General features: G+C 35.7%; 18 protein-coding genes across 24 annotated transcripts; 6 read left to right on the forward strand and 12 right to left on the reverse strand.

The window, feature by feature from the left end:
* Positions 1-1,706: 1,706 nt before the first annotated feature.
* LOC126751711 (beta-arrestin-1) lies at positions 1,707-10,481 on the reverse strand. 3 transcript variants are annotated; one of them, XM_050462205.1, is made up of 3 exons: positions 10,248-10,481; positions 9,557-10,189; positions 1,707-6,302 (listed from the first exon to the last, which is right to left on the reverse strand). In XM_050462205.1, the coding sequence occupies exons 2-3, from the start codon at positions 10,092-10,094 to the stop codon at positions 5,464-5,466; spliced, it is 1,377 nt and encodes a 458-aa protein (XP_050318162.1). In that variant the 5' UTR covers positions 10,095-10,189; positions 10,248-10,481; the 3' UTR covers positions 1,707-5,463. The 3 variants fall into 3 exon arrangements, with proteins under 3 accessions (XP_050318162.1, XP_050318169.1, XP_050318154.1); XM_050462212.1 differs by having other exon boundaries at positions 10,244-10,481; XM_050462197.1 differs by having other exon boundaries at positions 9,557-10,481.
* A 679-nt stretch (positions 10,482-11,160) lies between these two features.
* On the forward strand, positions 11,161-13,432 carry LOC126759678 (DNA-binding protein modulo). Its single transcript, XM_050474680.1, has 4 exons — positions 11,161-11,831; positions 11,891-12,445; positions 12,621-12,866; positions 13,065-13,432. The coding sequence occupies exons 1-4, from the start codon at positions 11,252-11,254 to the stop codon at positions 13,349-13,351; spliced, it is 1,668 nt and encodes a 555-aa protein (XP_050330637.1). The 5' UTR covers positions 11,161-11,251; the 3' UTR covers positions 13,352-13,432.
* A 5,895-nt stretch (positions 13,433-19,327) lies between these two features.
* On the reverse strand, positions 19,328-52,341 carry LOC126751208 (205 kDa microtubule-associated protein). The gene is made up of 2 exons (XM_050461267.1): positions 49,944-52,341; positions 19,328-25,286 (listed from the first exon to the last, which is right to left on the reverse strand). Exons 1-2 carry the CDS (start codon positions 52,050-52,052, stop codon positions 23,214-23,216), a joined length of 4,182 nt encoding a protein of 1,393 aa, XP_050317224.1. The 5' UTR covers positions 52,053-52,341; the 3' UTR covers positions 19,328-23,213.
* Positions 52,342-53,234: 893 nt separating this feature from the next.
* On the forward strand, positions 53,235-54,761 carry LOC126751209 (uncharacterized). The gene is made up of 3 exons (XM_050461268.1): positions 53,235-53,750; positions 53,816-54,163; positions 54,224-54,761. Exons 1-3 carry the CDS (start codon positions 53,336-53,338, stop codon positions 54,676-54,678), a joined length of 1,218 nt encoding a protein of 405 aa, XP_050317225.1. The 5' UTR covers positions 53,235-53,335; the 3' UTR covers positions 54,679-54,761.
* Positions 54,757-56,728, reverse strand: LOC126751211 (cysteine-rich DPF motif domain-containing protein 1). 3 transcript variants are annotated; one of them, XM_050461270.1, is made up of 2 exons: positions 56,631-56,728; positions 54,757-55,284 (listed from the first exon to the last, which is right to left on the reverse strand). In XM_050461270.1, the coding sequence occupies exon 2, from the start codon at positions 55,266-55,268 to the stop codon at positions 54,759-54,761; it is 510 nt and encodes a 169-aa protein (XP_050317227.1). In that variant the 5' UTR covers positions 55,269-55,284; positions 56,631-56,728; the 3' UTR covers positions 54,757-54,758. The 3 variants fall into 3 exon arrangements, with proteins under 3 accessions (XP_050317227.1, XP_050317229.1, XP_050317228.1); XM_050461272.1 differs by lacking the exon at positions 56,631-56,728 and adding an exon at positions 55,366-55,455; XM_050461271.1 differs by lacking the exon at positions 56,631-56,728 and adding an exon at positions 55,351-55,433.
* LOC126751210 (putative transferase CAF17 homolog, mitochondrial) lies at positions 55,310-56,730 on the reverse strand. The gene is made up of 2 exons (XM_050461269.1): positions 56,631-56,730; positions 55,310-56,569 (listed from the first exon to the last, which is right to left on the reverse strand). Exon 2 carries the CDS (start codon positions 56,557-56,559, stop codon positions 55,495-55,497), a length of 1,065 nt encoding a protein of 354 aa, XP_050317226.1. The 5' UTR covers positions 56,560-56,569; positions 56,631-56,730; the 3' UTR covers positions 55,310-55,494.
* A 322-nt stretch (positions 56,731-57,052) lies between these two features.
* On the reverse strand, positions 57,053-58,866 carry LOC126754151 (saccharopine dehydrogenase-like oxidoreductase). 2 transcript variants are annotated; one of them, XM_050466097.1, is made up of 2 exons: positions 58,750-58,866; positions 57,053-58,608 (listed from the first exon to the last, which is right to left on the reverse strand). In XM_050466097.1, the coding sequence occupies exon 2, from the start codon at positions 58,491-58,493 to the stop codon at positions 57,207-57,209; it is 1,287 nt and encodes a 428-aa protein (XP_050322054.1). In that variant the 5' UTR covers positions 58,494-58,608; positions 58,750-58,866; the 3' UTR covers positions 57,053-57,206. The 2 variants fall into 2 exon arrangements, with proteins under 2 accessions (XP_050322054.1, XP_050322063.1); XM_050466106.1 differs by having other exon boundaries at positions 58,693-58,799.
* A 200-nt stretch (positions 58,867-59,066) lies between these two features.
* LOC126754161 (aprataxin and PNK-like factor) lies at positions 59,067-60,580 on the forward strand. The gene is made up of 3 exons (XM_050466118.1): positions 59,067-59,800; positions 59,876-60,039; positions 60,155-60,580. Exons 1-3 carry the CDS (start codon positions 59,226-59,228, stop codon positions 60,364-60,366), a joined length of 951 nt encoding a protein of 316 aa, XP_050322075.1. The 5' UTR covers positions 59,067-59,225; the 3' UTR covers positions 60,367-60,580.
* A 426-nt stretch (positions 60,581-61,006) lies between these two features.
* LOC126754172 (translin-associated protein X) lies at positions 61,007-62,263 on the reverse strand. Its single transcript, XM_050466129.1, has 3 exons — positions 61,536-62,263; positions 61,295-61,454; positions 61,007-61,230 (listed from the first exon to the last, which is right to left on the reverse strand). The coding sequence occupies exons 1-3, from the start codon at positions 62,107-62,109 to the stop codon at positions 61,047-61,049; spliced, it is 918 nt and encodes a 305-aa protein (XP_050322086.1). The 5' UTR covers positions 62,110-62,263; the 3' UTR covers positions 61,007-61,046.
* An 890-nt stretch (positions 62,264-63,153) lies between these two features.
* On the forward strand, positions 63,154-66,128 carry LOC126755169 (conserved oligomeric Golgi complex subunit 2). The gene is made up of 4 exons (XM_050467973.1): positions 63,154-63,430; positions 63,509-64,567; positions 64,632-65,350; positions 65,491-66,128. Exons 1-4 carry the CDS (start codon positions 63,344-63,346, stop codon positions 65,771-65,773), a joined length of 2,148 nt encoding a protein of 715 aa, XP_050323930.1. The 5' UTR covers positions 63,154-63,343; the 3' UTR covers positions 65,774-66,128.
* Positions 65,929-68,448, reverse strand: LOC126755949 (3-hydroxyisobutyryl-CoA hydrolase, mitochondrial). The gene is made up of 3 exons (XM_050469090.1): positions 68,328-68,448; positions 66,734-67,612; positions 65,929-66,603 (listed from the first exon to the last, which is right to left on the reverse strand). Exons 2-3 carry the CDS (start codon positions 67,610-67,612, stop codon positions 66,331-66,333), a joined length of 1,152 nt encoding a protein of 383 aa, XP_050325047.1. The 5' UTR covers positions 68,328-68,448; the 3' UTR covers positions 65,929-66,330.
* A 568-nt stretch (positions 68,449-69,016) lies between these two features.
* On the reverse strand, positions 69,017-69,657 carry LOC126758169 (ATP synthase subunit g, mitochondrial). Its single transcript, XM_050472685.1, has 2 exons — positions 69,492-69,657; positions 69,017-69,431 (listed from the first exon to the last, which is right to left on the reverse strand). Exons 1-2 carry the CDS (start codon positions 69,529-69,531, stop codon positions 69,172-69,174), a joined length of 300 nt encoding a protein of 99 aa, XP_050328642.1. The 5' UTR covers positions 69,532-69,657; the 3' UTR covers positions 69,017-69,171.
* Positions 69,658-70,194: 537 nt separating this feature from the next.
* On the reverse strand, positions 70,195-71,289 carry LOC126756682 (uncharacterized). Its single transcript, XM_050470367.1, has 2 exons — positions 70,707-71,289; positions 70,195-70,635 (listed from the first exon to the last, which is right to left on the reverse strand). Exons 1-2 carry the CDS (start codon positions 71,287-71,289, stop codon positions 70,355-70,357), a joined length of 864 nt encoding a protein of 287 aa, XP_050326324.1. The 3' UTR covers positions 70,195-70,354.
* A 31-nt stretch (positions 71,290-71,320) lies between these two features.
* On the reverse strand, positions 71,321-71,959 carry LOC126757349 (biogenesis of lysosome-related organelles complex 1 subunit 5). Its single transcript, XM_050471604.1, has 3 exons — positions 71,888-71,959; positions 71,560-71,831; positions 71,321-71,491 (listed from the first exon to the last, which is right to left on the reverse strand). Exons 1-3 carry the CDS (start codon positions 71,907-71,909, stop codon positions 71,321-71,323), a joined length of 465 nt encoding a protein of 154 aa, XP_050327561.1. The 5' UTR covers positions 71,910-71,959.
* A 396-nt stretch (positions 71,960-72,355) lies between these two features.
* On the forward strand, positions 72,356-73,951 carry LOC126755562 (bifunctional arginine demethylase and lysyl-hydroxylase PSR). The gene is made up of 2 exons (XM_050468221.1): positions 72,356-72,460; positions 72,514-73,951. Exon 2 carries the CDS (start codon positions 72,573-72,575, stop codon positions 73,776-73,778), a length of 1,206 nt encoding a protein of 401 aa, XP_050324178.1. The 5' UTR covers positions 72,356-72,460; positions 72,514-72,572; the 3' UTR covers positions 73,779-73,951.
* Positions 73,952-74,481: 530 nt separating this feature from the next.
* Positions 74,482-77,748, reverse strand: LOC126755575 (GTP-binding protein SAR1). Its single transcript, XM_050468233.1, has 6 exons — positions 77,541-77,748; positions 76,845-76,913; positions 76,364-76,483; positions 76,237-76,302; positions 75,163-75,398; positions 74,482-75,091 (listed from the first exon to the last, which is right to left on the reverse strand). Exons 2-6 carry the CDS (start codon positions 76,885-76,887, stop codon positions 74,975-74,977), a joined length of 582 nt encoding a protein of 193 aa, XP_050324190.1. The 5' UTR covers positions 76,888-76,913; positions 77,541-77,748; the 3' UTR covers positions 74,482-74,974.
* A 960-nt stretch (positions 77,749-78,708) lies between these two features.
* On the reverse strand, positions 78,709-81,368 carry LOC126761616 (farnesol dehydrogenase). 2 transcript variants are annotated; one of them, XM_050477954.1, is made up of 7 exons: positions 81,086-81,368; positions 80,786-80,951; positions 80,605-80,731; positions 79,324-79,459; positions 79,006-79,140; positions 78,881-78,928; positions 78,709-78,850 (listed from the first exon to the last, which is right to left on the reverse strand). In XM_050477954.1, the coding sequence occupies exons 1-6, from the start codon at positions 81,224-81,226 to the stop codon at positions 78,884-78,886; spliced, it is 750 nt and encodes a 249-aa protein (XP_050333911.1). In that variant the 5' UTR covers positions 81,227-81,368; the 3' UTR covers positions 78,709-78,850; positions 78,881-78,883. The 2 variants fall into 2 exon arrangements, with proteins under 2 accessions (XP_050333911.1, XP_050333904.1); XM_050477947.1 differs by having other exon boundaries at positions 78,709-78,928.
* A 33,173-nt stretch (positions 81,369-114,541) lies between these two features.
* Positions 114,542-115,979, forward strand: LOC126757904 (putative mediator of RNA polymerase II transcription subunit 26). The gene is made up of 3 exons (XM_050471820.1): positions 114,542-114,969; positions 115,117-115,713; positions 115,780-115,979. The coding sequence occupies exons 1-3, from the start codon at positions 114,806-114,808 to the stop codon at positions 115,910-115,912; spliced, it is 894 nt and encodes a 297-aa protein (XP_050327777.1). The 5' UTR covers positions 114,542-114,805; the 3' UTR covers positions 115,913-115,979.
* Positions 115,980-141,128: the final 25,149 nt, after the last annotated feature.

Here is a 141,128-nt window from a genome sequence, read left to right on the forward strand (position 1 = left end):
AACATACGAGCGCTATTTGTGTTACTTACTAACTTTAAATATTCTTCTCCACCAAAAAATGGAAATAAATCTTTCGGCATGGATTAACGCAGCAACAGTGCATCGATGAACCTAATTAGTTTTTGGTGTAGAAGCTCCATCAAAAATCTTTGCTCAGCGCTGGTATGATGAATGCGTCTGACGTCGTAGATCACTAAAAGACGAATTTCATGAAGATTATGGAACTCGATTTCTTTTGCATGTCCACCTCGCACACGCTTACAGAAGTCCAGACGCTGAACCACATTTTCGACGGTTTTCAAGCATAAATCGGCCGATTCTGCTGCAATTTCACGTTCGATATTCGTATGAAGTTGATCAATCGTCGCTATCTTGTTGGCATAGACCACAGACTTGATGTAGCCCCACAGAAAATAATCTAACGGCGTCAAATCGCACGACCGAGGCGGCCCATTGACTGAGCCATTTCGTGAGATAACACCAAACTTGGTTTTCAATAAATCGATTCTAACACTCGCTGTGTGGCTTGTGGCGCCGTCTTGTTGGAACCACATATTGTCCAAGTCCATAGCCTCCAATTTGGGTCAAGCATGTTCGGCTATCATTGAGCGGCAGCGATTCTCATTCACAGTAACGTTCCGGGCTTGATAACGGAAGAAGTTCGACTCAATTAAGCTGCCGGCCAATAAGCCGTACCAAACCGTAATTTTTTCGGAATGCAATGGTGACTTATGGAGTACCTGTGGATTGCTACCTGACCAATAACGCAGCCATTCAGCCAGAAGTAAGCCTCATCGCTGAAGATGATTTTTCGATAAAAATCCGGATCATTTTCACGTTGTTGATCAGCCCAATTCACGAGATTGGTGGACAAGTGGCTTCAGTTCTTGCGTCAATTTGATCTTGTAAGGATGGAAGCCAAGATCTTTTCCCAAAATTCGCCACAACGATATCACAGAGATGCCCAACGCTTGAGAACGACGTGTGAGAGACTAATTTGCATCTTCCGCAATAGATGCGCTAATATTCTCGACACTAAGTGCATTTTTTCTCACTGACACGGGAACATTTTGTACTGTGCCTTTGGATTGAAATTATTCCACTAGATGCTCAATTGTTGATCTGACAGGACGATTATGACGACCATAAATTGGACGTAGCGATCTTAAAGTTGAGGCCACTGACTCCGAATTTCAGTTGTAAATTTTAATAATTTCGACTCGTTGTTGAAGCGTAAATCTTTCCATGATGAAATGGCATACCTTACTCAAGAGAAATGTCAAAAAAGCGGGGAAAAATTTGGCGACGTTTGCTGTCCCTTACGGTCTACTTTTGCAGCGTCCTTAGCACACAAGACGGGGTCTATGCACTTTAGGGGTGGCATGGGTTTCTTCAAGTAAAGTTTTTTTCAAATAAAAGTTGAAATATTCTATTCAAAGTCTCGAAGGTCTGTATAAAATTTCATTAAGATCGTTTGAGTAGTCCGCGAGAAATCAACCGACCGACTTTGAAAAAGTTTCGGCGAAAACGCATTTTAAGCTTTAAGTGACAATCTCTAAACCAAGAAAAATAGTAGGAAAACGACATTCCAACAGAGCACACATAAAACCAAGCTTGTCAAGAAGCTTTACCAAGCGGCCCTTTTGGAGCTTTCAAATTCGCTATATACACCCTATACCATTTTCCATTCCAGAAACACACAAAAATATTTGAATAATTTATGAATTTTATTTTCTTATTTATAGTATTCACGACTTCTTTAGTTTATTAATGATTTCACTGAAACATCGATACCATTTGGGGTACTAATATAGTATTCAGTACTTAGGTTATTTATTTATCAATTTTTCAATTTTTTCATATACATATCGATTTGTTGAATGTACATATGTATATACGTGTATGTATGTGTGTATGTGTGTGTGAATGTTTATTTGTAGAAACAGCTATTGACTTAAAGGACTTTAGTTGTTTGCACATTTTTTTTTGTTTGGGAGATTTGTGAGAACGTTGCAGCTACTAAGAGATATCGGTGTAGACAGTTGGTACTTTCAATGCATGTAAAAAGGTATGTGTGCAGTCAATATATGCATATATATATGTATATATATGTGGGTGTGTATGAATATCGCTTCATAATCTCAATGCATTTGTATGCATTTATGTATGTATATATGTATGTATATAAAACTTCATTGTATTACAATTCTTTAAAACAATTACAATATTTCATTTACTTAATATTTCGTTAATTAGCGCTACTAACTACACACACTTGACGTTTGCTATTACATTACAATAGATAATTCATTTATTAGTACAATATACATATAATATCATTATTTTATATTATTATTCAATATTGTGTTACTTGTTCCTTCTTTAAATTCATTTCATGGCCACGCTCGTGGGGATGTGCGACTTAGCCGCTTTGTGACGACGTTCTTTTTGGTTTGTGTTTAACTTTTGCAAGCATTTCACTCTATTGCATTCCCAATGTTTGTATGAATGTGCTGCTTTCTTTTTTTTTTCTTTTGTATTTATTTAGTATGTATGCGTGTGTATATGTTTACTTAATTTTTAGGCTAAAAAGCTGTTGTTGCCGGTAGGTATTATTTTCCATTATAAAATCAGTATTTAAAAAGTTGTTTCAATATTTTTTGTATGTTTTGCTTTCTTGCTTTGTTGCTTCGTTCGTAACCGAGCCGCTATTTTTTTAAGGAAATAATTTAATAAATAATTCGATAAGACTTTCCGAAAAAAATTTGCTTCTAGCAGAGGTAAGCGAGTTTTGGTCGCTTTTGCACAGAAAAAATAGAATTCGAATTTGTATTTTCATTTTAATTCCATTAATTTCGCATAAACTTATTTCCAACGTTACTTTTCTCGTGAATTAAAACTAATTTGCGTTTCTAAAGGAATATTTTAAAACAGACCTCAGATTTTTCTGACGCAAAGTTTGTGCTGTGAACTGAATTCATGTAAATATGTTGAAATGTATAAGTGAATCTTGCAGCATGTTTTTTTCGAAAGTACATAATTCAAAAATTCTTGTTTACAAAATTATCTGCCAACAGAAGCTTAAAACGTATTTTATAATGCAAATCTTGGCAATACTAACAAAATATATAAAGGTACTTATTGAACATACACATTTATGTATATAAATATATATTGTATAGAACTCGTTTCCAATACCAGAAGTCATAACAATTATTACAGCGTTATTACAAAAGGAAATTTATGCTTTCTTTTACAGAAACATTTACGCCTTCTGTGCAGCAACAAATTTATTTAACGTATTTTAATTTTACACAAATAACCTAAAATATTTTTTACAACTTTGAGCAAGTGTTTGTGGAATCATTTGGCAATTTGTCTGCATATTATGAAGTATACATAATTATTTATATACCTTAAACCAAACACGTATGTAGTTCCACACATATGTAGATAACACAAATACATACATATGTATATCGATTTTTTTACTTGAAAAGTGCAATAACTCAAAAAATTTTAAATTGGAAAAAGTCTTATCTTAAACTCCTCTAGAAAGTATACTAATTGTTAATGATACAACAAGAAGAGTCTAAACCATTATTATCGTTATGTGTCTACGGCGGGTATGGAAAGTTGTTAAGTTCACAACTTGCAATCTGTAATTTCAATATTTTTTTTAATTATTTGTATAAAAATTATGAGAAAATAAATAATTTTTGAATTTATATTTTTAAAGCATAATTAAGTTGAGTTATTTGAAAGATCACTTTTTGTAAAAACTGTCAAACTAAAAGTGCCTACCCAGCAGCTAATAAAGTTTTTCTAAGACAATTTAAAAGTAATTAAAAAAAAGTTGTAAAAAATGTAAAATAGCAAATATTAATTATGAACATATTTCCAAAGTAGAATTACTTATATTTTTTCCGAAGCCTTGCTTCTACATAATTTTATTTCAGCTTTTCAACAGCAACAAATAATCTTTTTAATACCAAAAAAATATCCAAAACCTGATCTTAACCTGAGCCTTTAGATTACTAACATTGCTAATGTAGGTAAATATTTTTTAGGAAAGTGGCAACACAAAAATTTTATGTAATAACACATAACAATTGAATGCACAATATTTATCAGTTCCAAACATGAATATTTTTAAGCTCAACTATTCGACAATGAACGCTTTCTAACCAAATAAAATGAAATGTGCAGCGGATTTAGTGATTTCGACTTTGACTTTTTACTTTCGACAGCGTTAGAAATAAACCGTTATAAACGGAGGTAGCCAACAAATTGAATCACCTTTCGCAGGCGTTCTGGCTAACTATTCATTATTGCACAATATGCTTTAAAACGTGTTCGGCTGTTAATAGTTCCCTAAATGGCGAATGCTTAGCGAATAAAAAGAAAATTAGAAACTACAGGAATGTGTGTATTTTGTGTGTGCAATGCCTTGTGACATAAAAATCAAATATTTATTTTACAATTTTGAAGAATACATTTAGATTAGCGTCAACTTTGCAGCTACATACATATGTATATGTAATATAAATACTTTTTCTTCGTTTCTCATAAATGTGCTTGTGTTAATGTATGTGTATGTTAAAATGCAACATGTTTCTTTCGATTTAACTCTTTAATTTTCCCATTTCTCGCTTAATCCTTCAACAGGTATACAATTATTATTTTTTTTTTTTTACAATTAAAGCTTATATTGTTGCTGTGGCATACATCAACAACATCAATATGTACTACCTTTGATATCAACATAAATAAATATATTTAAAAGCCGATAAAAAAGGAGTTCTTTTATAAAATTGCAAACCTTGTAGCTCATATAAAAAATAAACTTGAACATGATCGTAAGTTTATGCATATTTGTATGTACGTAATAGTTCTAAAATAAAACTTCATAAAATTATAAAAGTTAAAAAGTAGTAAATACATTTAAAATGCATGTTTTCTCATTTTGCGCGATGACAGTTTCGATTTTCGTTAGTTTGCTACACGACTCCTAACCTCAATTAACCAAAAATTACCTTATGCCTTAGTTCAGTATCGGTATATGTAGTAACAATTTAGCAACCATTATCATTCAATAAACTTTTGAACTGTGGATGTTAAACATCCATTTTGCACAATTATTACTCTTCCAACTTACGATACTTAACTTACGTCACTAAGAAGTATTCAATTTAATTCCACAACTTTACAAAATAATTTCTACTTGGCAAACGACTCGTATATATGTATGTATGTAAATAGAAAATTGAAAACAAAGAAAAAAATGAAGAACTTGGCAATTATAAGAATACAAATTTGAAAAATGCAAACATTATTACGCACTTTCCTACACATATACATAAGGGTCATTTTGCGTATTCCAATCGAATTCATATGATACTTTTAAGCATTCTAAATGATCAATGTAGGCTCAACGCAGCGCCACGACGCGATGTCGTTTGTCTAGGCCTCAGTTTCGGCGCCCTTTAGCCGGAGGCGAGCGAAGTCCTCAAAGATAATGTCATCGTCTTGTGAATCATCTTCGTCTAATTGTATCAAATTGGTTGTGGGCACCTCGGCTTGTTGCGCTTCGTCCACGCCATTGCCACCATTACCACATTCCAACGATAATGCACCATCACGTATGCTCTGGCGTGGCGACTTATCCATTAATAGTGGATTATCTTCCTCCTCCGGTTTTGGATGCATCAATGTAAATGGCAATTCAGCTACCAAATCATTGCAAATTAGCGCCCCACTGATGAGCAGTTTAACTTTCACCTTGTAGTGTACAATGATACCAAGACTTTCGCGTTGTGCCGGATTCGTTATGAGCGTACTGGACGCCAAATTTGTATCCTCGTGCTTCAACTGGCCGTCGAGCGCGAGTCCCCACTTGTCCTTGTTGTCGGCAAGCAGTGGACACAGTTCAAACACTTTTGAGAGCGTAAAACCGGGCAGCACCTGACAACCATCTTCCGATTCGGTTTCCGCCACCACCGACTTATACTGCGCCGTCGAAAAAAGGCAAATGTCGGCGAATTGACGCACACAAACTTTAATCTTCTTTACGTTGCGATTCGAATTGTTGGCTATATGCACATTGACGGAAATTTTTTCACCATGATGATATAATTCCTTGTCCAAACTGGCTTCTAGGTGGATTTTATTCGGTTTCAACAAAAACTCTTTGCTCACTTCGATGGATGGCTGCTCGCCCACCTTGGACGGTGCGTACATAACCTTTCGTATGGTCAATCGGACAGAGTTGCGCTTATGCGGTTTATCATCGATATGTTCGCCTGCGAAAAATTAATTTCATTATTATTATTAAATTAAAAAAAAAGCTCAACTTGTAGGCAGAGTGTGGTATTAAAAAGGAAAATTCACGGGTAATTGAATCAAAATACCAAATGACGGGTAATTCTTTCAGGAGCCTGATCTTGAACATACCAAAATAAAGCTATTTATTGTAGGTTAACGATGAATCTACATACATACATATGTATACACCCGCGGCCAAGCGTAACTTACCATTAAGAAATTTCTAGCGAACACGTGTTCTATCACTCATTGTAACGGTACTTGTTGCGGTAATGGAATTTTTCCGTTAAGTTTTAACGAAGTGATCTCTGACTTACACAAATATAAAATATTAAAAAAAATAAGTTCTGTCAAAAAAGTAAAAGTAAACCAGAACTAAAAAAAATGTTAGAAAGTGTTTGGGAGGAGGAAATTTCAAGCAGTGTTTTGGAGAAACTTGTTGGGTCAATGCCTGCTCGTATCGAAGCTATAATATCCGCTAGAGGTGGACCGACGCCATATTAGATTTTCCGTTATTCTTTTTGAATATGTTGTAATTCCATTTTCAATTGAAACAAAAAATGTTGTTAAGTTATTACAAGAATTAGTAATAATGAAATCAAAGACTTGTGTGCAAATAAAAAAAGTTGTCTCAATTTAATTTTACAAATGGGCCAGATTAAAGTCAACAGTTAACCAAATATATTCGAACCATCTATGTATATATTCCCCGTATTCTATTAAATCCATAAAAAAGTTACCCAAAGAACGAAAAAATTGAAAATAGTGAAAAAATATCAAGTGGTAAGTTTCGCTTGGCCGCGGGTGTATATGTACATATGTACATATACAGAAGTCAAGTAACGCTGTTTAAAAGTATATAATGAAAATATAATTTTCCACAGCTCCATCCCGACATGTATGTACATACATATATGTATATTGCTGTTGTAACGATTATCTAGAAGTTCTCTAACGGAACAGAAAATGAGAGATTATTTTCTATGAGATCAAAAACACCGTACGAAAAAATATTTTGTTGCTAACCGGTTTAATTATACAATATTAAAAACACTCCAAGAAAATAACACAATTTAGTTTGTAAAAATTATGCTTTAACGTATTATTCCAACATCCGTTTCCCAAAGATTAATAATTTAGCAGTAAAAACAAGCATGAGATTTCTGAATATTTAGCAAATAAATAAAATCAGCGAAAAACGAGTGTGAAATTATAACCTAATTTAGCACTAAAAAAAATAACAACCTCTTTAATGAACTTTAAAGGAAAAATAAAAAGTAAAACATTCTAAAATTTACTCTCACGAACTTGGATGCGCTACACAAGCACACACACGCATATAAAACAGTATATAGACTTCTCCATGCATATATTTATATGTACAATTTCTATTGAGCTGCAGCAGTCGAATGCTAAATATGTTTCTGAAATTTACAGCAGATATACTCATTAAAATTTCTGTTTAATTTCAGTGAATAGTAATTTATAGGCAAGTCAATTTGCGTCAATGTTAGACATGTGTAGACTCAAAGTAAGGGGGTAAAGAAATAAACAAAATTCACTTTTACTTACTATACATGCATACGGACATATGTACAAACAATGATGCATACACAAATGAATTGACTTTATGGCACTACAAACACATATACATACATACATATTTGTGTGTGAGAAACGTCTATTAAAGTTCAAAAAGTGCTGCATACAAAAGTGATTTCGTTGCTGCTAACAAGTTTATATTAAAATCCGTTACAAAAAGGCGGCAAAATTATTGTGTAGCGAATTTATTTATAAAAATTTTAAAGCTAAAATTTTTTGAACCATTTATTTTTTATGACCTTGACCTATTAAAAAATCATGTACAAAAATTCCACACAAAAAATGTAATTGGATTTTTTTAGCATTTTGTGCTTTGCAAGGGTATGTTTCGCATTTTCCATCTCTTTTGTATGGATTTTATTAAACCAGGACTGAATATTTCTATTTATAAAATTTACATATTCAATTTTTAGTAATTTATTTTGAGTTTGCTATTTTAGATATTTTGCAATAATTATATCAATTAAATTTATACATACGTATAGAAGTACATATGTATGTACATACATACTTATATGTATATGTACGTAGAAGTTAATTATTAGAGAATAATAAACTCAAATGCATGCCGACAGAACAAAACAGCAGATAGGTAGACGTGCGATTAAGAAAAATAAACAAAAAAGCAATGGCAAAAAAAAATTAAAAATTAAAACAATTGTATTATATTATGTTCACAATGGCATACCACGCATGTAAACGTTGAATACGCCACAGGTATAGATAACCAATACTACGCGCGTAAAGCTAAGGCTTTGCTGATTAAGAAAAATATATACATACATATATGTACATATAAAAACACATATACATATGTACACTCGATCTACGATCGAAGCGATATCGTTTTGCAATGAAATCCCAATAACCAAAACGGCCAATGGCAACAGCTAACAATGCAATAAAAAGTAAATGAGCAGAGAGGAATGACATAGCGGCAGAATTATAAGCATTAGATTGATGAATCATGGGTCATTCGCAATAAATGAATCTTGCTTTGAATTTCAAATCTATGACATGAAGCTGGTTTCCCAAAGAATTTTAAGTGAGAAAATATTTTAAATATTTAAATTCTTTATTATCACACAAAACATGTGTGCTATTTTTTTGTTAACTTTACCAGATATGTCATTAAATTTTTACTTAACATTTTTAATTTAAACGAATAAATTAGTTTACACTTCTTATAACCGTTCTAGCACCTATACGTCATGACTTTAATTGGTCTGCTTCCACTTGCGCACCAATTAAAACTGCGCACCAATCAGGCTTGGCAAGCTAGTTGATGGCGTTGTCGAGATATGGGCCATATTTATGATGCAAAAAAAAACCAAAGCAAATATGTGTAATTGAATTATTGTGTTCATTGTCATGAAATTATTATCGACAAGATTAAATAACCTAACTGTGACATGGGTTAGTGCACAGTAGTCACGACTATCAAGAACGTACTATAGCGGCGAGGAAATGTGCAATGAATGAATTTGACTTTGAAAATGACCTGTGTATACAATTGTATTACCAAGTCCTAAATAATTTTACAAATGCAATAGATCAACCAAAAATGCTTAGCTAATTTAAAAAGGTTTATGTCTCTGCCATTACAATTAGAATTTTACTATATACTCACCAACAAAGGCTTTAAGCTCATAGTCCACGCCACAAGATTTGCCCGTGTCCCCAGGAGCTGGTTGGAGCGACACTGATGCCGGACAATACGGAGGAACTTCAAAGTAAAAAGGATATGCATTTGGTCCCAATTTTTTTATAAGCCGCTCTTGTAATCTAGTTAATGGACGCTCATTTTGTTGTTGCGGATATATTTGTTCATGCGCTAGATACAAATCTTTGCGAAAGGTTAGGCCAAGTACATCCAAATCTTCTCGACCATACCGAAACGCGGCAAGAACTTGTCCAAAAACTTTGCGGTCTTTAACATACTCCGGATCAATGAAAACTACCCCATCGATTGGATCCACATGTGTAACGTGATCCACGAAATCGCGCTTTCCTAGGTACACTGTGACCTTACCATTGGATGAACTCTTTTTAAATACTCTTGTCGCTTGGCGCCGCGAACTCGCATCAGCATCTCCACCACCACCTCCAGCCTCATCTGAAGAGGGTGTGGCAGTAGTTGCGGCTCCACTGGTGGAAAGGGTATTCATCGGTGTATATATTTTTATAGAAACAGCCTCTATTCACTGGACCGTTATAGGTGGTTACGCTTGCTTTATCAAATTACTTTTATTCTTGCATCTAACTGCAGGTGACACGATGATAGTATGGTATATATTCCTAGAAATATCACATTTACCTACTTAACAGTTTGAATTTGCTACTAAATATTTCCAAAATTTTATATCCACATCTCTTAGCACGGTTTTGCTTCGGTATTCCTTGTATATTTTGTTTCAATGCACCTTTATAATATGTCAATTTTGTCTAAAAATTTTTCCTCCATTAGCTCGTCCTCATTCTTTTTATATTTTTTAAACGATCAGAAATTAATCAACGACGACGACCAACCCAAAATATTCAGCAAAAAATTGACACGAAGGAAACGTCACTCGGAATGTGTATACCGTACAGTGTTGCACATTTTGAGGGACAAACGGGTAACTATCTTTTACATGTCTCTTAATTATTATTTTGTTTTTCAGACATTAAAACTTTACAATACAAATTTTTCAAACGTATCAACATAATCTGGCATATTACTATTATACTGGAAAAGATAAATGTCGAAATTAAATAAAAATTTTTTAAAAATTCTGAGTACATCAGGGTGCACACCACTGACAAATAACATTACAAATTGTATTGTCGATAAAAAAGAAGTCTCCAATTATGGAATGCGTTTGAAATTGGGAGTAATGGCAAACAGATTCGGTTTTATTATTATGATAAAATGTTTAAGTTAAGAGACCATATTTGATACATATATTAGTTTTTTCCAAATGAAATTATTTGAAAATAATAATTTACTATTTAGAATAAATCTATTAAAATACTCCAAATACGTATTCATTTGTATTAAAATGTTTTAAACCAATATGGAAAATGTTCAGTTACCTGATATAAATTATCCCAATGTTTAACCACTTATTGGGTATTTAATCTTTAGAAAACGTCTTTCTTATATATCTTACTGTTTTAAATAAAATTTCAATGCATCCGGCAACTTCAACCGCATGTGCCTATGGCAATGCTGCATATAATTTTCTATTACAAACACGTGTGTCCTCAAAAGCGTGGTTCATTCATTTTCGATCGATCGGTTGGTTCCATTAGTAGAGCAAGAGTAATATTTTAAAGATTAAATATGAAGCAAAGGAAGTCAAATGTTGGGGTAAAATCAGCTTTAAATGGTGTGAAAAATGATAGCATCGTGAAGAAGCAAAAAAATAGTGAAGTAAGCACTCCTGCAAAAGGAACACCGGCAAAGAAACTTGGCAAAACTCCTGTTAAGGAAGTACCACCAAAGAAGGTAGAGGTGGAAGAGGAAGAAGAATCCGAGGAGGAAGAGGATTCAGGTGCCGATGTCGCAGAAGATGTCGTTAACGAAGGTGAAGATTCTGAAGCTGAAGATGAGGAGGACAACGATGATGATGATGATGATGACGACGATGACGACGATGACAATGACGATGTAAGTGAAGAAGAAGATGAAAACATTGAAGGATTGGTAGAAAACGAAGCAGAGGAAGATGAGGCTGAGGAAGATGATGACGAAGAACCAACTGAAGTACCCATTGAAAAACGTGCTTCGGAATCCTCAGCTAAGGCTAAGTCTAAGAAGCCGAAGTCGTCGGATGAGACTGGTGCGCAAAAAATTAAAACCGGTGCTCTGCCAAAAGACTTTCCAAAGGAGCAAGTGCTTATTGTAAAAAATTTGCCCAAAAGTAAGTAAACTTGTATGGAAAGATATCGAAAAAAATTTATTGTTTTGAATTCCCTGCAGATTACAAACAAATTGAGCTCGTCGAGGTATTTGCAAAGTATGGTACCTTAGATACAATTCATAATATTCGCGGACCAGCAAGCTGCGTTGCATATGTTGCATATACATCACCTGAAGAAGCCGAAGCGGCCCAAGAAGCAACAGACAAAATTGCTACGGTAAAAGGAGCCCTTTTAAAAGTAAGCATTCAAACACCAAATGCGAAAAAACTTAAAAAGGCCGAGGCATTGAAAGAAAAGAAGAAGAAATTTGATGAAACTAAGGACCGCACAATTTATATCCGAAATTTAAAATTCGGTACCACAGAAGATCAAATTAAGAGTCATTTCGCTAATTGTGGGGCCATCGAAAGTGTTAACTTATATAAAAAGGGAACCTTTCCCCCTGCTTGTTTTGTTTGTTTCGAAGATGAGTCGGCACTTCCATCTGCTTTTAAGCTACACAATTCAATACTAAATGATAGTAACATTTGGATTTATAAGGCCAACGAAATAAGAGAAGAGATGGCTAAGGATCCTCAACGCACAATTCTACTTAAAAATAAGTCAAATTTATGTAAGTAGCTATAGTGGGTTATAGGTGTTATTCGAGGCACTCTATAACTGCGACAATATTGCAGCCCTGATAATCAATTTGCAACACTGTTGCAGATGCTCAGCTGATACTTAAGCAAAATAATTGCAATATTTTGCGCGATATATTTATATTGATTTATATTTTTTTATTTTAGCGAACATTGAGTTCTCTAAATTAGAGGCGATATTCTCCAAGTGTGGCGAAATCGAAGTCGAAAGCTCTTGCATATTATGCAAGAAAAACGTGTTGGCTTTTGTTACATTCAAGGATCAAAAAGCTGCTAAAAAAGCTTTAAAACTGAATGGTACCAGTGCGCAAGGTATCGATTTAGAAATTGAAGAGTATAAAGTAATTATACCCAAAAATAAATCAACTGTATTTATACAGAATATAAAACCAGGTAAGCTTATTAGAGACTTTAGCTTTTATGATTTTTACTTTTATCTTTAAGTTGTTACATATTATTCTACTTATGTATGATATATCAAGTAAAGAAAGTAACATTATAAATATTTGTAATTTATATATTTCAAATCGACATACATACAACTATTTCATTAGAGAAATATATTGCAATTAATATACTTGTATATTTTAGGTGTAACCGAAGAAGAAATTCGTGAGCTTTTCGCTTCCACAGGGCCAATTGAAAATGTGAATGTAATTAGTAACTTCGCCACTGTTAAATTCGCGGATACTGACAGTTTTTGCAAAGCTTTCCTCTTAAACGAGTCGACTCTGCGCGGACAAGTAATATTCTTAGAACCATATTCAGAGAAAAAAAAAGATGTTATAAGAAAATTGCATCATAAGGCACCATTGAACCGTAAAAGACCGGCGGGTTCGCAATTTAAGGGCTTTGCCAAAAGGAGTAAACCTAACTAACTGATACATATATTTTTAATTTTCTCACGTATGAAAAGAAATTTTTACTTATAGTCATAAATATAATGTATTAAACAAAAACTGGTTTTCTTATTTGGTCGTTGTTGTTTTAGTGACGGTTATCTCATCATGGGTGGTACGGTTTAGGTTTGTTGTCGTCAAAGTAGTCTAATCGTAGGCCTAAGAAACTTGCTGTTTCGACAATATTGGACCATAGAGCGAATAGTCTATATAAATAAAAATGAATCGCCAAAATGTATGTACGCTCATAACTCAATAACGCCTGGACCAATTTGGCCAATTCTTTTTCTTAAATGTTCGTTGAAGTTCAAAGATGGTTTTTACGGAGAGAAAAATTCGAATAATTTCCGGAAAACCCCTAAAAACAGTCTTTCTTTTCCCCATACAAACGTTACATACATACATACATATGTACATTTATAAAAATGAATGTTTGTTTGTTAGTAATACTAAGAGAACGGTTGATGAAATTTGTAAAGGTTGTTTGTTGTGGATCGGGAAAGGTTAAGAAACAAATACCTTATACTTTTCATGAGGAGAAGTCGGAAAATTGGACAATTCCAAAAAGTAACATTTTTCATACACATTTTTTTTCAATTTTTGTTTGTTTTGTTTTTCAATATTTTGATTTGTAAATTATTTAAATCGTTCAATTGCGGTCGCTTGCTTTTTTATACCGGCTATCCAAAGGAAAAATTATTGAAAATTATTCAGTGAAAACTTTATGTGTGTTTCAGACGAAGTGATCAATTACTGATTGAAATTTGTTACGAAGCCACGAAGAGGTCGCGCTAATATTTGTCGGCGTTCTTTTTGCCATCAACGTATGTCAGCCCAAAGAAAGGCAAGAAGTACTCCCAAAATGCGATGACATACGTGCGGAATTATGGATCGCGGTCAATCAGCTAGCGATCGTAACGATATCACAGCACGACTTTTTAAACAATAGCTGCGATGTTTGACGGTCTTTATCTTGAAGCAACCTATGGTATATATGGTGCTGTTAGATGCTGAATGTATTCTGTTGCGTGTTGCCGAACGCACACATTCTTCTTTGAATGCGGATGGTGATTACACCAGATCAAATTGATGAAATCATTTCAGCGGAAATTCCTGATTCAGAGATAGATCCAGAATTATACGAAGTGGTGAAAACCAATATGGTTCATGGACTTTGGGAACCTTACAATCCCACTTTGGTTTGTATGTCTGACAATAAATGCACGAAACACTACTCATGTGCTTTTCTTTCGGAAACGGAAATGGGAAATGATGGATATTCACTGTATCGGCGTCGCTCACCAGACGACAATGGCAGAACATTTAGCATTTAGAGGCGTGAATATCGACGTTAACAACACATCGAAGTTGAAAACATCGCCACTTTTGTCTAATTCACATTCAAAACTCATGTCAATCTTGAATATTGCAGATTGGTGAAATCGATCAAATACGTTTGCAAGTACGTCACCAAAGAAAGCAACATAGCGGTTATTAGCCTTGAACGATATGAGATCAGCAGTATCAAATGGGTCGATATGTGAACTGCAATAAAGCGCTTTGTAGGATATTTACTTTTGCAATTCATGAAAGTTTTCCGACTGTTGTCCGTCTCGCGGTTCAACTTCATTTAAGTCATTGCGTATTGTGAATGGTACAGTGTGTGCAACTTTTTGAGAAGCATGCCAGCAGTTGCGTTTGCTGGAACATGCTAATCGCTGGAAACAGACGAAGCACAATGCGATAGTTACTTCGCATGCCACCGAAGTTCGCATACTTTTCGCGAAGATCATTTCGACATATCAGCCTTCAAATTCGCGTTAATTATGGGATACGAAAAAATGACATTGCCGATGACATTTTACATTGTATTCGCTATGAATTGGAAATCGGCAAATTTCGGTTGATACTTCCAGTGGTTTGATATCAATTTCACCTCCCTTTTGTCAATTCACTTCAACGGAAGATGAACTCATCACGAATGTTTATCCGAACATTGGCCAAATTATCGTAACTGCAATTGCTTGAGTACACGCGCAATTTTAGCTGCCAAAAATACCGATGTTAATGACTTAAACTGGAAGATTCAAAGTCAAATTCCGGGAGGTTTGCGCTCATATAAATCGATCGATCGTCTTGACAAAGAAGACGGAACCGTAATTTATCCAGTGGAATTTCCAAATTCTTTGGAAAGGCTTGGTATGCCCCAGCATCATTTGCATCTCAAAGTTGGATCTGTCATTATTATGTTTCACAATCTTCATGCGCCGAAACTGTGTAATGGAACCCGACTGATTATGACGCAGTTATCGAATACAAGGGACAGCCATTTCAGTTCAAACGTATTCAATTTCCAGGGAAAATTGCCTTTGCGTTGACTATCAACAGGACACAAGGAAATCGGGAAATTCTATGTTTTTTACACGGCCAGATAATGTGTGGTGTTGACGAGTTGGAAACCCATCTCCTCTGTATATTTACGCACCAGAACAGAAATCAAAAAACTATGTTTATTAAGCTGCACTACATTAAAAAAATGTAGAAAATCGAAAATAAATCATTTTTGACACAATATAATTTCAACTTTTTTTCATTTCAAAACACATAATTTCACGCAGGACAACAGCTGCGGGGTCAGCTAGTACTTGATAAGTGGGCTTTGCTGCGCATGCAAAAGGTAGTCGTGAGAGAGTCATTGCATGCTGGACATACATATGTATTTGTGGAATATATGATTCGATTCTGAATAAGTAGGAGTTTAACATGTTACAGTATCCAGAATGAAGTTGCGCAAGGGTAACTTTAGATTCTCGCGGCAACTCGAAATCGTCATCTGCAATGGGAAATGGATGCTTTGGCTCCAAGTACACCATTCATTAAAAGGGAGTCGGTGAAGGTGTTAAAAGCTCAGCTGGCGGTCAGTGCGTGTCTAAAGTGATTTGCGTCCGAAGTCTGGTCGGCGTGCTGTTCAATGTCGTTGTCGCAGTCTAATCTTAACTCTTCGGATCGGTGAGTTTTAGGTTAAAGAGAGTCAAATAACAGTTTGTGGCCTTCGAAAAGATGGACACCTACCATACCAGAAAAATATTCTGTATACTGCCAGATGAAAAAGTTTAATAGCAAAGAAATGGACTCCACATAATTAAACGAAATGAATACGAAATCATAGCGGTATGGAAAAGAGGAAGTTGCAAAACTAATAGAACTCTGGCAAACTACTTTGAAATAATACTTTATAATTAAACTTTAAGTAAAACTACTTTCTTCTGATCCTCATCGAAATTATAGAAAACGAGCAATCCTGATTCCTATAAGCTTGACTTCTTAAGGAAACAATAAAAATAAATTGTACTTTGGGAACTTTTAACCTTCCCCGTTTACTACTATCTTCTTTCAGTGTTTATTATGAATAATAAATATGTCGCAGGAGTTTTTAACTCGTAAAAGTCACAACGGTTTCTTCTACCAATATTTTCAAATCTTTCGAAAATTAAGTATAAATTTAAAATTTGTAATCTTTTTTGTAGGAGCACAGAAGTTTTCCGTTCCTGAAAGATAAATTTTCACAGGCACAGGAATATAAAAAAAATCATTTTCATCGCGGCAGAAAACAGCCCTGAAGTAATTTGGAGCAATGAAGTCGAGTTGACATTCCTTGGCCGGATAAAAACTCGTCCGTTCCGATAACGTAGACTCAACTCATGCGACCGAAGAGAAGTGTTAGATGAGTTTACATCTCTCTATTCGACTGTTAATGTTTCCGGAACCAAAAAAATGTATGTAAGTATTCATACGTTCACATGGTAATCGGGTCTACCTAACTGGAATTGACTCGCACTTATATTCGAGCAATGATTGTCAGCGTTCCTCAATGTTATTTAAGGAATGTTTCCTACCGTTGAAACAAAAAATACCGCACATAAGTTATATGCCAATGGGGGTATCAACTGATTAAAATTCTTGCTTCATTAAAAAAACAATATCTGACATTGCTCATCATGCTATTTAGATGATTTTAAAATTAACACTCTATTTATATTTTCTGGATGAAATTTTTGATTTTTTACTTTAGAGACCGAATTTAGTGATGACCATTCGAATATTTTGAAGATGATAGGCGGAAAATTTAAAATTATTAATATTTTATATTACCAAAAGAATTACAAACGAAATTAATGAAAATAGACTTTAATATTCGCTAACATATTTATAATATGAACCGACATAGTATCTAACTTATGTACAATAGGGAAAAGTAGCCTATGTTGATTATGATAGGTTTTTACGTATTTCATTCAAAATGTAAACTTGTTAGAGCAAAACAAATATAGCCAAAAGACTAATTTCAATAACTCACTTGCTCCATAAAATTTCCTAAGTACATACATATGTATATCCATAAGTATTTTCCTTTAGTACGTTAGCGTATAAACCATTTTACTTATGCGAAATTGCCCTTAACTACTTAAGCTACTCTTACGTATGACTGTAAATTGGATGCATACCTGAATACTTGCATAGGTGCACTGAGTATTTACTATATACATACATACATGCAAATATATGTATGTATATGTGCAGGCGGTTTCTTGCGTGATTCACTGCGACGCCGGTTGTTCATATCACGCCGTATATTTGCGCATCGAACTCAAAAGTCGCGTGATTCATGAGATTCTCACTCGTAGGCTGTTATATTTGTGATTCCTTCGCCGAATCTTTTTAGTTTTCGCTCTCCACACCACGTTTCCAATGAATGTGCTAATACACGAAAACGTGTGTAACATCCAAATGTATTTCAACGACCACATCGATCGCTCTACCAACAAAATACATTCACTTTTGCATTATTTTTATATTTTTGTTATTATTCCGTGTTGATAGTAATGAGAAACAGATCCCCACGCCCAAATATTTGCGAAAGGTTTCTCTCACCTCCTATGCCTTGCACAAATAGACTTTCACATCACACACAGGCGTATATATGCACGTGTGCATGTATGTATGTATGTATAGTTGAGCATGTGCTATTTGCAAACTGTTGTAAATTGCATCCACATCCATATAAGCATGACAACTGTATGTATACTTATATACATACATACATATGTATATGTAAATACTATAAGTTTGTGTATAGCGACAAGTGATAGTACTTAAACTACACATTAAACTTCCGAGTTCCACGGCCTTTGGTCTCTCTTAGCACTTTTCTGAGATATAATTTTTGTCTACTATGTTCTTGCTCCATCTTATATAAAAGTAACGGAAATCACTTGTCATAAATAAAGCCAAAAAATAGTCTATTTTCTAGCATCAAATTTTAAAAAACTAATTTCAGCTTGTTTGCTTTATTTTCCAACTAAAACATAATATTTAATTTTTTATCGCTAAAAGGATTTCAGATTAGTTTATTTGTCGACTCAAATATTTAAAAACATTACATTATTAAAAACAAACGTATAGTAAATTAATTTTACAACAACAAATACAAAAGGCAGGTAAACAAAATCAGTATTGATAAAAAAGTAATATTTTAAATGTCCAATAAAAACAATCTTCATGAAGAATATACATATTATTCAATCATAATTTTGAAGAATATATTTAACACTCTGGGACGCAGAGGGAAAACAGGTACCTGGGAGGATACATCGTTATCATCATTATTTAAATCTATTTTTTTTTTATTTTGAGATAAATTTATTTTAATTTTACCATATTTCTGTATATTTTTTGTAGATGTTACATAGGATCAGCTAAAGCGTCCAGAAGAAATATTGATGCAGCTCCGAAAAAGATATTGACCGTTAAGTAGTCTGTAGAAGCCCGGAGGGCCGGTCTCCAAACTCCTAACCCTCTTCTTTACTGTATATACTTATACCTTTTTAAAATGTTAATGAACTATCATACTCGTACACTTTTCATGAGTCATTTGAAAAAGGAAAACACATAAAATAATTTCGAATTTTTAACATTTATTTTATTTCTAATATCGGCCACTTTAGTTAGTGGTTGCTGTTAGTTACATGCATATGTATGTATTTGCTGTCATTCTATCTTGTACCACTACGGGCATTTGTGGTTCTTTACCGGTAATTAATTAAACACAAGTATGTATGTATGTACTTGTATATACCCAATATAATTCCGCTGGGTTCCGCGCTTCGATAAGCTTCATTCAATTCATATTTCTTATTACTGCACTAAATCAGTTCATATTTTTGTTGGTATGTTATTTAAATCCATCCATATTTCTATGCATTTCTATGCAACTAGTGTGTTTGTAAGTAAAAACGTATGTATATTAGCATGCACTTGTAAACATGTAGTTCAATATGTAATCATGTACTTTTTACCTTGCTATGGTATTTGGCGATCTCTCTGATTTTGCAGAATTTTCTTTAAACAAATCAGTCGTAATAATTTCTATATCTGATACATATGGGTTGTTAGGTGGCAATATGCAATGAATAATTCTACTCAGATTTTATACTTGTATATATTAATTGATAAATGTCCCATTTTTAGGGTAATTATTTTGTTTTAAAAGATATTCATAGCATTACCTTCTAGTATTTTTTTGTTTCAATTTAATTGTGTATAATTGTATAATATGCTCTAGATATATGTACGTAGGTAAATATAAAAGTTACGTTTAAATATTCACGTTCATAGAAAATTCTCTTATAAGAACGGTAAATGAATAATTTTTGTTAAGTTCTTTGTTCAATGTTCGAGTAAGACCTAATGACCAGTTCAATAAATTCCGCAAATCAGCTTTCTAATGGTGTGTAATTGTATAAGATATGTATATTCATACACATATTAAATGTAAACTGTATTTCCAGGTGTCACCGTGTGTAAATTGCAATGAAAATTGATGCTCAAGGTCCCTAACGCGTTAAAAAAATTTCGGTAGTTTAAGTTGTGAGCAAATATCAATTTGCCAAAAAAAAAATTCGAAGTTGCTAAAATAGAAAAAGTCAATGGAATTTCAGCTTTGAACAGCTGATTGTCATGATTTAAAATGAATCCTATACTTTATGTTTACCATAAGGTAATTATTTTAACGACTTGTTAACTTTGATTAAAAAAAATGTTTTAATGTTTTTGTTTTTGCGTTTGGCAAAAATGGAGAACAACTCGATCCAATACTTTAAAGCACGCATTCAACAAAACTACGCTTTGTATAAAGTTCAAAGCGTCATTTGTTCGAAGCGCTCATCTATCAAAATCAGAAAAAAATGTACACGCTGGACACACTTTTTCTGCAACATTTTATATTACCTTTTGGAAGTGCACTTATGCAATATGGAAGCTAACTAATTCGAAAAAATGAGTTAAAGGCTAAGAATTTCGCGTAAGGGAAGCTACCGCGCGCATGTTATCGTAGTCAGTCTCCTTATTTAAAATATTTCAATAAAACGTCATATCTACTCGCACAACACACTACATTATATTCGGATTTAAGCTAAAAAAACAGCAATATCAAGCTATTTGTCCCCACCCTCTCAGCAACTTTTCGATCAATATCACTTGCATTCAATTCAGTTAACAATAAGGCAAATTAGATGTAAAGGGCACTACTGTTAAAGCAAGCAAAATTATGGAAAATAATTTATTTCACAAAGAGCTATTAAGGCTTAGTATATAATTTTTTTTTTGTATATTGTGCACTACTTGTTTTTTAAGCGGCACCATACCTACAATAAAGTGAAGTGCTTATATACGAGCACATGTACTACAATAAATGTGAGAGCAGGCAATGTTAATAAATTCGAGTTGTGAGTTGATTAAAAACGGTTTACGTTTAAGTCTTAGATACTAAAATACAAATGGAACACAATATTTAATTTAAAAAACTTTAAAAAACACGAAATATGTGTTCGTAAACACCAGATATTTGGCTTGATCCTCGCAATTGCAGGTGTGAGTTTAATTTATGAACGAGCTAGTGCATATGTATAAAGTATGTGCAGTAGGAAGATTTGATATGGCAAAAAATAATATTATTACTAACTAAATTATACAAATAAAAACTAAAATAAAACACAAAAATTAATTTTATTCTTTTTTTGTAGCTTTTTAATCGTTTTTTTGTTTTGCGTACAAGTTTATCGTAAAAATTATCGTAGTTTTGAGAATAATATAATATTATATATATATATATATGTATGTTTCGACAGACTTATAAGTTGAGAATTTCTTTTTTAATTTAAACAAATTAAAAGAAATAATACAAAGGAGCACAAATCAAAAGTAGGAATTTCGGAAGAAAATTACAAAAATAATAATAATACACTGGGTAGGAGCACAGCAAGTCCACAATTTGTTTCATAAATAATATTAACTTGTTTTTTGTTTTTTTTTTGTTTGTTTATAATTAAGTATACTGCTTCGTTTTCTTGTGTTATACATTTACTCACATATTGTAAACAGGAACAGAATAATGAAGTACAAAAATATATCAAAAATGCACAATTCGATCGTTAATGTGATTAAAGATTAAAAGATCTTTCGCATGCCATCTAATATTTAATAGATATTCATATACATATGTATGTGTATAAAAGATAATTTCATTTCGTATATTTTTACTTATGACGCGTTCCGCGCATACATTTTTTTTAATATAAAGTTTTTTTTTATTTTTTTGTTATGCTTAGTTTTTGCATTTAATATTTCTTAATTTTTTTTTTTTTGCGTAATATTAGTTGTCGTTGTTAGGCCAAAAACTACTGGCTCACAAAGTGGTAATAAGAAATTTTTTTTCTTTAGCTTTTTCATAAATTTTATGATTTTTTATTTCGTTTTTCGTCTTTCCCATACATTCACCAGCACAAAATCAACTATTTAAATAAATGACAAAAGTAAAAAAATTACTATGATAAACAGGAAAACATAATAATTAACGATGAGCATTCCAACATTAATCCATGGATGATAATGAGTATAAAAAAATAACTGAAACAATAAATATTTTTGTCTTTAAATATGGGTATGCAATAAAAGGAGTAAACAAATCAGCGTAAATGACAAATATAATAGCAAAATTCGCCATAGAAGTCTTGTCCGATTTAAAAGAGCGAAAAAACTATTTGAAAACATTAGACACCGAACTATTCAAAACAAGAAAAAACGTAGAATATAAATTAAACAAATACACATTAAAAATGTGTTCCCTTTTTTGAAAAGGTAAACACTTTAGAGAACCATGCAACTTGACGAAGATTACTTTCAAGCGATTATATCAAAAACGTACATATTTGGGATGTGCACTTTTACATTCATGCAGAGTCTATCGCAATTAAGCGAACACCAATGACCACTGCATATGTATTTTAGTTTAAATTGAAAATATTTTCGTTGAAAATATGCAATTATTTCATTTTTATAGTTTTTGTTCGTTTCGCCACCTAATTGTCAATTTCATTACACTTTCTTTCTAGTCACATCCGTACTCCACTATCGAGAATTATTCGTTTATTATGTGAATTTCTACTATCTCTCATTGAATCGCATCTTTCTTATCAAAGTTCGTCTAAAATAATATTTTCCTCCATCAGAATACTCTTCTAATTTTATTTGTTTTGATTGTGAATAGCAATCTGCGCAGCAATAGAATTATAAAAATTATGCGCATCTGCTTTTACCTACCACTCCTCAATCCATACTGCTTTCCACCAAGTACCTTGTGCATTATGTCTACTTGTCCAAAGGTAAGTTCCCCCACAAAAATAAATATTATTAAATGACGACGATCGCTTTCTTTGATCTAACATTTCTTCATTTTGCTTACTGCACTTTAAAAAATACAAAGTCTTCTTTCTGTTCCTTCCCTTTAAGCATCGATCAGAGATGCCTGTATATGCTGCTCCAATAGAGGCTCTTCACCATTCTCTAGCTCAAGTTTATGGATACCATTCTCTATCAGCTGCAGAGCGTCACCGTCACCTTTACCATTCAATTGGGGTGTCTGCTCCGGTTGAATAACAGTAGGTTCTTCTGCTCCTATAGCAGCGGTACCATTTGTTTTTGTCTGTTCTACGGTAGGTTTATTTTTTAAAAGATTTGATGATTTAGTTGGAGTTACTGCTTTCTTAGTTACATCTTTGGTTTTCGCTTTCAGAAGTGAGTTTGTCGTTTTCGTAGGCGAAAGTGACGATTTGCCAGCTGTTGATGGTCTAGTAGGTCCCGGTGGAGTCTTTTTCTGCAACGTACTGCTGGAGGTTTTTGCAGCTGTTGCACTAATCGATACACTACCTACAGTGCGGCGTGTCGTAGTCGATGATAATGTGGATGAATGCGTAGTCTTCGGAGCAGGGCGAGCAGTAAAAGTCTTAGTAGTTGTAGTTGTTGTAGTGGTAGTGGTTGAAGTCGAACTCTTAGCACGACTTGCAGCAGTTGTAGTGGTCGAACTTTTAGTTACGCCATTAGCAGTTGGTGCTGTGGTCTTAAGAGGACTTTTAGTCGTAGCTAGACCAGTACCTGTGCTAGTTGGAGCCTTGCGTAGTTGTGATGTTAAAGTGGTGCGAGGTGATGACAACTTCGGTTTGGTTGTACCCGAAAGACCCAAAGTTGTTGGCTTAGTAGGTGCACTGCTGGTTGGTTTGGGCTTGGCGGTGGTTGTGCCATTGGAAACAGTCGTCGATGCCCCTGTAGTAGTTGGTGCTGAACGACGTGCAGTAGACAAGGTAGTGGTACGAGAAGCAGTCAATTTAGCAGCAGTCGGTGCTGTCGTTGGGCGTGTTGTAGTTGTTGTCTTAGTAACTGTGCGAGACGCTGCAGTGGTAGACGTTAGAGGCTTGCGAGCAGCAGTAGTAGCTGACAATTTAGTTGAAGCTGTAGTTGTAGCCGGTTTTTTCTCAGCGGTAGCAGTCGTCTTAGCCGGAGCAGTACGTGGTCTAGCGGCAGACACTGTTGAAAGAGTAGTTTTGCCAACCGGTTTTTTAGCTGGTTCTGCAGCCTTTTTAACATCGATACCCTTTGTTTTCGTCGAAGTTGGAGTACGAGCCTGTTTAACCTCTGGTTTTTTGCGAGCATCCGCAGCAACTTTTACGGCGCCAGCTGTAGCTGCCAGAGCACCTACAGCAGCAGCAGCGATCACGGTTTCTTCAACGGCTGACGGTGTGGTTTCATTAGCAGCTAACTCTATAGTATTTTCTGAATGAGTAGGCACCGAGGGCTGATCTGAAGTTTCCAAAATTGGTTCAGCCACAGCCGAAGCATTTGCATCAAAATTACTGCTCTCACCTGATACATTTACAGGCTCCGAGTGGAGTACCTCTACCTCCGACTCTGGCTGCGTAATAAGCTCTGGCTCAGAAACTGATTGTACTTCTGGCTCTGGCACAGCTTTAAGTTCTGGCTCAGATACAGCTGCATATTCTGGCTCAGTAACGGGGGACTCCACCAGTTCCACATGAGCCTCTTCATGTGCGGGCTCAGCAATTGGGGACTCCACCAGTTCCAAATGAGCCTCTTCATGCACTGGTTCAACTGATAAATCTACTGGCTCTGGCTCAAATGGAGCAGCATTCGAGCTTTCCACAGATATGGAAGCAGGTATGTGCTCCTCAAATCCATTTAATTCAGACTCCAATTTCTCAGGGGACGCTACTAGTGGTTGTTCATCTTCTGGCTTTGTCAAGAATAAATTGTCTTCGTGATGTTCAAATGTGGACTTTGCTGTTTCCTCCTTCAAGTGTTGTTGCTCCTGTGGTTCGTTGTAGTAGCTTTGTTCGTTTTGCTGCGAAAAGCCAGCATCTGGCTGCAGTTCGGTTGAAAATGCTGAAAATGCATGATCCGCTTCAATTGATGGCTGTTCAACAGATGCGTCTTGTTCGGGTTCTGAAGTAGCAAATGGATTCATACTTTCAACGATGTTAGCTGCTGTTTGTGCAACCTCCTCTACCTGCGAAAACATAAAAAGATATAAAGAAATATTATTACATATTAAAATTAAGAAATACGATAATCTAAACATCAATTAATTAAGGAAATCCTCAAAACATGGCGAGTTTTAACGTTCTTTAATTTAGTAAATGCCTCAAAATGAAAGCAGGTAAATTGTTGAACACAAAACTTCATCTCTGAAAACATATCCAACATTTCTACCATAATGGAGTTGTACACATTTGTGCTGCATCATTAACAATGCTACAGGTTTGCACCATCATTCATATTGAAGACGTTCTATACATAAAGCACATTGGTGTGTAGTCAAAGACATTGACATTTAAAGCCAAAAAAGCAAATAGTTTGAGACACACAACAAAGAATTTTTCACAGCTGGAAGCAGTGTGCGTCAGTCAGGCACAGCTATCGATGATTAACAATAATTAAGAAAATTTGTTCATAATTGTACACATCAGCGAGAGAAGATGCACAGTAACCAACCATGAATTGGATTACAACTGCAGACTCAACAAATTTCGCTGAGTAATGATCTCTTTAATAACTGTGTGTGATATGTTGAATCTCAAGCTACAAGTTAAAAATGTAAAAGTATATTATAAACATATTTTTAGTTGAAGAATGTTATCCGGCGAAGTTCAAAACAAATATATAATAGTGGAATAGATGGAAACAAGTAACGGATGATAACCAGGCAGAATAATAAAGAACGGGGAAGTCACTGCAGACAGCACAACACCAAATTATTTTTCGTACCGAAGACGGAGTAACTCACACAAAATATAGTATACATACATATGTAGAATCAAAGTAGAAATAACGAGAATTAGAACAAACACCAAAAGTGTAAGAACAAAGGTTAACAAATTGAAAAGGAAGAAGCTATGAAAATTCCAACGTTTTGAAAGTAATTAAGTTACAAAATGAAGAAAAGAAGACTATTTGTCTATTTTTAAATGCTTTTTAGAAGACACTAAAGTAGTAAAACTGTTATAACAACACAAAAAACTGTTCTGCAAAAACAGTACAAAAACTATTTTTAATTTATGTACATACTAGATACCTATTTTAAAGTAAATGATGTTATTTTCTAATAAATCGCGTATATTTATTGTATTTTCACTTATTTCATTGAAACCTATGTTAAACTTAAATTATAATTGTAAAAATTGTGTTTAAAATTCGTTTCGGTAAAGTTTTGAAGAGTTTAACAAAAACATGTGGACTCAACGAGACGAAAGTAACGGACGAAAATATTTTATCAGCAAAAAATCAAATTACAAAAAATTGCTTACTTTCAGCTAGAATTTTGTTAGTTATCTCTTTTACTTCAATATTGCATCACATCGATTCCGAATTTACTTTATAAGACTCTGACAGGCACCAATGGTGTAGCTTACCATGGCGTTCTAATTTCATCACAAAGAACATCCATATTTGGGACATTTTTGGTGCATATGGCTCTTTTAACAACACCCAGAGATGTTCTATAGGGTTTAAGTCTGAGCTGGACGATTCCCACTCCAAAACATTGATAGAATTTTCATTAAAAAATGTTTGTGCCAACTTAGACGTATGCTTGATTGTTATCTTCCTTATAACAGCAAATTTTCCTCAGCCCATGGCAACATTAGATTTTTTAGCATGCCGACGTATTTCTCCTTATATAAAATTCCATCAATTTTATGGAGTGGACCAACACCATTCCAGATAAAACATCCCCACACCATAATTGATCCTCCACCATACTCAACTACGCGTGGAACATAACAAGGAACAAATTCTTGAATTATTGAACGGCGAACATACCTTCGACCATCAGGACCTAAGTGATTAATTATTGTTAGATCGTTCCATCTACGCGTCGTTTCTACGAATTTTAGTCAGAAGTGGGTTCCTGCGTGCTGCCCTGCCGTGAAATCCAGATTCGACCAAACGCCGGGCAATTGTTCTCTTAGATACTTGGACATTGTATTCGCCTTGAATTTCATGTAGAATGTCAGTGGAACTCTTTTTTGGGTTTCTTCGCGAGATATTATTAATTATGCGGTCTATTTCTGTTGCAATTTTTCAGGTTTTTTCTTTGCATGCAACATTGGAAATAGTTTTAAGATTCTGTATATGTTTAAAGGCATTGAAAACATTTTTTGTTGAGAATTTGAACTGATTCACAATTTATTTGTATATCTTTCCAGACTGACGAAGGTCAAAAATGTAACTATGTACGGCAGATGTACATCTGCAGCTTTTTCTCATTAAAAAACTTGAATAATACATTTTAATATTTTTTAAAACACAACACTTACTATAAATAGTAATATTATTAATAAAAATTAACTGTTTCTAATTAGGTATCATTCAAATATACATACATATGCGCATAATGTCAGTTTTTGCTTACATAAGTACATGAATTTGAATATTATATTTAAAAGCCTGCTCAGATTTTGTCGTTATTGCAATACAATTTTCTCTTGATGGATTTTCCATATGAAGAGAGTTCACTTTTTATTTCCTAAGGCGTCATTGCTGCCACCCCACTCACATATTGCTCGTATAGCTTTATGGTTTAACGTATGTTAAGTTTATAGTGGCTTCAAATGAAGGAAAAACGACAGACATTCATGAGTATGTATGACAAAGAATTTTAGGATGTGAGTTTTGCAAAGTAATTGCACGTGATTAGGGTTCACAATTGATACAGGTGAAAGATTCACTTAAATATGCTATTGTATTTCCTGAATATATATGGTATACGAATTCAAATTTGAAAACAAACAGTTCGTCTGCGACTGTGAGAATATAGAAAAATATACTTTATGATATAGAATTTCATTTCGGGCTTCTCTAGGCCTTTTTCAGCAAAGGGAAGTATTAACGGAATGCAACAGTAGTTTCAGAAAGATATCCGTTATTATTTGGGGCAAAACTTCGCAATAGTATGTATAACAAGAAGATAGTCTGTAAACGTAACGTCACCACATTAATTAATTTAACGATTTCTTGGTTAGGTCGAAAAGTTGGATAATATAAATCTGAAAATCATTAAGTTTTAAAATAATACACTAGCTGGTTTATGTTCTAATTGCACGTAATACCAAATATATATAAAATCATTGGGAAACTATAAAATTGGTAGCATACTTTTAGGCGAATAAATAATTTGAAAAAATATATATTTTGAATTTTGTTCAACGATTAGTTTTTAAGACCAATAAGTAAAATAATGACAATAACATACAAATTGACTGCCGATTGCGCCCTCTGTTGGGACTTATGGGATAATTGTCATTCATTTACTCCTGGCTGACATACTATATTTATTCCATTATTTATTTCTGATTTGCAGCTTCTGACTATATTTTAAACACATGTTTTTGCCATGCCATATGTGGACAGCCCTGCGACGGTGGGTGTCCGGTTATGAAAAATTGTGTTCCAAATGATCAGAGTGACGAACTGAAGCGATTTAGACATGTCCGTCTGTATATACGGGAAGTACAAACTAAGCGATTAAAATCAAGTTCTTGTATGAAAATTTATTTATTTGTGAAGGGTATTATATATTCAACAAACATGAACAGGAAAACAGCAAATAAATAAAACAGAAGAGGATATACGGTATAAATATAATTTTTCGGCCACAATACCATCAAACCTTTGTATACGAATATATATAGTACGTACAAATGTATGTAAATCTATTTTTTAATGACGGAAGCAGTTTGGGGGAGCAGCACTTTGGAGTCGAGGAGGTCGGTTTGGACGATGCTCGAGCAGTCACACAGTCGACAATGAAAAACACAGCGTCAAATTAATTTCTTGCTAAACTTAGCAACTCCTCACACAGTTACATATATACCATAGTTAGTATGAATGTATGTTTGTATGTAAATGTGCAGCATGGTGCGTTCTAAAGGGGACAACAAAACAGCAAGACAAACAAAACCAGAGTGACAGCCGAGGAAATAATAAGAAGAAGAAAAAAACGTTCCAACCAAAACCAGAAAGTCCAAAACCCAACAAAAACAATGGAGAACAACAAGAGCATAGCAATGACAGCAATGTGGAGCTGGTTTTTGGTGTTCGGCGTTTGAAAGTTATTTAAAACAAATGAAGGCAACTGAAAATGTCATTGACCAAACCTAGAGGCAGCAGTAATAAAAGCAACAGTTGCTGGCATTCATCTAATGGCAAGCGCTAACGCCACTTGCAACGAAATGCCAGCTTTTGTAGGTATTCATTTGTGTAAATTTGTGTCTAAACTTCCACGTACATAGATATATATGTATGTACAAATGTACATATGTATATGTATTTACATAATATATACATATTTATGTGCAAGTATTATGTAGTGTTTGTCTAAAGCTGGGAAAAATTATGGCGCTCGGCTGCGGAGCAACCAAGTGTAATGAGGTCACATATTAAGCCGTGCTAAAATCAGCAGCACATATACATATGTATGTATATACATGCATACACACACATATATACATATGCACATGGTACATGGCAACATTAATTGTGCTTGTCTGCTTTGCCAGCTTTACTGGTTATGAGTTAGTCATCCGTCCAGGCAAAGAGCTACTGCCAGTACATGCATACAGGTATACATATATGTATATGTATATGTGTGTATGTATATTCAAAGCAGCTAATTCGAACGAAAACATCCACACGAATTTGTTGTCTAAGCCAAGTCGCAACGCCATCAGCTGTAAGCGCCAACTAGCGATTGTCTAAGCCAGCAGACGCCACAGAGATCGATGCACTGCACTGAAATTGGGCTACAACCACTCAAGCAGCCAGCCAATGCGCGAGCACCTATTGCTTGCACAAATTCGCACGAACAATTTTCGTTCGCATGCCAGCAAAAACAAGAGAATTAAATAAATGGAGTGGCGAAAATCCAATAGCAACTAACTTTAGCTCCAACACGAGAAAGTAACAGCCTCAAAAGCCAAAATGTGAAAGAAAGAAAATACTTGATAATGATGTATAATTAATTAATCATGTGTAGATTACCTTTTTCTTCAACAAAACAACAAAATGCCCGCCCAATTTGGTGTTTCTTCGCTATTTTGGTATTTATGAGCGTTGTATTATTAGATAATTTGCACCAGAAAAGGCGTTGGCTTCGACACTCACACAATATATTTTCATATTTACACTGTAATTGATTTGTTTCAGGCTTTAGGCGAGCATTACTATTCCCATTAATATTTTTTCTATGGATTAAATAACCGATAAAGTGAGTATGTATTTGCAATGCCTTGTGGGAAGTTATTGAAAATTTTAAAGTTATCCGAATCGTTCCACACTTTAAAAAGTAATGCCTGCCTCACGCTATCGGGACTCTCGGGAGTGGAAGAATAAATTAGCGATAAAATCGTCAACTTGAAAGAATTGCACTGTATATATTACTTTGGAAAAATGTTCATAACATCTGGACTGAACATGTAAACTGGACTCAAACCGCATCGATACATTTAGGCATAACATTCCGTGCGAAGTTTCATCTCCATATGTCAATTACTGTGTTTTTTCCACCTGTTTGTTTACAGCGCGAGAAATTTGTCTGGACCTTTACTACAGACAAAAAATGTGGCAAGAGTTTGCTTGAAAATTTGTGTGTTCAATGGAATCAAGGCTACATAATCTTTGAAAATGTTACAAAAGTGTTTTGGGAGTCTATTTAGTAACGAACATAAGCTTTAAATGAAGCTGGTGAAGTCTTCGAAAACTTGCTGCACGCAAGTTGTTTATCCACCTCTGATAAGACGATAGCATCGAAGAAGTTAAAGAAACAGTGCTCCTAAATTGTTTGAATCAGAACCAATAGAGTGAATATCAGAAGAACTCAACATCTCTTGTGAATCGATTCAACACAATTTGGTTATTTTTTTGGGTACAAAACGATATTCGTACGAAGAGACATGCATCTATTGCAAAAACAACGTCAAGTAGAGGTCGCAAAAGACATGCTTGACGACGTAGCTCTGGAATCTACATTCATCACACGCATCATTACAGGTCGAAACCGAAAAAACCAAAAAACGCTGAATTCAGTAAAAACCACCTCAGCCGAGGATTATAAGAAGTGTAGGAAAAATTAGCTTAGCCGTTAGCATTCTTGTGTTGGCTCAGGGACCTACATATTTTGAAGACGGTAATAAAGATTTGTATTAAAATGCATAAAAATGTATATTTTTTAAAGTCCGGGTCAAATTTGACATTTATGTTAGCTTGTTCAGAGATAAACGAACCAATATGATAAATTTCGAGATGAATGAAATTTTGACTTAAAACTCGAAATTACTTTTTGTTCGAATTTGAGTACGCTTCATAGGGATATGAAATAAAAACTTTTACCTCTGTAGTTTATGAATCCGGAAACAAGATATATACCTTATGACATTAGCAAAAAACATGGTAATTTTGAAGCTGCGTAGTAGTTTTCTTGCACCTACATATGTATAGCTTTTAATTTAAGTCGCACTAATGGGAGACAAAACTACCGGAGCCGTAAATATGTATGTACATATGTATATGCATTTGCTATATTTAAAATTGAGAAAAAATTATGTTAACGTTGCATTTTCAAGGGCTACATTTAAGCTAAGTTTCGCAAAAATCTGTACTAATCAACAAAGGCTATCGCGAAACCATCTTAATAGCAAAACAGAGCGTATTTAAAAATAAATATTTAAATCTCTAAATGTGTTAATGCGGATGTGTCAGTAAGTGTTCCAGTTTACCTAACTACCAGTAATTTTTTTGTCAAACGATTTAAGTGTACATACATAGGTACATACATACATATGTTTTCTGTTTCCATGCGTTCTTTTTACCTTTTCTATTGACTAATTTTAAAATCAAATAGAAAAGCGGAGAAGCCGACCGGCAAAATCGGCATATTGAATGTAAATAGATGAACAAAAACACACGTATGCGTGCAAAAATAAGTTTCCACACTCGTGTTAAAAATAAAAGCGGTGTAGAGTATTTGTGTTATTATTATATGTATGTATGTAATTGATTTAGGATTTATAGGTCAAATTCATAACAGATTTTACTTTTTAAACTATGTCAAAAGTTGCAACCAACTTATGTCTATATACTTGAGCTGTTTCCTGCCACATACGCCCGCTGCTATTTTCCACAACCTGACTGCACACACACATATTAGAAGTACTTATAGGCAAATAAACAAAATGCTCAAATGATGACATCAACAATGCGCTGGCGAACGCTTATGTACACTCATTCATTCAAATGTACATACATATGCTATATGTATGTGTGAATGTGCATGCGTATATAAAAAGAGCAAACAAATGAAGAAATGAGTGTGCTGAATTATGAAGTGAGCAAGCGTGATAGTGGGTGACGGACGCCGTTTGCCGGCTTCTAGCTCAGCTAAAATGCATAAGCCACAAGCAATCCATTGAAACCGACAAGTATTTACCATCAACTTCAGCAGAAATTGTACGGCAAAACAATACATTTGCGTTAACGGTGCTACAAACAAATACATACGTACATATCTGCTGCTTGTGCGAATAATTACACACCGGCGTATACACAAATTCGCTCAATGCCATATTAACGCTTTTATGGCATACAAAAAAAAAAAAGAAATATCCACATAACAACATTGCGGTAATAGCGATTATTCACCATTAACTTTTGCAAATTTGGCAAGCACAGAAGACAACAACTAAATATTCATTTAAAAAATATTTAAGAACGACTTGAAAACGGATTGTCAATTTCGATAGTTTTTGCACTTTTTTGGGCAGTATAAGAGGCAAATAAAGAAGTCAAAGACTGAATGGCTGGCTTGAGTGGAGTGTGTTTATGGGCGTTAACCGATTTTCGAAAATTGAAAAATAGTAAGTATATGTATATGTATGTATGTATGTATATAGAAATCATAGCTTTGCAATTCATACATCATTACTCGTTGAAGTTGCGGACCAGCAAATACATATGTACATACATACATACATACCATACTTACAAATATGGAACATACAAATATGCCATTTGGTCGTAAAGCTAAATTAAGAAGGCACACAAATACTCTTGCTACTGAAGCTTAAGAAAATTTATTAGCTTCAAATATTGACGCTTTCAACTTTATTGTTTAATTATGCGTAGAGAAACAGCTGGCGACACTGGCAGCGATGCATATGCCTGCGACAAACTTATGACCACATTCACATCGATACAGTGACTCATAAAACAATTCCTAATTTCTTGGTTGTTTGTTTTCAATAAAATATAAAATATACATAAATTCATTTTTATATTTGCTTGATATTCGTTTAACTTTTGTGTACCTTCGAAATAAATTTTGTTCCTTTCTTTGTTGACGGAATATTTTTTACCACAAAATTCTCTTTTCTCTGTGGTGATCGCGGTGAGCAAGGTCAGTGCAGCATGGTGAGTAATAAATTTATTAAAGTCCATCTTAAACAGAACAGCTAAGGCAAGGTGATTGTAACATCGATGTTAACATCGGCATTCATCTTTTGTCATCGCGAAGGTCTATTCTATAATTTTTCGAATAATTCTCAAAAGGGTCCCAAATTCTTATTTTTTTATTATTAAAAATTTTACGCCAAACAAATCGCTAACGTTTAAATATAAGTTTTTTAGTGTCTATAAAGACAATACAAATTATAAATTTTGTAAGAAAAAAAGAAGGCTTTTAAACAAGAGATTCACAGATTGAAACACTATTGTCGGCGACTGTTTGCTTTTAATATTAGAATGGCGACGAGGAAATGGAGTGGAACAAATGAGAAGTTTTAACTGCGGCTCGTAACAACTAAGTATAAATTTCCGAAGTGAACCAAAGGTTGGGCATGAGTAACACTTACGTTATGACATTTATACTTTTCACTCATATGGACTGAAAGGCATACACAAAGACGAAAAGCAATGGAAATGCCAACCATAGCTTTTATCGATGGGCCATTAAGCCTTAAAAAGGAAAACACCATAGGCCGAAAATGAGCCAGCAAGTCAAGAAATGGCAATAAATACTTGGCGGCTACATTCAACACTTTATTATATTAAGTGCATTTATGAATGTACAAACAACTGAAAATAATGGTTTGCATATGAACTTTACTTATACAAATTTACAACGACTTATGTATGTCTGTGTGTACGTAAGTACTTTGTATAAAATTTATTTGAAAATGTGTGCGTGCACATTTCGTACTTTGCCAAATTAAGCAGCCAAATATCGTAATTTCTATTTTTAAATTTGCGCAACGTCGAAGTATTCGAGCGAAGAGACCGAAAAAATTAAGCAACAGACGAAGGCTTGTCATTGCCTCCACTGCCGGCTGCAAATATTGCTGCCACAACGCACGCAACAGCAACAGGGCATACATATGTATGTGGCATACGTGTGGATGTGCCTGTGAGCAAGCGATCGTAAAAGAGATGAGACTGACAGACAAACTGCCGTAGTGCCATATTGTCAGTCGGCAAGCCGTAAAAGCATTCACCGCTCGCACACTGCTGTGACTGTGAGTAATCGAAGCGTGTGGTGAAAGAAACGCAACAAACCAGCAAAATTCAATTGAAATTTTTACACGCCACCAACAATAGCAAGAAGAAACACCGAAACAACGACATAGACTTGTACTATCACATGAACGACCGGCAAATGGGAGATGGGGTGCCTCAAGAACCAACCCAGTGTAAGGGGAGTTTGGTCATATGAGTACATACATTTGTTCTAATGTGTGTACTTGCAAGTATACGTCACCTTAAGTAATGATCATGCGCATTATGAGTTAAGTTTTAGAATTTAATTTGTGTATTACATTGTTCCTTATGAACTGCGGTTCGTTGCAATGTGTCACTGCCACCACCATCACTACCACCACCAAATGCTTTTGGTAGGACAATTATAGCTAGAAGCAGCATTCAGCACTCACCGCCACTTCAAGCATTTCCACAACCGCCACGCATAAAGTGAGAGAAATTAGTCATCATTTTACCACACCTAATCACAAGTCAAGTATCCTTTTTTATACTGCATAAGCATACAAAGGTGCAGGCCAAATGGGTTCTTGTTGTGTGTAAACCAATGCAATACTGACTCTGAAAAAGGCGTCTCACTACTATTCGTGACCTTTTTGGACGATTGTATTATAAATGATATCACTACTAAGTTATTAGTCATATGTCAAAAGGCTGAAAGTGGCTTTTTGGACCACTCAAAAGTCTGGCACACCCCTTTCGTTTCTAGCAAGAAATCAATGTGTAGATTCAAAACGCTTACAGAAGAGCTTTATAGAAAATGAAGTTGTAAATAAATGATTGTAATAGTACCCACTAATTGCTTATGTACTCAGACACATATACACAAACGTATACGGTATAGCTGCATATGTACTTATAAGTACATAAATACGTATGTATGTATGTATGTATAGTATGTTCTTCATTTAATTGGCGTTACAGACGTCTTAGGCCTAAGGCCCACACTCATACAAGTGCATGTGTATTTTGACACTGTTCTCTAATTTGTTATGGTTGTAAATAACAAAGAAAATATTTTTGGGTATGACCGGAAGTTTCACCGAAATCCCAATAGAGTTGTAAAGAAGGAAAATAGTAGGTAAAATAGGCGTTGGCAAAGAATGAGAAAAACGTTTGAAATTGAAATATCATTAATCTTTTTGGATGTGCCTACTGTGGCGAAAAAAAAGTCATAGAAGCATTACACATATTTAAAATTATTACAGTGTGTTTATATACATACATACATATGTGGCGATTACTTGTAAGTAGGCAGGTACCATGTCCAGATAAGAATATGGAATAATGAAAAATCGTTTAAAACAATGGGAAGTAAAGTATCTGTCTGTACGTGATGTGATGAATATTCATAAACATATGTATATGTATGTATAGTATGTACATGTATAAATAAATATATATATTTGTATGTGTATATAGATATTTATATGTAAATAAATGTTAAAGATATGCCGGCATTGATACGCACGCCAAAACTTACATAACGTGTATGTGTGCAGCTACTGAAGCCGTCTTCAAAGCTGCAAAAAAATTATGACTAGCTTATATTTAGACCAAGACTTGCTTGTGGGTCTTTGTGATCACTATATAATATAAAAGTGTTACGGTTGTTGTTTTAATGGTTCAAAATTAAAGATACATACTTATGTGGGTGTTGGAAAGCGACTTAAGCCGACAACTACTCGTTGGTGCGTTGACTTGGCGCTACTATTTTAATGAACAAGAGACTTAAATATTGAAATATACCATAAAGAAAGCAACGTAAAATAAAAATAACGCTGGGATTTCGCTTTCGACAAACGAGTAATGCAATCATATAACGGACTGAGCTGTCAGTCAAATTTTGTTTATGACAAAACATAAGGGAAGGAAATGACTTTCACAGAAAATAAAAGCAACGAAGCTGAATGCCGAGATTTCATCTGAAAGCATACAAATTATTGTGAAAAAACCGTGAAAATGTCTCAACACCGCGATTTTCTTAAATAAAATCGTTGATTTTCGCCGAATAATAAATAACACTGGTGAAAGGTGATTGCTGAGCGGTGAAGATGGCATTGGTAAACATCACTTTGCTTTGCAGCAAACAATGACCATACTTACATATGTTCAATAATTCCTAAGGAATATAAAACATAGATCGAAAGAGTCGAATTGCTTTAATCAAATAGTCGGGAGTTCAGGGAAGTATTGACCCTATTCAATCTATTTTTAAAACACAAAGATACTATTATCAGCCGATATTTTCGGTCAAAAGTCAACTAAAAATATTGGAGTCCACATTTCCGCTATTTTGAGCTTGAGTTGGATTTGGATAGTTCTTGGTCATAAGGTGGCAGACTTTAAAGGAATTATTATTGCAAAGTTGTATCCCGTTATAATAATTTCTTCTTGATTTGGACTTGGAAAGTGAAAGAATCTAATGGAATTTAAAATTGTGCTATATGGGAAATAGGCGTGGCCACGTCCATCGTCAAATGTTTACTTCGGCTCCTATAAAGCTCTCTCACACCATCTCGGTATCTGTGGTACTTAGTTACTTATTTATCGGCCTTGTAGTAGATTTTAACAGTACTGTTATATGCAGAGTTAACGGCGTTATCTTCCGATTTCAACCATTTTTGCAGTATCGGTAGGGGTCCCAAAGAGTTTTGTTCTGAGTGAATTTGGCTATTGTAGCTTTAGTGGTCTAGGAAATATGTACATTAAACCTATTAGAGGGAGACCACGCCCACTTTTTCACAAGTGCCCCTTGCTACTGCGATCCACTGTGCCAAATTTGGGGTCTATATAATATTTTATTGCTTAGTTATGGCACTTTATACGCTTTCGGTTAATGGTGTTTTGAGGGCGTGACGCCGGTCTGATTATGACCATTTACGAACTCCGCCTTACCTTTTGCCGAAGAACATGTGTACCAAGTTTAATCAAGATATATTAATTTTTACCCAGGTTACAGCTTGCATGGATGGACGGACTGACAGACAGTCATCCGGATTTCAACTTCGCTTGTCATTCTATATCTATTTCGCTTAGTTTTAGGTGATACGTAAAACCTTTATGTAAATATTTTTTTAAATTACTTGCCAAATTTTAGCTAAAAAAATTACTTTCGGCATTCATAAATCATGTGATTATATCGGAACTGAAGATCATTTTAGCTATGTACATATGTATGTACAAATCAAAGAAAACTTATCAATAAATATAATAAATAAAAAAACTGCCAATCTTGTATATGTTCGTAGGTACTAATATCTAACAGAGAGAACTGAGACTTCCACACAGCAGCAAGCATAGTACTACAAAACGAAATTAAATTAGTATTGTCCACAGCAAATCGGCGCAATTTTTGCGAAATGACGTGGCCGCCGGTCGAAAATTGCGAATTGTGAATTGCGCACGACGAAAGTCGAGATACAAGCGAATTTTCGCTAGCGAAAAAAATAAAACAATTTAGTAAACGAATGGAAGATGAAAAATAGAATAGAAAAAAATAAGACCACAAAATGGAAAAGATACTTTGCTTGAATTGTGGAAAAATACATAGTGAGTAAAGAAGAGATGTAAAGCTATCCAGGTGTGCTGGAGATACACACGAATGTACATTTACCGGTGTATGTAGCTTAGTACGACCGAAGTTATGGTATATGAGAGTTAACGGTGAAGTACTGCTCTTGCTGATTACGTAGTTGCTGCCTTTTCGATATAGTAAAGCAATTCAGAAAATAGAAAGTTAATTACAAATACTCGAAAGGAAGAAAGAAAACTTAAATTCCAAAAGGAAAAGGTATCAACAAGCAAAAACAAAGAATCAAGGTTGGTTAACTGCACTGAAAATTGTGATTCATTAAGAAAACACTTTTGCACGTTGTATGTATGTGAAAAAATCATGTGTTTGGCTGAAAAGCCGCAAACGCAATAAGAACTGCACAAAAGAGACACAAACCATGTGCGAACGAAAAGTGTCGAAGTTGTTGCACTGATGTATGTATATGTACATACATATATGCGGTTATGTGTATGTATGTATATTTGCTTGTTCACATCTCGCTTTTGGATTGAAAATATGGAAATGTGTGACTATAAACTGGACCAATGTGTCGAAAATACCGATTGGTGTCGATGTACATACTATATGTAAGGAAATGTGCCTTTAGATGCGATGTTGTCTAGTTATAAGCCACAATAGCAGCAAGTGGATACTGAAAGTATTGCAAAACCGACTGATAGGGCACAACACATTTGCGTAGATATCAAATATTTAGATACGTGTAAATATAATAAAAGCAAAGCAGAAAAGAGAAAGGTAAAGCCCATGCTATAAAACAATATCTGGAGGTATAGAGGCAGCAAGTATGCATGTATCTCGCAAGGTATGTACACCAGATATACATACATATACACATATACTAGGTACGTGCAAATGAAAAGATTTACAACAACACATAATACAAGTATACACACACTCCAGTTCTAATAAAGTCAGCTGAGCTTTGCGCCAATGCACGACGTCAACCGCGTCGGCGACGACGACGACGACGACGTGCAATCGATAAAGCATTTTTAACCGTTTTTTGTGTTACCATTTTCCTTAATATTTTTTGCAGATTGTGAAAGTAGAATAGAAGTAGCAGCGAACTGTATGTATGTATGTATGTTAGTGCAGCAACGACTTGGAGAAATGTTGAGGAGATAAATGTGTTGCAACCACTGTCCAGCATAAATATGTAACGTAAAACGTTAAGAGTACAGAGTAATCATAATACGCTTAAAATTGTAGTGGCACGAAACAGCTTGGAAAGGTAATAAAGCACCTGACACAATGCTTGCCGTGTTGCTGGCGAGTACTAGTGGCTGGTGTTGTGTCTTGCGCACACAACTATTGTGGCTTCAACTTACTACTCGTGGGTATTTTGCGCTGGCTTCTGTCAGTAAATTCACCAAGTACATAAACTGCATAAAAATTATGCATACGAACATGCCATGTTGGTATTATATGGTAAAATTTATATACATATGTATATGTACATATGTAAGTAAAGTTTGAATAACGTCAGCTGGGAATTAGACTACTCAGACAAATGATAAAGTTTATTTAACGGAAGTTTGGTTTTTGGTACCGTTTTTGGTTCTTAGTCATGCAAACTGCCGCTTCAAGCATGTAAATTCGGTCTGCCAATGGTCGAAATTATTAAAATTTATGTTAATGCCATTATGTTTACACTAACAATTATATTAGAAGAAAATTATTCACACCGTTTTCAGGTTGGTTTAAAAAAACTACTTGCTATTGTTAGCATTAATAGGAGTACGGGTTTTCCCTAGAGGGCTGCAGGAATGTATATATATGTATGTTTGTATAATGCAATATTTTCTACATACATTTAATGATACTTGAAAGCTGCAGGCACAAGGCAATTGCGAATATAAACATGCAAAGCTGAGGAAAATGCAAATATGGCAGAAGCTACAATATGAAAAATATTCGCCGCTGTACTAACAGAATCTGTTATAGATACGTACATATGTATGTATTTTGTGCAGCGCATTCGCTACAAATAATTACACTCAAGTATTTTAACATCTTTTTGTTAGGACGATTTCAAAGTCATTGCCTCAGAACGACGCAGTACTGGTTGGTTTAGTATTTTTAAACATACATACTTTAACATAATTAAAATAAATGCAATTTACATTTTTTCTGATTTACATATATTTCTTATTTCTAGTCATGAAAACCTTTAATAGCCATTACTGTAATACTAGCAATGTATGCAATTAACCTCAAAATTCAATATTTAATAAAAGCTTATTTGCCTTCATTGCCAAAACGCTCCAGCGCACACTAATTAAAAATTGCGGTTTATTTTTTAAAACATTTACCTTTTCCAGACTCTAAGTAAGATTTACTTAATTTTATGTTTTTTATAGTATTATGCTTGCATTTGCTACCATTACAGTTAAATGGAATATCAAGCGTAAATATATTTAATACCAAGTCTCATCCAGAATAGCGAGAAACTGAGTATAAATGACTAAGAAACTAGAAATGAAATTACGTGCAACAACAAAATGTTTTTGCCGCCCTAATAACATAACGTGATGTTGCTTCACGGCAACAATTTGCAGCACACAAAGTCGCTTGGCAACAACGAAATCTACTTTCGCAACGGAGTTAAAATCTTTGTTTTATGCAATTATGCAGTGCCACAGGAATAAGAAATGTGCCCACTCAGCGAAATCCCTAGAGAAATCAATAAAACCTAGACAACTAGTTTAGCTTAAGTTTAACGCGAAGTGTCGGTATGTACTATGTAAGCAAGTTGCAAGTTTTAGGTTAGTGACAGGTGCACACCTTTCACTCTACTAACACTTCAAATTTGTGGATTTAGAAATGTGAAGGTTTATAAGAATAACTACTCATCAAAAACGCAAAAAATGTTATAATTTTTTTAAAGCTGGCATAAAAATATAAACTGCTGACAGGTTGTCGAAATACATATTTTATTATTTTATTGAAATATGTAGACTAGATTTCCAAAAAACGGAGTCTCAGCAAAGCAACTGAACCGATCTTTTTAACCATGTTTCGGAAAACTTTGACACTACATAAAAAATAGGTACTAAATCAGAAAATAAAAATGTAAGGTGCATGAATATATGAATAAAACGACGACAATAGAGAGAAAGAGATCAGCTGATATGATGAATTTCTTACCACGATATAGAGCAGGTCAGCTCGTTCAGTTGCATATGGTTCATTAAGTGAACTTCCTTCAGTAAATCAACAACCAATTGCCGAATATTGATGTGATGAGATGAGTTTAGGTCTCAATAACATCTATGCGTGACAAACAAATGATCTTATTTATTTTCGGAAATTTTAAAGATTTATTGATTGATTTATTTATTTTTTACATATATGTATGTATGCACATATGTACAAGTATAATTATAATATCTCAAGTTTCAAAGCAAAGCAAACTTTTCTTCCTCATTTAACAACCCTATTTTTACTCGTAGCACTATTCGACCCCTACGTCTTACGCCACTTTCATTTTGCCTTATTACATACATACATAATTCTTTTTTTAATTATCTGCAATTTTCACTGCAGGAGGGAAAATGTACATATAATACATGGTCTTAGTGGATGGCAGGCTGACTGTGCAACTGTTGCCATCGGCCAGCACAGCATCTTCCATTGCCTTCCGCGATGCAACTTGACGGCATCTAATTTTGAAGATTATTCCTATGTACTTTCGTCGGTTCGCTTTTCTTTTGCGCCTTTTAAGATAGAAGGTGAACATGGTGTGCGCCGCAGTATCTTCAAACTGTGGGTAGAAACATCGGATGAGTAGTCAGTCGCAAGATAAATGGCTTATATGCGCTGTGGAGCAGCGAGTGGTAAGTGCCAACACTGCGCTATATTTGATGTGCAGCATAGCAGAGTCATACAAAGGAACACTCTGTAACCAGATATGTACATATGCATATATCACTGAAAGACATGGTGCTTTATATACATATGTATGTATTTATGTTATAAAAAATATTTTTTATCTGCGCATTTGTGTATATGCATGTGCGTTGTTGCAATAACGCGATTTTATTACTTTTTTTGGGCTTTTTGCACAAGCTTCGGGTGCTCCTAACTCAAAAATTTATGGATTTAACAATTTATGCGTAAAAATTGAAATTTGTTTAATGATAATATGAAATAAAAAGAATTACAACGGAAAGTGTGATTATTCAGACTATTTTATTGACTCCATTGAAACAATATGTGTTTTATGAAGTGATATTTTCTTCACGCGACCGCAATGTATTCCCAAATCGTTGACAAAGTATACATATGCTACGGCAAATGAAAAAGTTGCATCGCAAATTGACAGCACTTTTCACGCCTGGAATAAAGTAAGCCGCTCTTATGAACTGTCAGGATTTTCAAACTTTGCTATCTTCTGCTTTTGGAGAAATTTTCGAACAGAACGTATTCTACTGCATTCTCGAGAATTTTCTATTGGCCAATTCTTACTGGAAGAGCAAGAGCACACACCTTTTGAACTATGTTTACCACTCATCGTTTTACTGATCATAGGTGTGTAGACATTTACATAAATAATATGCATATAACGCAGCCACATGCATTAATATACACTGTGCAGCTATTGAACTTGGCACTTGTAAAGTTTAAAAATACAAGAAATCGTATTTCAGCGTTGCAAAGGCGAAAGTAAATGTCTCTGGCTGCAACGACATCAAATGGATCCAAATTATAAAACAAATGACAACCATCAGAAGCAGCTAGAGGCTGACAAGCGAGGCCAACAGCCCGCAGCCTACAGCCGACTGTCGTACACGAAATGTCAAGACGTTAGGCTAGCCAAACAACACGACTAAAACAACATAAGAAAGGAGGGAGGAACAACCCACCGGCAGTGCAATCGCTAGAGTGCAACGCCTCCATAAGAGCAGCAATTTTGTATATGTAAGTATTTGAAATATAAAAGAACATTACTCTTATAAATAAGGCACGAAAGGAAGCAAAGGTACAGAATTCTTGTTGATGAATATGCGAATATTAATCCGCACGAATTTGAAATAGAAATTAATAGACAATAAAAAAGCTTTTGTCTGTGCTATCATTATCCTCTATGTGCTAGTAAATACAGCGAAGTTTTTAAGCGCATATGCGTATATTTATAATTTTATATATAAGGCATATGTAGATATGTACGAGTATATGCATGTATTGTCTCCTGCTGTTTGTTTGGACGCTCGTACGCTCGGTTGTTAGCAATATACCGGCAGCAGCCCACTGAATGATTAGGTGTCGTCCACCCGCTGAGCTATTTTTACAATACGCTGCGCGCAAGTTTTCGCTTTATATATCGTTTGTTGAGAGTCGAAGGTGCCACTAAAACAGATTGTGCATATCTACATACAAAATATATATTTATTTTGTTGGAGTGCGACGTCTAGTAGATGCTACAATTCAATTGAGTTCGACGATTGGCGATTTCTTCAATTACGATAGAGATGCGAATCTGCTTTCTCAATACTTTAATGAAAAACTAATGAGAAATGCATTAAGGCGTAGCACGAAAACTCAGATAAACCTTTCTGTAATTAATTAAAATAGAGCTTTTTGTAAATGTACTCTATTTACTTCCGCAACTGAGTGTGGGCATGCGAACGTTTTCAACTATCAGCGATTGACTAAAGTCCGGAAAAGTTTAATCTGAATTCAAAATTTATAGCATACTTAGGTTTAAAGTACATTTCCTTTCATTACAATTTAACCAATTTTGGTTTCCAATTAGTCTTTATTAATGCTAGTAGAGTAATTTTCAACTATCGATTTCTAAAGCAGCGTATTTATAAATTAAAGGAACAGGCGATGCATTGAGAGAATTTACGACGAAGAGAAGGTGATACGAGTATAACTTTTAAGCCGTGTGACGTTTGTCATAATAACCGTACAGTTATTGAGTATTATTAAATTTTTTTCAAAAATCTTGCACTTTTTCTTTACGCAAACGAATTGCACATCAAAACTGAAGAATCAGTGGCTGACACATTCGTCGATAATTCGTAGTAGCTTCCCGCTGCATTTTTTACAGGAGAAATTAATACATACATATATACTTGTAATATTTATATGTACATATGCCTACTATTGCATTCAATTTATTAAATTTGACCGATATAACAATTGAGCCAAGTACTTCTCGAATATTTTTTTCGTAGCTTAGAAGGCAAACCCACATCAAACCAACACAGGCACAGAAAAGCGGCTCCAAAGACGCAAATACTAACACATATACATACATATGTCTCTGTGTTCATATTTATAAGTACAGTGTTGAGCAGCGCCAACATGGTGTGCACTCATTAGGAGTAAAATCCAGTTAACCCACACACTGATAATTATTTTTGCAGACATTTAAGGTTTTGCGTTTTTTCTGATTTTTTTCAATTTTTTTTTTATTTTTTTTGAAGCAAGCGAAGCGTACATCTTTAGCAACAGTGGCACCAGCAGCAACGTCAAATGAAACCCGTTTTGGATACGAACAACAATGCAGAGTTATAATTTATTTTTGTCGTTTTTAGGGGGTTTTGGGCCGAGGCTGACTACACCATCATCGACTGAAAGTGGGTAGGCAGACCGGCCGGCAAGTACATTTGTATGTGATTGTATACACACATACAGGTGCACAGACAAACACATCAATGAACCTATACAAGTATTTACACATTTTCATTATGCTTGTATTTGTAGTAGCTTGTAGACACTTGGCTTGGTAAGTGAAGTTGTCTTGGAGGATTAATGTGGTTACCACACACAGGCACACGAATATTGCAGTGGAAATTGGTTCATATTTTTTGCTCTGTTGGTGGTGCCGTTTCAGCTGTTTCTCTGTTGTCATTGTTTTTGGGAGTTGAAGTTGCCGTCGCCATTACGGCAACTGTCACTGCTACAATCGCTATAGCTATTGTGGTTCGAGTTATTGCTGCTTGTTGGCATTTATCCCACGTACTCGTTGTTTGTGGCACATTTTTGCAAAACGAATATTCCAGCATACAGCAGTATATGGTTGGCCATGTCAATGCATGCAAATAATTCACTTAATTTCACGAACGAATCAGGCGGTTTTTAAAATCTGCACAAAACTACAATTGAATAGGTAAAATGTACCCATGGCTGCGAATATTAATTTTTTAAACCGATTTGAATGTAGATAAACGAATATATTGGTAAAATTAGCTTATTTGAAGTCAAATACTTAAATTATTATATGCATATGTATGTATACATACATATGTATATGTATATTATATGATGTGTAATAATAATTTTTAGAGTTGAAGAGTTTACTAATTTGAGTGCTGATCAGTGATTCATATGGGAAAAAAAATATATCAATTAATTAAATATTTTAAGATGGTTAAGAATATATTTAAGGTGATTCATGCATAAGGTTTTAGGGGAAAAAATAATACGGTACAATAATATTATTAAGTTATATATATTCAGTTATTTTTTTTTCTCATCGCCTCTTAACTCATTAATTTAAGCTTATATTTGCATCAGTTAATTAGAACTATACCAAACACCTCTTTGAATGGCCATTTAAACTCAGTTATGATTTGATTGATATTCTAGCCTCTATTACTCATCTACCAGTTTTAACTCTATGTAAACAATTTTACTTTCGGTCAGGTCTAATCCAACCTTACAATCATTGCAGGGTTTATATCGGGTGATTTTTTAAGAGCTTGATAACTTTTTTTAAAAAAAAAACGCATACAATTTGCAAAATCTCATCGGTTCTTTATTTGAAACGTTAGATTGGTTCATGACATTTACTTTTTGAAGATAATTTCATTTAAATGTTGACCGCGGCTGCGTCTTAGGTGGTCCATTCGGAAAGTCCAATTTTTAACGGGCAATTATCTTCAAAAAAGTAAAATTCTTTGAAGACAAATTTCCGAAGTAAATGTCAAACCAATCAACGTTTCAAATAAATGCAGAGCATTTTTAAATGAAATTTCTTCAAAAAGTGCGTTTTATGTAGTACTCCTCAAATGTGTATGTATGATCTGTGTTATTGATTTGAAAGCGTTAATAAACTAATGTACATACACAGATATTGACTGTCAAAAATTTTATTTACTTACTATTTAATTATCCCCCAGAAATTGTTAAATTACAGTAATTTGTACATTGCTTTAACACCGTAGCAGCAGCGCTAATTGCAACAAAGCTCAAAACAAGCGTTTAAAATGTATCAAAAGAAAAAGTGTCTGAGCGCAACATTACTATCTATTACGCTCCAAATACGAGGTATTAACTAATTTTATTTTTTTTTTACTAAAATTCCAAATATACATATGTATCGCATATGTCAAATATATTACATATGTAATTACACACAGTATTGAAAAAGAACATGAATGCTAGGGTACCTTTGGAATGTGCTACTCTATGTGCAAGAAGGTGTGACAAATATTAAATAATGTATATCATTATTAAAAAAAAAAGTTTTTAAAACGCTGAAATAAGCCATATTTTAATAGATATAAAAAAATAGATAGATATAACTATAAAAACCATGAAGTCAACATTTTCGAAAATACATAGAATTTTTATGACACCATCTATTGAAATAACGAACCGCTATCAAAATAGATAGCGGCTTAAATAAGTCGAATAAAAATGTTGTAGTACGTGAACTCTATTTTTATTTTCACAATGCACATTATTCTTTTTTGTTTGGTCTTTCATTTTTTGCATAATCTTGTCGTTCATATTTTGTTGATAATTTATAAAGCGATACACATGCATACATGTCGCAGCGTACGAGCGGATGATTCATTGTAAAATGAATGGGTGATTTTGTGCTTCTGGTTTGATCAGCAGTAAAACAGTCGCGCTGAAACTTGATTCCCATTCAACGCGGCGTTCATTCATTTAGTCATTCGCTACCTATTGTCTAGCCAGTATTAGTTTTGCGCAGCCAGAAGGCCGATCGCCCAGTTGCTCAGTCCAATCCAATTCAATTAACATCAATCTAATTTTCTAAAAATGAGTGCCGTAGAAGGCTTTCTAGATCAGATCAGATAAAATAGTAACGTCAAACAGATGAGTGGCGTGGGTAGAAAAATTCGTATGGCGGTTGGTTACGATGCTTCATAATATAACCGGCTGCCGGTTTGGAATAATACTGGGAATTTTTTATGTAAATCGACAAGCTTTACAAACATTATGGCTCATGCCTTAATTAGTACGAAAGTAATTTTTAATTAACTTTAATTTGATACATCATGCAATAAGAAATGTTGACTTTCAAAAAGTGAGATTTAGTTCTTCTATGACAAACCCAAAGTACAACAAAGCAGATGGATGGTACAGTAACTATTTTGTATTGGCATGTAGCGTATTTCTGAGAAAAGCAGCCAAACAAAAAAAGGTACATAAGAGTATATTGTGGATTTATTGAAACTTAACTTACTATGTATCTATGTATTTCTTTTTTTCAAATACTAGCACAATATACAACACTGCTTTCAAACAATGAGGCAATTTCAATACAAACTGTTATGGATTACTTTGTTATATAGTATGGTATGTACACATACCAATATATGAAAAGTATTTGTACAACCTAATCGGAATAGTTAATTATTTTCCACTTCATTTATATTATTTTCAATTAATAAGTCTAAAAATTAGTCAAAGCAATTGAAGTGTTCGCCCAGTTGAAAGAAATGGCTTCTCAGAGATAAGGGCTTTTATTGTAAGTGCCTCAATTATGATAATCACACCGAAGCGAACGCTGAAAGCGACAATGTCACTCTACCTTAGGCCTATGTTTATATTAACAATTTTTGTTTTCTTTTAGGCATTCATTCATTGAATTTTTGTTTACAAACAAAGTTGTTCATCTATACATACAAGCGCACATACACATCTTCCATAAGTTACCACTGATAATGGGCACATACGTTTGTTGTAAAGGAATACAGGCACGGCACGTTCATATAGGCAAAAGGCATTTGCCTAGGGCCCAAGAATTTTAAGACGATATTTTGGCAAATTTTATTTATTCGTTTATATGTATATTTTTTAATAAAATTACCTGAATAATTTTCCAATAAATTTGTTGAACTTTGTTGCTAAGGCAAAATAAGCTAAGAAGGGGTGGAGAATTCGGCTTTTGCATAGGGTGGTAAATTAGCTGCCGTTTGTTTAAGTAAAAAATAATCAACTTTGATGAAACACTCCTCCTCTTATATGTCAAATTCTTTCCATTCATTTTTTAGTACAAACTTATACTCATTAAAAGATAAATAGATATACTAAGTCTTACATGCCCTTAAAAGCGCAAAGCGAAAGTGTTAAAGTGAAGGAATGAAAAGCAATGACTAAAGGAAGTTTGATAACAATATGACCTAATTCACTAAACCACTTCATATGAGTTTCATATAACAACAAAAACTACAACGCTCATTTACATATATAAAAACATTTTTCTTAGGAATACACCACATACATACATATGTATGTATGTAAGTATCTACATATGTATGTCATAAATAGTGTGACTGCAACACCGTATGGCATACATATAAACAATTTTTAAGAATTAATGGGACTTCGAGATAATAATCGGTATGCACTTGCATATGACCAGCTTTTATTTACCAGGAAAGAAATACATAACAAAGTTATATACATGAGCTTTATTCACATATGTACATACATATGTATATCCTGAAGAAATATTAAATAACCATAAGGTGAGTTTAGAAAAATCGTATCAACAGTTCCACCTCGCGGAGTTACTAGGAGAAATTAAGCTACCAATTTGAACCCTAAAACTATTTTGTAATTTCGTAATATGTATATGTAGATAATACATAGCAACAATCACTAAAGATGTACATTCATATAAACCTAAATGTGGGTATGTTTTGGTGTTTCAATATGCATACTTATGTACAATAATATACAATACATATGTATATATACTTATGTATGCATGTATATATATTATAATATTATTATGAACATATACATGCATAACGAATACAAACATACTTGAAAACCAAACAGAGCAATCGAAGTAAGACTTTCATATGTATAAGCGAAAGGCTACAAACACCTTAATCGCCCATACCTTACTCTGCACTAATACTCACTCAATATTTAAATAAATAAATAACTTTACTCCTATTTATTTTTTTTGCAAGAACAATGACAGCATGTACCTTGAAGGCGAAACATCCAGTATCAACTCGTAACGAGAATGAAAACGAGTTTGAAGGACGATTTCACCTCACTTCGGCAAAAACTCCGATTGTTGTGAGCAAACTGCAGTGTAAAGCAGTATACCAACAAATTTAATGATTTATCCCATGCAAACAGGCGGAAAAGTTTATTCCATAACTAAGATATTATAAAATAAACCCTAATATTGTATGTATGTATATTTGCAGATATTTATATGGTAAGAAAATTTAATAAAAATTACAATGTATGAATAAATGAAAACAAGAGAGTGCTACATACCTGTGAGAGGATTCCATCATTTGAAGATATTATTAAATCATCCATTTTTTGCTCAAGCTCTTCTGTTGTTTCACTTAGTGTTGCTTGTTCTTTGGTTTCTTCGATTAGGTGTTTCTCTTCAGTTGATACAGGAGAAGGTGATATTATATCAGCATCGATTGATTTCTGTGTAGGCGTAAACTCTGGTGCGAATATATTCAAAGACGTAGGCGAAGCATCGAAAACAGTACCTGGCTCACATTCAAAAGTGTCAGGTGCAGAGTTTCGGTCACTTTCAAATGAAGGACCACCGATGGCAGATTTTTGTTCCTCCACATTAGGGATTTGAATTTCGTCAGTATACAAATTCGGTTCATCAACGGAAGTTAAGTCAATACCCGATGCAAGTTGATTACGAGCTTCAGAGGAAGTACTTTCTAGATAAAACGATTCTTGCATATTTGCAACGTTGTCCATATCGATCGGAATTTGTGGAATATCCTTCACTGAGGAATGTAATTCGTTTTGTAAGTTCATTTGCATTTCTTCCGTAGACGGCGAATGCGAAATATTTTCTTTTTCATCTACATCAAGCAACTCTTTCCCCTCAACGGTAAATCCTTGATGCGATGATTCCTCAACAAATGAGTTGTTCAAATCTATTGGTAATGGTTGTACCGTATTAAAGACATCTTCGATAATTTCAACATTTTCTTTAGGGTTCTCATGAGTTTCCTCGATTTTTTCAACATCAACCGGTTGTGAGTCTGTATCTAAATCGACAGAAGTCTCGGGACCATGATCGATTAAGTTTAATGGCGATTGACTGAGTATATCTGAACAATATTCATTCGCATTTCTTTCTAATTCAAGCATATTCACGCTATAACTATTGAGACTTTCCAAATGTTCTTGAATTAATTGAGGATCTTGTTGTGAGTGCTCTACCGTACCCACAGCAATCAAATCATCTTCTTGTTCCAATTCATGCGGACGTTTTGCAGCTTCGTGCTCAAAATCATTTTCTTCTGGTAAAGCAATAGCGTCCAAGTTGGTTTCAGCACTTCCCTTGCGTGGGCTCTGAGCAACAAAATCATCATCGCCCAGTAGGTGCCGTGGAAGTGAGTTTGGTTGTGTTCGTATTGGTATTTCCTCAACACTATTTGAAACATCTTCATCAACAACAAATTCTTTATTATCGATAGTTGGAGAAGTAGGGTTTGATCCAAAGTTTGGAACAAATTCTATTGCATTCGGATTTAATTGAGAGTGCATTTCTGATTCATAATCACTATTTCCAGTTGTTTCCTCGAAAGGAATATCACAATGGACATTGGTAAGTGATGGAACGTTATTTTCTTTGTCCTCATTTGAAAAATCATCACTCTTTATAATATTGTCTTCAATTGGTATTTGTTGTAATTCTTGCTGTGGAGCACTCTCACTAAGGCTATTTGTTCGATTAGTATTATTGGTTGCCAACGAACTAGGGTCGTCCTCTTCGGTCTCATCCGCCATGCTTCCTATATTAGTACCTTCGTCCAACAGATCTTCAACTTGTTTTGGTATTAATTGCTCTTGTGGTATATGTTCAATTTGCATTTGCACTTGCAACACACCGGTATCTGCATAGCCGTCTTCACCGGCTGTAGAGGTAGTATTTGAAGTTGTTGAAAAATCACCATCATTTTTTATTACTTCTACGTCGACTTCTCCATTCTCTTCAATGCCGGTTGCGGCATTGTCAGCGTCTGCGTCAACTGCGGCTGAAATGCCAACGACACCGTTACCAACTTCGTGATGGTCTAGCAAAAGTATATCGGCACCGACATCACCATGCTCGTATCCATATCCATGCCCGTTGCCAACTTCCTCTACGCCTTCCACGTCTTTACAAGCCACACTGGCTTTCAACTGCTGCTGTTGCTGTTGCTTTTCGCTCTGCTGCCCTTCTTTGATATATTTCCATTCCTCTTCATCATGCTCTTCATGCACTTCAAATTTTCCCCCAATCTCATCTACAGCAACATTATCACACACACCATCACCACTATCCATCTGCAAATTCTCCATTAAATGTTGAGAATTTTGCAAAAAATTGTCCAAATGCGCATTATCCTCGTGCTCCATTTTAACGTTACGTTTTTATCCGTACTTTCTTATTCCCTTTTACTTTGTTCACGCCTACTGGACCTTATTCTCTTTCCTTCTCAGCTCGGACTATATTTGTCTGAATTTAAATAATTAAACGTCACACGAACTTTTAACACATACAGTTCAAAAATTGCTCAATGTTCCCCGTCTAAATTTAATATTTTCAACTTTTTCCCCAACAAACTTTCTGTATGAGTCTTCACAAATTTGCTGCACTTTTCGCACTGTGGAGATTTCAAAACCGACCGAAGAACACACCCGGCAAAATTATCCAACTGGCGCACGAACCAAATGGGCGGCACGAAATACATTCGTTTATAGTGTTGCCACCATCTTATACACTAATTTTCTCGACGGTCTTCCCCATGTTTGCAAGAAACTATTAAGTTAAGGCGCTAAGTTAAGACAGAAGAATGCAACCGGGTGATAACAGAGAACATATAACATTTAGAGGGTGTATATATGAGCATATTTATGTAAATTTTGCTCTTCTTAATTTTGTAACACCAAACACCAAAATTTGCAAACCTTATTAAAAAAGATAGAAAATCGCCCCTTTGCCTAATCTCTCAAATCTAATCATTGCATTATTTGTGTATACATATATATTTTTTTTTTGGCTGGGATATTTGTTGTAAATAAAGCTTTATTTTAATTATTTTATTTTAGTCACAATTCTCTGCATTTGCACAATAAGAAAAGGGCTGCTATGGTTATTTTGTTTTCGCGCCGCGCTTCAAAAAAAAAATAAAAATTATATTAAAAAAAATTAATATACGGAAACGTTATACTGAAGTGTTAGTAAGTGAAAAGTGCATTATATAAGTGAAAAAGTTATTCACAATATACAAATTATCAATGTAAAAGTTGTCAATTTTTCAACTTTAAATGCAAATATCTTTAAAACTATAAATCATCGGCAACTATATATGTATATTTTCGTGATCTGGAGAACGTCGCCTTTCCAGTGATACCCATTTTATCCCCGAAATCCCAGAATGCTATTCTAAATTTTACCCCCCATTTTATCCCCGAAATCCGGGTATGCTATTCTAAATTTTACCCTTTTTTTAATTTTTTTTGTATGTACTTTATTAACTTTTGTTTTTATTGTAAGTAATACTGGTGGAATTGACTAAACAATAATATAAAAGAGTGGCATCATTTTGGACTAAAAACATGTGGAGCTGATCGAGTTTTGTGTTTCAGGTGGAGGTTTTTGCGGTGCACATATATTTTATTGAAAGGATAAAAATAAAATGACGAAGAATAAGAATTCTGACTTAAAGAGTAATAATGTGAAGGGAAATGTGTTGGAGAAAAGTAAAACAATTAAAAAGGATAAGAAAAAAAGCATCGAAGGTAAGAAGAAGTTACAGCAAACCGTAACGAAAAAAGCTGAGAAGCCCAAGACTGCTGCCACAAACGGAAATACTGAAGCAGGTGCTCTTGTTAAACACAAGAAGCCAAAGAAGTCCAAACAAAATAAGGAAGCAACTGATTCACCTGCAAAGAAGAATAGTGGTAACAAAGCCTTGGGAGTAATCGAAAAGAAAAATGCTAAAAAATTGGCTAAGAAATTAAAAAAGCAAGCAAAAAAGGAGGAAGCTGTGAAAAAGACACTAGAGGAAAAAGACAATGCAAAGAATTTAAAGTCAAAGTCTGATAATAAAGGTAATAATGCTAATATTCATATTGATCGATCTATCTATAACAACTCGTAAATATCAACTTTTTAGAACCAAAAGAACATGATCCAATCGAAGCTGCATGCACCATATTTGTCGGCAATTTACCCGTGAATACAAAGCGCGCTCAATTAGTCCGTCTGTTTAAGGATTATGGACCGGTTAATGGTGTTCGGTTTAGAACCGCCAATGGGAAAGTTCTATTTAGACATAAACACCGAAAAGAGGCAGGCAGTCTAAGCGCTTGGATAGTACTCAAAGATGCAGAGACAGTAACACGTGCATTGGCCTTAAATGGAACCGTTTTCAAAAACAATCACTTACGTGTGACACGTGGAAATGAAAAGAGTAGTTCTATGGATACGAAACGTACAATTTTTGTCGGCAACCTTAAATACAGTAAGTTCAAAAATAATGCATAAAGCATCTCTGTTATTTTAAATATGAAAAACATTTTAGGTGCCAATGAAGAGAAGCTACGTGAAATATTTTCCTCTTGTGGTGACATTGAATACGTGAGGTGTTTAAATGATGATAAAGGATGTAAAGGTGTGGCATATGTTTGTTTTAAAGCTCCGGAAGCTGTAGGTTTGGCATTGGAACTTAATGAAACAATGCTAGATGAACGTCCAATTCACGTTGAACGATATTCTATTAAAAAATTGGGTGCAAAGAAAACAAGAGATGTAGCAGAGAAAGAGATTAAAAATAAGTCAGCCGGTGGAAAGATTCAGAAGGACAAAAAGAAACTTAAAGGCGATAACTCACAAACAAAAAAAGTTGCTGACACAAGCAAAAAATCCAAGTTTCGTGGTGTCAAAGTCGAAGGTGCGCACGTAAAAAAGCAAAAGAAAAAAGTGACAAGCCAAATGCAAAAATTAGCCAAGAAGATTGCGCCGAAGGAAAAAGCTTAATCGTATGATCGCATCGTAGTTTAAAAAAATACAAGCAAAATTTGTATTTTACAGTTATTAAAGAGTACAATTTATGAATACTATTTTTTTATTTTTATTTCCAATTGCTTTCTTAATTTTGCTTGTGATTCTATGGGAAACTTATTAATATGTTTTTTTGCGCAAGCCAAACAATAAGTACATGTATAGTAAAAACTACATTCCGCTCCTTTGCAAACGACGTTTTCGCATACCGTACACCTGGAACCTATTATTACAAAGTACTCTGCTTTGGGCTTCCAACGAATTGGAGGTGATTGAAAAGGATCACGTAGTACAAAAGAATCTTCTAAAAGCTTAAGTCCATACACAAAGGGCGGAGTTTTGCCATAATAGTTCACCATTTCCAACATATCGCACATAGTACATTGAAATTTAATTTTCGGAACACGTTCGTCGGTTTGTGATTCACATTTTTCTGAACTTTTTGAGACATTGGCATCAGCTTCTAAGCGTGAAATCTCTGCCTCATCGTCTTTCACATTTAACTGCAAATCTTCGTATCTATTTAGGTTGTAAGGGGATTGGGTCGAGATTTTAGAATCTTCCATAGCTGTTTCTGAGTTTCTGCAAGAGAATACATAACAATACATTGAAATTTTCAAAATCTCAATACATTCATATATTTATTACATTTATAATATATACCATTAATTTGAGATTTTAAACATCATATCATTATAGATAACTCGAAGTTACATAACAATCGCCAACAACTACTAACCACTAGTTAACAATAAGTAAAAATATAAGAGTAGAGTTTAGAAAATTCAAAATTTAGCAACCCTCAACTCTAGCTTTTTTTGGCAATTCAGATGGCCACCAGTACGGTTTTTCTACGTAGCATATATTGCCATCTACAAATAATTTGGTTGAACCTAAAGCTTGTTCTACACGCAAAAGTCCTAAAGCCCTATCTAAATTTGCTCCGCGAATTACACCAATATTGGTGCCTGCTTCAGTTGAGATATTTATTGATTTTGGTGAAGCCGGAACAGACAATCGCAAAGGCATTATACGCTTTCGCACTACTCCTGTATGGTGGACTCGTGCCGTTAACTCCTGGCCAAGATAGCACCCCTTATGAAAGCTTACGCCATGCATATAATCACAATTAGCTTCCAATGGAAAACTCTTGCCTGGCGGAAGGTCTTGAACACCTTCTCCAACGCCATAACGATAACGATGCATGCGATAGTTGCAGTCGTTGGTAGGTTTTGCTACCGTAATGTCGCCGGATTTAGAAAACATGTTTGCTAAATCTTTCCATGTTTTATCAGTTTTGGTTATGACACGTGTACCTAGGTCACGTATGCGAGGATCTGGAGTAGAAATGACTTCTTGTCCCACTTGAACACTTGTGTCCATTCGAACGACGCTTCCAACTGGATTAAAAACGATCCATGGTCTGTATTCTCCATCAACTGCATCAATTTGAATATTTCGTCTTACGCGATACAGACGCAAATGTCGACGTAATTCGTTTGATATGAATTTATCACACTCAATTAGGTAAGTGTTGGGCTCTGGCGTACGATAAATTATAGAGTCATACAGTACTCTGCCGGCCTTATTAAGGAACATTGTGTACATTGCAGAAGTTTTAGGAAGAGGTGTACTGCCCGATTGCAGATGAGTCATATCGTTTGTTATGAGTCCTTGCAAGAAGGGCACAACCTCTTCTCCTTTTACTCGCACTAAAACTCTGTCCGTTAATTGCTCAACAACCAAACGTTTATCAGCAAACTTTTCATTGCGTTGCACCCACATGAAGTTGTTTGTCGTCTCAATAAAACGCGCAAAACTTGACTTGATTTTCGTTAGACCTTTTAGGATGTTCATTTTAAAGTGTCTGCGAATAGCGGAACATCCCATTATTTTAATATACAAACAACAACTATATAATCACTTACGTTCAAATATTCCTTTACTATTTCAATATAATTTTCCTCTTTTAAATACAAAGCTATAGCACAAAAAAGTTTATATAAAAATTTCGAAAATTTATCTATACAATTTGCAATAAAAAGCTAACAAATTAACTCAAGGCAAAATAGATGGGAAATGCCAGAACAGCTGATGTGAAATACAACACTTTGACAGATTTTTTTTACTATCGATATTCTAATGTTGAATATCGAGTAAAGTGGATTTCAAAAATAGTATATAAAGTATTTTTAAATATTTATTGCAAAATTTATCTTGCCATTAAATATAAGCGAACAAGTAGCTTGACAATAATGATCTAATTAGTAACATCGTTTATAAAACGCCGCAGAAAAATATTAAATAATTCAACTTTTATAATTCTTACATTTTTAGTCAAAGACATAGATTTTTGTTTTTAAAATATTTTTATTATTATGTAATAGTAACATAATGCCCAACCGGAATGTTTTTAAGAACTATAAAATTTACAGCAATAGTGATAAAAACATAAATAATCCTATTCAAGTTTCCTTGTAACATTTGTTTTATATAAGTAGTATTTATTTGTTAGCCAAAATTTCAAATTTAATGCCATGATCATGTTTTTCCAATTCAGATATTAAACTTGTTTTAGCAAATGCAGCTCCTGGTGGTAAAACGCCACCAGTTCCCGGCAATTTATCATTTTCCTTTAATATTATTACAGCCGTACTGAGTAGAGCTACACAGGTCGCACCATAACCAGGATTCGATCCCGATACTTTGACTGTTAATGTTTTGGTTGGTAAATCCATGTATTGATCTGTTGGTTCTGACAATTTCTCCGACCTTGGCCATCCGTTTGCTCTCATAATAAATGAAAAATGTGTCTGTTCCATTCTAGCTTCTGTAGGACCTTCGTGAGACGCAAATCCTAATGAAAAAACTTTAGGATATTTTAGCAATAAGCGACGACCAAAAGTAAACTTAGTTAAAAATCCAAACGAAACTGCTAATAAAGCGACTAACACAGCTGCTAGCCACGATGGAAAAGTAACATAAGCGTGCATTTGAACAGGGCGCTTATGCTCATTTTCATAAAGGAAACGCTGTGAACGCATTACTACTGATCGATCTGGTCCGGGGAATGGGAGACAAACTCCTTTTACTATTTCAGATCGAAAAATAAGTGGTCGTGGTTTTAAAACAGGAGTAAATTTCGGCAATTTCTCTTCGTATAACTTCTTGCGTAATTCTTTCAGTTCACTGGAATGGGCCAAACCATGAACCGCGCTTTCCCAAGTACCATAATGAATTCCAGCACCTCCTCTTGAAGCATCTCCTTTTACGGAACTCTGCAGATAGCTCTCAACTGAATTTACAACACCATCAAAGTTTTTTTCTACAAAAACAACTCCAAGATCTGCCGGTATTGAATCAAATCCACAGGCAGAAATTATAAAAACTTTTCGCTCTTGAGCTTGTTTATTATATTTAAGTTGCATTGTTTCCATGTATTGAGGTTCACCAGTAACATCAACTTGATGGGTGCCAGCTTCAAGACACGCTCGCACAACTGGCTCTCCAAAAAACCGGTATGGTCCGCAACAATTTACTAAAACACGACATCGCTTAGCCATGGCTAGCAGCGAAGCTTCATTTTTTATATCAGCGATGATGATAGGAATATCCTTTAGATTTTTCTGTGCTTTTGTACCCATTTCTTGAAGTACATTTTCCAGTTTTTCTTGACTACGCCCAGCAATTCCCCAGCGATAGTTTTGAAGTACACTAACAGCTTCAAAAACGGTGTATTTACCAGTAAAACCTGTAGCACCAAATATTATAATATCCAATTTTTCCGACATTTTTTCCTTTCGTGACTAATCACTTTTTTAGCAATGAAAAGGTATATTTTATAGTTTTTGTTGTAAATATTAAGGCGCTTATCTCCTCTGGTCAAAAGTCACCTTTTTGTTATATCTGTAAGCACGACATAAATTAAATTGTAGGAATACGATATTTGCATTTACATTATATAAAATATAGAAAATAACCGGATCTTACTAAATTATTAAATGGCAACTATTCTCTCCCAATAATAACGAAAAAAACTAAACTTACTCTGCTACACCTCTGAATAACCTTTGGCTCCATCACCTACTAAAGACGAAATTCGAAAACTCCGAAGTTACTAATTGGAATAATTTTGTCAGCAGTTAGCTTTACTTTAATATTGCCAGATTTAGTAAATAAGCTTCAAACTCATATCAGGGTATTAAATATAAAGTATATGAAAATTATAAATTGTGCAAAAGAAAAATTTTTATAAATTGTACTATTTGGTAAATGTTCAGCAGAGCAGCTTTTCCGATAACGTGCACCAATTTTCACGGGAAATGTCTTAAAAAATTCGTTTTTAATTCCGATTCACGAATATGTATGTTTACGTTAAAGTAATAATGGCAACATTTCTCCGCGAAAGTGGTGTAAAACGAAATCAAAGAAAAACATTATGAAATGCGTCATTATTTCACAATAATTTTAAAAGGACAAATAAACACAGTTATTTTAAACACTAATTTTACAAAAGTTTACCGATGGATAGTGAATCCAAATTATGTTCAGGATTTTTGGAAAACCTGACAAATGAAAATGAACAAAATTGTTCATTGAATCCAGAAACAGCAAGCGTTGAAAATGTTGGCGCGCAATGCAACAAAGGGCTTCGCGTAAAAGTGATTGCGGAAATTAATGAAAATTCCGACTATTCGAACAAGATAAAAGAGGTCAATAAAACTGATGGTTCACGAAAACGGGATGCTGCTTGTGCAGATCATACTACGTCCAAACGTTGTAAGTTGTCTGAAGAAGAAACATCAAAGTCTAATGGAGAACCTCAGGAAAAAGGTTCTGAATTTCAAAATGAAAGAGAAGCAGAGAACACTGCTGATAGCAATACGGTAGAAGTCCGAAATCTGGAAGAGAACAACTGTGTAGTAAAAGTAAAAGTGGAGTGTTCTACCGATAATAGCGATGAACTCAATATCAATAACGTTCCCACTAGCTCTGGAAGTTCTAATCAAGTCGATATAAAACCGGCAGTTAAGGTAGAAAAGGCCGAAGCTAGTTCCACTTTAAGGCAGTCTTGCCGCTTTGGCATCCGTTGCTATAGGTATGAAGAATATTATAAAAATTTTCATTTTTATTAGTAAGGAATAATTACATGGAGTTTTGATTATTTAATCAGGCGAAATCCAATGCATCGTTCAGAAGAAGCTCACCCAGGCGATCACGACTACCGGAGACCTATTTATCCACCTCCTCCTAAAGGCACACCTGAGTGTCCTTTTGGTGATCAATGTTACCGTCGAAATCCAATACATTTTGAGCAGTTCAACCATCCTCCAGAAAGTAAATAATTACAAATTGCAAAACTGATTAAAAATTAATTTTGAAAAATTCAATTCGATTTTAGATTAAAAACTTTATTTTCGTATTTTTACTCGAATTTGATTTACTCTTTAAGCTGATTTCGAACAAAATTACAAAAACTACCGCCTGCGTCAAAGACAACGTCAACAACAGAGAGATGATAATATAAATATTAACAATTCTGAACTGGATGATGACTCTGAGGATCCGTTCAATGACGAGGATGCATTCGATTCAGACTATGTACCGAATAGTGATGACGAGGACGATGAAGATTATGATGCGTGTGATAAAGCTGAAGAATAATAATTCCCTAGTTGTAAGTTATTTTTTTTTTTATATAAATGCTTAATTGGTGTTACAAATTAAGCATAAAAGTATTAAAAAATGTAAAACAAAAATGTTTTGTAAATACATCAATTGATGATTAACTTATAAGTTTATGCTATTGAATTTCAGCAAATCCCCTAGGTCAGCTACTGCGACATATTAAATTAAATTTATTTCTTAACTATTTAAATTTTCTTTAGTGTTTGATGATATACCACATAGGGAAAACAAACATAAAAAATTTAATTATTATTCCCTGGAATAATTAAATGTTCCTTTATGGAAAACTTTTTTATTTAACAAGATATTGTAACGATATTGTTTAAAGGAGCGGTACAATTTCTGAAGAAATTGTAAAGATCGGACTACGACAGCATCCAGTGTTTGATTGGAAAATGTTTTCATTTGAGTAGATTTCTTTAAAAAAAATTGGCATAGGTTATTCTTCAAGGCAACTCTACCATTTCCCCAAAAAATTTTCAGATTGGACCATTAAACCTAGCTGCCATACTAATAAACAGATCAAAATAAAGATTTTCTAAGGGATATTTTTTATATGTATGAATGGTATTATAGCTATTAATGTTTTATCATATTTTTAATTTAGAAACTTCAATGTGAGTCAATAATCATTTATTGTTGTTATAAATTTTCTTTTAATAAAATCCTTCATCCAAATCATCGCTCATTTTATTTTCAAACACAGCACCCCATTTTGCTGCTTCTCCACCACGCACTTTTACGTTATAGCAAACATTTTCAGCTTTTAAAACACTTTGACGCATTGTATAAATTTTACGAGATAATTCTCGACAACGTTGTACATTAAGGCTTATATACCTGGAAGACATAAAATATACATAATTGGATCATTTTGGGAATGTATTTATATGTATTATAATACCCTGAGTATAGCTGTTGTAGAACTTTGCACGTTTCCAAGCACACATCCGTTTCTCCACTACCCAAAGAATTAATGCACCGTCTCATTAATTCGCCAGTTAGATCAGCTATTCCCAAAATATATTCTGTAGGGTCAACGAAGAATTCAAACTTTTGGGGTACTAAAAAAGTATAAATTCTTATTAATTATTTAAAACGCGCAAAAAGTATAAAAAATATTGTATTTTTTATTAATACTATACCAGTTTTAACATCAGTTTCTATCTCCAGTTGATTTGAGCTTTCTATTGATTTCTGAGAATCGTCTGTGATTGTATTAAGTTTATCATCTTGTTCGTATTGCATTTTTTGTTGCAAAAACATCCAATCCGACATTTTGCCTGGCTTTTCATCAGCACCACTTTTGTAATACTCCATAAAACTATAGGCTTCAATGAATTCCTGCAATCCCGGTGAGTATGCGCATCTGTATTGATAGGGATCCTGTCCAGTTAGCTCCAGAGCTATAGATTTGAAATTTACCTCAATCACTTTTGTCAAGCGTTTTTCGGCTTCTTCTAGTACTTTAGAACGATTGTTTTTTCTACCGTCTATGGTATGTAAAAGAAAAATTATACGTTTTGATTCAATGGTGATATCGCGGCTAAGTTTCACAATTCGTTCATATCGATCATGTTTGTCGTCCAGCTCAAGCGCGTATTCCTGGAATACTTTTACAACGGGATTTAATTCCTCACTAAAATTAGTATCTTGAGCAGTTTTGTGCTTTTGCTGATTTCGCCGGTTATTATGTCGAAAACGTGAATTTTGTGACATTTCTATGTTATTATGTTTATAACTTTGTATATAAATCCTTAAAAACTCCTCTACCGTGTTAAAAACTCTAAATCTTTATATTCTGTTATAACCTACTCAACCTTTACCATGGATAAAACTTTTACGTTGGTTTATATTAATTAATATCTTGAACTGAAACACCGATGCAACTAAATTAATCGATTTCCAAAACAGCAATCGGAGAGCCATCGATATTAGATTTATGGCTTAAAGTGCTGAACACATAGAGCGCGATCGATATGGCAGCACGACAGTCAACTGTAAATGGCGTCGTAAATTCTTCTACATGAACATTTGTAAGAAGACAGCGACATAACAATGGCCGGCATGTACACAAGACAACACAGCTGTCCATTTTGCATGTACACAATTTCGTTGTGGCCATACTAATACCTTTCACTTCAATAAAATTTAAATATTTTGTTCGAAGTGAAATTTTGTACGCAAAAAATAAGTAAATAGGTAAATTTATTTGTTTAAAATTATAAATTGTTATTACAAATGATATAACAGAGCTATTTTATGCTTTTATTTGAAAAATAACGTCAGGTTTGTTAGAGCTTTGAAAAATTTTATATTTTACATATTAGTGGCATCACTCCTCTCTACTGTGAACTCTACTGTCGTTGGCAAATGTAAGAATATTTTGAAGTTAGCGAGAGCGACAACTGTCGGCCTGCAGTCGTGTAGTCGTGCAGCTGTATAAATAACTGTGTCCATTAGAACGTGTGTATTGTAATATTTGGCAGATGTCGCTTGCAGTCTGTCGCGCTCTATGTATTCAGCACTTAAGCGCAAACTACGCATACGCATACTCATAGCAATGCCTGTGAAACGACACACCTTCAAAAGCAATACTTTTTGTTAGAGTTATGAATAATGAAAATAATTATTATTAAAATCATTTAAAGAAAAAATACAATTTCCTAATTTATGTGGATGACTGTTCATTCTAATTTTTTTTTTCATGTAAGTTTTGAGAAATCATAAACGAATCGATTTACACTCACTCTTTCCAATTATTCGTGATGCTTTCGAATGTTATGGAGTTTTACCATTACTAGATTTACATTTTTCAGCTGTGCAAGTGTCAAAATTGATCAATTGTCAATATTCGCTATTCGTGGCAAAGAGATTTGTTTACTTGTTTGTTTTCCCAGTAAAAAATAAATAATAGTTTCTAATACATTGTTTAAAATTCAATCTTAAAGTAATGCAAGAACACAATAAAAGTTTTCGAAACATTGAAGGTGACAAAAGCTCGACGACTTTATGTTTTGACAAACATGATTTCATGAAGGTTTGTGCTGTTTTTATTTTAAGTATATACTATATGTACCATATATATAAAAATTTATGAAAATAATGTTTTTCTCAGGGAAATTTTTCTGTCGATGAATTTTTACATAAAAATCGAAATGCACCAAGCTTGGAGCAGCTTCGGGATGACTTGGGTATATATTTGAAAGACTTGAGGTCCTCGATGATCGATCTCATTAATGAAGACTATGCTGACTTTGTAAGTTTGTCAGCAAACCTTGTTGGATTAGATCAATCCATCGAAGATATTGAAAATCCTTTGGTTCAGTTCCGTAAAGAAGTCGAAAATATTCGTTCTCTGCTCAAAGAATGTGCTTCAGAAGTGCGGCAAAATTTGGAGAAAAAGCAACAGTTTCGTGTTCAAAAGCGAAATTTGCAATGTTATCAGAAAGTGGAAGAAACCTTGCATAAGATTGAGAATTTATTAGCACATCAATTAAAAGAAGACCTAAAACCAATTGATTTAGAGCGTACAGCACTTGAATTAATTCAACTACAATTCAATCAAAAATTTTGTTGGGATATGTTAAATGATGAACAGAAAAACAATTCCCAAAGATTACAAAATGAAGTTTTCGCTAAATTGCGAATATTTTTTAATGATTCCCTAAAAAGTTCAACGAGCACATGTTCGGAACTATTGGAACGATGCTTAAGGATTTATATCACTCTTGATGCTTGTCAAATGGCAGAGCAAGTATTTCGTGAAGACATCGTTGCGCCTTATATGAGCGCTACCATTTCGGAACATTGTCTGCAAAATTCTCCCCAAGGTCTGTCGGGAATATACGGAAAGATTTTAAATTTCATATCACTCCACATGACCGATTTGCTTCGCTTGACACATTACACAGACAAACTAAGCGGTTTTAATTTTTTGGTAAACAGCTTTTGGGTGGATGTAGAAATGCGTTTAGAAACACATATGTCATCGATCTTTGCCCCGGGTAATTCCGATGTATTCTACATGAAATATAAGTGTACAAGAGATTTTTTGTCAAAGATCGAAACGCTTTTGGCAAATGACGATGCAGTAAAAAGTTTCAAGGAACATAAACAAACATTAAGTTTCCAATCGCGATGGAATCTACCAGTTTATTTCCAAATATGTTTTCAGGTATGAAAAGATAATGGTGAGGGATTGCCAAAACTTTATTAATATACATAATATTACATTGCAGGAGATAGCAGGAGAATTTGAGACTGCACTGGTACCTTTGCTACATGCAGACATGATGAATTGTAAATCAAAAGCAATAGATTCTCGCTATCAATTGAACGCATTTAATAGTGCATCTAAAGCTATAGAACACTGTTGGAAAGAAGGTGTCTACCTCTCTGAGATTTTTCCAAAATTTTATAAACTAAGCGTCCAAATTTTACTACGACTTTCTCGGTGGATCTCCGATGTTTTACAGCTCATTACAAAATCCAGCTCCAAAAACAAGAACAACTCTGATTGTTCTATTCAAATCAACAAAACTAATGTACTAATAGCATTGCATGCCGATGTGCAGGTGCTAATTGAACAATTGCCTGAAATAGAACGACATATCGTTATAAATGTGCCCAATGAGCTACAAAGTGATGTAGACGTGTGTAATGTTGTTGTGAAATCGGTCGCCGACGTGCGGGAAACACTTGACGGCCATCTAGGTGCGGTTCAAGATGCGCTAGTCGACATATTAATATCTGAAAGTGGTATAGAAAGTGTTCGTCAGGTTAAAGATTTGCCACGTTTGTACCGGAAAACTAATCGCGACACACCTACGAAGCCATCTCCCTACATTGATCAGATGCTACGTTCTTTGAAATCCTTTCAAAATGAACAAAGTTCACAACTTGGAAATGCTATCGCCACCAATGTTTTATTGAAAGTTTGCTCAAAAATAACTAAAGAGTAAGTAAATGCATTTTACTAAAAAAAACGTCTCCAAATATATGTAAACACACATATTTGTGTGAATATATTGTAAAAATATTACATCAGGAATGTGCTAAATTTAACATATATATATATATATTTTTTTTTTCTTTTAGTTATTACGTTGCAGTTAAGGATGTCCTCACATCAGTGCAGAAAACAGAGGAGTCATTACGTCGTTTGCGCAACCTTAAGACCGGTGCTTCAACTGTTCTTACAACAGGTGCAACAACAATGTCAGATGATGATAAAATTCGATTACAACTTCACGTAGATGTCATTGCATGGACAGGAGAATTGGCCAAAATGGGTCTAATGCCTTCACAAGTGGATGACTTGCTCGAATTAAATAACATTGTCGAAGCGAGCACGAAATTGAAGGAATCCAAAGATAATTAATAAGAACAGCACAATAAAGTTGTAATATTTGATAAATACATATATTACTAAGCATATAATGTTTGGCACTAAATATTTGATTGACAATTTGTATTTATATTTTACAAATTTTCTATTAATTATACCTCCACTTCAAATCAATGAAAACAAATATGTATTTGTAAGCATTTGTAACTGGTTAGGCACTTTTTAATATTGTCTCGTAATATTTATCAATAATGTGTTGTGGTGTGCAATAACAGTTATAGAAAACAATATGCTTTAGTATTTCTTTTATGCTATGTTGTATAATAAAAAATCTGTATTATATTTAATATTTTAATTTAAAAATAAATGCATCATTAGTTGTTATATACTTTTGGTGTTGAGATTTATGGAAATGACAATATTTTCGAAAATTAAGTATACTTATTTTTCACATATGCTTGTTACACGAATTGTAAATTCAACACGCATTAAATGTATATAAAAATTGTAAAAATTTATAAAGCTACACAATAGTGCAATCAAGCTTTAGGTCACGAACTTTGAAACTTATAGTGCAAATCTTTGTGTTATTATAATTTCAACTCTTCGGTATCAGGAAGTTTTTGGAAAAAGGAATTAACGCGTTCTTCGGTCACCGCTTCCAGGGTGGGAGGATTCCATTTAGGCTTCTGATCCTTGTCAATTAGTAAGGCTCGTACACCCTCTTTGAAGTCACTGTCCTCCAAATGACGAACAACCATGCGATATTCCATTTTTAAGCATTGCGGTAAAAGCAGTTTTGAGCCCAACTCAAGTTCGCGAAAAGTGACTTTTAAGGACAGTGGTGAAACTTTTTGCAGCATCTATTAAATAAAAGTGATAAGATATTAATATTTGAATTTAAATTTTGTTAATTTTAAAATATAACCCAAATACAATTGTACATCATATTTGTATATACATATGTAGGTATATTCTTTACAAATACCTTACCTCTAAAGTTTTATTTGCCCATTCGCTTCCATCTGCTTTGAGATTTTCAAAGATCTCTTCAACAGAGTTAGCTGTGAAACATTTGTTTATTTTATCCAAAACGCTATTTAGGATGAAATCTTTCTTTGTGGGTGTATTATATTTATCAAGAATATCTTTCACATTATCAGCATCCTTGCAATTAAGCAGCTCCGTTTGTAAATCCCCTAATTTTGGGTTTTCACAATAATGTGTGGCTAATCCAGCCTTTAATACGTCATCGCCTCTTAGTCGAAAACCTGTTAGACCTAAAAATAAACCCAATTTTCCTTGCAAACGTGGTAGAAAATAGGAGCCACCAACATCTGGGAAGAGCCCAATAGCAGTCTCAGGCATTGCTAACAGCGTACGTTCTGTGGCTACACGATATTTTCCATGAACAGAGAGTCCTACACCACCGCCCATTGTAATGCCGTCAATAATGGCAATGTAAGGTATAATGTAATTTCCGATTAGAGCATTTGTGGTATATTCTTCACGGAAGAAAGCTTTGGACTCTTCCGTGGGTCCGGCTTCGACTATCGATCGAACATCACCACCAGCACAGAAAGCTTTGTCACCAGCACCTTTAATTATTACCATGGACTTGGTCAGTTCACATTTCTTCAAATGTTTGTGGACTTTTCGTACCATATCTAAGTTGATTGCATTTAAAGCATTCGGCCGATTGAGAATAATCATGCCCTTGTCCGATGATTCTGTTGCAATTACATATGAGGACATATTGCGAGTGTCCATCAGAGAAGACGTGAGAGAACGGCTTAAATGGCTTTTTGAAAGTAGTGTGGCGGAGCAGGTTCGATGACCAAAGGCATATATTATTCGATGAATTGGGTGCATCTGGCAGAAGAAATTATAAAATAGTAAATACATGAACGTATGCACTTTATACCTTTAAAGTACTTTTACATATAAGTTTAAGTAATTAGCATTATATGAGCAAAACTGACAGTCTTCCGCAATTGACGTTTTTGTAAACAAATATTTTTCCCCGAGACTCTTTAAGGTGCTAAAATACTACTTTAATATATGTATAATATCGCATAGTTGTGAATTCGAATCAAAGTTCACTAATAATATAGTTTTTTTTGCGTCAAACAAAAAATTAATTACTTTTGCCTAATATTCGCATCAGTTTATATGAAAACTACGCCTTGTTATTTCATTTCTTGAAATTAAATAAAAACATTTTTCACAAAAAGTCGAAAATTTTCAAAATCTAGAATTAGAATTCATTTATGCTGGGTTTCCAAAGCGTAAGTGTACATAAGTAAATTTGGTTCTGGATTAAAGATGTTAAACAGGAAGTATTCTCACACGAGTTATGATAATGTGGCCAGTTTCATTAAATAAACGTTCCGTACATATAAATATATGCATATATATATTTGAAAACAAAGCTTAAGACGATAATCTTTTTGATACTTTATAAAAATGTTGCGCACTTCAATTCTAATGCTTCCAATTGCTCGAATGTAAACAATGGGCTGCTTTTAAGAATGGTTTTAAATCAATGCATATAATTCGCTAATTTATGAGACCCCAAACAACTTACGATTCTGAAATTCTCTACGTAGGTAAATATAAGTATTTGCTCTTAGTTGCGCAATCAAAAAATGTTGTTTTTATATTGTGCTCTGACACCAGATCACTTCGGCTGCGTTAATCTGTTATCTGGTCGTTTATCGTATCACGCTATTGTCACCGGTTCTGTTTTGCTTATTATTCTCTTTGCTGCCTTTCGCCGCAGTGTTGCAATACGAAAACAATAAATACGAGCGTACCCTAGGGTTAATTTAGATTTATGCAAAAATTAACCACAATTTATTATTCTATATAAATTATTTAGGTGTTTTAAGAAGTCAATTAATAATAAATTATAATTCTTCTTAAAGCTTCCTAGGTTATTCACTACCTGACTTACAGCTTCCCGGGTTTTGTTACAGTATGTACAAATTTAATAATAGAAGTTAAAGAAATGTGAAAATCGACAATTTATAAGAGTTTAAAATAAATCATTGTAATTATTCCCTAAACATATTCTCAAACTATAATTCCGGTTCGTGCAGCGACAGAAAAAAGAATGAAGTACTTCGAGGAATGTTGTCAAGTTGAACCCTAAGAACCTAATTAAGGAACGTTCCAGTTAACCAACTCTCGCGAGAACTGAATAATACTCCGAGGTTTGATCGAGTTTCTCGTTCCACTTGGCTGAACGCCTTTATTTTAATAAAAGAAGACTGATATCTGAAAACAAAATTAAAATTCTTTTTATTTAGTTTTCGAAAAAAATGTGATTCATTTTATTTAATGTAATGCGCATAATTGTTTAGATTTTTCCAATTTTGCTTCATTTGTTTCGTTTAGTTTTTGTTTACATTTGACTACTCACAAAGTCCTTAGACCTTATAACCCACCAAGTGACGTTTGCCAATACATTCACCAACATAAAACCAGAAAAGAACCTCGGCGGTAACGAGGGTGTTCAACCATGCCTCTTTTACAGTCAGGTTTTTGTATGCGCCAGTACGTGCACCATTAATGAGACGACCAATTCCTTGACGAATAGCTGGAATGTCACCTGGAGTGGGTGGTGTTAGCTCCACTTTCGCGTACTTAAGAAAAGTCTCAAGTTGGGGTCTTGCTTGTACCAGCAGTTCTGTAATATTATATAATCAATACATATTACGAAATTGTCATTAAAGTTTTGAATACATACTGTTTACTAAGGTGGATCCTTTCGTTGCAAGGCTCGCCATTTTTTTAATTTAGCGCTGAGATATTTTTCGTTACAGAAAATAAAGAAAAATTACTTTCTCACAATTAATAATGGTAGTGGATGAAGACAAAATTCAAGTCTTGTGGAAAAATCAGCTAAACGTCAAAATCTGCCACAAGGTGGAATATATTTGGGCTGCGAAAGTGGATTGAAAAAGTGGATTTTATTCTAATAAAAAGGTACCGGGTACTTGATTATCTTTACAGTGTTGGCTGAAATTTTAAGCACCTTAGTACAAAGATTTCGAAAACACCAAAATCCGGCACCGAATTCGCTGACGGCGCGTCTGCAACTTTACACGTTAATAAGAACCATTAAATATGCATCCGGCATTATGCTGATCGAACACTTTTTAGCCTTGCGCGTGACAACAACAAAATAAACGCAACTAAGAAGTCACGCGGCCAAAAAAAAAAACGTCGCTTTTTTTAGTTGTTATTTCAACTCTTCTGCTGAGACCGGCTTTTTAGTTTTAATTATAATAATTTTAAAACAATTAATATTTTCTACTTAACTGATGACCAGTATATTTATTATTCGTATATTTGACAAGTCGTCAAAAGTATTAATATTTTTAACTATTATCTGGGGACCTCTCAGCCTAGATCTACATGAGCTTAAGAAAATTGAAAACTAGTAAAAATCGGTGTGAATCATTATTATTATTAATTATTATTTCGTGTTTAAGAAAACAATTCGAAATCTGATATCATATATATTTATATGATATATATAAATTTCCTATGAAGAATACACCATATTTATTTATTTCCATTGAATTTCTTAATGTCCATAGAAATATTTTATTCACTGTGCGGCTTCAACATTTTTTCATTCTTCTTTACTGGTTCAGTTGATTTTTTTAAAGAAGACATTGCTTTCTCCTCTTCGTTTAGCTTTTTAAGAAGGAAATACATTTCTGCAACACCAATAACAAGTGCGCAAAATATTCCTAATACTAATCGTAGACCAAACTCTATGCCACCGAAAATGAGTTCCAATCCTAAAAAGCCGAATACAAAACCAGCCGCTACCGAAAATATGAATTGTAATACCGCAATCATTTGGCTATTCATGGCCTTAACTGAAAGGCATATATATATACATATGGAAATAGTTAATAACACATGTAAATGTATGAGTAGAACAACATACCTTGATAAGCTATGGTGTCCTCAGGTACATATTTTAAAGTTGAATCTACGTTTTTGGTCATGTCTAAGTACTCCTTATTTTGTTGTTGCTCGCGTAATCGCTGACAACGAGCTTCAAGCTCTGGATTTCTTTCAATGACTTCATTCATTGGTAAATATAAGCGGCAGGTGTCTATTAGGTCATGTAAAAAAATATCTAATCCTTTCTTTTCACGCAACTGCTTTAACCACAACTTGAGCCAACGAAGATCTGATAAGTATAAGAAATTTTCTGTCGCAATTAGTTTAGTCTCTTTCGTCTCTTCAGAATCATGGCTTGCTTTAGGCGAATTGGTTTTCGGTACATCATCGTCTAAGAGTTCTTCAACGCGTCGGAGCAGTTTCAAATCAATATTTTCTTTATTTACGGAATCCGACCCAAGCAACTCAATACTATTTTCAATATGAAAATCATTTGTTTTTAAAACTTTTGCTAGATTTTCGGGAATTTCAGTTATGGTGTCTTTGTGCTCCTCAATTAATTGCAATAGTCTCAGAGACGGCCGCATACGAACGCGGGTATCAGCAATGCTTGTCTTTGTCATTTCTAAATGTATTTTAATGCGCGCAAAACCTTTACTTAGGAATGTTCAACTTTACTTGTAAATCAGAATAAAGTTCATCTATTTCCTCTTCCTTTTCTTCAAATGAGTTCTTGACTCGTTCGTATTTATGTTCCAAATCAATGAGAAAATTCGCTCTTTTATGTTCACGATCTTTACGAGATTGGATAAGATATTCGTTAGGCTAAGAAAATTATAAATGCAAATGAATAAATTTGATAAGATTTGTGCCAGAATAGATGCGGTTCCAACCTGCTTCTGTAGCTCCACCTTGTTGAGAAAGCCTTCGACACCGACTAACAAATTATTTACTTCTTGATTTAGTGTTTCTAAATGTGATGTACTCAGAATGATACACCTTTCATATAGGTCGTATTTCACGTCGCCTATAATTTCAGTCACTTTGAACAGCGTTTCCACTTCTGCTTCGTTACGTTTCAACTCAAATTCATTCAGAAAATTGTTTATTTCTCCATTTACAAACGCCCGGTGATCCAATATTCTTTGTTCGGCAGTGGATAAATCTACATGAAAAGCCAATGATAGATTATATTACAAAAATTAAATATTATTAACCAACCTCGTCCCAACTGGCTTAACATTTTCTTTGTCACATGAGATTAGTAAACCTTAATGACAGTGTTGTAATTGATTGCAAGTCGTGGTATTCACAAAAAAAAAAAATATTGTAAATATATAATGTGTCTATATAAAGACTTTATTTGATCATAGTACAATAATTTGCTCTTAATGTAATGCTGCAATCAAATTCTGTTTTTACTAACAAATCAAACTACTATATGAAATAATTGTTTCGATTTAAATTTAGTTTATTTTTGGTCAAAGAGTTAATTATATAATAATACTCAATATTTACTAAACCATACCCTGTAACATTATAAGAGAAAAATGACAATTTTCTGCTCGAGTCATAAATATGCATATTATAGACAAAGAAGAGAAAAATAGAATATAATAATATTATTTATTTGTTCGCAAAGAAAATATCGTGTTACCGGATATGTTGTTAGTTACAGTATCTAATTTTGATAATCAATTGCTTTCAAGTTTATGGCAACGCTGCTTAAAGTCACGTACTCACTCGAATATTAACCAACAGATGTCAATTTTTCTCTGGAATTAACAAACAGCGGTAATAAAGCAATAATTTACCAGAATTATCCTACTCAATAAATGTAAAATTAGAATATTTCGGCAGATTTTCGTGTAAAAATACAAACAAAAGTAAACTTTACGTCAATAGAATGAATGAGGAATTCAAACTGCCTAAACGTTCTCGAAAACGGCTTCGTGAGGTAAAGCGTAGGGCTCGTCCGGAGTTGGGGGACAAAGAGGCATGGTCTGCCTTGCGATATTACGAGAGATTTCAAGATTTTCAAAAATTTGAGGATAATGTTGAACGCATTAAGGAGTCTGACGTTAGTTGTGAGGAGTTTATAGAGCGTTACGAAAAGCCCTATCTTCCAGTTGTTATAGAGGGTTGTCAAGAAGGATGGCAAGCAGAAGAAAAATGGACAGTATCACGTCTAGCAAAAAAGTATCGAAATCAAAAATTCAAATGTGGAGAAGACAACGAGGGTTACAGTGTTAAAATGAAAATGAAATACTATGTTGAATATATGCGCTCTACTCTCGATGATAGTCCCTTATATATCTTTGATAGCAGCTTCGGAGAACATCATCGTCGTCGTAAATTGCTTGAAGACTATACAGTGCCGAAGTATTTCCGCGATGATTTATTCAAACATTGTGGAGAAGAACGTCGTCCCCCATACCGCTGGTTTGTAATGGGCCCGGAACGTTCTGGTACTGGTATACATATAGATCCTTTGGGTACAAGCGCTTGGAACGCACTTCTTAGAGGTCATAAACGTTGGTGCTTATTTCCAACCCAAACTCCTAAGGACCTGTTAAAAGTACCTAGTGCTGTGGGAGGAAAACAACGTGATGAAGCAATCACCTGGTTTAATACAATTTACCCACGAACTAAACAACCAGACTGGCCGGCAGATTTTCGACCCCTTGAAATATTACAAAAACCAGGTGAAACTGTGTTTGTGCCAGGGGGTTGGTGGCATGTAGTGTTGAATTTAGATGAAACTGTCGCCATCACTCAAAACTTTTGCAGTCGCACAAATTTCCCGGTTGTTTGGCACAAAAGTATTCGAGGTCGTCCAAAATTATCTCGAAAGTGGTTGCGTGTTCTACGTGAAAAGGAACCAGATTTAGCCAAACTTGCGGAAAGCATTAATGTCGAACAAAGTACCGGCTTTGCTTCAGATAGTTCTAGTAACTCAAGTTCTTCATCCAGTTCCTCATCATCATCATCAGAAAACGAAGGTAATGACAGCGATAGTGGCAGCTCCAATACTGATAGTGGGCAAGAAAGTCTAACCGCTAAAAAAAAGAAAAAGAGGCGGTTGGGAGGTGGTATGGCTTCCAGCTCTTGATGTCGGCTGCGTTGTAGTGACGAAGATATGATGATAAATGCAGAAATTAAATATACTACTTATGATAGTGTTCACCGATCTGAAGAAGGCAAGTTAAAATTAGGAGAAAATAGAAGCTTGACAAGAATGCTCCGAATGCGTTTGAAAACGCTACTGCACTGCAAAAGTTAACATTTATATATCAACGCAATTCATACCCAACATTAATTAAATACATTAAATCAAACGATCCTATACTTCGGTTTAGCTAAATGTATTCATGTAAGAATTCTAAACAATATTTAACGCGGATCGGATTATTTTAAGCAACTGTATACATTTTAATTTGTTTAGCAACAATAAGTAGTAACAGTATAATATAGCGTTTCCAGTTGGAACTTTAAAATCATATTGAAATATTACTTCAAATAAATGAAATTACAAAACTATAAAAATGAATTTCAATTATTTATCGTTTTGTTGGGTGTTATAAAATTTCACTTATTTGTGGGTTATACTCTTGCTCCTACGAAAGCCGAATGAACTGCGGATTGTGCTTCAATTTTAATTAATGAGGATTTAATTAGTCTCCGAGATAATGTGGATTATATAAATACATACATAGCATACATTACTGCAACAACAAAATCTCAATACTCAGTTATTGCCATTAAGAAGTAAGTAAAGTTAATCACCCCCTCTAAATAAGAATAAATCATGTCCATACATTTTATAAAATTGTTTATTTGGAAATTCTAAACAAATATTAGACAAATTGTAGCTAACTTAGAGCGAAAGGTTGGAAATGATATTGAAATGTTTGAATATCCGTTTGTGTTACCCTTTAAAATTAAAATATACATACTACCCACAATGCATATAGGATGTTTTTTGTGTTGTGTTTCATTACTTTTACTTAATGATTCAGACTGCGCTTATTTTTACTTTTACCGTTGCTTTCGCATTATTTTGCATTTTTCTTGCATCCACATATGGTTTAGACTCTGATTTTGTTTGTGTTATATTTATTTTTGTATTAATTTTTCTATTTGAAGTATTGAAGTATCATTGTGGCATTTCTAATTCGCGTTATTCTGCCATGAGAGGTTCTCCGATTTTATTGACCTGTTTGTTTGGCGATTTTGTATGTATAAAGATGCCAAAAAAAAGAAAGCTTGTATCCGACGTATTTTGAATTGAAAATGAAAAAGCAGCTTTTAATCAATATACTGCGCTAGCCAACGGAAACCTTCGCCATAACCCTGTCGCTTCAGTACAGAAGACATGAACAACTCCAGAGGGCGTCCTGGAAGCTCCGAACGTTGCACTTTACCCTAAAAGCAGATTAGAATTATATTACATTATTAAAGATAATAAGCTACTTATATGTATATAGGTTAAGTACCTTGCCGGTTGTCAACTGATAGAGACCGAAAACATTTCTAAGTTCATCTTCGCTTGCGGCACCTGGTTTATCGATTTTGTTACCCAAAATTAACACGGGACAGTTTGACAGCGCTTCATCTGTTAACAACGAGTCTAATTCAATTTTACTCTCTTGGAAGCGACCTCGGTCCCAAGCGTCTATCAAAAAGACGATTGCATCCACAGCTGGGAAATAGTCCTTCCAAACACGACGCGCTATATTAATTAAGGAAAAAGCAAAATTAAATAGTTTTTAAATATGTATGTATATATTTGTTTTACAGTACTACACGAAGCATTAATTTTAATATTTTGTATAAAGTAATTTATTGTGCAATTAACAATAATTGGAAATAATTTTTAATTTATATGGACTGGAAAATGGTACATATTTAGAGATTTAGTATTTATTAGTTCAATATAATCGCATATTTTAATGTTGCTAGCAATAGTACAATTATTCACAAGCTGTTATCAATATTCCTCTAACTCTATACTAAGCAATCATTTTAGCGCTTGCAATCTTACAAAAACTGCAAAATCATTGTCAAGTCTGACGCGAAGATACATATGTATGTGTATATTTACAAATTTATTATTATTTTAGATACTTCAAATTCACGAAAAATTACGTATGTATTTTTCGAATCTAATTATAATAAATCTATGTACATATATACTATATACATATGTATAAGCATATCCATTTTTTATGATATTTTTGCAATCTTTATTTTGTCAGAAATTTCATTTTCAAGTTGCGTAATAATAAGGTACGTTTGCTATGGAGAGTTTTGTGCATAATTTCAGCAATGGAAAAGTGATAACCGATCAAAGCATTAGTAGGCTGAATAAGAAACTTTCGCAATTAATTTCGCGTGCGTATTTAATATTATGATTCGCATCGTAAGTTTTTATTTCATAATACATAAACAAATTTGGAGGAGGACCATATGATTACATATTTCGCTAGCGTTTGGTATTTTTTTTTTATTTTTTGCATATAAATTGGCGTACTTTAACATATATTAAATTTCAAATTGACCATTCTTACCTTGAGTGTGGCCACCCAAATCGAATGTGGTAAAGCGCATATTGCCAATTGACAATTCTTCTGATGCTAAAGAATTAAAAAGAAATTGAAATTCCATTTTTGGCCATATTACATAATATTGACTTACTAGGATGAAGTGTTGGTACATGCTGTGCCAGTTTATCGTCTTTGAGCATATGCAACAATGTTGTTTTGCCGGCATTATCCAGACCAAGGAACAATAGCTTGCCGGATTTCTTCCACAGACCTGGTGATAATAAAAAAACACAATATCATCAAAAATCAAACACAAAACTTGAAATATATTGCAAAAAAAACCTAATATCTTGGCAGTTCCATATAAATCCAAGTTTTTGTTAAGTGATACATATGCGAAAAAAGTTCTTTAATGTTATATTAATACGATTGTATTGCATATTTGCGGTTTAATCTGAATGCAGATCATAAAGTACATTTGTGAATGTCAATTTAAAACAACACTCTTATTTTTTAATTATGTATTATATAAATACGCAAGCATATACTATAAAATCTCAAAGTTTCCATTGCCAAATTACAAAAATAACACTTACGAGGCATTCTACATATTTTTAATGTTAATTATTTACCCAAGTATCCTAAAACACCAGTGAACCAATCCCAAATGAACATTTTGCTATTTATTGGTGTGTAGTTATCTGTAAATAGAAAAAATCATGCAATTATATTCCAATAGCGACAATACAAATATAAAAATATAATACAAACATATTATAACATTAACAATGTTTTGTACCCTTGCAAAATATTAAAATAAACAGGTATATAATACGCATCCATTACGCCTTATTTAGCACAATATACGGCCTTGACATAAAGCAAATTTTTGAAAATTTTAGTACAGAAAAATCTCAAATTGTACTAGTAAAGAGCAGAAAAAATGGTATAGGAGCAACTTTCAAACAATGGGACAAGGTCGCATACATAGCACCGATTTCAGATTTCTGTGTATGTGGAACTTTCTTTAATACTAACAATGACTTTTGGTCGTTAACATTTCACCCAGGAAGTTGTAATAATAACCCTTGTCCCCATGCCTTGACCAAATGAATCTGCATGAAAACTACGTATTGTTGAAAATACATTTTAGCAAGTTGTTCTTTTAATACGCATCACAATGGAAGTAGTTTATGTAGGTGCGACCAATGATTGAGATACAAATCATATCACCCAAATTCTAATAAGATGATTCGTGCTAGCAATTACACTTCACTTTTGGTTTACACACCACACCTAATAGCGTTTCTATTATTACGAATATTTACCTTATAAATAATTTACAATTAAAAAATTTCAAGGAAATATTGAAACTTTTAATTTATTCTCGCCTTTTCCCGTGTTTCAGCGATTTCTTTTACGCTAAAAAAGAAAGACGAAGGCGATGACAACGGCGACGATAGTGGACAAAAGAATAGCGACAACGACACGACAGCAAAGGAAAATCCAATTCAAAACTCTTTTCCTCCTGTGCGTTTTGAACTTGCTTTGCCTTCTGAAATTCAGAAAATGTCAAATCAAATTGTTGAAATTTGCTTTTCTTCGTTCTTTCACTTTTATGCCAACTATAGTGTTGTCCCGCTTTTTCCTTTTCTGCTCTAACGAAAACAAAAATGTCATTTATTGCCTTTTTAAGTTAGTTTATCGGTTGTACTTCTTCTAGCATGAAAGTGTACGATAATTGCGGTGTTCATGAAGTTTCGCATCAAAATGACATTATTGCATAAAAACTTGATAATAAACTGATGTAGTTACGGTATTTGGTGTATGGAAGAGTTAAGGTTAAGTTAAAAAATGATATAAAAAAATCAACTCCACGAAAGTTGTCTAATTGATATTTAAAAGGTTATCAATATGAAAGCATCAATCAAAGCGCCACCTATTGTAAAATAGCCAAAGTAATTTTAATTTTTAGTTATTTGACCTCTATGGCAAAGCGTTTTTGAAGTTTCAAGGTATTTTATAGCAAAGACCTATCAATTTAAATTGTAGAAAACCCGATGAATGCAACATAAGAACGCTGCGTTTAAATTTTGGTCGATTGGGCCAAATTGACGAAATTAAAATTGTTTTTATATCTGTCTCATGAACGTTCTATTTTTCAAAACATTAAAACTTTTTCTCCAACTAACTCCAACCCTAAGGCACCGATCGTTTTGAAGTTTACAACACTATTTCTATACATTCATAATTTACGAGATCACCCTCAAACTTGTTAATATTTTTAATTTTACAATAACAATTTAACCAATTTGTTCGTCAAAAGCCGCCTTTTCCCTTTATTGTGTTATCAAAAAGTGAAAAATTGAAATTTCCAAAAACGCTCCCACCTAAGTTTCGATAGCTGGTGCTATTCTATTCATCAGATTATGGGATGCAAGAAAACCTTCGTACCCTCTGTTCTCTATTTGATCAAAACTAAGTAAGAAATAAGAATTCAATAGAAGAGGGTTTCGGTTTTTATTAAATGCACTAAAAATACATTATTTAAGCAATTATGTACGCATTCGCATTCGCATTCTATAATTAAAGATAATTTTATGAATAAGAAAAATATATCGATATGTCATGCCTACAAATATAGCTCCATATAGAAATGCCTAGGCAGACATTAAGCATTAAAACGCGCCATAGCCTGCAGAACGATTTCTTCAACCTGGAATTTGAAAAAGCGAAAGAAGAACTTTTTTTTTATGATTCTTAGTAGTTTGTTTGCATTTTATAATATTTTACCTGTACATAATCGGGTGTTTCTAATGCATATATAACCGCTTGGGCTACATCTTCGGCCTGCAGTTTTGGCAATTCGGCAACAGCTTTAGAATAAACGTTCAACAAATCCGTATCTACCATACCTGGACTAATGCTCTGAGTATACATATATGTACATATATAAAAAGATATATTTATTTTTTTGTACTCTTATATATGTATAAAATATATGAATTTTATATAGTTAAAGAATATAATAAAAATTGCATAATTTTCAATTCATACATTCATGTATTTATGTATGTCAAGTTAGATGTTACTACGATGCGATTTACATACCGTTAATTTAATATTTAATTTCAGAAAATGAATCTCCTGACGGACGGTTTGGCATAGTGCCGTTAGAGCATGTTTCGTCGCAGGGTAAACACTAAATAACGGCACCGGCACTTCCGGTATGCGATGTCCGAGGATGCTGAGTCAATGCATATGAAAGAAAAACAATGAAAAACAGTTTAATTGTAATTCTGTGAAAATACTTTTAAGTCTGTAACTGTCCACCTCAGTCTCAAGTCTTTGGGGACAATTTGAATTAGGTAGAAAACCGGCCAACCGATCGAGGACAAAGGTCAAATATGATTTGCTTTACCTTACGGTGTTAGATACACTTAGAATTTTCAAAAATCAAGAAAATTGCATATCGTTCCAGTGAATATTTTCGAAGTTACACGCAAATTGGAGAAGGCGTTTTAGAGTGCTTGGAAGTATAATACAAGGCCAAACTTTAAACGTGTTTTTCTCAAAATGGTGTTTTCAAAGTCGGTGACCAACGATACTCGAAAACGGTTTAACCGTTTAGTCTCAAATTTTAACGCGAGTTTTTTAAATATAATTAAACAAAGATTTTTTTCTCACCGATAAATTTTTTTTTTTTTATACACAATTTAAGTCCGAAATTTTGGTCAAAAATCGATTTTAGTTATTAGAAATCGCCATTTTGGCAAACAATTTTATTTTGCTTATTCCTTCCATTTATTATTAGATGTAACATTACTTTAACGAAATCTGTTTGGCTTTTCAGGTCAGTGCTTCCAGTTCAGAGACATCACTATGGTCACCGCAAAACGTCTTTTTTGAGAGGAGCTCCCGGAGATCGTCTGTAGTTCCTCTCCAAATAAATATTTTTACTAATAATAAGCCTTAAAATATACCACAATATTTTTGTATCAATAAATTTAAAAAATTTTCTCAGAAAAAATTCTGGAAAATATATATATGTAGATACAGGAGAATAGGGGAACTGCACAGTGTAGCTTGCAAATAACAATCACGTAGAAAATAGGATGGGTAAAAAGATGAATATTTTTATTTTGCGCTTGATACTCTGAAAAATTTCTTGGTAACACCTTTCGAAGTATGAGCTCTTAATTGTATCGGAAAGGTCCTCCGCCTTACCGTAAAATTCATATCTAACTTCCAACTATTTGAAAAAGCAGAAATAATATTTCCACCAAATCATTAATTTTGCAGTAATTGGAAGCGATATATAAATCATTCTATCCGATAATAGGAAAAAATAGATAACTGTAAGGCGGGAGACTTTCCCGTTGCAAATCTTACCTGTTCATTATAATAATGTGGCCCTTTACTTTACTTGCACTCATTAGCTTCACTCCTTCTCGTAGGCAAATGGATGTGGCCACAACATTAAGATCGAACAAAGCTTTGATATCCTTACCAGTGGATTCTTTTGGGTAATCATAATTAAAAGTCTGCAATGCGTAACTGCACTACTTAATACCTGATATAAAATTCGCCTTCAACATGCCTGCATTGCATACGAGTATTGTAATTGGTGGAAAATTCTCACGTACATATTTGAAAGCGGCTGTAATGCATTCCTCGTGGCTGAGATCACAGTGGCGACCATGAATTTTTCCGTCGCCTGACACTTGTTTATTCAAATCCTTGAATAGAGAAAACTTTTGTCAATCTGTGAAATTACGTTCTTGTTGTCAATGGAAAAATTGCTGAATGCTTCCATTTTAATATTATTTAGTTTTACTTATAAATATATTATCTCACTTTCTTGTATATGTACCTCGATCAATTCGGATCGTCGTGCCAATCCCACAACGGTTATGCCTTTGTTCGCCAAAAGTATAGCAATTTGAGCGCCAATACCAGCAGATGCGCCCGTCACAACGGCCACTTGCTGCACATTCTCGGCTGTAGCAGACATTTTTAGTTGTGCAAAAAGTAATCAGGAAGGTTTACGTTGTTCCTTAGCTTCGGCTTTTATTCAACTGCCACTAGTCACTGTCACGCCGTCGTTCGCTTTCAACCTCGAATACCGACTGATTGCTTTGACGTACTAATTTAAGTTGCTGCCTAAGTAGCCGGCTTAGCAATGGATTTATAGTATACATATCAAAATCATAACCCACAAGTGGTGTGCAGTGACAAATCATCTCATTATGACAGAAGAGCGGTGGAGAATGATTCAAATGATCTCGATATTCAATACCGTATAAAGCAGAAGTATAAATTGATTTCTGTGTTACTTTCGTAATTATACGACGAATATATGAATTGATATAATTATGTAGATATGGAAAAGCTTGGGACTTCATAATGCTTAGGTAAGAGTTTTAACGGAATGAAACACACACTTGCACTAATTACATATAAATAGTTGATTAATGTTAGTTTAATATACAAAATATAAATTAAAATACTTAAAGTACATAGTTTGCCAAAATAAGTATAAACTATTTTGCTTTTATACATATATGTATGTACATATATAATGTATAACATATAATTTAAAGTTCTTTAAGGGAATGCCAACTCGTTTATTTAAAACCCAAACTGATTGTTTTGAACAACAATTGAACTAAATTGTTATACCCCAAACAGGATATATTTATTAAGCCATGGTCATCATCAGCCGGTCTCTATATACGCGAACTCGTTTCTCAGTTTTTAAAATATCGATGAGAAAAATTTCACAATTCCGTTTGTCACAAAGAAACAGCAAATTAGTCGGTATCACCGATATGGATCATTATAGCATGCTGCTGACATACAAACTGACCGATCAAAATCAAGTTTAATTTCTTCAGAAAAGATTTCGTCTCTTTGTAGGTTAAAAAAGAACTTGCAAAACGTTTTTCATTGAATGCAAACCGTAAGTCGGTTACGTTTCAGATTTCATCTACTCCTTTACTGGCGTAGACGCCGCTTATTCGATTATAGCCGAACTAACAGTACCGCGCCAGTCGTTTCTTCTTTTCGCAACTTGGCGCCAATTGGAAATTCCAAACGAAGTCAGGTTCTTCTCCACCTGGTCCTTCCTCTTTCTCTGCTTCCACGGCAGGTATTGCGTCGAACACTTTCAGACCTGGAATGTACGACATGACCTAGCCAGCGCAGCCTCTGTCTCTTAATTCACTGAACTATGGCAATGTCGTCGTATATCATCGCACTTCATCGTTCCATCGAATGCGATATTCGTCGTGGCCAACATGCAACGAACCATAAATCTTTCGCAGAACCTTTTTCTCGAAAACTCGTAACGTCCACTCATCAGATGTTCACGCATGTAAGGAAAGTTATCTGATTGCCATTCACTTGGGAGTGGCCAGAAACGATTCTTTTACATACGGCTCAAGCAGCTCACGTCTTCCGGTCCTAGACCAAGTATCCTCTGGTTAGCCAAAGAACATCCGTTTGAAGGCGAGCTTAAGTAAGAAGGCGAAACATCCCCTCCACAGGGTTGTGCGCTGAGTTTGGGACCCGCCACGTAAAAAAAACGTTCCCAATGAAAAAGCATAAAAGTTTCAGATTTAGTTATAAATATAGTTGCGATAAATTCGAGTCAAGCGTAGGTATCCTAAAGGATGACTACTCGCAAAGGACCAAAACTGCTCTATGCGTGGCTTATTGGCCTACCAGATTGAGCTAACCTAGTTGCGATAAGATATGCACCTGTTTTAAGACCGATTTCTCAATGTCCAGGCATGGAGAATGCAAGGCTACCGATTCAGAGTAGTCGTGCGGTATTTTACAACCAGTTAGTTTATTTCTCTGATGGGCTCGATTGCATAGATGAATATAACAAAAACCCATGAGAATGTGTTGGCAGCTACGCTTGCTTAAATTCCATAACTGTATATTTGTAGATATGTTAATTTTTAAATAATCTGGAAGCTATCATTAAAAGTGCATCTAACAAGTTACGGTTCGCATTTGCGTGCCCTTCCCTCTTCCTTTTTATATAATCTTCTTGTTCTGATATAATCACACTAATCACTTTTAATTGACTAAACATCTTGGTTCATGCCCTTTGTCAATATCTATTTGTGTCAATTGATGTACCGCTATATGTACATATGTTTCAATTAATATGCAAGTCAATCTGTGCATGTGAATCATGTGAATTTCCTCTTTGTCAGCTGACTATTATTTTCATTCATTGGCGGCGCGTTCATTGTCCCAATGGCTCCAACCCTTCCTTTGGCTTGCAATTTTATTGCGTCACATTGGATGCCACACATTTGTAACCATTCTACTTGTATTTGACTCAGACAACATTATTTTAGTTGTTGTAGCTATTTCTGATCTCAGTCGCACTGTTGGATGAACAGAAATCATTTGCATCGCTGACCGCATTTTGTGTTATTGTTGTATTATTGCTCATATTTCAAGCAAAAATAGTAATACTCAACGGATACTGCTAACCAACATAGCAAAAGTAGCAGAGATCAAATTCTCTTCAGAGGCATTGTAGTCTTGTTTATTAAAGCAAATTTCTCTAGATAGAGAACCAAAATTAAACTTGAGAAGAATCACTGAGAAACGAAGGAAATGATATGCATAAAAAGTATACTACACAGGCAAGAAAAAAAGTACTGCTGTTGAAACTATATATTTTCTTATATCCGGAAAAGAGTAGGCCATTCTACAGAGATTAAAGAGTTAATTTCTTGTTGATTCTTCCAGAAAGTATTAAATATCTGTCTGACCTTTTAATAATTGACCATGTTAGCTATTAACAAAATCAGGCTCTTAATCTGTCTATCTAATCTATATTAAAGAGCTAGGATAATCTAGAGGCCTAAATAATAGACAAACTATTTTTTCTGAGATTAAGGAAATTTAGTATAATTTCTTTTTTCAGACTTTATTAACCATGTACGGGTATTTGACTGTATACTGAAATTTTTTTTGATACAATAAAGAGCCAACTGGACCAATTTTTGAATTTAGAGAAAAAAGTGCGATCTAAATCAACGTAAGGAGTGGCAGTGAAGTACGTACGCTTTTAACTCTTCATGAAATTACGAACTTTACATACCATACTTATTCCATTTATTCATCCGAACGCCGAACTCCTTCGACTCTGTAGTGGATTGGCCAGTTAAAATAAATTTTTTCGCCGCGCATATTTATCTCTTCAAATGTTACTATTACTTATTCCAAGTGTAGCCACGTCCTTCTTCAGCTGATCTTTCCAGTGGAGTAGAGGTCTTTCTCTTCCCTTGCATTCCCCTGCGGGTACTGCGTCGAATACTCGAAGCTGGAGTGTTTTCATCCATTCGGACGACATGACCTAGCCTCTTAATTCGCTGAACCATGTCAATGTCGTCGCATATCTAGAACAGCTCATCGCTCCATTGACTACGGTATTCACCCTTGCCAAAGCGCAAAGGACCATAAATCTTCCACAGTATTTTTCTCTTGAAAGCTCGTAACGCTGACTCGTCAGATTTTATCATGGTCCATGCCTCCGCACCATATAGCAGGGCGGGCATGATGATTGACTTGGAGAAATTGATCTTTGTTCGTCGAGAGAGGTCTTTTCTTCTCAATTGCCTACTCAGTTCAAAGTAGCACCTGTTGGCAATGAGTTATTCTGCGTTGGATTTCGAGCCTGATATTTTTATTGCTGTTAATACTGGTTTCAAGATAGACGAAATTATCTACGCTTTCGAAGTTATGACTGTGAGCAGTGTCGTGGGAGCCAAGTCGCGAGTTCGACAATTGTTTGTTTGATGACAGGAGATATTTCGTCTTGTCATAGTCTTGTAATGACGTGGTTGTTATGGCTAATGATATCGATGTCATCGGCGTACGCCAGCAGTTGCAGACTCTAGTAGAAGATTGTACTTTTTCTATTCAGCTCGGCAGTTCGAATTATTTTCTCCAGCAGTAGATTCAAGAAGTCGTACGATAGGTAGTCGCATTGTCTGAAACCTTGTTTGGTATCGAACGGCTCGGAGAGGTCGTTCCCGATCCTGACGGAGCTTTTATTATTGCTCAACGTCAGTTTACACAGCCGTATTAGTTTTGCGGGGATACCAAATTCAGACATAGCGGCAAAAAGGCAGATCCTTTTCGTAAAATCGACAAAGAGTTGTCGATCCTCTTTTCTCGAGTCATACTGATAAGCCAGAAATCAGACAAAAATTACAGAATACATATTTTATGTGCATAAGTAATAAACTTTATGCGAAGTTAATAAATAAAACTATAAAAAAACTATAAAATAAATCTATATTTTTCAGCTTTTCGAAAAATTTTATGTTTTTATGACAATTTATATAACGTAAAGTCTCTAAAGTTTTTTTGTGGATTATGTGGATTTGAATTAGGGAAGTTCAATTGAAGAAACTGTAACATCATTTGGACCACGTAATACTCTTCCAAGTTCTGGTCTCTTGTTATATCACAGTGTAATTCGAGTTCTTTTAATAGCAGCTTCACTCTCTTACAGTCTACACGCTGCTTTTACATATGGTTTCTCTCTTATTGGTACAAATTGTTCAAACTTCTCACATATTGAGTTGTTCGCGTTAAGTAAGCTGATTTTTGTATATGCAAACAGAAATTACATAAACTTCATTGCTTTTGCGGTTATTTTTAGTTGTAAGGCTTCTTACTATAACATGAATTTGTGTTCGAAACGGTACATATGTAAGTAGTTATAAACCTATACATATGTACTCCTCTAAAAAATTTTCCTCATAAAAATACTTACTTAAAGGCATTAATCCAGCCGGTCGGTCGGGCTTATTTCCAAAGTATTAAATTCTGAAAACAAGACTTTTAGCAGGCCTGTACTCTCACTCGCACTCAGGTTAGGATGGCAGAATATCATAATATGGTAATATATTTTCGGAAGGGTGCGAGTAACAAAGTACACACTTCATTCCCTTTTTATAGCTTTAACTGCAGGCTTTCGTCTTCGAAAAGTGCATTTACGGTATTTCTAATTTTAGTGGCTTACTTGTAGAATATGCAATCATCCCAACCAACTCACATACATAATGTAAAGTAAAGGCAAGTAACATCTATAATTTGCTTTCAACAAAGTTTTTAACTGCGAAAGAATTGGTGAGCGAAGATGATAAAAACTGCTTTCGCAAAGCAATTGCAGTTTCAATCCACGAGTACATTCGATGTTACACACAGCACGTTTGCATTTCGTTAATTTGTATTTCAAAGGACGCGGCACGCGACTTGCACACGAAATTGACGTCACGGTCGACCGACTAAAAACCATTTAAAGTTTTCGGTATAAATGCAATGCAAAGTGATACTATTTGGTGACTCTTTCCAAGTTGAATGCCACTGACAAACACAGAAGGACAACGAGAGTGAAGAAAGAAGTTTTGCTTCGGAAAACATAAAGAATTGCCAAGTCGAAAATAATATATTCTGTGCCAAAACATTTGCATTAAATATTATAAAATTACTGCAGGAAAATTCGTAACTACAGAAATAGCTATAAGTCTACTGGAGAGAAATTTTGGAAGTACCTACAATATTTAGTGCAGAAGGGGAATACTTAATTTGATTTATTTTCTTTACACAGATATTTTAATAGATCTTTTAGCAGTCTTTAAGCTGACTAGTGACAGAAGTTCCTAAAGCTTTTCTGTTTTCAGACCTATTCTCTTTATTATAGGAGGTTAGGTTGCATTTATATTCCTCCCAGATCCCCGTACGTTTCGTTTTATTGCTGAGCCTACGAACCTTTTTCCTAAGATCTGAGATTGGAGAGATGCCTAGCACCTCCCTTCTACTTATTGTAAGGAAAGTGAATGCACAACCACATTTTCTATATTTAAGTTGCTATTAAGAGGGGACTGACCTCATAAGTTGCAGTCGGTACTGCCCATTTCGAGTGATGGGCGTTTGCATCACATCCTAGGATCAAGGGTAGCTTGTGTCGCCCGCAGTAACTCACCAGTCTGTCCACAGCCTCTAGTGGTGCTGTGGATGCTTCTCCCGGGAAATAGGTTCCAGCCAGGATGAAGTCCTCTCGCTAGAGAAATCTCAGATTACTTTGTTTGGCGTCCTACTTTAGGTCTCTGATCTCCGCTTTGTAGATCCATGGTTCTTGAATCAGCAGGATGGCCAGATTGTTGACAGTCGAAGCTGCTGCTGCGTGGTGCAGGTTCACCTGGGTAACTTCCACGTTGACAGGTACTGCAGGATCGGTTTCATTGGTTCTCATTCTCGCTGTTTTCCGCGCTGCCATCCATAGGGTCCTTCAGCCCCTCCAGAAGGTCCTGTGGACCTGCAGGGACTTCCAGGGTCTTAGCAGTCGTAGCCTACTTTGACGTGCTGACGCCGGGGTGAGTGGCATCCTCATCCATCAGCATTTTTCCTATTGCTCCGCTCGCTCTAAGTGGTCACATTAGGCTTATCTTAGGCGAATTGAACCTGCTGTTCAGGCGGAAGCTTTCTGTCCGAATAAATGTATACGACTCATTGTCTATATAAAGATTTAGCCTCCATCCGGAGTTCTCGACTTTGTTGCTGAGCACACGGCAGGCCAAGCTGCTAAGACCCTCATTGTGGTTTTTTATGAGCCTGGGAGCAAATTCATATGGCTGCCCTGTGCATCTAGGGAGTAACAGCGCTATGCTGAGCAAGGGTCGGAATGTCGTCTCCCCTTTTTGCGCAGAGGACGGGACTTTCCCAGTCAACCAGCTTGGGAGTCCCTCAACCAGATAGCGGACATCTCGTCCTTGCATTTAACATAATAGACTATTGTCCAAGGCAACGCTACAATTTTCGAACAAATTGTTCTGATCGCACCTTCGTAGCGTATAACTGATATTCAAACTGACCGATCTAAATTAAGATAAAGATTTTATTTCCTTTTCTATCATGGTTTTGGTGCAGCCGAATTTAACTTTTTATAATTTAAACTTGTGCTTTAAACTCCAGGTCGATTTGGCATTGATTTCAAAGACAATTACACATTGATTTGGTTTATTGCTGACTTGTGTGATTAAATTGAGGTGTGTCGCAGTCGGTTGTATCCGTTTATACTGTTGCTCGGCAGATGGCTTAGTAAATTCTTGCGACCAATTGCTTTGGATAAGTGTCAGTATTGTGGCTGCTAATACCAGACAACACCAACAATTACCAGCATTTTGCCGTATTGCAGCATCAACAATGGATTTTCATGGATAAATCTGACAATGCTTGTTTAACACAGAAATGAAGAATAACACAAGGAAATGGCATTTGCTACCCAACACAGTCAAAACACATTTGCTCAAAGGACAAGTGGTATAAGTAGACATATACAATATGTGTATGTATATGTGTAACAGAGGGAAAGGTGAAAAGCTCAACGAAATACCACAAATGCTAACAAAACCACTCAACTGACATTCATAAGTATTTGCGTAGATATGACCGATATTTATCGAAAATTTCACAACGATAAACGATAATACAGAGATAAGATAACAATAACAATAAGTGAAATATTTGGTAGTCGAAAAAGTCTTTTCGAATTTTGTTAATAGGTGTCGTTACAGTCGACCTATGTAATTATGGAAAAGATTGACCAGGGCCGTCACATAAGCAGCCCTGACATCGCTAAGGAACTTAAAATGCATCATCAAACGGTTTTGAACCATTTAAAAAAGGCTGACTACAAAAAGAAGCTCGATGTTTGGGTACCACATGAATTGTCTATGAAATTTTAAAGAACCGATTTAATATCTGGAATTCTGGGAAATTAAATCGAACCATTCCTGAACCGAATAGTAATAGGAGACGAAAAGTCGATCTTATCGCAAAGCCAGGATTGATGTGCGAAAAATATCATGGTGAAGCTCCACAATGGTCAGTATTGAAGCCTCGAAAGGTTATGCTGAGTGTTTGGTGGGATTGGAAAGGAATCATCCACTATGAGCTGCTCCAGCCTGGTTGAACTGTTCTACATTTTACTGTCAACAACTGATGAGATTGAAGCAAGCAAACGAAAAAAAAACGGTCAGAACTGATCAACAGAAAGGGCTTCGTCTTTCATCAGGACAACGCTAGACACCACACACATCTTTGATGACTCGGTAAAAACTGGGAGAGCTTGGCTGGGAAGTTTTGATGCATCCACCATATAGCCCTGACCTTTCACCATCGGACTACCATTTGTTTCGGTCAATGCAGAACTCCCTTAATGGAGTAAAGTGATAATTACTCGTCGCAGTTTTTCGCCAAGAAACCAGAAAAGTTTTATACTGTTGGAATAGGGTCTCTAGCGGAAAAATGGAAAAAAGTGATAGACCAAAATGGTACATATTTGGTTCATTAAAGTTCATTATAAATATTAAAAAAATAAGTTGAAATTTGATTAGAAATACGAAAAGACTTTTTCGACTATCCAATATATTTATCAGTGTTTCCAGAACTATTCCAATGGATGGTTTAATTATTATACGTTTTACAACACTCAACCGACTAAAGTCTATAAGCTCTCGTACTATTTCAGTCCCTAATGTTCGATATGGAAATCGCACAAATATCGATAATTTATTCACATCGCCTCTTATTCGCTGTCGTATTTACAATAAGTATAAAGAATTAAATAATAAATACATTGCAATGCTCAGAGGATTATATGTATTGTACATACACACGATAATATAATATTGTAAATAAACCATACAAAGCTGTAATACAGCGACAGCAACAAAGGAATAAATTGATCCTGTAGAAGCATTTTGGTTACGGGTCGACGTCTGAAATTGTTTTGTTGTCTGACACTTGTCTTCCACAGTTGGCTTGTGTATCTAGCGGCATCTTCCTTTTGTAATATTTCTGTTGTGATTGAAAGTGAGAAAGTACAGAGCTGAAAATGTCTCGGCAGAAAAGTCAAAGCGATTGACGATGTCGTGCAGCATCAACAACAATAATGCCAATAAATTTGCTATCAAAACGTGTAAAACTAATCTCACAATAACATCAGTGACCCAACAGAACGAATGTCAGCAACATGCAACATATCTTCGAACAGCTCATTGTGCAGAGATGCTCACAGTTGGCGCTCCGGGAAAAAGAAATTCTATCCGCTAAACAGGATTTATTTTGAAGTGCGAGTTGTGGGTTTGACAGAGAGATGTTTTGCATTTCATTTGTGTTTGGGTGTCATGATGCGTTTTCTTAAGTTTTGTATGTATGTATATGTCTGTATGTATATTAAGGGGGTAAATTTAAAAATATTTGTTTTAAGTGAAGAAAGAAATAAATATGAAAGAAAGAAGAAGTATCAAATGGCCTAGGTTTGGATATAATAACGATATTTGGTACGGATGTGAGAGCTGTTTTGTTTATTAAATTGCCAATCATCGGCTATTGTGTTACTAATTTTGCCCGAAAATGGAAATGCTGAGACAAACTAAGTAAGTTTTGCCATAAACTAAAAAAAGGCATAAAAAAAAACAGTAGAGTAATTCTGCCGCTACAACAACAACAACAAATGAACAGCTTCTGGCTATCGATCTCTTAAAAAATGAGAGGTTAGTTCGTATATAGATATATAAACAGTTAGACGGATAGATGGTCAGACGAATATGTCTAAATCGTCTCAGCTCATCGTGCTGATTATTTATATATTATAGGGTCTCCGTTGTTTTCTTCTGAGTGTATTTAGTGTTCTGTGCTTGTTGTTGCGAAAATATCGTCCTCGATCTTAGGTTAATTGGGTGTTTAAAGGCTATGCACACATTTTTAGCATCAAGCCGCATTACCAGAAACATTAAATTTTATTTATATTCATTAAGATATCTTATAAATATTTTCAGAATAGCCCTCATACTGTCTGATTTCGAACATGTTTAGATGAAAATTGAAACGTATTAGATATAGTATATACTATACTTATACTAAGTTAACTGACCTCGCTTGAACCTCAGTTTGACTAATTATTTTGTAGCCCAGGTAAGTAAAGGGTGATCCATTTCAAGGTTCTATTTTTACAGATTTTACACAGAATCTTAAATTATCATTCCAAAGGAACATTCTTTTTGGAGTTTATCTCTTTCAAATGTTGGCCGCGGCTACGTCGCAGACGGTCCATCCGCTTAGTCCAATTTTCGATAATGTTTTGCACTAAGGTTTGAATACAAGCGGGATTGTCCGCATAGTATTAGACTTTACATATCCCCACAGAAAAAAGTCCAACGGTGTAATATTTCTCCTCTCTTCTCTCTTCTTGATACTTTTCAAGAGCCCATAGAGCGAAGCGATGTCGCATGGGAAGGTAGAGCGGCTTCAGTTCTTCCACAAGCAGTAAGTTTTACGCTTTCAATTTAAGAACCCGACGTAAAATGCGTCAAGTCGTTTCATACGTCAGTCCGAGATGCTGCGAACGGCGGTGAGACGACCCTCCACGGTTTTCGTGTACACTCTCAGTTACGGCTGCTGTATTTTCTTCACTGTGGCCTGGACTAGGTCAATTTGGTCGAATATTATCCAATAATGAATGAGTCTCAAGATGGGTGGTGATATTGCGAAAAGTACGCTCAGTAGACCTATTATATTGACCATAAGTTGAGCAAAGCGAACGAAACACATTCTTCACAGAACATGAATTTTACTAATAAAATTGAACGATTTGTGAACGTCGTTCAGGCATAAGTCTTTCCAGTGGCGTAGCTACAACTTCGGGCGCCCGGGGCCAAGGATGTTCTGCCGCCCCTTTATCTACCTACCTACAAGTTTCATGAGGTGGTTCGAACAAAAGTGAATTTTTACAAAATATTTTCGATTTTAAGTATATAAAATTTAGAAACTAGATGCCACGCAAATTCTGAAGTTCCAAAATTCTCACAGTACGGTTTTTGAGGAAATTGATAGTAAATTTACAAGACATCTTATTAAAAGCCATAGAAAAAACCCATTTTCGTCCTATATCTTGTACACTTTTGACACAATTTGCAGGAATTTTTGCCCGAATTGGAGTTTTTAAATACCATTTTTGAGAATTTGGAGAAATAAAAGTATTTGTTACATTCAAAGCATAGGGTAACTGTGAGAGTGACACGTCGCTAGACAAAGCTTGAAAAGTGCATCTTTAAATTCTATCACTATTTTTAAGAAAGATGTAAGCCAAAAGATATAAGACAAATTCAAAGACTGAAGAGTATTCGAGTAAAAATTAATATTTTTCATTGTTATTCAGATTATTTCATTGTGAGTGTACAACTCTTTATCTTTTATAATAAATTTTGTAAAAGGACGTTGCGCCCGACCGACCCCTTTTTCTTCCATCAGGACAACGCTAGACCACACACATATTTGACGACTCGGAAAAAATTGGGAGAGCTTGGCTAGAAAGTTTTGATGCATCCATCATATACGTCTAACCTTATATCGGACTACCATTTGTTTTGGTTAATGCAGAATTCCCTTAATGGAGTAAAGTTGGCTTCAAGAGAAGCCTGTGAAAATTACTTTTCGCGGTTTTTCGCCTGATGGAGTAATGTCTCCAGCGGAAAAATGGCAAAAAGTGGTCGACCAAAATGGTACATATTTGGTTCATTAAAGTTCATTATAAATATAAAAAAATATGTTGAAGTTTGATGAGAAATACGAAAAGACTTTTTCGACTACCCAATAATTCGAATCTGCCTTGGTGGGCTTACTCTTTTCAGGTGTAAATTCATTCATTAATGAATTAATTTCACTCAAAAATCTCTAATTTTCCATGCTTGCGAAGCAAGTCACCCAAAGCGAGCAGATTTTTCGAATATCTTTTAATCTAACTTGAAAGTAGCTTTAGTTGAAAATGGTCGACTTACTTCTTAGTGTGTGCAGTTAATAAGTAGAATATATAAAGTGGCAAGCAACTTTAACGATGCAAGTGTTAGTAACCCACTTTTCAACACTTTATCTGCTCACAAATTTTCAAAAGCTTTCAAACTAAATCATAAAACCGCGCGTAGCTAACATAGCTACCGTTCTAACTGTTGTTGGCGGCAACTACTATTTCACTGCCGCAGTAAAAATTATTTGTTATTCCAGCATAAACGCGGGAATCGCCCTCCATTCCGCTCGTGCTGCCATTTTTGAATATGTTGCAGTACTTTTATGCGACAGCTGCACTTGCTATTGCGTAAGTAAGCGTAGCGCTGTGGTAGTGGCACCAACATATGTGCAGCAACTAAATTTTCCCAAGCACACCAAACTTCTTAACGTACTTGGTAAGTTTAATTTTTTCCTGCGGAAATAACTTATTTGCCTTTTTAAATCGTTCGTCTGTTACATCTTTAGGATTTGGAAATTATGTCAACTCTCGGACGAAGTTTTCGCTGCAATGCATCACCACTACGCGCGCGCCCCGCTGCTCAGTCGAACGTCGCCACTTTGCTGCATGACTAATTCGCTCGACTAAGGCTCGCCCGATGCGCGCTTGGGTTCCTGCTTCCGCCTCTGCCTCCGCAGCTGCTGCAGTGCTACAATGTGACAAAATTGTTACAAGTGAACTCTTGATTTGCCGCCGCGTGCCACCACCACGGACGACACTGCCACTTAGCGTTCTTTGTAGCCTAAAAATGTGAAGTGACTTTGGGTCCATTCAACCAACTAACTAACTTTTTCGCCTATGCAGTTACTCTGCTCGTGTGTACATACATATTTGTGGAAGTTTGTGTGTGTGTGTGTGGTGTTTCAGTGCTTCTATTTGCTGGCAAAGTGAAGATGCGCACGCAAAAGCAGCATCATTCATTCTTGCCCAAAATTTGTCGTGAATTTTTTATGTGCTGCTTGCGGCATAAAGCGACGTGTTTGGCCCACTGTGCGCTAAGTCGTTTTCGCATATCCTGCTGGCCATCCGTTGACTTGGGAAATGGTCAACGGCTGTTTTGCGCCGAGATATTCGCTGGTCGTGCCATTTGCTCGGGCTTGGGCTTGACGGCTGCTATTACTAAAGCTCCCTGAGCTTTTGCACAATGGTTACGACAGTAAAAAAATCCTAGTACAAGTAAGTATTTTAGAGAATGTGTGTTAAATAAAGTGTTTTGAATGAATGTCACAGGCGTTTGAAAAGCGCCTGCCTGTCCCGAAGGTTTTACAGCGCCTTACAAGTTTGCGGATCTTATTTATTTTTTAAATGCTTGTAATTTACGTTTTTCCTGCTTTCTTTGCTAACTGGGTCAGTAGTTAAGTAGCTTCCTGTAAAAAGCCAACAGTTGACAAGATAATTGCAACTATTTAAGTCGTCGCTTCTTTGCATTGCAGGAAATTAAAAATGCAGCTTAGAGAATTTTCAGCAAAGAAGATGAGTTACTTAACTTCTCAAATTATTTCTAAAACTTTTGGTTATGTAAATCAAATAAAAGTAATTAAAAACTGACGAAAATATTATTTTCTCATAAAAACCGCTCGTTTCCAGGCCATATGAACGGAGGCATATTTAGGTATTTGCTCAATAACCGAAATTTGCTATGAAATGTACGGTATCAAGTCAGTCGTAAGCTTCTTTTTCTTTACTGACGTAGACACCGCTTACGCGATTATAGCCGAGTTAGCAACGCTACGTGGCGCCATTTGGAGATTCCAAGTGAAGCCAGGTCCTTTTCCACCTGGTCTTTCCAACGGAGTGGAGGGCTTTCTCTTCCTCTGCTTTCCCCAGCGGGTACTGCTTGCAATATTCTCATCCATTCGGACGACATGACCTAGCCAGTGTAGCCGCCGTCTCTTAATTCACTGAACTATCTCAATGGACCGTAAATTTTCCGCAGAGCCTTTCTCTCGAAAATTCGTAACGCCGACTCATCAGATGTTCTCATCGTCCATGCCTCTGCAGCGTATAGCAGGATGAGAATAATGAGTGACTTATAGAGTTTTGTTTTTGTTCGTCAGAAGAGGAATTTACTTCTCAATTGCCTACTGAGTCCGAAGTAGCACCTGTTGACAAGAGATATCCTGCGTTGGATTTCGTGGCTGACATTGTTGTTGGTGTTGATGCTAGTTCCAGGATAGACGAAATTATCTACAAATTCGAAGTTATGAGTGTCAACAGTGACGTGATGCTTAGTCGCGAGTGCGACGACTGCTTGTTTGATTTTGATTGTTTGATGACAGGAGACACATATTTCGTCTTGCCCTCGTTCACTACCAAACCCATCTGCTTCGCATCTAGTCTGGAGACTCGATTAAGTTCTGCAGCTCGAATTATATTCTCCAGAAGCAGATCGAAAAAGTCGCACGATAGGGAGTCGCCTTGTCTGAAACCTCGTTTGGTATCGAACGGCTTGGAGAGGTCCTTCCCGTTAGCAGTAAGCGCTTAGAACATTATATTGGTAGTCGTAAAAGTCTTTGCGTATTTCTTATAATAAATATATAAACAAATATGAATATATGTACTGCGGACAAAAAATAGTAAAACTTTTTAATTTAAAATTTGCGCGAAAACCCATTCCTCGAAATATTTTATTTCTTGGTTGGTATGACTGTCTGTGACATCTGTGACTTCAAATCTAAATAATCATTAGTGTTTAGTATATGCTTGTCTTTGCATTTGGCGATTTATACGATTAGTGAAATTATTCCACATAGAAGTTCCATTAGATTTTGTGTGCGGAATCAAATTTCTGGCGACGAAACTTCAGAATGTTGGAAAAGACCTTCAGTGATAATTGTTTGTCGCGAGCAAGTGTTTTTTATTGGTACAACTTATTCAAAGAGAATCGAGAACGCGTTGACAACGAACAATGCCCAGGTTGGCTATCTACGTAAATAAAAGAAAGAAATTGGTGCTTGAGAATCGACGATTGAAAGAGTCAGAGGTCTTGCTGACATTTTTGGAATATTGGAAGGGTCACTGAAAACGACTTGAAAGATCATTTGGGCCTAAGAAAAGTGAAAGCACGATTGGTTTCAAAATCACTAACTAACCTTATGTCATAAACGTATTATTACTGGCGACGAGTCTTCGATCTATGGCTACGACCCGGAAATAGACGATCAATCGACCGAATATAGTGGCAGAGGTGAACCGAAGCTATTCGTAAAATGAGGATAATGCAATTTGAATGAATTTTAACTAATATCGTGCCGCAATCATCGTATACGCCTGACTGCTGGCTATTCAGGAAACACAATCGACCGCTCCGGAGAAACCGTTTTGTGCAAATTGAAGTCGTGAAGTCGGCGAACTGCTACGCGCATTGAGGGCTATTCCTGAAACAGGCTTTAACAACGGTTTTGAGGATTGGAAAAACGTTGGCACAAGTGTATTGGGGCCAAGGGGGAATACTTTGAGGGGAACGACATAGATTTTGAAGAAAAAATTAAGAATTTAAAATTATGAACAAGACCTTATTATTTTTTGCTTATAATAGTATTCTGTTTGTGGAGAATAGAGAAGGTATAACACAATTTCGACCACTTTTAGATCAGAGTTGTGCCATTACATAGGCTCTACATTTTTAATTCAACTATCTATTTTAACCTAAATAACTCATTGGTATTGAAAATAGCATTTTGAGGAAAGTAGGCATGGTTGTGGTTAGGTTATACTAAGTTTGTCGGCATTTTTGATTGCGGAGGTATGATATTTTTCCCAGAAGTAGTCTAATTTTTTGTTTTTGGCACCGATAGTTACTGCACTCTATCAAGTTTAAAAAAAGTTCGTATAAGAAGATTTTCTCCATTTATATGCCGTGTCAGACTGGATCAATTGCGTCTGATGTGTTAAGCAGTTTGTTGAGTATTTGAGTTATCTTGATAAACAATTTGAGTTAAAAACACGTACATAACGTACATATATTTTTGTAATTTTAGTAAATGTTGGTGACCCTACACCCCCTGATTCCAATACAAAAAATCATCCCTATTAGGAAATCTTTATTTCCATTATCGGTTTAAGCAACCCAAAATAAGTAAGAAATATGTTCTATGCTGTCGCGAAATGACTAGTGAGATGTAATAGGTTGTCAAAAAAGTCTTGCGGTATTTTCGCTAGTTGGCGCTGAAAGCGCGTAGTTCTAGTTTTATTCGTCGCATCGGGTCATGCTATACTTTTTTGGAAAGCTCATTTCACGCGCTAACACGTGTTTGATCGATTGTCGTTTCTTTTAAGTCGTTCGTGAGTCAAAGCGTCGCAAACATGGAGCAAAATAAAGAGAAAATACGGCATATTTTACAGTACTACTACGATAAAGGCAAAAATGCATCTCAAGCCGCCAATAAAATTTGTGCAGTTTATCGACACAGTTTCCATTTCCACCGCACAATGATGGTTTCAACGTTTTCGTTCTGGTGTAGAGGTGGTCGAAGATGCGGCACGCTCCGGAAGGCCTGTCGTCGAAAATTGCGATAAAATTGCTGAATTGGTCAAAAGAGACCGGCATAGTAGCAGCCGTAGCATCGGTCAAGAGCTGAGCATGAGTCATCAAAAATTCATTTCAATTTCAATAAAAAAAAAAAATTCAATAAAAATACCGCAAGACTTTTTTGACAACCCATTATATAATGAATACATATTTTTATAGTAAAGCCTTGTAAAGAAAGTACTAACTATGGAACTTAAATGTATAAGTTTGCGTTGTTGAGTTCGTGATTTCTTTGCGAATGCCCGCACTCTCTTCAACGCTGCGATACGCAATTGGATCTTAGATATTTGGAAAATTATAATTTCCTAAAACTCTCACCAACTAAAATACATTCATTGTCAAGCCAACTTATTCAAATTGAAACCCGAGAGGACAAATACCGACGAAAAGTGCAGACGAACAAGAATTAAATGCTAATACTAAGTCATCCGGACATATCCATTGAAGCAACAGAGAAAACAACAATGTTGGCTGCGACACCGTTAGACTGCAACACGTTCGTACACTTTAACGGCAACACAAAAAGAAAAGAGAAGCAACAAAAAACGCACGCAGAATGCAGTATTCAGCGAATGCACGAAGATATGGGCATGGCAGTTGAAGGATGGGCGAAAGTAAAGTTTTTGCTGGCGCATAAGCAAACGCACAATGTTTGCGCTGATTACAGTGCAAATAGCTTTTGATTTCACAAATCAAAACTTTTTGTGCGCGAGCGTGATTTATGTACGCGCCAGCGAGTAGCGAGTAGCATTCAATGCGCCAACGAAAGTGGAGTGGACTGGTGTTGTGGTGATGACACAAGCTGTGTGGGCCACTGGACACTGCAAGCAAATCAATGCCGTTTGTTGTTGGATAGGTTGTGGGTCGGGGAGCGTTTGGAGTGAGGCTGGCGAATTCATCTTTGCGTGGCCTGCATGCACGGATGCGCGTTGCGGCGGACATAACAATGTTGCAAGTTAGTGGCAGCAACTTGCAACTGGCAACTGAAATCTTTTCTGACTTCCTAGATTACTTCCTGATTTGTGCCGCTGACGCCTGAAAGCATATCATTTCGCGCGGCGTTCAGTACTTATTAAATACACTTTGAGCTTCGGGCTGTATGGTTGGCTGGATTGTTGGCTGGCTTCAGGCAACATGCAACCAACCGAGTTATGTGACTGTTGCGTCTTACTTACTTAGAGTTTATGTGCTTTTAAGACTCAGTCTAACGGATGCTGGCTCCAATAAAACAGGCAAAACATGATTGATTGAAGCTATGTGGAAACACACTATTGATATCCGACCGCCTATGTAACGCTAATAAGACAATGTGCTGAAAATAGTGCAAACGAACTCATATTATTGGTTTGTATTTGCTACAAGAATTAGGTATGTATGTATATAGTGAGGTCATCGACTGCTTTGCATATGGCAACCAAAAACAAAATGGTATAGACAACTTTTGCGATTCATCAATTTGACTCATCAATTGGTGAATGGAACGAGATATTCCCAAGTTGCTTAAATCATATGAAAACTGTCAAAAATGTTTTTATTATATTTCCTTGGTTTGCTAAAGTTTTTTCTTTTGCTGGGTATATATGTACGTGCATATGTCTAAAAGTTTAAATGCATTTTCGATAAATTTAGTTTGTCATGCAACTATTTTGTTCCCTTGATTCCCTCAAGCTTTTTAGAAGGTATATAGGGTGGTTTCGATAATGATTCATTTAAAAAAATCAGTGAAATTGATCATACTCAAAAAAAAAAAGTTTTTTGACAAGTTGGTGGGACTGTCCTTTATTAATATGTCTAATATGAGCGCGATCTGTCAAATATGTTTTACAGCAGCTGCTTATGTCGGTACAGCTCAGAAGTGCATTGCGATTTTTACAATGGATAAAAATATCGAACAAGGAATTTGTCTCAAATTTTGTATTTTTAACCCAATTTCGTGTGCGAAATCGTTGAGAATGTTGGAAAAGTACGAAATGTACGCTGATTCAAAAACGTAAGTCTACACGTGGTCAAAGCCTTCAAAGATGGTCGAAAGATCGTTGAAGACATGCCTCGTTCTGGACGATCTTCGACCTTTTCAATTGATAAAAATATTAAAAAAGTGAAGGAACTGATATTATATTATATATTAAGGTTCGTCAGGCAAGTGTTAAAGAGTTGGCAAGAGAGCTCGACATCTCTCATGAGTGTGTTCGAATGGTTTTGGTGGTGGAAATTTTGGGTGTGACTCGACCCGATAAAGCTAAACTTTTTCAAAAAGTGAACGTTTGTGATCGAATTTAAAGCCAAAAACGCAATGAATAGCATCGATCAATCAACTCCTTCACCAGATTTGGCTCCGTGTGATTTCGTGTGACTTCGTGTGACTTCGCGTGACTTTTGCTCGTTCCCCAAACTGAAATTGCCACTCCGTGGAGTCTGTTTTCAGTCGATCGAAGAGATAAAACAATATTCGCTGAAGAAGCTGAAGACCTGAAGGACTGGAAAAATCGTAGGCATAAGTGTATTACATCTGGTGGGGATAACTTTGAAGGTGACTAAATAAATATTGACGAATAATTAAATATTTCGCGTTTTATTTACAATTTCAAGGTACATTTTTGTCGCAATGTGCATATTAAATTACAAAACAGTTTTGATATTCGGCTTAAAGCCCAACATCCATAAGAATTTTTTCCTTAACATCGATTCTCTAAGGCACTATACAAAGAGGCATAACGGCCTTAGATCTTAGCTACTGAATAGCCATCTGAGTAAACCGACCGATCCTATTTAAATGTTGCAGAATATCGAGTTTGTTCTCTTCCGACTACAAACATTACGAAAAACTTGACGTAATCCTCAGAATTTTTATAAATTCGATTTATTTGTTAATATATGTATAAAATAACTGCTGAAGCGTCTCTGCCTCTTTAGAGTTTTTTTAATTAACACGAAAATCCAAATTGGCAATTGTTCACTACATACCCTTTATAAAATTCTATAGCATTCAGCATGAGTATTGTGATAAATTTTTCTTTTCTTTTGTACCGAAAACGAAACAAAAAGCAAAAGTTGTTGACAGCAGAAATAAATGCATCGCTGCATCAATTACATCGAGACAATTAAAAACTTTTGCATCCATATGCCAAGCCGGTTAAAACAATTGCGCTTTGGGTGTTTGCTTTGTTTCCATCTTTAATTCGTCTTAATTGCATAGATTTAAATTCTTTATACTATCAGAAAATAATTTAAAAATAACAGTGGTTCCATGGCACAATTCGACACGAGTTTGTCTAGTATTAATGTGCTCCAAACATAATAATAAAAAAGCGGAATGTTTTGTATTTGGAACAGATTTGACCACGTTTTGACAAACCTCCAGCTCTATGAAATTTCAATCTCGTAATAAAATTTCCTTTAGCTGACCTAAGATGGTAAACTTTTGCCGATACACGCTTCTAACTAATTCTTCCCACAAATGTTAGATTGCATTGGGGTCAGGGCTCTGCGCTAGTGTTGGGAATAGTTTGGGGCGCTTGTGTATCAACCAAAGCTTTGCAACGCCCGATGTGTGAAACTAGTTTTTTTCAACAGAGAATATAACCTTAAAATAGTGAAAACAATTAAAATAAATGCATTTGGAGTTGAAATGATGTGAAACTACCTAATTCCAAAAGTCTACTAATTTTAGTAAATATTTCTTAGCATATTTCAGCCTTTTGTTTTTATTTTGAACGCTAATCTAAACACCTTTAAACTCTACCATGGCAATCAATCATATTTTTGTATGTGAACAGTATTTAGGCAAAATATCTTTTCCTTCGAGTTTTTAACATTTTCAGTTCTATTCCATTTTGACAGGATCTTTTGTGACTACCTTTAGTACAGAACGCTCTTCTCACACATGTAATATCTTCCCTGACCTGCTCTGCTTCTACGTATTGGCCAATCGGTACTCATCATAGAACCTCTTGATTATATCAAGGACTATGGATTTGCTTCTTCATAGCAATTCAGCGATTCGAGCGCCTTCACGATTAAATTTCACTATTAGTTGCCTTATTTCGACCGAATTTTGCTTCACTTTACGAGCCATTTTAAAAACAATTCTCAAAATTCTAAATTTTTTCCTTTTAGTTTGGATCTAACATTGACACACTTCATAACAAAACATTAATTAAAATGCGTTGCGCCGGTCCCTAAGAGATGTTAAGATCCTCTGACGACTTTCAAGCACTGTTTCTTTAATTAATGCGATGATATATTTAATGTTTCGACAGAGCTGGATGGTTGACTCGCTTGAGGCAAGTTTTCGATGACTTCACGACTTTCACTTTTGGTACTCAAATACTTGTGTTCGTAGACTTTCCAAAACATCTCTGCAACATTATTAAAGATTCCGTAGTCGGGATTCCATTGAGAACACAAAACTTCAAGCTAAATTGTTGTTAATTATACCCTGAACAGGGTATATTAAGTTTGTCACGAAGTTTGTAACACCCAGAAGGAAGGGTCAGAGACCCTATAAAGTTTATATATAAATGATCAGTTTGTCGAGCTGAGATGATTTAGCCATGTCCGTTTGTCTGTCTGTCTGTCCTTCAATTTTTAAGATATCGTTTTGAAATTTTGCAAACGTCATTTTCTCTTCAGGAAGCTGCTCATTTGTCGGAACTGCCGATATCGGACCACTATAACATACAGCTGCCATACAAACTGAACGATCGGAATCAAGTTCTTGTATGGAAAACTTTCACATTTGACAAGATATATTCACGAAATTTGGTATAGATTATTTTCTAAAGCAACAATGTAATCTCCGAAAAAATTTTTCAGATCGGTTAACTATAGCATATAGCTTCCATACAAACTGAACACATAGTTACTAACAGAAATGCAGCTGTGAAGGGTATTTAGCTTCGGTGCAGCCCAAGTTAACGTTTTTCTTGTTTCTTTTTGTCTTTGGTAAAAACTGCCAGACAGACTTTTCAATTCTATTAGCATTTTCGTTTTTAGCAACTCTAAATCAGTAAGAAACAGCCTCGTACATCACTCATGTAATCAGACAAAGCAAATCTAAAGTATTTATTTAAAGTTGTTCTTGTCATTTTAGTAAATAGTCCAAATCAACTCAGTGTTTTATAACAAGATGTTAACTTAATTCAATTAATAATTTAAATACACAATACTAAAAATAACTGCTTTAACACTAAACAAGAGAAAAATATTTTGTTTTTGGTTTTGGCAATCTATTTCAATTTTCCATTCAATCCACTTGCGAGTCGCCTGGTTATGTCATTGATAATTTCGACTCAATAAATCACAAAACGGAATAACACCAAGGCCAAACTCAACACCCATGCGCCGCATCCACAGCAACACACATACACATGAACATTTAAAATCACATGTATGCATGTGTATGTGCATAGATAAACAACAACGCCGATTAAAGTTGGACCGTCGAATAATTTGTCACATTATTTATTTAAGTTGCAAAGCAGTTGACAGCTTAGAATTTATTTGCGCAGCCATTGGATTTTATAGCCAAATTAAACTCGCCCAGCTAATAAGCGAGCGACGGGTGCAAGACACACACACACACGATTCAAATGTACATATGTGTATGTGTTTTGAGCACATTTTGTGCTGTTGCTGTCAACATTGTCATTTGTTGTCGATGCCGCAGCGGCAAACAACTATTTGATGTTTGCCATTTGCCACATGCCACATGCCACATGAGAGTCGCCTAAAATTTCAATTAATACACTATTTAATGGACGCTTGCTGCGGAAAATTTGCTAGCCATGGTCAATGTTTAAATGCTCAAGCGCGCGAGTTTAAGTGTGATTCAAAATATACACACACCTACACATACACACACACGCGCACTCACAGTCACGCAGACATGCCTCACTCTTTGCAGCGAAAGGATAACAATTAAATGGCGAATTTTATACGAAAATAGTTAACTGTGGCAATTGTGTGATCCGGTTGTTGTTGTTATTGTTGTGCGTTGCTGGGTGTCGGTTGTTGCCATTTGTCTGCCACACGCACTCAATGAGGTGCGTAATTTGACACCAATAAATTTGCCGCGATCCGCATACACCGCCGCAAATGCGCACTGGTGTACAACAACAACAACAAACAACAACAAAAAGTGGCCAACAACTACATAGCAACAAGCAACGTAGCGGTTTAGGGATTATGCGCCGCAGCGACGCGCGATGTCAAATTGCTTGTCACTCCAGTCGAGCGTGTGGCAAGTGGCGCGAATGTATGTGCGTGTGCAACATAACATCGATTAAAATATGTTTAATTGAAAATTCACTAGTGTTTTAATGTTGCAGCATTGGCTGTTGGTTCTACGCGTACGCTATGTTTTTGTTGTGTGGGCCCACATACCATTAGGGTGGTTTTCACTATCGCTTGATGTTGGGCAAATTTGAAGTTTTCAGCGAGAAATTTTGCGTTTAAAATTAAAATTGCTAAAATTGTTAACTGACAGCACGGAATGAAGTACAAGTATATTCCAGAAGAACAAGTAAGAAGAGGGCGCTGGTTTTTTGGTGAAAAATAGCTTGTTTTAAGCGAAGAATTTAGGGCAACTGCGTGGTAACGGTAAGGATATGCTGCTGATTTAATTAAGGTGCTGTAATTTGCGACACAAACATGTTGCGAAGGAGGAATTTGGCTGACAACAGATTAAAGTAGGGCATGTGGTATGGGAGATTCCTCAATAACTGCAAGTGAAAGTATAAAAATTAAAAAAAATCCGTAAATGAATCGATTATTAAAACCAATGTTAATCGAATAAAAGATTAATTATCGATAATTTTGTTTAAAATCTAAAAACTGAATAACAGCCTATTGCATTGGCGTGGATCATCTTTTAAGGAAAACATAAAACTTAGGCCATTGTACAAAATTCTTGAGTGTAGAGAGCTCAGAGGAGGGGTCTCTGTTTTCTTCCTTTCATTGGGGGTGTGTTTTACGTGGCGGGTCCCAAACGCACCTCACATCCCTGGGGAGGGATGTTTTGCTTTTTCACTTTAGCTCGCCTACAAACGGACGTTTTTTGGCTACCCAGAGGATACTTGGTCTAAGACCGAGTTTGGTGAATAGCGCTCAGAGGACTTTCCTCATTTGTGTGAATCTCTACACATGATTCCATCCTCCAAAGCAATACCAAAAGCCCCGTTAGGACAGGATCGGAAAGGACCTCTCCGAGCCATTCGATACCAAACGAGGTTTCAGACAAGGCGACAAGAGAACGTACAATCTTCTAAAAGAGGTCTCAACAAACGGCTCGTTGGTTCTGCTTTCTCCAGACTGGATAAGCAAGCGAAGCAAATGGGTCTGGTAGTGAACGAGGGCAAAATGAAATATCTTCAGTCATCAAACAAGAAATTGTCGCACTCGCGACTTGGCTTTCACGTCATTATTGACAGTCATAACTTCGAAGTCGTAGATAATTTCGTCTAAATTGGAACCAGCATTAACACCAACAATAACGTCAGACTCGAAATTCCACGCAGAATAACATTTGCCAACAGGACTTCGAACTGAGTAGGCAATTGAGAAGTAAAGTCCTCTCTCGACGAACAAAGACCAAACTCTATAAGTCACTCATCATCCCCGACCTGCTATATGGGGGAGAGGAATGAACGATGAAAATGAGAAAAGAAATAACGACTGGCGCGGTTGTAATCTCGGCTAAAACTGCGTAAGCGGTATTTACGCCAATAAAGAAGAAGAAGGATCCAACAACAAATTTCCTTTCAAAAAAATATTCACAGTCCGGAGCCCTCAAACAAGTCCAGCTTCGAAATTCCTTTTTAAGAAAAAGTAATCGTATTTATTCTGCAAGCCTTCATTGAATTAGTATTTGAATGAACACGAAAACATTTTATATCTCTTTTATATAAAAATTACGGTAATTTGGCTTTCAGATTTAACTTTTCTCAAGAATAGAGTTACTCGAGTGACGGACTTTCTAGTAACTAGGTCATATATATAGTTCAAAAAGTGTTCACGTATAGTAAAAAATTGTGCATTGCAGCTGATGTTAAGAAAAATTAACATTCAAATTAAATTTTGTTTTACGAAAAGTAAAGTATATTTAATCAAAAACTTATTAACATAAACAAGCACTTCATTTAATAATCTCTTTTGGCTATAGTAGATATAAAGTAATACAATTCATGTGAACATTATTTGAGCTTAGAGGTAAAATGGTGATTGAAGTTCAAAAACTAATAACTTGTGGGACCGCCTTTAGCTTTTATGACTGCTTTAATACGGTCAGGTATAGAGTTAATTAGATTATCTAAAATTTCCGGAGAAAAGCTGTTCCAAACTCGTTCAATTTGAGTCCAGAGTTCATCTATGGTTTTTGGTGTTTTTCTTTGAATAATTAACTGTTTTTTAACAATCGCCCAAAAATTTTCAGTAGGATTCATATCGGGTGACTGAGCTGGCCACTTCACCACCCGAATTCCGTTATTTTTCAATAAAGATTTTGTAATACGGGCGGTATGTTTAGGGCCATTATTTTGCATGTGTATCAAATCACCGGGTTCACATCCAAAAATTTCGAAGCTAGGGATAAGTGAATCCTCTAGAATGCTAATATAGTCCGTAGCCCCCCATATTTCGTTAATTCGACGCATTTTTCCTACCTTTCCGCCACAGAAAAAACTCCACACTATAAGTGAACCACCTCCGTATTTAAGTGTGCGCAGCATATTCTTATCCGTGGGACCGCAGCGCATGTCCAGATGCGTCTATCTGTTTTAGTACGATTAATTTTCGTTTCGTTAGACCAAATTACTAGTTTGAACTGTTCGTTTGTCCAGTTTTTCTGTTATTTCGCAAATTTTATTCTAGCCGCTTTGTTCTTCGCTGACATGTACGGTTTTTAGTCATTGGTCTTGCACGCATATTAAAACTTTTAAACGAATTTCGATAGGTATTGTTGCATACTCTAGTGCCTAAAGACGACAATAACACTTTCTTAGCCTCCACTGCATTTTTAGCTGCATCAGTCATGATAAAACGCCGTAAAATCCTTTCTATTTCAAGAGTGGCTTTTTAGGCCGGTTTAAATTTTTTGGTGGTGTGTTAATACTGTCTTGTTTTTTTATTTTGCTGATGACACCAATTGAAATTTTATGTTTTTGAGCAATCTTTCTTACTGAAATCCCCTCCTGCAAGTCCGAACATACAGCCGTTTGCGAAATAAGAATCAGTTTTTTAGTCCTGTCTGAAAATTTGCCAGGTTTGTTAAATTTTCAATTTTTCGACCTTTAATTTTTGTTACAGACCCAAGTAAATGTGAAATACTTCGGACAATAAAAATATTAAAAAATGCTAACAACTATTTTGTAACAACGGAATTAGTTACATACTGCGTCACATCAGCTCAGAAAGTGTTCACGTGCGCTTACGTATTTGAACTGTATTTATTCAAATTTAAATAAACATGGAAATCTACCGAAGTGGGCTTTGAAAACTAAAAGGTCAATGCCATATAACAGCAAAAAATGTTTCTTGAAGTATTGTCATATTTGGATGAAATTGAATGAGAAAAGTAAAGTTTGCATTACGTGAACACTTTTTGAACTCACTGTATATGACATATAAGTACATATGTATGAAACTAAATTTATAACAAGTCACGCATAAAAAGTTCAGTAGAAGCCAAACTTACACTTTTTTTCTTGTTTTATTAAGCGCAAGAATTTGCGAGTGGACACTCCGCCATTTCCAACCCATATGGCGGTTCAAAATGTACACAGAAGTCATACATTTCGATGTTGGCGGCATAATTAGACCATCAATTGTGGAAAATTCATGGTTTTCATGAAGGAATAAACGAACCAGCCAACGAGCCAGCGGACAAATGAATGGGAAAACCAGCACAGGCAGCAATGAATGGCTGAGCGCTGCCAACACAATGCAGGCGCTGGCATATCCTTCCGAATAAAGCACGAATGAAGCGGAAATATGCCCAAAAACGACGCACGCAACCATTTACACATGTGCTCGCGAGTGAGTTTGCTGTTGCTGGACTGTCAAGCGCTTGAAAATATGTGCGAATATCATTTGACCGACCAATTTCGGTAGGTAGTGTAGCAAGATAGCAAGAGTGAGAGTTTTGAAAAAGTCCTCTACATACAAACTCACATAGTCAGTGCTCTGGTAAAACTTCAAATCATAGAAACAATTGTTGACATAGTCTGCGAAATCTTCTGTGCCCTGGTTTCTGACACAAAAAAGCGAAACGAGCAATTCATGGCAAGAGGCTGCATCAAAATTGTGCGTTTCTAGTCTTAAAGCCGCCATGCTATCGTTTGGTGTAAATATTCATGCATTTGTGGGGAAGTAACGTAACAAGGTTTGACTCACTTTTTAACATTTAGACTTTAGATGGATATATTCTTAAATAAAACGAGTTAACTGACTGCAACTTGCTATGTATCTGAAGTAATAGTGCCAAAAAAACTAAAATTCATCTCAAAAGATCGTCGAAAAGTCATGATTTGAGCCTCTTATATTTCATTTCAGTTGCCAGCTGTTTCGAATTAGAAAGTTGTTGTTCAAACTCAATCTCAAATTCATCATAAAGTGTTATCTACATAAATTCTTCGCTCTCTGCTCTCTCGCTCATAAGAAATACATCACTGTCAGTCGAAATTTAGCTTCTTGGGAAACATCGCCGCTTTTATTGCGCTTAAATGTGCTGAGCGCTAAGGCTTCCATTTCACTAGTTGTTGCCTTACATCCTAGTGCAACACTGTGTTGCACCCTAATAACTCTCGCATTCAAATTAATTTCTTTATTACTTCCTTTTGCCACATAAATTAGCTACCGAAACAAACTTGGAGCATCCGGCTGCTGCCTCTTTTATAATAACCTAAAATTCATTTATTCGCGTGTGAAGATGCAACAAAACTTGCTGCTACACGTACCACTTGTTACGGCTGCTATTTGCCGAATGTGTGCCGTTGCTCTTGGTGCCAAGTTTTCTCGCCTGCCTTCACCGGCCGCATCGCCTACCTATGGCTTGAAGATGCCGCCTATGCGTGTGTGTGTATCCGCTGGTTCAAAGTGAAGTGAACTCGCATATTTTATTTATAAAATAAATTATATGCTAAGCGAGACAGCCCGCTTGTACGCCCCTTTCGAATTACAGGGTGAAAAACTACAACAACAACAACAGCATCCGAAGTAGTTGTCCTGGGTGGATCGACGATGCCTGTAAACAGCTGTTTCGGTTAAATTGAAAAGTGCAGATGAAGTTGCTTATATAAATATGTGCGCTTGTGTTTGTATTTACTCGTGAGAGTGCTGTAGCATCGGGCCGAAGTTATAGGCGATGTCGAATGCCAAAAATGGCGTTGCAGCTGAACTTCATCATCCGGTGGATGTCCTATAGACTTTGGTGACATTTACATGCAAATATAGCGGTATATTGATGTATGTAGAAGAATTGACGAGAATTAATATAAAGGGTGTTGGTTTTAATAATGAAAGCTTAATTCTATGCTTTGAAGGTAATCTGAGAGAAAACTGTTTAAGTCACACATAATTATTATAACGGGTAATCCAACTCTAGTTAATTTTTTCAATAGGTTTTATTTTTGGTTTGTGCATCGGTGGAATCATCGGTCCACATATCAACAAAAATGATGCCGGTGAGATCGTAATCGTCAATGGGGACCGTTATGATAACCGACTATTTGGTGCCTGAAATTGAAGCTCGTGATCTGGGCGATATTTGGTTTCAACAAGACGGCTCCACTTCCCACATATCGCATTAATCAATGGATTTATTGAAAGAACATTTCGGTGAGCAGATAATTTCACGTTTTGGGCCTGTCGATTGGCCACCAGGATCCTGAGATATCACACCGTTAGGCTATTTTCTTTGGGGATATGTAAAGTCTAAAGTCTATGCGGACAATCCCGCTTCGATTCAGGCCTTGTAGCAAAGCATCACGCGTGTTATTCGCCAGTTATCAGTCGAAATGCTCAAATGAGTCAAATCGGACTCAACGGATTGACAATCTGAGATGAGGACGCGGCCGAGAAAAAATCTCTCTCTCTGTAGATATCACAAAATAGTCTCTTTGCTCAGCACCTCCATCGTTTTTTTGTGTTCGTGATGTTAGGCTCTGGTTCGTCCTCAGATGTTATTACATAACCCGACAGAAACACCTTTGTTATTCACCAAGCTTACAAAACCTTACGCTACAACCTTTGGATATAATAACATAACCTTTAAAAATTTGAACTTACTACATACAATTTATCTAAGGTTTATGCTTAGATCACCCGAGTCGCACCATGTTTTATACCTCATTTTATTTTTATCAGCGCTCCTAATAAAGTGGTCGTAGCTTTTTAACACCCTATACAGCCCCTTTGATATACAAGGACGGACAAACAGTCAGCAAAGTCATGCTTTTGTGTATTCTTAAAATACCGACGGCTTCTGGTTCGACGAAAAAATCTTTTGCAGCCACAAAATACATATTACTGTGGTACGTTGCAGCTTCTGTGTGCCACTCGAACTTCGTACGACGGTCCAATGAAAATTGTTGCCGTTGGTGGATTTACTGCTGCTGAAAAGTAGCAGAAATAAAGACCAAAAGATAAGCGCGCTGGAATGCATATTCAAAGCCACCTATGCGTAAGCATGTGTGTGTGATTTTTTTTCAATTGGCTATGTGTGCGTGTAAGTACGAGTGCAAGACTGGAGGTTGGCAACAGTGCAGCACGGTGCCACACTCATACACACGTGCACTTGTAAGTCCGAATATTCATAAAAGTTTCGTTATTTGTAGTCGCTCGTATTCAACTCGTTCCGCCAGCACACTTTCAACCATTTTTATGCATGACGCGTACAATTATGTGATGCATATAATTTTCTGGAACAATTCCATCAACGTGAATTATGCTTAACATACATATTCGCCATTTTTTATTTGCTTTGTAAATTTTATGCTTGCTCGAAAAGCGCAGGAAATGAAAAAAATTACAGAAAACGACATTGAAAGGTAGCGACGAAGACATATATGTATCATATAGCATGTGTGTGTGTGTGTGAGTGTGCGAGGTCTGAGTATATCATGCTGTGTTGGAATATGGTAGCAGAATTACTCAAAATATTAACGGTGTAATGAGATGTGTATAATGAGATATTAACTTCTGCCTTAAAGTAAGGCTATGGAAATTTGAAAGGGTTTAAATTATTATGATTGCGCCAATAAGTATGCTTTAATTTCTGTTGTTCAAGAATTTTAATTCGGGTTTCGAAATGCTTGGTGATATGTGTACAAAATTGAAGATAAATTTCATAGAGGTAGGTTTCAGCAATAATATTGCCACTTTAGAAATAGCTATCTAGAGAGTAATTACTTGCTCCGCAGGGGAAATACATAAATCTTCAACATATTAATAAATTCCTCTCCTAATTAGCCCTTCCTCATTCTTGTATTCGCTCTTTTTATACCCTTAACTGAACTGGGTATATTAAGCTTTCCATGAAGTTTGTAACACCCAGAAGAAAACGTCGGAACCCTGTAACGGATATACATACATATATACATAGATGATTGGTGACGAAGAAAGAGAAGAAGTTTGCAAGCATAAATCGGCAGATACTGCTGCAATTTCAAGTTCGATATTCGTACGAAGTTCATCAATCGTCGCCGACTTGTTGGCATGGACTATAGACTAGACGTATGTAGTCCTACAGGAAATAGTCTAACGGCGTCAAATCGCACGATCAAAACGGGCAATTGACTGGGCCATTTCGTCAGATAACATGTTTACCAAACTTCGTTCTCAATAAATCGATTGTGACATTCGCTATGTGGTCTGTGGCCCCGTCCTCTTAGAACCACGTATTGTAAAAGTCCATATCATCCAATTTGGGCCAATAATATGCGGTTATCATCGAGCGTTAGTGATTCCCCTTCACAATAACGGGCCGGTCTTGATCATCACGGAAGAAGTACGGTCAAATGACACCGTCGGCCCATAAACCGCTTCAAACTTAAGGGGGTATTCTGGTCTAGAAGTATGAATTTCAGGTAATTTTTAAAGTGTCGTAAAAAAAGGCAATTAATATTTTTACCATCCATTTTTTATTAGTTATTTGTTAATTTTAGAAAAGTACAGAAAAAAATACAAAACTAAAAAAAGTAAAAAATTTCAAAAATTATGAGCTGACGAAGTGAGGGGTCCTAAAAATTTCCACGTGATCATACCCATGATTTCAACCTTCTTAGTTATCTGAAACCATAAAAAAAAAGATTATTAATCTAGAATAATGTCGCAATGGCCGGAACTACGGAAAAGTGGGAAAACATTTTTTTCACAAAATGGCGACTGCCTGAAAAAAAAAAGATTTTTTGGGTCACTTTTTCTGAATATTTCGATTTTTTTAAAATAACAAAAAAAATTTGGGGATGGGGCTAGTTTCAACCATAGACAAGCCTATAAAGAAGACTCTATAAAAATTTCAAGTAAATCGGTCCAGTAGAACCTGAGATATCGTGGGTATTGTTCCGAAAAGGTCAGTTTTGAGAAAAATGCGTTTAAAGTTTCGCGTAAAGTCTTTTGTTCGATTAGTTCCGGCCGAACCAGTTTGGATGCCGGGTCAGAAAAATGCCTATATCTCCGAAAATAATTTGAATTTTGAAAAGTCCTCTTGTACACATATTCTTGAATAGTTAAATTTTGAATGTAAAAAAAAAACCGATTTTTTTAAATTTCTAGACCAGAATACCCCCTTAAACCTATTATTTTGGGTTACAATGAAGACTCATGGAGTACTTTTGGATTGTTGCCTGACCAATAACGCATATTATGAAGAAGCCATTCAGCTAGAAATGAGCCTTATCGCTGCTTCAGTTCTTGCGTCAATTTGATCTCATAACAATGTAGGCCAAGATCTTTCCGCAAAGTTCTCCACAACGATGTCACAGAGATGCCCAACGCTTGAGAACGACGTGTGAGAGACTGATTTGGGTTTTTTATTGCATTTAATTATTCAAAATAACTTTCGAGAAAAACTAACCCAAAACAATTACCACATCATATTGGAAAGTGAAGTCCGCAAATGCAAATGCTAAATGCTATTTTTGGCAGCTCTTTTTGATAGGTAGGCGTTTAATTTTTCAAAATGCATATGGCTTCATCTTCATGAATCATAGAGCTTGGGTATACTGTATTCCGCTAACCCTCATTTGATAAAATGTTCATATATGTAAGTAATGGAATTCCCTGAGCCAAAAATACCATCAAAACCAGTTTCAATTGTTACAATTCACACCGAAAATAGGAAAGTACATACGTAATTAAGAATTGAATAAATTGAATATAAGTGGCATGTACAATTTGGCTATACCAATACTTTAAGTGCCGTTTCGTATTCAAGCGTAAATTTGAGTAACTTATAGCATACAGGGTGTTAGGTATTTTAAATTATATTATTTGTGAAGTGATCTCAAAACTTCTACTCAAAGCAAAGGTGAAACCACTCAGATGGTTCATCCATTAAGTCCAATTTTTGATGACTCGTTTGAGCATTTTGACTGGTAACTGATGAATGACACACGTGATGCTTTTCTCCTAAGCCAGCATCAAAGTGGGATTGTGCGCATAGACTTTAGACTTTATTCCCTCAGGAAAAAGTCTAACGGTGTGAAATCACAAGAATGGTCAATCGATCGTCCCAAAACGTGAAATTATCTACTCACCGAAGTATTCTCTCAATAAATTCATTGATTGGTGTGATGTGTGAGAATTGGCGCCGTCTTCTTGAAACCAAAAGTCGCCATAGCACGAACTTCAATTTCTGGTACCAAATAGTCGGTTATTATGGGGCGACGGTCACCATTGACGTCTACGTTCTTACCGGCAATATTTTGGAATAAATATGGACCCATGATTCCAGCGGCCAACAAACCACACTAAACCGTTGTTTTTCTGGATGAAATGACAGCTCTTGAATCTCTTTAGGTTGTTCTTCCTCCCAAATGTGGCAATTTTGCTTGTTTGCAAACTCATTGAGCCGGAAGTGGGCCTCATCGCTGAACAAAATTTGACTTGAAAACGTCGGATCTTCTTGGAACTTCTCAAGAGCACATAGAGCGAAGCAATGACGCTTGGGAAGTAAGAGCGCCTTCGTTTCTTGTATAAGGTGTATTTTGTGCACTTTCAATTTAAGATCTCTACTTAAAATGCGCCAGGTCATTCTTTACGTCAGTCCGAGTTGCTGCGGACGACGCCGAATCGACTCTCCACGGCTGCTATATTTTCTTCACTGCGAATGTGGACTATTCGGGCGAATTTTATCCAATAATGAATGCTGAGTCTCAAGATGAATGGTGGTGTTGTGAAAAGTACGCTCAGTAGGCTGATTATGTTGGCCATAGGTTGAGCCAACTGCTCGAAACACATTCTTTACAGAACTTGAATTTCCATAATAAAGTTGAGCTATAAAATGCCCAACAATACTGAACAAAAATAACAATCCAGCTTGATACGACTCACGCAGAATCTCTCAAAAACAAGGCTATTGAAAAAAGTACCTCTACTTGGATCACCCGTTATATTAAATGAACAATTCATTAATAGCGTAAAAGATGTTCAATCGACGAGTTAAGTCCCTTGTAAGCCTCTTAAAGAACAATAATAATAATAACAACCAAAAATGACGAGCAAAAATGTGTTAAGGAAATAGAAAAATACAAACAACAACGTTACAGAAGCGGACAAAAGCGCAGAGCATGCGCAAAGCCTATTATCAGCACCATGAAAAGCGTTAATATCGGCGATGTTCGCATTGATCTTCCGCAGCAAAGACCACACCAGCTGTCAGTAACGATATGGGCGAGTTTAGCTTGCGAGCAACAGTGAATGAGCGATCAGTTGGCAGCAAGCAGTGGCCAGTTTCAGAAGGTTTTTGGAAATCGCGAGTGAATCACAAATTTACAAACAATAATTTGTACTTTTCGCTTACATACATACATACATACATATATGTATATTACTGATTTAAATTAACTATTGTTTAGAAAATTTGGAAATTCTGTGTGTGAAAACTCGAATGTGAAATAAAATATAATTTTTGAAGATTTTTTAAAGTAAAACGAAAATATTATAAAAATTAAAAAAATATGCAATTCACTTACAATTTGTTATTGTTGTTTTTGCTGTTATTCTGCATTTCAAGTGTTGATGCGGCGAATGCGATTAAGTGCCGGCAGCAAGAAACGGTTATGCGAGCAAAGCGCCAAACAGTCGACTTGTCGCTACAACAACAATACCAGCAACGGCAAAGGTAGTGAAGGCGGTTATTAATTGCAAAGCATTTTTTTTTACATTTTGTGTCATTTTAATTATCGCTGCTCTTACAGAGTGTTCAGAGTTGCCACGTAATTAATTATGCTTTTTTTCGCCCTCAAACACTTGTAATGCGTCTTATCAGGAATTCGCATGAACAGCTTTCGTCTCAAACATCCTCGGTCGTCAAGCCTGTGGTGAAATTTTTTGTGGCAACGCCAGGGCAACAAGTGCAACAACTACAAGCCAATAGTGGCGCTCAACAACGCATTAGTTTCACTTCGCAGCAGCAGCAGCAACAACATTTGCAACAATTTCGTCCGCAACAACAACAACAACAAACATCTTTAGTCCCATCGTCATCGCTGACACAATTGGCAAATGGTCAGCAATATTTTCCAAGTAACAGTTTTCTGCAGCGACAACCACAACAACAACAAGTCGACAATATCACAAATTTTCCACGGATAAGTCAACAAGCACAGCAGCAACAACAACAATTTCAAACACAGCCACCGCAGCAGTTCCACCAATCCCAACAACAACCGTTACAATTTTATAAGCCACAAATAACAACAACAACAAATCGAATTCAATACAACAACTTTAACCAACAACCTACATCATCATCATATCCGCCACAAACTCCGGCACAGCGACAACAGGAGAGCACACCCACACCCAACCAAGGCAATGACGCAGTTGGTCCAGTTCTCACCCCATTGCTCCCCTCATATTCGGAGTAAGTGCTTCTATCGTTCATCCACTTTATTTATTTTTGTTAACTCAATTGCTTTCTGCATTGCAGTGAAGATGACACCCCGTCAAATTACACGCGAACATGTGAGATGTGTTGTACCCCTGGCCAAACGCCATGCCAAAATTGTTGCGATACTAACCCACTTTTAAGTGTGGCTGTTTTGAAGTCATCAGCGGGTTAAAGAAAAGTGGGCTGACATTAAAAACTTCTTATTCTTAATATTTATAAAGTTAGCGGTAAGAATTACGTCTTTGTTTAAATTAACATAAATATATAATATATACTATATATGTACATATACATATATATTTAGTTAAATAATGAATAATAAATTTTGAAGAAACTCCTTTTTCATTTCTTACATCTCTGTTCAATAAGAAATTTTTGCAAACGAATGACAGAGCTCAAACGTAAGTCCACGATCTTAAAAATATATAGATAACAGCGCCATCTGTTGTCTTAATATAAATGCCGTCTGTGTAGTTTTCTATATAAAACGAACGATATAAAAAACCCTGTAAGATTTCACCAAACAATTTTTGGGGCTCATATTTCAGTTATTAAAAAATTTCCATTCTAGATTTATTGTCTCTGGATGTATTCAGGAAAATTTTCTAAAATTTATTTATTTTTTTATTTTTTTTCCTTTTTAAAAATTTTCACGGCTATTTTTCATATTCTTGCATTGAAAATATTATGGACAAAAGAGTTAAAATTTATTAAAAAGCCATCAATTGGAAAGCCTTGGAGCTATAAATGTAAAATGTTTGTTTTGAAAAGCTTTTTTGGAAATACAAGGACGGAATTTAAAAAACTTACAGTTTTAGAAATAAAACATAAAGATGAAACCCAATAGAATATAGGTATTTTAAAGGGACGTACAAAAGTAGACCTATAAAAACAGCAAACGACGCCATATTTTTTTCAGCGCTTGTGATATTTATCTTCAGTAAGGTTTACCATTTCATCATGGAAAGACATATGATCCAACAACGAGTCGAAATTATTAAAATTTACTACCGAAATTCGGAGTTAGTGATCTCAACTTTAAGAGCGCTACATCCAATTTATGGTCGTCATAATCATCCTGTCAGATCAACAATTAAGCGTCTAGTGGAAAATTTGAATCCACAGTCATAGTACAAAATGTTCCCAGTGAGACAAAGAAGTGCTCTTAGTGTCGAGAATATTGCTGTCGCTAGCGCATCAATTAAGGATCAAATCAAATCACTCACAGTTCGTTATCAAGCGTTGGGTATCTATGTGACGTCGTTGTGGAGATATTTTGGGAAAATATCTTGGCCTACATTCTTATGAGATCAAATTGACGCAAGAACTGAAGCCGCTTGGCCACCAGAATCGTCGTAAGTTTGTGAATATCTTGAAAATGGTCCGGATTTTCATCGAAAAATCATCTTCAGTGTTGAGACTCATTTATGGCTGAATGGCTTTGTCAATAAGAAAAATATGCATTATTGATCGGGCAGCAATCCACACGTACTCCATGAGTCACCATTGAATCTCGAAAAAATTACGGTTTATGGGCCGGCAGCTTAATCGGGCCGTACTTCTGCCGTGATGATCAAGACCGACACAATACTGTGAATGAGAATCGCTACCACTTCATGCTAACCGAATACACCGAACATACCGAGTCACACAGCGTATGCCATAATCGATTTAATGAAAACCAAGTTTGGTGAACGTGTTGTTTCATGAAATGGCTCAGTCAATTGGCCGCCTCGGTCATGCTATTTGACCCCGATAAACTTTTTCCTGTGGAGCCACGCCGAGTCTATGGTCTATGCCAAAAAGCTAGCTATGATTGAAGAACTTCGTACCAATATCGAACGTGCAATAAAAATCGAGTTCCATACATAATGGTATCAAATGTACTTCGACAGGAAAAAAGAATTTCATTGATATTCCAAACCGTTTTTGTTTTATTTAAAAAAAGTTTTGTAGCGCAGAATTGAAAAAGATTACTCATACGCCCAGGCACTCAGAAAATATATTAACTCTGAGTAGATTTAACCCGAAATGGTTTTAATTAAACCATCTCATCTAATATTATTTTATTCTTAGATTGTTTCAATCTATTTCACGTTCATGTAGGTCAATTAGTGTCTGTTTGACAGCTGTTTTTATATAACATAATGGAACTAGTAATTTTCTTGAAATTTTTTCATACTAATGAAGTCATGGCTATCGATTCTTTGAAAATGTCGCAATCAAGGCTTATCACAAAAGTACGGAAAATTAAGTTAAGACTTGAAATGCTTGTATTGGCTCAGGAGTCTATTTTGAATGCAAACCTCTATTTGTACTTGAAAATGTCCGGGTTGAATATGATCTGATTGTAGTTTATATATAAATGCGATCTTCGAAATTCAATTATATTTAATTTTTTTCGGTAAAATACTTTTATATCAGTAAAATGAAATAGTACTTTACATCACCAAACGGACTGAATATTTGTTTATCGTTATATGTATATAACAATGACAACAATCTTGGCTTCATATTTTGCTTAAAATGCTTTTGTTTCTATGTCAGCAGCATCGCTATCTCGGTAGACTGGTCAATCACTACATAAGGTACTTGTATCCGTATATACATGCATATAAACATATATACACATAAGTGTTCTATGTGTTCATATATAAAAATATATGTGAATAAAGCTGCATGAAAAACCAAAGAAACGCTTAAAGTTTGTCGCTCAAAATACATGAATGTGGCCGTTCATACAAACCATTACTTCTACATTGCATACTTTTAGGCGAATCACTTCTTATAAAAACATCACTTGCAATCAAAAAGCCATGAAAACAAACACATTTAAAGCAAATGATGCATGTGGACGGAGAGTACTTCCGCAAATCGGTGTATTTTCTGTCAAGACGCCGCTTGTTGCGCACTCAAGACAACAACTCACGGCCCGTGCAGTGACAGTACATAAACGACAGCCGATGAAAGGAAACGAGTTATGGACATAGTATGCTGAAATATGCATAAATGTGCGCTTATGAGCACTATGTGGCCTATCTGTCATCACGACATAGTGTACAAAAAAAGAATTCAAACGAAATATTTCACACATACACACACACAGGCACATGCATGGGCGAGTGTGTATTTTGCACGCGGTCAAATCGCCATATTTTGTGGCAAGTGCGAAGTGTTTAAATTTAAGTACGCATGCATGTGGCAACACTGAATGGTATATTTTACCGTTGTCACACGCTATCCGAGCGAAAGCGAGTATGCAATAACAACAATAGCACAAACACCAAAGATAGCGTGTACAAAAAGGAAAATTAAGAAAAATGGTGAAAATTACTTCTACATTGTAGCCGAGTGAGTGCCCATAGAATCCATAGAATCGTGTTGAGTGCCAGGCAACAATTACAACAAAAACAAAAAAAAGTTTTGCAAATAGAGTTGTATGCGCGGTGCATAAAGAAAGCGTTAGAGGGCTCTAAATGGACGCTTGTTGCAGCCGTAAGGGTGTTGAAGTGACAGAAGTTGCTGGCAACATGCAACAAAAAGCGCTGAAACAACAAGAAAAATGTCACAAACGTGCACATGTGTGTGTGTGTGTGCACACATAATAAACGCAAAACACTATTAACATGCATGCCAGCGAAAACAAACAAACACAAGCAACAACAAATAGCCGCACACACATGCAAATGCATTCAGTGGTGCAAATGGTGAGTAAAAAAGGTGTGAAAAGTGTTTTTGTGCTTGTTTATTGTCGCGCCGCCGTCGCCGTCGCCGTCGCCGCTGCTGTTGCAATATGTTTTGTGATTTTTGTTTAGCGCGAATGACAGATATACAAATATGTGCTCAGCGCCGGTTGTTGCCTGCCACAAAAATACACACATATACACACACAAAGCGTATTTGCATGTAGCGGTGTGTGAAAAGCTTTGGTGGCTTTGGTTTCGCGTCCACCAGGCAACAAAAGCAGACCGCCGTCTGCCACAAAAATGTGCATTTGTGTGCAACATAAACAAGTCGCGGCAATACCAGCGCTAATAGCAGCGTTTCTCACATAACTTCGGTTGCAAATGAGAATATGTCAATACACACTGAAACTTTAAATTTTTTTTTTAATATTTGCTCTTTGTCATCAAATATTAAAAAAACGTTAATAAATACATTTAAAACTTTATATATTTAATGCAAAAACCATTAATTTTGTTTCAAAATCACGAGAATCCGACTACAGTACTGATGCGTACTAGTAAGCAACTAGTTGCCAGCAAAGTAGTTGATCGCCAAGTAGTTTAGCATTACCGCTAAGCCAAAAAATCAACATATTGGGTACCTGTACCGCTGCAGGTGCCATGTTGCATGTGTGTGCCGCCGTGAATAGATGGGCGAGTGAATGGGCGAGCGAACGAAGATGAGCGTGACGCTGTAAATGAAGCCTTAATGCCTATCATATTATTACACACGCTCGCGTGCGGCGCATAATGCATGTCATACATACAATAGACACACATATATACACAAATACATACACATAAATATACATACATATCTACAAATGTGTACTAGTGTGTGTTCTTAGCAGCTGACAGCCTGAATGCACTTGCTGAGGTGTTGAAGTGTGGCTGCCGGATTGATTGCGGCCAACTGTCGGCTGACTTCACTTATGCTTTGTGTTTGCGCTTGTGGCGAGCGAGTTTCTATGTTGAGTTGCACTAAAAAGATTATTTGAAATTTAAGCTACTTTTGCCGGTTAATTAGTGAAGGAGAAATGTGAAAATCAACGTTGGAAATTAGAAAAATGCGAATTCAGTGTTGGGTGGTAAAGGCGCCAGAAGCGTGCATAATGAAATGTACAGGGTTGCATATGTAGATGTTGAACGTGAGGGCAATGGAACTTTAAAGAGATTAAAGTTGTTGTTTGCAGTTTGTGTGATTTGATATAAGTATATTCTAAGAAAAGCAGAGAAGTTTGGGGCGTGTTGAGATCATTGAATCGATTGGTTCAGGTTGATCTCGGCACTCCTCTGGGATGCCAACTTACTGATTAAATTTAATTTTACGTTTTCCTAAATTTTCATGCATTTTCCCGACTTTTTTTATCTGTGGCGTTCTCTCGGTCAGGTATTTTAGTTTAAGTACTTATAGTAATTATAGAATTTACTCAAACTTTCCAAATTAAACAGGAAGAAAAACCTAATTTCGACTACACGGAATGTATAATATCCTTCACTAATAAAAAAGCTTTCATACAAAAGCGTGATTTTGATAGCTTTGTTTGTATAGCGCTATATGCGATAGTTATCCGATATCGACGGTTCCGGACATGTGTAAAATTTCAGATCGATATTCCAAAAACTGAGAGTCTAATTACAGCACATACAAACAGATGGACGAACAATAAAAGAAATTACCTCCAGCACCTTAACAAGCAGTTGAGAGGTGACTGTAGGTGGTTGAAGCCGACAATGAAGTAACAATTTGATTTACAAATGTATTAGGAACGATGCTCAGAGCATACTAAAATTATAGAGGGAACACTTCTCCAGCCTGCTGAATGGCAGTGAAAGCATAACGCCAGGAGATTGTGAACCCGATTTCTCAATCTATGACGATGGAGTGAATGTTCCATTGCCCGACCATTAAGAAGTTCGAATAGCAATTAGCCCAACGATTGGAATTCAAGTGTGCTCTGCCCAATCCATAAAAGGGAGACCCCACGATATGCGCCAACTACCGTGGGATAAGCCAACTCAACATCGCGTATACGGTTCTATCGAGCGAATTGTGTGAAAGATTAAAGCCCATCGTCAACAAATTGATTGGACCTTATCCATGCGCCAAATCTTGGAAAAGATCCGTGAAAATAGAGTCCACCTTTTTGTCGATTTCAAAGCTGCTTTTGGCAGTACGAAAAGGAGCTGTCTTTATGCCGCGATGTCTGAATTTTGTATCCTCGCAAAACTAATACGGCTGTGTAAACTGATGTTTCGCAACACCAAAAGCTCCGTCAGAGTCTGGGAGGATTTCTCCGAGCTGTTCGATACCAAACGACGTTTCAGGCAAGGCGACTCGCTATCGTGCGACGTCTTCAATCTACTGCTGAAGAAAATAATTCGAGCTACAGACCTTAATCGAGAAGGGACAATCTTCTGTAAGAGTGTACGAGGTGTGTTCAAAAAGTATCGCGACAGTTTGCTGACAGTTTTCTTCGATTGCAGGGGCGTGGTGCATCATGAGTTCTTGCCACAGGGAAGAACGGTCAATTAGGAATATTATCTTCAAGTTATGCGCAATTTGCGCCAGAAACGCCCGGATTTGTGGAAGAACAAAAATTTGCTTTTGCACCACGATAACGCCCCTGCTCACACATCGTTGCTTGTGCGCGACTTTTTGGCCAAAAACAACACACTAATGATGCCGCAGCCACCGTATCCCAGATCTGGCCCTCTATGACTTTTTCTTGTTCCCTAAACTGAAGAGGCCCATGAAAGGACGACGTTACGCTTCTCTTGACGAGATAAAGACGGCATCGAAGGAGGAGCTGAAGAAGATAAAAAAAATGATTTTTTGAAGTGCTTCGAAGATTGGAAAAACCGTTGGCTCAAGTGTATAATATCTCATGGGGATTACTTTGAAGGGGACAAAATAGATATTCATGAATAAATAAATAATTTTTGAAAAAACACAAAATTCGCGATACTTTTTCAACACACCTCGTACAGGTGCTGGCGTATGCCGATGATATTGATATCATTGGCCTCAACATCCGCGCCGTAAGTTCTACTCTCTCCAGACTGGAGAAGGAAGCAAAGGAAATGGGCCTGGTAGTGAAAGAGGGCAAGACGAAATATCTCCTGTCATCAAACAAACAATCGTCACACTTGCGACTTGCCTCCCACGTCACTGCTGACAGTTATAACTTCGAAGTCGTCGTGGAAGTCTATCTTGGAGCCAGCATTAACACCAACATCAAAGTCTGTCTCGAAGTCCAACGCAAAATCGCTCTTGCCAACATGTGCTACTTTGGACTGTGTAGGCAATGGAGAAGTAAAGTTTTCTCTCGACGACCACAGACCAAACTTTATAAGTCACTCATCATTCCCACCCTGCTTAATGATGCAAAGGCATGGACGATGACAATATCTGATGAGTTTTCGAGAGAAAGGTTCTGCGGAAGATTTCTGGCTCTTTACGCATTGGTAACGGCAAATACCGCAGTCGATGGAACGATGAGTTGTAACAGATATACAACGACATTGACATAGTTTAGTTAATTTAGAGACAGCAGCTACGCTGGCTAGACCATGTCGTCCGAATGGATGAAAACACTTCAGCTCTGAGTCGGCTATAACCGCGTAAGCGGTGTCTACACCAATAAAGAAGAAGAAGAACCTAATCATCAAGTTATTTCGTATTTCTTCCCTAATTTAAAAGCCTTGTGATTAACAATAATTAAAAATTTTTACATCCGACGGAAGTTAGAAGTCTTAAATACAGGAATTTCGAACAAAAGATTTGGTATATGTAGATATTTTCCAATGCTTACACGACCCCTTGCTAAGAAACTTAAATAAAATTTAAGAGAATTCACCTACATCAGACAAATAAATTGCAATCAGCAGCGTACCGAGTGCTGTATGAGCTCGAATTTATTTGCTAGAACTTGTCATTTGTTGCTATTTGAGTTCTGTGTGAGTTTTATTTGAGTTATCAAGTGCGTGCTGGCATGCAAAAGCAAAGGCGAAGGCGAAGGCAAACCAGCAGCGGTGGCCAAGGCGTTGCTGCACAACTTTCAGCAGCAGACACCAAACGAGTGCTGTTGCGAGCGTCTCTATGTGTGTGTGTGTGTTGAAAATTTCTAGTCAGTTACTTTGAAGCATACAAGTTCGCAAGAACAACAAAAACAATAAAGTTAGTAAAGCCACCACCGTTGACTCAAAGTTAATGGCTTAATTCAATTCCAGTTAAAATGACTGCGTCCAACGCTGAGGCTGAAACGATGCAGATGTTGCTATTCCAGCTGCCACAGCGTCAACACGCCACGGCGGCGCTGTTGTTGGCCAGCAGCAGCGCTGGCATGACAGCAAACTAACAACCTAATTAAATTCTAAACATTCGCTTAGGCAAATAAAGCGGCGCGAAAGAGGTGAGCGGCGCATGCAGCGGCGCCGCGGAGCAGAAGTAGACATGAAAGAGCGAACGTGCCGTTATGCGAGCGCTACTTGTAGTTACATGCAAGATGGCGTTGCCAAGGCACTCGAGCAATATGTAAGCAACATTTATGAATGTGTGCGTGAGTGTGTGTGTGCTTTGTTGCCGAATTTTTATTGCTGCGAATTCGGTAATAACCAAGAACGAACTGCCAGCTGCTGGAAGTGAAAATATGTCACGCGCCTCACCAGCTGCCTGCCTCCTTGCCAAGGCATCTAGCGCTGGCAAATTAAGTGCTTTATGCCATTGTTGTCAGGCCACGTTGCAACGTTGCCAGTGATGAGGCGCGCAGTCGTGCGTCGCGCATTCGACAATTCACGAAATCACTAGCTGAGCAAATTGCCGTGCCGAGCCTGCGCCGCTGTCGCCGTTGCCGCCGCTCACAATTAGGTGAGACTGCAAATGTTGCGCGTGTTGATCTTTCGAGTGGCTGTCGATTGCAATTGGTGCATACTTTCGGGCGCAACACACGGTTGGTGCTCTCGATTATTGTTGTAATTTAAAATATTACAAACAAATAAAATTTTATATAAACCCACTTTTCCATTAAATATTTTGCGAGTGTAAGTGAATTTTTATCAAAAAAATAACAATTTTTATCTTCTTCTTTTGTCTCAGCAACTGTATACTCTAGCAATGCCTGAAACGTGCACTGGGTATAACCAACTGCTCTCTTACTAACTTTTCAAATTCCATGTGCCAATACTAATAGCAGCATGCATGTGTGTGTGTGTTTCGCGCTCTGATTGGTATTCGCAATTAGAACAAATGTAAACAACTTGATTTGCAACAACTTTGCTCAGCAGCGAAAATTTGCTGAAGTAGCCGGTTGTGCTGGAAATCAGAAGGTGAAATAACAAAATTAGCGCCACTTAAAGGACATGGAAGCGTGGCCATTTGACCTAATTTGTGGTGCGCAAAGGGAATTCGGTAGCATTTCGTGGTGTCAGCGAAAATCAGAACTGTTACACACATGCATATATTTTTTAAATGAATTACATTTGTATATACTGTGGTTAAAGAACAGTTTTTAGTATAGGTATAAATGAAATAATAGCTGTTTTCGATTCGCCCAGCATTAGAGAGTAGTGAATCGAACACGTTTCAGTGAGTAATCAAATAAATTGGCGGCACTGAAAAAGAGCTGTACAAAATCATAGGTTATTGATGAATGAAATTCTCTCAGCACCCAATATTTTAAGTTTTTGGGGGTTATGTGGGTTTTGACGGCCGAAAAAAATGCCTAATTTTACAATTTTGTTTATATAATACATGAGTTAATTTATTGCAACTTTTGTGTATATCCAAAAGCAACATTTAAATATTATTTTGCTAATTTTTAATGTAAATTTTTGGAAATTCAGCCGACTGGTTTCCGAAGGCTATGCCCAAAAACGTCTCCTCGCGGTGGTCAGCATAGCAGACGAAGGATTCACCTGAAATCAAAAATCGTATTTCATCAGTTAATAGATGAAAATAGGTCGTAATTAATCGAACGATACGAAAAAAAATAATTTATGGCGAAATTGTTAACAATGCAGTAGATTTTAAATCTAATTCTTACCAAAAAGTGCCTTCAAAAAAATACTTGTAGTTGAAATCGGAGGGACCTGGAAACATGAGGATTATTATATTAAATATAGTTATCTTTATACAGTTTAGTATTGCAATATACGGAGGCTGCTATACATATATACATATTTCTGGCCTGACAATCTGACATTTCCGTTGGAAAGTTTGACATTTTTTAGCATAACATCATTCAGAACGTTTTGTCATTTAATAGTGAATTGTTTTATTTACAGGGAATTAAAAAATTCATCTTGGCCAACAAATGGAATTAACTCGTGAACATTTTCGTGCGATCATTTTTCACAACTATAGACGTGGATTATCACGAAGACGAATGTCGTCCAAAAACAGCCGTTGTGCCAGAAAACATCGATGCCGTACGTGAACTGATAATGAAAACCGTCATGTAACATCCCTTCAGATAGAGGCATGCCTATGCATGTCTCCCACCAGCATACATTCGATATTGCATGAACTTCTGGCCGTAAAAAGGGTTTGTTCTCGTTGGATCCCGCACAATTTGATAATCGCTCAAAAAAAGGCTCGTGTGGATGGTGTAAAGAAATGCTGAAAAAATACGATCGCGGTGCTTCAAAAGACGTTTATAAGATCGTCACAGGTGACGAATCATGGATCTATGCGTATGAGCTCGAAACAAAACAGCAATCGACCGTGTGGGTCTTCCAAGACGAGCCAAATCCAACGAAAGTTGTTCGTGGAAGAAGCACTTCGAAGCAAATGATCGCCTGTGTCTTCGGCAAAACTGGTCATGTGGCGACTGTTCCGCTTGAGAAACGTAGGACGGTCAATTCTGAGTGGTACACCACCATTTGTTTGCCTGAGGTCTTCGGAGAAATTCGAAAAACGAAAGAGAAGACGAATCATTGTGCACCATGACAATGCTAGCTCTCACACATCGGCTCAAACCAGCGCCTTTTTGACCGGCCAAAACGTCGAATTGATGGGTCATCCGCCGTACAGCCTTGACTTGGCACCCAATGACTTCTTTTTATTCCCACACATCAAGAAGACATAATGCGTGGTCAACGATTTTCGTCGCCAGAAGATGCTGTTGAAGCATTCAAAAACCATGTTTTGGAGGTGTCTCAATCGGAGTGGAAAAAGTGCTTCGAAAATTGGTTTGAGCGCATGCAAAAGTGTATAAATCTTGATGGAGAATATTTTGAAAAACAATAAAACCATTTTCGTTGATAAATATTCCTATTTTCATTATTAGGACAGAAATATATATAGCAGCCCTCGTATACTACTATAGTCAGTTCGTGTATTGAATAGAAAATTTTCACAAAACAAAACGATGTGTGCCAAGTTTTGAGAATCTTTCGAGAACTTCTTCTACAGTGACTTCAATGTCATGATGCGTGTGCAGCAACGCCAGGCCGATCAATCTATCTTAAAGCATGTTCGTCCTCAGCCACGTTTTCGTGCGGCGAAGTGTCGAAAAAAAGCGTTCAGAGCCCGCATTCGTCGCAGGAAGTGCGCAGAATATGAGCAGAAAACTATGGACTATGGGGTATAGGTCTGCATTGCAGTCCTGAACATTTCCAATGCAGTAGTCGGTAACTTGTTGTCTTTTGTCTTTTGCTTCTGCCCCTAATGGCACTGCCAGTGATCAAGTTCACCTTTGAGCCTCAAACCTTGCACGACGCTGTCATTATCAAAAGGTCTTTGAATCTATCAATCAAGCAATCAATAAGATCTTCCATTTCTTTGGTTTTCCAAGCACATACTTTTTTTGAAAACAGCAAACTCAGTTGAAATCCAAGCGCGTCTTCAAATCTTCGCCGATTGTATCCAACAGAGGAATGTAGTACACTGAGACCCTGTAGTATTTTTCGCAAGTTCTCACGCAGAAATTTTCGCGTTTCAGTTCTGCCGCCATTTTTTCGTGTCTGAATAACTGGATCGAAAGCGTTCCTCAGCTTTTTGTCCTCGATTTCGGAACTAGCAGCGTATCTATCATATTTAATGCTTTTGCTAGATCGATCGAAGACTCACGCTGAGTGCATGACTTAGAGATAGAATATCACATTTGGACTCTGCAGCGATGAGTATTGTTGTTTTTTTCTTATTTTTCCAGTTACTAATTTTTCAATATTGGGAAACTTGGAGGATAAACTGCGGAGAATGTATTAAACGAACATATTGGTCTACAACTTTGCTTCCGCTGTTTTTTTTTTTTTGTAAATTTAAGGTTTTATTGTATAAAAACGGTCACAAAAATGTTATTCACAATATTGGCCGTCGCTAACTTTTACTTTTGACCATGCTGCCAGATTCACGTATTCCGTGCCGAAGGAACTCCTCATCTTTCGCGTCGATCCAAGTATCAATCCAATTAGTGCTCGGCTCAAACGCATCAATTGCGTGGGGTATCGATCTCCTGTGATGGTTTCACTTGCTGCTGGTCCCACCAAATGCAGAGCATGACCTTGGCGCCATGAATGTTCGGTTTTGCCGTCGACGTGGAGGCATGTCCAGGCTTTCCCCATGACTTTCTTCGCTTAGGATTATCGTAGTGGTCCCATTTTTCGTCGCCAGTTACAATGCGATGTAAAAATCCCTTTCGGTTGCCTTTGAAGCAGCTTTTCACATGCAAAGAAGCGCCGTTCGACATCTCTTGGTTTCAAGTCGTAAGGAACCCAGTTTCCTTGTTTCTGAATCATCCCCATGGCTTTGAGGCGTTTTGATACGGCTTGCAGTGTCACTTGCAACGATTCGGCCAATTCCTCTTGGGTTTGAAACGCATCTTGGTCGAGTAATGCTTCCAATTCAGTATCTTCGACTTCCTAATCACCATTCTTAAAACGTTGAAACCATTCGCGACATGTTCTTTCACTTAGGATAGCCTCACCGTACGTATCCCAAAGCATTCGATGAGCCTCAGCCGCACTTTTCTTGGATTTAAAAAAGAAAAGCAAAATTTCCCGCAAATGTTGAGAATAAATTTTGGATGCAAACAGATCTCTCCAAATATTTTGTTGGGTTAGTGTTGACACAAATGTCCAAGATCGATATAAAATGATTTAATCGACCAGTGCTTGACCCTAGAGACATCTATTGGAAAACGGCGGAAGCAAAGTTGTAGACCTAATATTACAAATGGTGCTGAATGAAGCATCTATTTCAAGTTCTCTTTCAAGCCGCGTCGCTTCAAATTTAGCAGCAATTACGGATCTCATTGGATTTTTAACAATTTAATCTGCATATGTTGCTACACTTTGTAACTTCAGTGGTATTTTAGCATTATTTATTATATTTCAAAATGGCAACAGTCTTTAATTATGTTTCTGAAACAAAATGTCGAATTTCTGGATTATATTTCTGTAACTATATATACATATTTTTCAGAGTAGTAAAATTACTAGTAAACCATTTAGCCCTTTGGGGCAGGAAAAATGTGTTAAACTAAACTTAGTAGCATTGAATAAAGCAGTAAGTAATATGCATCGAATCGAATTCAACTCGATAACTTTATTGATACTTCAGCATATCATTTTTTTTTTACAAAAGAGCAGCACACATATTTAGTGAGATGAGAAATGGAGGTTCGATGATGTCTATAGTTTCCATATTGCTAACTTTCGAAGCTCCTCTGTATGGTCGAATTTTCGCTATGATCTTCTTGCTCCTTTCTGGATGAATTATGAGTATTTCCTTTAAACTGGGATATCATATTACAGTGGTAAATCACAGCTCAGTCTGAAATCCATACTTATTCAAAATTTTCTTTTCGAAGTCAATAAAACCTTTTGAAGATTTATGTCTGCTCACTAATTAAGCAATTTAAGTATCTCACTCCGTCGTTCTAGAAACATTTTTTTGTTGTTGTAAATATTATATTGTCTATATTTTTTACATATTTTTTTTTTCTAAAGTAGACACATGCAGAAATTCTCTACATCACACAGAACATACGGAAAATTTTGATTGCCGCAATGTGGTGGCAGCAGAGATTTTTATTGCTTATACGCATGATGACACGTTGTCATGCCAACGATAATGAAACAATGCAGCAGTATTTACTGCAACTGCAACATCAATTACAGCAACAACAACAGCGGCAAATGCATTAGTAAAAGTGTGAAAGTGAAATGCGCCATCACATGGCGTGCATTTGTGGCAGCTGTTGCAAGTTGCACTGCGTACATGGCTGTTTGTGTGCGTGCGTTACATTTGCAAATACATAAATTCATTTTTTCGATGTTAACTAATGTGCAGATTGAGGCACAAAAAACTTGCATCAATGCACGCTTTTGCTCACTTCACGTGGATGCTACACATTCCATTAGGCAATTTTTTCATATGTGGCAAGTTCTGGTATTTCAGTTTTTACAATAACTTTTTCAAGCTATCAAATTGTTGCCTCAATGGTTCTATGTGATGGCGCAAGTATGCGTATTGACTATTAGTCGGCGTTCACAGGTTCGTTGCTGACTTCAGTGGTGAATTATGCGAAGTGGTGAATTGGTGGTTTTCTCTAGGGAACAGGTCTATACTATGTGTCGATTTTTGTGTTGAAAAATCTGTTTGTGACAGAAATTCATTTGTTTTCAAAGAGCAAATGCAATTGGATATAATGTTTGCGCAGGAATTAGCGCCAAAGCCGGCATATGTTGAATCTTTGGATTTAATTCCTTTGGTAATGCGCATTTTTTGCTACACTGAGAGAATAAAAGTCGCATTTATTATAAGTTTTACTGAAATTGAATTTGAAAGAGTCTTGAATTATTCTGAGAAATGAAAATGTGGCGGTTTGTTATACCCTGAATGGCGTATATTAAGTCTAATATCATACAATCTTTTTCTCGAATTTAATAAAAATATATACAAATTAATTTTGAGGATATGGATGCTTCCAAGCCATCCATAAACAATACTCTCTTATTCAGATAAATTGCTTCAGTACAACCTGAGAATTCGTGACTATCGTTTTGAAACAGACAGTTTCCGAGAAAAACGCATTTAAAAATTCTGTTCCGGCCGACTGAGTAATGTCTGTCTGTTTATACGCGATTTAGTCTCTCACTTCAAAATAAGTATATCGCTCTGAAATTCTGTGCACGTCCTTTACTCCTAAAGCAGCTACTCATTTGTCGGAACAGCCTATATCGAGTCACTACCATATAGCTGCCATACAAGCAGACCGATCGAAATCCAGTTCTTGTGTGGAAAGCTTTTTTATTTGACAAGCTATCTCCATGAAATTTGGCATATGCGTACTTTAGTATATGGCTGCCAAGCATATTGGCCTATCAATATCAAAATAAGAAGCATTTTATACACTTTTTGTGCAATAAGATATGCACCCGTGAAATTTATTATAGCTTCTGTGCAACCGAAGTTAATGATGCAGCAAAGTTTTCCATATTGGAAATCGAAAATTTGGTTACCATAACAAAAGTTAATTATAACTGATAATAATTATTGAACTAACCGAAACTAAGCTTCATTTACCCAAGCAAACCGAAGTGGCAATAACGAAATATAATGCCGAAATGCCACAATTTCCTTCAAGTGTAGTTTAATGTAATTAAATGCGCACAAAAACAATGCGGCAGTAATACAACAAATAGCACAGCTACTCAATGGCTTATTTTGGTCAATTTGAATGAACTCGAAATGGATTTCATTTATTTATTATCATTGCAGTGCATTTCGACCATACCAAAGCACTTTGCCTGTTGCAAGCAGACACATGTGTATGTGTGTATGTTTGTGTGTAATTATATGCATATGTGCCACAGTGAATTTATTGGTATTCAACACACAATCGAGTGTGATTGGGTGATTAGGTGGCTGTTTGTGGTTTGCTGATTGCATGCGTATGTATTAGTAAGTCTGGCATGGATTTGTTGGTAGCTAAATACAATTAGTTGTAGAAATCAAATACAAGTAATTTAAATGCTGTTGCAATTGCCAGTTGTTGCAGCATATCAACACTTTGTCCAGGGCTCGATTGAGCGTCTAATGCCAAAGCTAATATTTGCAAGTTGTAAATTTTGTAATAAAGTCATTTCCGGTATGTCGCCTTGCATTTAGGAAACAAAGTGTCATCGGATGGTTTAAGTACTGTTACGAATGTTTATATAAATTTATTTGTATGTTTAGAGTGTAGTATGTGTGTACGAGTGTATTTGGAGCTAAATGTGCTAGAAATCAAACGAGTAAGGCTGCATGGTATGCAGAAGCATTGTTGCAAAAGAAATTGTACATACATATATATATGTAGATGTACTATATCAACAACTATAGGAATTATTTTTTCGATTTTTTTTTAGCTAAAACAAGAAAAATAGTTAACACTATTGCACCGAAAATAGTACCCTTCATAGCATTTTTTGTAACATTAAAGGTAATGGCAGATATATGATTTAGTTTTTTTAATCTGACTTTCGCCGAGACGTAAACAATTTATTTGAAGATTGTGGTGTTTACTTCGACAATAATTAATGTCAAACTTCGTGAGAACGTTTTGTCAAATAAAAAAGTTTTTCTTACATTTGGTTCCAACAAATAAGCATGCAGAAGAAAGACTTTTCGAAAGTTTCAGATAAAAAAGAAATATAATCAAGATAGTACTCGGTGCCTAGAGGTTGTTATGAGTCAGGAATTATTATTTTTTATTGCCGTAGACACAACTTACGCGATTATAGCCGAGTTTACAAGAGCGCGCTAGTCGTTCTTCCTTCCGAAATTATACTCGTATGCGATTTCAAAGTTATGTCTGCCAACAGAGACGTGGCTTAGTCGTGAGTGCGACGACTGTTTGTTTGATGGCAGGAGATATTTCGTCTTGTTCTCGTTAGAACCAGACCCACTTTCTTTGTCCAACATGGAGAAAACAATGTAATGGCGCCATTGTTATGGTCAATGATATCGATGTCATCGTCATATACCAGCAGTTGTACACTCTTGTAGAAGATTGTATCTTCTCTATTCAGCTCTGCGGGTCGAATTAATAGGTTGTCAAAAAAGTCTTGCGGTATTTTCGCTAGTTGGCGCTGAAAGCGCGTAGTTCTAGTTTTATTCGTCGCATCGGGTCATGCTATACCTTTTTGGAAAGCTCATTTCACTCGCTAAGACGTGTTTGATTGATTGTCGCTTCTTTTAAGTCGTTCGTGAGTTATAGCCTCGCAAGAAAATACGGCATATTTCACAGTACTACTACGATAAAGGCAAAAATGCATCTCAAGTCGCCAATAAAATTTGTGCAGTTTATGGACCCGATACAGCTTCCATTTCCACCACACAACGATGGTTTCAACGTTTTCGTTCTGGTGTAGAGGTGGTCGAAGATGCGCCACGCTCCGGAAGACCTGTCATCGAAAATTGCGATAAAATCGCTGAATTGGTCGAAAGAGACCGGCATAGTAGCAGCCGTAGCATCGGTCAAGAGCTGGGCATGAGTCATCAAAAATTCATTTCAATTTCAATAAAAAAAAAATCAATAAAAATACCGCAAGACTTTTTTGACAACACATTATTTGCTCCAGCAGTAGATTGCAGGGAGTCGCCGTGTCTGAAACCTTGCTTGGTATCGAACGTCAGTTTACATAGCCGCATCGTATTAGGTTTGCAAGGATAGCTAATTCAGACATAGCGGCATCAAGGCAGCTCCTTTTCATGCTGTCAAAAGCAGTTTTAAAATCGATGAAAAGGTGGTATGTGTCGTTGTTCTTTTCACGGGTCTTTTCCTAGATTTGGCGCATGGTGAATGTCTGGTCAGATGTTGATTTTGCAGGCCTGAAGCCACACTGATAAAGTCCAATCAGTTTGTTGATGGTGGGCTTCAATCTTTCACACAGTATGCCCGATAGAACCGTATGTGCATTGTTGAGGAAGTTTATACCACGGAAGTTGGCGCAGATTATTGGGTCTTCCTTTTTTGGATTGGGCAGAGCACACTTTAATAAAAATATTCTAAAAGCTGATGCATACATACCCTCGATCAGTTCTTCGCCACTGTATTTGAATAGTTCGGCCGACAATCCATCGGCCCCCGCCACTTTGTTATTCTTCAGACGGGTAATTGCTATTCGAACGTCTTCATGGTCGGGCAATGGAACGTCTGCTCCATCGTCACAGATTGGAGAATCGGGTTAACCGTCTCTTGGGTTATGCTTTTACTGCCATTCAGCAGGCTGAAGAAGCCTTCCCTCCATAATTTTAGTATGCTCTGGACATCAGCCACTAGATTACCTCTGGGCGTTCTCCAAGATTATGCTCCGGTCTTGAAACCTTCTGTTAGTCGCATCTTTTCGTATAATTTTTGAGCATTTCTCCTGTCGGCCAGCTTGTAAAGCTCTTCGTACTCACGAATTTCGGTCTGCAAATGCGTCTCGCTTTCCTCTTGAACTCTCGATTTTGGATCAAACCATGTTAAATCTTATCATAGACTAGGAGGGAAAAATCATGAGTATATTTCTATCACAAAGAAAGTCTTATTACTTTATCTAATTCTACAACCATTTGTTAGCCATTCGAAATCGTCATAAAACAAACAAATATTTAAGTCTGAGATTTTTTTCACCCCAAACTTCAAGTAGATCTCTACGAAGACTCGATTTAATGTTCAAAGAGTACTAAAAATAAAGTGTTAGTAACATAATGAGATCGTAGGGATATTTAGATAGGATAGCTGTGGCTGGTGTCCTATCCGAAATCACTTATATGCTTAGACAGTTTCAAGTATGTTCGTTTGACGACTTAACTGTATCGACGAAAAGTTGCGGGCTCATTACGATACGAAATCTAACACCAGATAGTTGTAGACAACAGTAGTTTCGTTCCGTATGTTTTGTCAGCTTGTTTGATAGAAAAAATGCATTGGTTCTTGAAGTTTTGAAAGAAAGCAGAGAAAGGCTTTATTGGCAATTAATATGAAAGTTGATTGCTTGTTTCGTTTTCACTTAGAGTGTATAAGTCTTGACTCTCTTTCTCATTCTTAAATATATTATTATAACGACGATGTAAGTTCAACTAATTTTTGGAGTTTTTATATTGAGAAAATAGTTATATATATTTCAGAAACATATATTACTTTATAAAATTTTCACCTAATTGTAGGTAACTTTAATTAACCTCAATATTTTATAAATTTTATTCCATTTAATATATAATATAATAATTACCTACTTCGTGTATGGTGTGCTAGTGAAGCTTTATGGTTTATCTCGCAAAAGCTTTTATTATGAAAATAATTTAAAATGCGACGAAGCGTAAAAATTTCCATTATTCAGCCTCAGTAACATTTTCGTAGCAGTTAAACAATTATTTGTCTAGATTATGCGCCCTTTAGCTCTTTCGCTTTATGTTCCTACTAATTTCCAAAGCTTTTTTCGTTTGATGCTTCCGCCAGCTTCCACCGAAAACGGCAACCATTCTTATTCGCCTTTCAAGTTGCAGAGATATTTGCGTTTGTTTTGCTTTGTTTTTTGTTGTCATTCCACTTTTATTTTATCATCTCCATGGCGCGTTTAATAGAAGCGTCAAAAACATGTTGCGCGTCGCTTTAAAGTTTGGACACATGTCGCTGACGAATTTCCTATTCTCATTTAAGCTGCCCTTGCTTCTCCCGCTCTCACGGCAGCCAGTGTTCATGAGCCTTTGCGAGCACAGGCGTCTGTTGCATGCACAATGCTGCAACGGGATAATCTTTCAGCCTGAGCTCTTGTTTCTGGTTGTTAGAGAGATTAAATGCAGACGATAGGACAAAACAATTATTTGAAATTTTACGCTTGTGCAGTGAATTTTCCTCTCCACTTATTTATTATATCTGAGAAGTGGTCACTTTTGATGTTGTTGGGGGAAATTAACTGCCAATTGCTTTTGTTCTTTGAATATCGTGTATTGGCTTCTGCTTTGTTGGTGAAATAAACGAATTGTTTAAATTTGGGCTAATGTGAGTGAAAAGCGAAGTGTGTTTAGCACGAGACCTGTTGCGTCGTCGGGTTTTTTTCTGCACTTGGACATCGTCTTAGGCAATTAAATTCGTGGAATAAACATGCATATATTATAAAGTCTTATGAAAGTTCAAGCCCTCGAGAAATTTCTAGATCTCAGTTTATTGAAACAGATCTCTTAAGTATAACCTACATGTCAGCTATAGTGCAAAATAACGTAACATCCACTTTTCATAAGTTTAGAGGCGAAGGAGAAACGATATAATTGAAACCACTAATGTTGAAACGAAATTTGAGTTTTGGTTATGAAATGGTTATATGTTGGTTATCACACACTCATTTTGAAACAAAATTAGAGTTTTCATTATAAAATGGTTATATATTGGTTATTATTACATCTGATGACGATTTTCAATTTTTTTTTATGATAAAATGCAAAACATTAGCTGACGATATGTATTGTATGTATGTACCTATATTTGCATATAACTCCAAAGTTGAATGAAACACTTAACTAAAAGCAATTTTTTTTATTTAAGTTTTTCGACTCGTCGAATGAATTTTTTTCGACTCGCTTATGAATTAATTGATAATTTTTTTGCGCACATCTCAACCTCTGCTCGTTGGGGTTTTCTTATTTTATATGTAAAATGTGTTTTTAAGCGCTCGAATAATTCAACATTTATTGTTGTTGTTTTTATTTTATGCAATTTGCATTTATGCACAAAAAAAGTCTGAGACATTTTTTATTTCATTTCGATCCAGAGTTAAAATTTTGAATGCGTCTGCCATGACGCTTTTTTTTATTGGAAATTGGGTTTTTTGTAAAAGTGCGTGCTGTATGCGCATGAGTTTACACTTGTAAACAATCAAATTTACATATTAAGCAAGCGTAAATTATTATGTCAAAGCGCACAAAAAATATTGAAATTAAGAAATTGAAAGCTAAAGTAATCGAACTGACAGTTCAACACGACTTTTCCTTGCAACAGCAATTAATCATGTTATAGCCTTTGGGGTTGAGGTATCGGCATACCGATTTGTTAATGCTTCTGGAACTTTGTTGCTGTTATGTAAATGTGGGATAAGTTATATTATTTTGAATATATTATACATACATATAATTTTCGTTATTTTGATATTAAAAAATGTTTCCTTTGTGGACTTTCCTAACCCATTCATAGGCAATTAAGCTTATAGTTTTGTCTTCTTTGCAAACGCAAATTATTGAGTGATAGTTTTTTAAGGACTGTTTTTGTATTGGATATCATTTATTTCGATCGATGGATTAAATAATTTTTATTAACCTTACTCGAGCCGTCTATTCTGAATAGTTCTCGTAAATGCTTATGCCAAAGATAAATGCATCCATATAAATTTTCTTTGATATTGCCAGATTATATAGATTTCTGGACATTACAATAGGATATTATCCTTGTCAAGGTAACAATTCTACCTAACCTCAAAAATGTTCTTCAATTTTAACTTGACATTCAAAGAACTCGATAGACATTGAATTGATGGCTGCCATTTGTTCCAGGAATTTTAACTAGAAACATTACTTTAATTTTAACGAGAACTTAATTTAAGGTTTGTAAGATTAGCTTGAACAATACCCCATATTTTTTGCAGTGAAAGAATTGTTGCTACAAGAACTGAAGCCGACAGACCATTTTAAGTGACGTAGTTTTGTCGATTGACGCCGGCTGAATGATGGAACCCTACAACAATTTTCATAGAAAAGTCATATTCTCAGATGTGACTCATTTATGCGTTAATGGCTTCGTCAACAAACAAAATTGTTGCTATTGGGTGAGTCAAACACTTTTATAGTTCAGGAAATGCAATTGCATTTCCAAAAATTGAGCGTTTCGTGGGGATTTTGGTATGGTAACATTAATCGGGACCTCAAAAAAGAGAGTTATGACACTACGAGTATGTTGTCCGACCTTTTTGTGGAACCTGGTGAAATCGACGCGGATGATCTTCATTTCCAACTCTTGATGGAGTGGAGTTATGCAAAAGGAGCGGTGTTGGCCATTTGGCCGATATTTTATTCAATCATGGCATAAATTATCTGCATATAATAGAAGCCGAAGCTATTTTTACCAAATTTGAGAGTTTTATTTAACATCATATCGTTTTTGTTGTAATACAGGTCATACCAATTTTCAGTGCAATTTTTATATACACCTGCGACATTAAATGCTATGTGAAATTTTGTAATCCTTATTGGCTTGTTGCTAATGTCATCGACCTGAACATTGCGAAAATGGTGCAAAAGTGTTATAACGGGTGATCAAAGTAGAGATACTTCTTTCTATAGCCTTTTTAGCCTTTATAGCCTGTTATTATACTCGCAACAAAGTTGCTAAGGAGAGTATTATAGTTTTGTTCGCATAACGGTTGTTTGTAAGTCCTAAAACTAAAAAAGTCAGATATAGGGTTATATATACCAAAGTGATCAGGGTGACGAGTAGAGTTGAAATCCGGATGTCTGTCTGTCCGTCCGTCCGTCTGTCCGTCCGTCAGTGCAAGCTGTAACTTGAGTAAAAATTGAGATATCATGATGAAACTTGGTACACGTATTTCTTGGCTCCATAAGAAGGTTAAGTTCGAAGATGGGAAAAATCGGCCCACTGCCACGCCCACAAAATGGCGAAAACCGAAAACCTATAAAGTGTCATAATTAAGCCATAAATAAAGATATTAAAGTGAAATTTGGCACAAAGGATCGCATTAGGGAGGGGCATATTTGGACGTAATTTTTTTGGAAAAGTGGGCGTGGCCCCGCCCCCTACTAAGTTTTTGTACATATCTCGGAAACTACTATAGCTAAGTCAACCAAACTCTATGGAGTCGTTTCCTTCAGGCATTTCCATATACAGTTCGAAAATGGAAGAAATCGGATAATAACCATGCACACCTCCCATACAAAGGTTATGTTGAAAATCACTAAAAGTGCGTTAACCGACTAACAAAAAACGTCAGAAACACTAAATTTTACGGAAGAAATGGCAGATAGAAGCTGCACCCAGGCTTTTTTAAAAATTGAAAATGGGTGTGGCGTCGCCCACTTATGGACCAAAAACCATATCTCAGGAACTACTATACCGATTTCAATGAAATTCGGTATATAATATTTTCTTAATACCCTGATGACATGTACGAAATGTGGGTGAAATCGGTTCACAACCACACCTTATTCCAATATAACGCTATTTTGAATTCCAGCTGATGCCTTCTCTGTATAATATATACATTAGGAACCAATGATGATAGCGGAATAAAACTTTACACAAATGCGGCATTTGAAAAATATGTAAATGACGGATAATGAAATCTCGATTATCACTTTATCATGCGAGAGTATAAAATGTTCGGCAACACCCGAACTTAGCCGCTCGACCTTCCCAAGCAACATCGCTTCGCTCTATGGGTTCTTGAAAAGATCGAAGAAGATAAAATGTTTTTACTCAGCGCTGAGGCCCATTTCTGGTTCAATGGGTATGTAAACATACCAAATTGCCGCATTTGTGGCGAAGAGATTCAAGAGATGCCATTTTATGTTGAAAAGAACAACGGTTTGGTGTGGTTTGTGGGTCGGTGGAATCATCGGTCCATATTTGTTCAAAAATGATGCCGGTGAGAACTCAGAGGTCAGTGGCGACCGTTATCGCGTAATGATAACCCGTTATTTGATGCCTGAATTTGAAGCTCTTGATCTCGGTGACATATGGTTTAAACAAGACAGCACCTTTTCCCACAATCGCATCAAGCAATGTATTTATTTAGAGAACACTTCAGTAGGCAGATAAAATCACGTTTTGGGCTGCTCAATTGGCCGCCAAGATCGTGTGCTATCACACCGATTAGACTTTTTCCTGTGGAGATGTGTAAAGTCTAAAGTCTATGCAGACAATCCTGCTTCGATCCAGTCAGGCGTATCATTCGCCAGTTACCAGTCGAAATGCTCGAACGGGTCATCAAAAATTGGTCTCAATGGATTGACCATCTGAGACGTAGCCGCTGCCAACATTTGAAAGAGATAATCTTCAAAAAATAGATGCCAAAGAATGTTCCTTCGAATGATAATAAACATTTCCAATTAAATTTTAAGTTTGTGGTCCCAATTATCATCATATGTTATATTTGGGGTACTCACAACGTGTCATAAAGCATCGTAAAATCATAAAATCATAAATTTTTATACTAGTTTAAAAAATTTGTTGTTGGATTGCATACTAAAATAAATTTACAAATACAATTCTGAACGCTATGTTTTGCGGATCGTTATATCTTATAAATTTATGAGACTATGTGAAACCCCTCATTATATCTATATTATATTCCAGCAACGGACATGAGCAGTTCTTCTTAGAAGTTTTTTTTAGTAGTGGGTATGTACATTAGACCCAAAGGCAGGTTCACGCCACTTAAAGAAATTTTAACATAAAAAACAACAGTCGGGTTATCCCTTGCAAGATCAGACTGCAATTTATTTTATTACCGTAAATTTGCAATCAAAACGAACTTGTTTCAATTACGATTGAAATTAAAATTTATAAGCTTCTTCAATTATGCCAAAAACTCCCAGGTATTGAAAACAAAGTTTTTGTAAATCAGCGTGGGTTTTCCCCAAAGCATAAGAGACCTTTTCAAATAAGTAATGCTTTACAATAAAATTAATTAGTGTAATGACGCCGAAGTTATTTATCAATTTAAGATAAAAAAACAAGAATAATTATGATAATTCATTGAATTGAGAAGTCAACACAGAGGTTGAGGTTTAAGTTCGGGATAAACCTTATGTATCTTATTATATACCCAGCGCACATATCGAAAAAGTAAAATTTCTGTTTAGTAAGGTTGCTAGTGGTATTAATTTTGAAGTTATGTGTTCTCAAACTCCTTATGGTAACATCGAACGCTTTATATACTAAGCAATAAATCCGGTCAACGGGTTTTTAACTACATACTTTGTCAAGTAGACTTTACATTTAGGAAAATGCCCACTGAAACACCTTTCTTTCGAAAATATAGATTGATAAATAAGGAATGCACCGCGAACTTAGGTCTATTGTGCCATCTCCTAAACCAAAAAGATTCACCTTGCCCCAGCATATTGATAAAGTCCAATATTCTGCCGGGTGCTAGTGAGACAATGCGATCCCTATCCGGAAACATGGATCCAAGGGCCTTAAACCTGCGTCTACAGACTGCTGTGCAGTCGATTAGCAGGTGTTCCGGTGTTTCAGGCTCCCTGTCGCAGAACCGGCAGTTAGCGCAAGAGGATAGGCCCATGTTATATACTCGTAAATGCCTATTCAGCTTGCAGTGGCCGGTGTAAAATGCGACCAGTAGCCTGAGTTTATCCCTAGGGAGGTTTCGAAAATATAACTTCATAATTTGTTGCAATGTCAGATTAATAGCAATTACTGTCACTTTTTATTGTGCAATAATGCCCATGTGATTGCGCATATACTCGTATATTGTGGCATTTTTCAGTATAAACCTATTAAGTTATCATAACTCTGCTGCTTGTAATGTCATAATACCCAAATAAAGTAGCGGCGCGTGGTATCACCGGGACAAAAAATACGAAATATTAAAAAAATTGCAGAGAAAGTGAAAACAACAAAAAAGTGTGTCAAAATTGATAATTGTAAACAATAAATATTCTGC

The sequence above is a fragment of the Bactrocera neohumeralis genome, chromosome 2 (assembly GCF_024586455.1).
Source record: "Bactrocera neohumeralis isolate Rockhampton chromosome 2, APGP_CSIRO_Bneo_wtdbg2-racon-allhic-juicebox.fasta_v2, whole genome shotgun sequence".
In the NCBI taxonomy this organism is placed as follows: domain Eukaryota; kingdom Metazoa; phylum Arthropoda; class Insecta; order Diptera; family Tephritidae; genus Bactrocera; species Bactrocera neohumeralis.

What these genes read in the sequence shown, in the direction of transcription:
- LOC126757904 (XM_050471820.1), top strand. Translation starts at nt 114,806, where the DNA reads ATGCAATTCACTTACAATTTGTTATTGTTGTTTTTGCTGTTATTCTGC. An exon ending in CAATACCAGCAACGGCAAAG is followed by an intron (nt 114,970 to 115,116) that starts GTAGTGAAGGCG and finishes GCGTCTTATCAG; the next exon opens with GAATTCGCATGAACAGCTTT. An exon ending in TTGCTCCCCTCATATTCGGA is followed by an intron (nt 115,714 to 115,779) that starts GTAAGTGCTTCT and finishes TCTGCATTGCAG; the next exon opens with TGAAGATGACACCCCGTCAA.
- LOC126751211 (XM_050461270.1), bottom strand. Translation starts at nt 55,268, where the DNA reads ATGGAAGATTCTAAAATCTCGACCCAATCCCCTTACAACCTAAATAGA.
- LOC126751711 (XM_050462205.1), bottom strand. Translation starts at nt 10,094, where the DNA reads ATGAATACCCTTTCCACCAGTGGAGCCGCAACTACTGCCACACCCTCT. An exon ending in TGAGCTTAAAGCCTTTGTTG is followed by an intron (nt 6,303 to 9,556) that starts GTGAGTATATAG and finishes AATTTTTCGCAG; the next exon opens with GCGAACATATCGATGATAAA.
- LOC126755169 (XM_050467973.1), top strand. Translation starts at nt 63,344, where the DNA reads ATGCAAGAACACAATAAAAGTTTTCGAAACATTGAAGGTGACAAAAGC. An exon ending in ATTTCCAAATATGTTTTCAG is followed by an intron (nt 64,568 to 64,631) that starts GTATGAAAAGAT and finishes ATTACATTGCAG; the next exon opens with GAGATAGCAGGAGAATTTGA. An exon ending in TGCTCAAAAATAACTAAAGA is followed by an intron (nt 65,351 to 65,490) that starts GTAAGTAAATGC and finishes TTTTTCTTTTAG; the next exon opens with TTATTACGTTGCAGTTAAGG.
- LOC126755949 (XM_050469090.1), bottom strand. Translation starts at nt 67,612, where the DNA reads ATGCACCCAATTCATCGAATAATATATGCCTTTGGTCATCGAACCTGC. An exon ending in GGGCAAATAAAACTTTAGAG is followed by an intron (nt 66,604 to 66,733) that starts GTAAGGTATTTG and finishes TTTATTTAATAG; the next exon opens with ATGCTGCAAAAAGTTTCACC.
- LOC126755575 (XM_050468233.1), bottom strand. Translation starts at nt 76,887, where the DNA reads ATGTTCATTTGGGATTGGTTCACTGGTGTTTTAGGATACTTGG. An exon ending in TGGTGTTTTAGGATACTTGG is followed by an intron (nt 76,484 to 76,844) that starts GTAAATAATTAA and finishes TATTATCACCAG; the next exon opens with GTCTGTGGAAGAAATCCGGC. An exon ending in TGTACCAACACTTCATCCTA is followed by an intron (nt 76,303 to 76,363) that starts GTAAGTCAATAT and finishes TTAATTCTTTAG; the next exon opens with CATCAGAAGAATTGTCAATT.
- LOC126755562 (XM_050468221.1), top strand. Translation starts at nt 72,573, where the DNA reads ATGAATGAGGAATTCAAACTGCCTAAACGTTCTCGAAAACGGCTTCGT.
- LOC126751208 (XM_050461267.1), bottom strand. Translation starts at nt 52,052, where the DNA reads ATGGAGCACGAGGATAATGCGCATTTGGACAATTTTTTGCAAAATTCT. An exon ending in ATGATGGAATCCTCTCACAG is followed by an intron (nt 25,287 to 49,943) that starts GTATGTAGCACT and finishes ATGTTTTCGCAG; the next exon opens with GTAGAGGAGGTTGCACAAAC.
- LOC126756682 (XM_050470367.1), bottom strand. Translation starts at nt 71,289, where the DNA reads ATGACAAAGACAAGCATTGCTGATACCCGCGTTCGTATGCGGCCGTCT. An exon ending in GGACACCATAGCTTATCAAG is followed by an intron (nt 70,636 to 70,706) that starts GTATGTTGTTCT and finishes TATGCCTTTCAG; the next exon opens with TTAAGGCCATGAATAGCCAA.
- LOC126757349 (XM_050471604.1), bottom strand. Translation starts at nt 71,909, where the DNA reads ATGTTAAGCCAGTTGGGACGAG. An exon ending in GTTAAGCCAGTTGGGACGAG is followed by an intron (nt 71,832 to 71,887) that starts GTTGGTTAATAA and finishes CTTTTCATGTAG; the next exon opens with ATTTATCCACTGCCGAACAA. An exon ending in AGGTGGAGCTACAGAAGCAG is followed by an intron (nt 71,492 to 71,559) that starts GTTGGAACCGCA and finishes TAATTTTCTTAG; the next exon opens with CCTAACGAATATCTTATCCA.
- LOC126758169 (XM_050472685.1), bottom strand. Translation starts at nt 69,531, where the DNA reads ATGGCGAGCCTTGCAACGAAAGGATCCACCTTAGTAAACA. An exon ending in AGGATCCACCTTAGTAAACA is followed by an intron (nt 69,432 to 69,491) that starts GTATGTATTCAA and finishes ATAATATTACAG; the next exon opens with AACTGCTGGTACAAGCAAGA.
- LOC126754172 (XM_050466129.1), bottom strand. Translation starts at nt 62,109, where the DNA reads ATGTCACAAAATTCACGTTTTCGACATAATAACCGGCGAAATCAGCAA. An exon ending in AGAAACTGATGTTAAAACTG is followed by an intron (nt 61,455 to 61,535) that starts GTATAGTATTAA and finishes ATACTTTTTTAG; the next exon opens with TACCCCAAAAGTTTGAATTC. An exon ending in CTACAACAGCTATACTCAGG is followed by an intron (nt 61,231 to 61,294) that starts GTATTATAATAC and finishes TATGTCTTCCAG; the next exon opens with GTATATAAGCCTTAATGTAC.
- LOC126761616 (XM_050477954.1), bottom strand. Translation starts at nt 81,226, where the DNA reads ATGTCTGCTACAGCCGAGAATGTGCAGCAAGTGGCCGTTGTGACGGGC. An exon ending in GACGATCCGAATTGATCGAG is followed by an intron (nt 80,952 to 81,085) that starts GTACATATACAA and finishes TCTCTATTCAAG; the next exon opens with GATTTGAATAAACAAGTGTC. An exon ending in AATTAAATATTAAATTAACG is followed by an intron (nt 79,141 to 79,323) that starts GTATGTAAATCG and finishes ATGTATACTCAG; the next exon opens with AGCATTAGTCCAGGTATGGT.
- LOC126754161 (XM_050466118.1), top strand. Translation starts at nt 59,226, where the DNA reads ATGGATAGTGAATCCAAATTATGTTCAGGATTTTTGGAAAACCTGACA. An exon ending in TTTGGCATCCGTTGCTATAG is followed by an intron (nt 59,801 to 59,875) that starts GTATGAAGAATA and finishes TTATTTAATCAG; the next exon opens with GCGAAATCCAATGCATCGTT. An exon ending in GTTCAACCATCCTCCAGAAA is followed by an intron (nt 60,040 to 60,154) that starts GTAAATAATTAC and finishes TTACTCTTTAAG; the next exon opens with CTGATTTCGAACAAAATTAC.
- LOC126751209 (XM_050461268.1), top strand. Translation starts at nt 53,336, where the DNA reads ATGACGAAGAATAAGAATTCTGACTTAAAGAGTAATAATGTGAAGGGA. An exon ending in GTCAAAGTCTGATAATAAAG is followed by an intron (nt 53,751 to 53,815) that starts GTAATAATGCTA and finishes TCAACTTTTTAG; the next exon opens with AACCAAAAGAACATGATCCA. An exon ending in TGTCGGCAACCTTAAATACA is followed by an intron (nt 54,164 to 54,223) that starts GTAAGTTCAAAA and finishes AAAACATTTTAG; the next exon opens with GTGCCAATGAAGAGAAGCTA.
- LOC126754151 (XM_050466097.1), bottom strand. Translation starts at nt 58,493, where the DNA reads ATGTCGGAAAAATTGGATATTATAATATTTGGTGCTACAGGTTTTACT.
- LOC126751210 (XM_050461269.1), bottom strand. Translation starts at nt 56,559, where the DNA reads ATGAACATCCTAAAAGGTCTAACGAAAATCAAGTCAAGTTTTGCGCGT.
- LOC126759678 (XM_050474680.1), top strand. Translation starts at nt 11,252, where the DNA reads ATGAAGCAAAGGAAGTCAAATGTTGGGGTAAAATCAGCTTTAAATGGT. An exon ending in TGTAAAAAATTTGCCCAAAA is followed by an intron (nt 11,832 to 11,890) that starts GTAAGTAAACTT and finishes AATTCCCTGCAG; the next exon opens with ATTACAAACAAATTGAGCTC. An exon ending in TAAAAATAAGTCAAATTTAT is followed by an intron (nt 12,446 to 12,620) that starts GTAAGTAGCTAT and finishes TTTTTATTTTAG; the next exon opens with CGAACATTGAGTTCTCTAAA.